The sequence below is a fragment of the Ylistrum balloti genome, unplaced genomic scaffold (assembly GCF_031769215.1).
Source record: "Ylistrum balloti isolate Yb309-2 unplaced genomic scaffold, AGI_CSIRO_Ybal_v1 Utg369558, whole genome shotgun sequence".
NCBI classification, from domain to species: domain Eukaryota; kingdom Metazoa; phylum Mollusca; class Bivalvia; order Pectinida; family Pectinidae; genus Ylistrum; species Ylistrum balloti.
The window spans coordinates 131,007-253,833 of NW_026781860.1; the positions used below are offsets into that span (position 1 = coordinate 131,007).

At 34.6% G+C, this 122,827-nt stretch overlaps 4 protein-coding genes across 4 annotated transcripts; 2 read left to right on the forward strand and 2 right to left on the reverse strand.

Moving 5' to 3' along the window:
* The first annotated feature begins 18,521 nt into the window (after window positions 1-18,521).
* On the forward strand, window positions 18,522-27,264 carry LOC132558991 (FAD-dependent oxidoreductase domain-containing protein 2-like). Its single transcript, XM_060223951.1, has 10 exons — window positions 18,522-18,711; window positions 19,781-19,964; window positions 21,317-21,463; window positions 22,103-22,233; window positions 22,701-22,821; window positions 24,091-24,321; window positions 25,365-25,531; window positions 25,852-26,017; window positions 26,204-26,448; window positions 27,008-27,264. Exons 1-10 carry the CDS (start codon window positions 18,522-18,524, stop codon window positions 27,262-27,264), a joined length of 1,839 nt encoding a protein of 612 aa, XP_060079934.1.
* Window positions 27,265-40,920: 13,656 nt separating this feature from the next.
* Window positions 40,921-53,920, reverse strand: LOC132565060 (uncharacterized). The gene is made up of 11 exons (XM_060229700.1): window positions 53,861-53,920; window positions 49,386-49,471; window positions 49,015-49,074; window positions 48,645-48,689; window positions 45,823-45,936; window positions 45,153-45,251; window positions 44,516-44,565; window positions 44,228-44,366; window positions 43,954-44,046; window positions 43,006-43,078; window positions 40,921-41,675 (listed from the first exon to the last, which is right to left on the reverse strand). The coding sequence occupies exons 2-11, from the start codon at window positions 49,456-49,458 to the stop codon at window positions 41,522-41,524; spliced, it is 900 nt and encodes a 299-aa protein (XP_060085683.1). The 5' UTR covers window positions 49,459-49,471; window positions 53,861-53,920; the 3' UTR covers window positions 40,921-41,521.
* An 11,555-nt stretch (window positions 53,921-65,475) lies between these two features.
* On the forward strand, window positions 65,476-82,247 carry LOC132565155 (85/88 kDa calcium-independent phospholipase A2-like). Its single transcript, XM_060229814.1, has 16 exons — window positions 65,476-65,588; window positions 66,205-66,306; window positions 69,737-69,952; window positions 70,644-70,821; window positions 71,343-71,533; window positions 72,867-72,963; window positions 73,804-73,986; window positions 75,135-75,250; window positions 75,708-75,856; window positions 76,120-76,238; window positions 77,366-77,519; window positions 78,281-78,431; window positions 80,131-80,267; window positions 80,699-80,853; window positions 81,444-81,611; window positions 81,963-82,247. The coding sequence occupies exons 1-16, from the start codon at window positions 65,476-65,478 to the stop codon at window positions 82,245-82,247; spliced, it is 2,514 nt and encodes an 837-aa protein (XP_060085797.1).
* Window positions 82,248-94,499: 12,252 nt separating this feature from the next.
* On the reverse strand, window positions 94,500-96,578 carry LOC132560002 (glycoprotein-N-acetylgalactosamine 3-beta-galactosyltransferase 1-like). Its single transcript, XM_060225008.1, has 3 exons — window positions 96,488-96,578; window positions 95,021-95,676; window positions 94,500-94,628 (listed from the first exon to the last, which is right to left on the reverse strand). Exons 1-3 carry the CDS (start codon window positions 96,576-96,578, stop codon window positions 94,500-94,502), a joined length of 876 nt encoding a protein of 291 aa, XP_060080991.1.
* Window positions 96,579-122,827: the final 26,249 nt, after the last annotated feature.

Consider the following 122,827-nt stretch of genomic DNA (forward strand, 5'->3'; position numbering starts at 1 on the left):
AATCCAAATAGCATGCAGAACTGCTTAAAATGATTTTTTTTGTAAAGTAACAGTTTTTAAGAAACTAGTATGTTTTGGCCTTGTTTTTATCAATACATACAATATGTACATATTCATGTATATCTTGTTTAAAAAAGCCTTAAAAATGATAATTAAATAATAGATAAATGGCAAGTACATGTATGACGTTTTGTATTTCTTCAATTAATGTGGATCGGTTCATACATGAATGTTTATTATTTTGTAGAGCAATTAGCAAATAAAACATTTTGATTTAGGAAACTAATTTCATTATGATTTGATTAGTAAATAATTGAAATATCAAAATGTTGTAAAAACTATTTAATTTTTTTTTTAGCTATGAATTGGAAAGGACAGATTTCAGATTTCAAAATCTGTCAACAACAACCGCCTCCTTCCCATTCACAAAATTACCAATGTTTATAGAATTAATAAGAATTAAAATTATCAGATTTTACAGTTGAATGAATAGATGACTGACATATATAATATATAAGGTGTTTTCAGATCTACCGGTGTGTTCGTATAGTTTCTACTGCTCTGCTTGTTTTACATGTAGACTTTGTTTATTTTAGAATTTTTTAAAAATACATTATGAATTTTAGTAATTCATGGTATTGATTGTGTTAACAGTTTTTTTATACTGTGTACTATAATACATACCTGTATACACCTGTTTGTTTTTATTTCTTTGCATTCTAGTACTTATCTACCTTGTATTTTTAGTCTTGTTAACATATCATGCCAGTCTTAACATGGTTACCACCTCAGGTTGCCTCCCTTTGTTATATTTTCAAACCACCTTTTTGATATATTGACTTGTATTCTTATAACCAATACAATACACCTGCTAGCTTGCTTATTATACATTTAAACTTTCTAGTCCTGTAGTGTAAAAGAATAACTTTGTCATTGCCTTTGTGTTTTCCATTTTGAAGAGTTTGGCTGTTTATCAATTAAGCTGTATACCAAAATTATTCAGAAATAGTAGGATGGATGGAGGGGTCAGATCTCTGTCTAGTTCTTTGGTCAGATATAACAAGAACCATCTTATCAAAATCTAATCATTTTTCCCAATATAGTTGTGCAATCCCTTGATTGCTGTCCACTTGCAAAGGACTACAGTGCACTCTAGTAAAAGAGAAAGGTTCGTATGCATGTTTACTGTAGAGTGATCTGAATCTTGTTCTTGTCTGTTAAGTAGATTGTGACATCATGATTGCTGGGGTCATATTATTGTCATTCACTTAAGATGATAGCACAAATCACCAAACATTCTGCTGTCCACTAGATTGTCTTATTTGTAGATTTTCTTGCTTGACAATGTAAAAGAAAAACTTAGTGGTACTGATAACAATTCAAAGATGAAGTTTTGAAAACATGGTACACATATGTACACCTGATGTCAGGAGTGAAAATTTTTGATTTTTGACAATCGGAATGTACAATCACAAGACTTAATTAAATACTACAATACTCATTTACACTTCATGTTTTGGAACAAGTTGACAACAATTTCGTTCAACATTCGAATCTCAGCTTCTTTTGTTTTAAAAATGTTTATCTGTAATTTTCTTATTTTAAAAGAAGTTCAGTATTGCCTTTCAAGATGTTTGTTTGTATTTGTGTGGTTTCTTTTTATCATTCTTCTTTATCAGGAAACAAAATTTTGGAAAAAATTGATAAAATTTCATTTCTTATTCCAGTTTTTTGTTTGTGATTGTGTAGTTTTATTTTCATGTTTATTATTTATCTAAAATCAGAAATTTGGATCAATTTTGAAAATATATGTACATCTGCATACAGATTTGTGACCAATAATTTTAAATAGTTTTAAATGTTTTAATTACAGACATAATATGTTGATTAAAAAATTACTGAATATTGAAAGACTGTTTGCTTGAAGAAAATGTAATTTTACTGGTTCATTGATCACTTCAGGAGTACAAGGAAAATAAAATAAATACCATTATATATACATATATCTGGTTGTGTTTTGTTTTATTTATCACAGTGTAATGAGTTAAGGACTTATGCTGCACCTTACACAAATGTGCCAGAGTAAGGTTGATAAAAGACAAGAGTCTACAATGAGCCAGTGTTAAGTTAATATGCCACCTTGCACAAAAGTTACGGTAATATGCTACCTTACAAAAAAGAAAGTTGTGTCAGAGTAAAGTTAATATGCTACCTCCCACAGATGCCAGTTGTGCCAAAGTTAAGGTTACATACTTCGATAAAAATGAGAAGTGCATCACAAGATTTTAAGGTTGTATGCCCTTGAGGGTTAAGGTGACACATCGTACCTATGATTTGTTTACTTAAGGCTGTACGTTACCTTACAAAAAGATGGATAGTGAGAGGGTAAAGGTGATACATCGTACCTATAATTTGTGTTCACTTAAGATTGTATGTTGCCTTACAAAAAGATGGATTGTGAAAGGGTTAAGGTGACACATCGTACCTATAATTTGTGTTCACTTAAGGTTGTATGCTACCTTACAGAAAGATGGTTTGTGAGAGAGTTAAAGTTACATGTCATACCTATAATTTGTGTTCAGTTAAGATTTTATGTTACCTTACAGATCACAACTTTGATCTGTATTATACTGAAACGAAAAAAAAAACGCAACTTGGAAAATTGTTATTGATTTTGTATTAAATATACATAGCTGTATAAAAATCGCGGAAATAAAAGTGCACCTTGCCTATCACCCTAACCAATGTTCAAAATCAACCTGGTGTGACGAGAAGCCTATGCACATCCGGCGCGGTAAAAACATCAAAAACCGTGCCTAACATCGAGACACATCATCGCCAATACTTTTGCAAACAATAATTCCTTTTACAATTATGCCGCTATCAAAATTACAAGAGACTGAGCCAAGTTTATGTCTTTAATTGTGTAATTATCTTTTTTGCATTTTCGCATTTTTTGTATCTCTTAAAGAGGAATTAAAGAATGAATGAATGAATGCCACGGTTATCACAGGTTGATAGAGGACGTGCTATCGCGATGCTTATGGCAGGGAGCACGCAACTTCACGTCGCTCGACACTTCAGAGTTCACAAATCGACTATTAGTCGATTAGTTTCACGTCTTAACGCCAGAGGAAGAGTCGAAGACCGGCCGAGATCAAGACGTCCACGCGTAACGTCGCGACGTCAATACCGGGTTGTTAGGCTGGCACACTTGCGTAACAGGAGGTTAACAGCTGCTGAAACGGCAAGGAATACGATTGGTAATCATAACCATCGGATTCATCCCCAAACAGTGATCAACAGACTGCGTGAGGCTAATTTGCGTGCAAGGCGACAGTACGTTGGTTTACCACTAACACCGCAACGTCGAGCACGTCGTATGCAATGGTTGACGGCACATATGTCCAGACGTTTTCCTATGAGACGTTGGAGGTCCATGCTCTTCACCGATGAATCTCGATTCACGTTATTTCGAGCAGATGGCCGTCAATGTGTGTACCAGAGTCGAGGCGAACGTTTTGCTGACGCCTATGTTTTGGAGCATGACCGATTTGGGGGTGGATCAGTTATGGTTTGGACGGGAATCTCCCATGGTTTGAAGACACCTTTGGTGATAGTCAATGGGAATTTAACGGCCGTACGCTATCGGAATGAGATCCTTAGGCCCCATGTTGTGCCGTTTGTTAGGCAGCATCATCTAACCTTGCAGCAAGATAACACGAGACCACACGTTGCAAGAGTCTGTAGAAACTTTCTTGCGACACAGAACATTGTTCCTATAGATTGGCCTCCATATAGCCCCGATTTGTCCCCAATCGAGCATTTGTGGGATGAACTAGACAGAAGAATTCGCAATCGCCGTAACCCCCCAAATACCCTCCCCCAATTAGCAAATGCACTCGTCCAAGAATGGAATAACATTCCAATACGTACAGTCAATGCCCTGATGAACTCGATGCAACGAAGAATTAGAGCTGCTATAGTTGTACGAGGAGGACAAACATGATATTAGGGCACGGTTTCAAAACTGCTGCCATTTCATCTTGGATTCACGTAGGGTACTACCAATCACGACCTTCTAGCGAAGTGACCTTTTCTTTAAAATCTCCAAACATTTAGAGGATGTTACATCAATATTCAATATTAACTATTACATATGAAATTTAGACATAATGCTCACAAGTATTATTTTATTAAACCTAGAATTTGAAGTTGCGTTTCTTATTCGTTTCAGTATAGAATGTTTTTGTTTATGTACAGAAAGGTACTAATAGAATCTTCCCCTACCCTGAGGGTGTGATACAGAAATCTCCAACCCGAGGGGTGATTTTTGTTGTTGTCTAACCCGAGGCTCTGCCGAGGGTTAGACTACAAAAAAATCACCCCGAGGGTTGGAGATTTCTCTGTCACATCCTCTGAGGGTAGGGGTTGATTATTTTTCTCCCACCCAATTATTTCTGCCACGAGGTAAAAAAAAATCCCACGGTACAAGTGTCTGAATGGCGCATGAATATCACCATTCACGTTTCCAAAATTCTACATTCTTCCGCGAGAGCAAAAATGACAGACTACAAACGCTATATGAATAACCATTATAAATATCAATTTTGTGGAAATTAAATATTTTAATTAGAGATAGATACATGGAAATACTTGTATTGAACAACATTTAACTCTGTATCATTTATTAAGGTAGGGTAGGCTTGCCGCGATGTCATGGACAAAAAGGGGATTTCCCAGTTTATAATGACGTCAATTGTTTATGCGCGCGAAAAATTGCAATGGTGCGAGTGTCACGCGTGTGTTCATTCAGAATCAGTCATAGATGATCCTCCGACGTTTATTTGTGTTCGCTGGACAAGGATTGATATAGTTAATGTTAACTGTGATGTTACAGTCGCGCATTACGGAACCTGCAAACAAAGCATCCACTCGTCGGTTTGAGTAAGTTGTGATAGCCGACTGAGGTCACCGAGTGCAGTCATGTGGGATAGATTTATCCTCCATGGGTGTTCCACATGGGATATGTCTATCCTACATGGGTAGAGGTGGGAGAAATATATATCTCCTGTTAGGTTGAGGCACTATGCTTAAATAGGTTGATATTTTGACAAGTCAGTATAGTAAGTACTGTAAGCTATGTATTATATACTTACTTGTACCCAGGCGTTGGCAGTTTCCCTTACATATTCTCCATTTGCAGTCATATAGGATTTTTATTGTCCACCGAGTTAACGCCGCTGTGTTGAGGGATTTTGATCAATATTGAAATAAGGTTTTCCGTCATTTCCAACATTTTTACCCATTTTAGATAAATATCGTCGTCCAGTTAAATTTCCAAGTCATGACTGAATATTGCATGTATAGAACAGCAATTTTGTATGTAAACTGTCGTTAGTTCAAATTTCTTTATTGTGCAGACTATTTTTAGTTTGTTCTGAATTACATAGGCGTCGAGATGTTCTTCGTCCGACCCATTACGGAATCTATGTAACGCACCACACTTTCAACATTAAAGTGGTGTTTCTGTGGATGCTAAGAATATCTCCAACATTAGAGATGTCTGCTACTTTGTTCGTTTCGCATATTAAAACCACATCTCTATTGCAAGACAAGACTTCATTTCAACAACATCTCGACCTTTTGGCTAATGGTGTTATATAGTTCAAACACTGTGTTCAGTCATCGTTTACTGGAATTCCAAATATTTCAATTTCAAAAGCTGTACATATAAAGCAGAAAAGTTTTCATATATAAAAAAAAAACGGTAGTGAGGTATTCCATCCAAAGATAGTCAAACAACTATCATGATTTCTGGAACACTGAAGATATCTGCAATATATACGGGTTTTGTACACGTTATATGCACGTGAACGTGATGTTGATTGTCTTATGGAAATGCATGCCGAAATTCTGTTTTTTTAGTGATTATAAACTTTTCTGATTCAATTCAATTTATTACCAAATTCTATATAGTATAGTATATACATGTACAAGATGAATATCTATATAATACTATTCATGTTTAACAAGATGGAGAACACAACCGCAGCAATTCTGATGCATACTAATACATGTATCATGCACAAGACACTGATAAACTTGATTGTTTGACACAGGCATAGTGACAATATACTAAAAAAACATAACAGAATAACATCGCTGCAGACATTTAGTAGTGGTGGTATTTTCGACGAACTATGAACGAAGTATTTACTGAAAACAACATCCGATGTTGTACGTGCGCACTGGAGCATTATGGTCATGCTTTACCAAAGAAAGAAAACAATATTTAATACGTTAGAAAAAGGAAAAAATAATGCATTGTATCGGTACTGGAAGACCAGGTGGTCCAAAAGTGGGAATTAATTTTCTACATCAACGAAGACACCAACCTTATTTATGTTACATTGAATCACAAGAATATCACGTTATGAAAATAAGAACCAGGGCAGCGAAATCAGTATCTTTACACGCTCTTCGTCGTTTTCAACTTCCTAGGATACAATAATATAGAATGATTAGCAGATTGTTATGTTAAGTACAAGGATACAATACAATACAAAATGGCATTATACATTTATTTTTCTTCTATTGTCGTAAACCTTTAAAAAAAAACCCAGAAAGTAAACAAGTTGTACATATAGCATCTTTTTTTTTCTCTCGACTATATGTTTCCAGAAGTTCTAACAGTTTGACACTGAAACGAAACCCAAATATGTATACTTGTATCGTTATTCCTGGTTTTTTGTTTTGTTTTCTTCTTTTTTTTACAATCATTATGGAAGACAATGCATTTTTTTTCATCAAAACACACTAACAATAATATGTGCGACAATTTTCTGCACGAAAAGCATTCAATATGCTAATGGATAACTAGTTCACAAATTACACACCTTGTGTGTGGCGATATTGGACCTGGCGTCACGTGTACCGTGAATTATTAATGTTAATAGCAGACAAAATGGGCGCGTTATAGACAATAGTACAGAGAATGGGAGACTATTGCAAAACAGTAACTAAGTGTGTAGGACATATACTGAAATGTCAACAGAGTATATACAGAGTTCATATAAAATATACATACGGCATGGGAGTTGATATAACCCCGCAGTATGCATTCATGTGCATATGGAATAGACTGTATAAGATAGCTCTGAATGATGTTGACCACAGGTCTGTCTATCCATTATAACAACACTATAAGCGATTGAATGGTTCAGAATGATTATATGTTACGATTGTATAAGTAATTTTGGATGGCCTTGGGAGATCATTATATAGGGGAAATAATGTCATTTATATTGTTAAAAGAACCATGGAGTGTAAAAAGTGATGGGTTTTATTCATATTTAAAAAATATATATTATTAATTACTTATCAATTATTTAATTTGTTGCTATGGCGCAGACGCCATTTCCTTAATTAGTAAAAGATCATTGACTGCAGTTCAATTTGTTGCTGTAAATACCACCACAGTAACGTTATATTGTAAACTAACTATTAGGCTGTGACATTGAGTTTCAGTCTGGTATGTGCAGTAACGAAACAATTTTAATAGCATGGAGCATACTTCAGGCCATTATTACCCTGCATGCCACGTTGTATCTCATTAGAATATAGACAAGGTTCTGAATATACACATGAACTTTTTTTATTTGATATTGAAATATTTGAGATCTATTTAATTACGAGGTTACTGCATCTCCACAGCTGGTTTTTGGCATTTCTTTCTACCAAGTTTTATGTTCTTCTGTTTCCAAGATTTAGGCCCTTATCAACACCGCCGAGTCCTAGAAGAACGAAACAGCTGTATGATGTAAAATCATTGAGGAGTCCTAGAAGGACGAAACAGCTGTATGATGTAACATCATTGACGAGTCCTAGAAGAACGAAACAGCTGTATGTTGTAACATTAACTGACGAGTCATAGAAGAACGAAACAGCTGTATGATGTAACATTATTGACGAGTCCTAGAAGAACGAAACAGCTGTATGATGTAACATTATTGACGAGTCCTAGAAGAACGAAACTGCTGTATGATGTAGTATAACTGACGAGTTCTAGAAGAACGAAACAGCTGTATGATGTAACATCATTGACGAGTCCTAGAAGGACGAAACAGCTGTATGATGTAACATTATTGACTTGTCCTAGAAGAACGAAACAGCTGTATGATGTAGTATAACTGACGAGTTCTAGAAGAACAAAACAGCTGTATGATGCAACATCATTGACGAGTCCTAGAAGAACTAAACTGCTGTATGATGTAACATCATTGACGAGTCATAGAAGAACGAAACAGCTGTATGATGTAACATTACTGACTTGTCCTAGAAGAACGAAACTGCTGTATGATGTAACATCATTGACGAGTCCTAGAAGAACGAAACAGCTGTATGATGTAACATTACTGACTTGTCCTAGAAGGACGAAACAGCTGTATGATGTAACATTATTGACGAGTCCTAGAAGAACGAAACTGCTGTATGATGTAGTATAACTGACGAGTCCTAGAAGAACGAAACAGCTGTATGATGTAACATTACTGACTTGTCCTAGAAGGACGAAACAGCTGTATGATGTAACATTATTGACGAGTCCTAGAAGAACGAAACTGCTGTATGATGTAGTATAACTGACGAGTTCTAGAAGAACGAAACAGCTGTATGATGTAACATCACTGACGAGTCCTAGAAGAACGAAACTGCTGTATGATGTAACATCACTGACTTGTCCTAGAAGGACGAAACAGCTGTATGATGTAACATCACTGACTTGTCCTAGAAGAACGAAACAGCTGTATGATGTAACATCACTGACTTGTCCTAGAAGGACGAAACAGCTGTATGATGTAACATCACTGACTTGTCCTTGAAGGACGAAACAGCTGTATGATGTAACATCACTGACTTGTCCTAGAAGGACGAAACAGCTGTATGATGTAACATAATTGACGAGTCCTTGAAGGTCATATATAATGTTATACTGATGCATTTTCATTTTGTCTATCTAAAAATAGCCTAAAGATATCGAAAACGACAGCATGTGAGGTCAGCTGTACACGATATTGCCTGTAGTTACTACATTGTACATGCTATTAAACACTGTATTCCCTTGGTCATTGCGTTTAATTAAAACGATGACAAAATATAAATTAAACTGAACTATCTAAGCATGAATGCTCTACAGAATACATCAAACAATGTTTTCGAAATTAAATCAGAAGAGAAGGTGGATCACAAATCTTTACAATCACGAGAACTGGGGACGTTTACGGATCAGATTTGTAGAACTACGTTTAGTCACGAAACTTTTGAGTGACCTAACATATCTTGTTGCAGGAACACATTGCTAGTGGCTATAAAATATTCATCTAATCACTACACGAGCTGGAACCTGACGTAAATTTGATGTTACGGCATAATTTCCGCAAGAGTAATTAAAGCAATTAATTAGATATTAATTTAAACACGTCTGATCGTCATTACTGCACCACGCCAAAATAACTGCCAACAAATCACCGCGGTGCCTTGCATCTGGGAATCACAATATTTCATTTTTTATGAACATTTTACCAAGCAGAGGCAATTTGATTATAAAGTATACACTTACCGATTTATCGAGAATCCTCATTAGTATAACATTGACATGTGTCAATGGGACCTTAATTCAAACTCAAGATGGGAGGCCATTGAAAAAATACGAGGAGAATATGACCAAGAGTTCCGGGAGGATAAGCGTTTTCTGCTTCATCGGCGTCCGATAGATATATTTAGATAGATATTATGGAGAAATTTCGATAACTTGATGTATGTATTTCACGACGTCATACCAGTATGACATCATCAGTGTATGTATGACGTCAGTATCAAATTTTAGGTAATAAGAAGTAATCATGCCTGCTCTTGTATGTAACACAATTCGTGATAGATACAGTGTGATATACACGGCGTTAACATAAAACTACAAGTGGAAATGTAGCGAGATTCTTCATATGTTTTATTAAGGTTCAGAAAAGCTTGGCACGTCCCGTATAGCCGGTTATTTTCGCGGAAATATTTTTGCTATTTCACGGGATATTAACGCGACCGTGAAAATTAAATCTGTGAAATATTGTGTCACGTGTATATGATATGTCGTTTCAGATCGCTAAATATTAATTTGTTAGCATATAATTCGATCGTTTTAAAAACGAAAACCAGTGAAAATGAACAGCTATACGGTATATGAATACGCGACCTATGTGTAACACCTGCTATGCTTGTGACGGCTCATGCCGAGGAGGGATACTCAGTATTACCTTATTCGGGGCTTGCTTCATGAGGATAGTTAAAGCTATTAAAGAATCTCATCTAGAGGATAGGGACTTTCCGGTAATATTTATATATATGATTCTTACTTTCCACTGACATTGCGGCATTGGTCAATCTTTGATTCCTCTTTAATTGAAGCTTTCCTAATAAGATGGCTTTTGCAAGAAATTGAAAGCCCAAGCAAATTAATAAACATTACTGGTAGCTGTTAAGAAGACGTTAAAATACCAAAACAGTGTGAATGCACTATTCAATACTTATGTAAAATTAGATACGGTAAATTGTTTAACCGAACCATGAATAAAATAAATCTTACTGCCGTCAATGATGTTCAAGACCTAAGTGTTGAAATCTAGGACGGGAATGACCGAGAAAATTAAAATTCGACAAAAGAAATAGATATATACATGTTGGTACAAAATAAGTTTGATGTATCGTATAACCTGCAATTTTGTAACATTGAAAAAAAAATCCTTCTTGTGTGATTGACAAAGAGGTCTCCAACAAGTTTCGACAAAAAAAGCAATGTTAACCTAAATCTGGAGAATTCCTGCACAAGGGACTGCCATCGTAAATTGATAATTACCAGGTCTCAAAATAGTAACAGGGAATTTCCATGACGCAAGGTTATCACCGCAAATTGATAGCAAAATAAAAATAGTAACAAGGAATTCCAAATCAACGAAAATTGATAATCCTGGTTAAAAATAAACCTATTTTAGATACAAATTCCGCTTTAGTTACAATATGGACATGTTGTGTCATATAAGAAACAGTTATCGACTTTTAAAAAGATTAACTTGAGGACTTGTCAACCTTCGAAAAGTGACAATCCCCTTGGCCTGCCCGTGGAAAATTTCCCAGGGTGACCTATTCTCGTATTGATCTAAAACAGACAAATGATTCCATAATATCGAATGCGTGAGATATCGTCCAGAATTTGTGTTTGTTCTTGTATCCTTCCATCATCCAAATGAATTAAAAGATGGTATCTTTTGAACGTTTACGATGGTCTGACAAAATTATTGTTAATCACAATCCGCGATTCACGGTTATACATGTAACACCAGCACCAAATGAAATGTTATGTGTTCATTTTGTCCATGACGTTTACATCGATATCAGCTGATGTCTCTGGATTCATTGCTCCAAAATGTTCAGATATCATTTTTAGAGTACAAAGTTTGGAAAAAATGGTTCCAAATATATTGATTCTAATGCACTTTACATTTTGTTCAATGTGACTGGTAATAATTATATTTGAAAATGCTTAGATGCTGTTTGTTCCGAAGCACTATCCGTTCCGAGTATAGTTAGCATTCTTATTGTTAAACCAAAGAAGTATGCGGATACACTCTTTTAAATACGAAAAATGAAAGATTTAGCCTTTGTTGAATTTTTAACTGGATGATAATGAAATGATACTTTAGATAAAGGTTTGTACATAATTCAAAAATGTAAATATATGTTTGTACAGTATTTATTGCACGTGGTAAAGTTTGTTATGCTTAAGACTGTTCACGCCACGAGAGCCTCTCGCGCTATTGTAAATACCCTTGCGAATATCGCCGAAAGTTTTACACGTTTCGTGGCCGAGGCTTTTAAGTTATAGACATCAACTGAAGGCGATTGACATAATTATTTGACAACATTGACCAAAAAAACCCTGATGACTGCCAAACGTGTTAATGGTACTGTAATCAGGGTGACTCCCACGACGGTGCCTGATGAATTGCTACGCATGCAAATGTATGCATACATTGAACGCCTCCTCGGGCGCTCGGTCGAGTCTCAACCGCAGTGTACGATAACATGGCATTTCTTTGTAGCGTATCCAAACGAAGCGGACGTAGGACAGACAAGATTTGAGGTAAGAATACTAAATTGTAATAATGTGAACACAGTTGGTACGAAGGACGTGTTATATTGTTGTAGGTTGATCGTGATAATAGACTTTTGCAAGAGATGATTTGAACAATCGTAGCATGGTAATATTTTCTTTTAATAAGAAAATTCAATCAGATTTATGTACATACAATATAAGTATGAACGCATGCATTGCAGAACGACCATCGCCAGTATTAACAATGTGTATAGAATATTTTTTATAACACCTGTTTGGTCCTTCGCTGCAGTAATGTGTCTCATCCTGAATTAAAAAAAAATGATAACCTAATGCAACCAACTAAAAAGACCACCTTTATAACCCTATTTGTCAGTTATGACGTCAATATCAAACGCATTTATAAAGCGATACAATGACTTTGCTATTAGGCCTGTGTAATAATTGTACAAATTATATATCTATAAACATCATCAACTTAGTCCGGTTCGCTTCTGATAACTCGATCTAAATCAGAGGGTTTGGTATGATAAGTGTGTAATTTGGTATGGTAAGCAACTATGGCAGCAAGCAGTGAGTACAGAAACATATATATTTCTTGGTGATAAATTGTTTGCTGTTTTCATACATGACAGACATATTTACTGACAGATTTTGGTTTAGAAGTTATTGAACTGACTGCAGGATATTTTGAGACAGAAAACAACATCTCATAACCGCCCACATGGCGATATCGGCTGGACATGTACTTAAGTCAGTTTGAACAACAATATGTCAAACACAACCATTATTATTACTTTAGAATCAATACTTAATCCATGTTTCTGTCTAAAAAATTCCTATATCTTCAGTACCGTTCATTTTATTTTGGTGTACGCAAACTTTGGTATACGTGGTTATGTACGTCACCAGATTTGGCATCACACATTTATCATACCAAACACGTTGGACCCGCTGTCATTGAATCAAAAATTGACTTTGGCGTTATAACAATGACTGAGTATTTTGGATGCCAAACATTTGCATACAAAACTAAAATATGTAAAAATAAGAATTGTTGTAAGCTCGAGAACCTCAAGAAATCATACCACGACCACGCGAGTTTTATATTATCATTGTTATCTATCATAAAGTAATTATCCACATCAAATGGTTTGATAGAAAACGATGCATTGTTCCTTTAAACCTGATTTAAAGTGGTCGAGTAATTGACATGCTACGGTTGATTTCCCCCACCCCCAACCTCCCACCCCACACACTCCTTCTTTTACCACAGTGTTAGATTTTAACGTTCTCATTTTTCGAGGAGAGTGAAACAGAAAGAGAAAAAAAGTTGTCTCATTTTTAGTTCGATATATAACACCACCACATTGTGACGTTATTGATATGACGTCAGTGACACAAAAATTGTTTATGAATCACAAAAATAAACAACTAAATGTGACTTTGTTGGCACAAACTATTAAGTAAACGTTTTTAATTTGAAGCAATTAAATTTATTCGCATTGTCGTTTTTTGGAAAATTTCTGCATTAATAAATTTGTGCGTGAACAAAAACCGCTTTGTACACGATAAACAGAAAAAAGAAAAAAACAACAAGAAAATACCAACATGTCAACATTGTCATAATTCAAACGCAAAGTCGGTATATCTAGGGCTTCATGTGAACAAAAGGAAGATGTACAAAGTGACTCCTGAAAATGTTCAAGATGAATAAGACTAGGAGTTCCTAAAGAATAAGCGCCTTCTGCTTTATCGACGACATCCGCAATATATGTCACGATCTCAAATGAGAACAAGTTCAACAGCAACAGAACCAACAGGCAAACTAACGAGCTTTAAACACGTCTAGCTCGATATAGAATATTTCTCAATAAATAAAATTTCTCAATTTCAATTTCTCAATATTCAGTGCAATTATATTTCTAACACAACACATTGGGAACGAATAGTGCTACATATTATTAGAATATATACTTGTACAACATCTATTTACTGGAGTTTTAGAGAAATAAGCAAAATGTGCAGTTTCTAGCATGTCTGATGAAACTGGCGATTGAGTGTAGAAGAATAGGAAGACGTGGAGGCTAATCCCGCTGTAGTCCAACCTTAGTGTGGACAAGTCAGATAAAATCCTATTTCAATGGGCAATGGTGATTTCCATCCTGACGAGACAAAGTGATCTAGCCTTTAGGGAGTAAATCAGGTCCCTTGTTGTACCTTCTGTTGCGTGTTCAGCCGATGTAACATACATCACTTACAACCTAGGTCGAAAGCTGTTGCTTGGGGCACCAAATCACGACCCGACATCGTGTGTGCAAAACCTAACACAAAGGAATAATTCAAAACAGGGGATTATACAAGAAGTTTTACAATTAGGAATTCACGATATTACAAATGCCAAAGCACATCAAATCAAATTTATCTCAGTTTTTGTGTAAAATTCTTTATTTCCAAATATTCTTTCATGGGGTTCTCTGTCACGACCGTTGACATTCAATTTTATTTTAAGAGCGTGCACAAGATCATCACATATTTAATTAATCTCAGATTAATTGAAGAACTATATCGAGGTATGACTCTCGTAGATTTCTTCAATAGGTTAAACCCAATGTTCCAATGTGCTTTAAGGATCCCAGTATGCATATTTTCTTCATTTTTTTACTCTGTAAGGTTTTAGAGGGAATGATTGACATTCAGTTGAACCTTGTTATCTTGAACTTTCGCTCGTCCGTTGAAAGCCCGAAAGGCCGTCTTAGCGGAAGTAAAACCCGTTAAATGAATAAAAATCCCGAGCTCGGCGGGACCATTGGAAAACTTCGAGATAACCGAGTATTCGATTTAGGTGAGTTCAAATGTTTTGTGTAAAGTTAGGCAGGGATCGTCGAAATGCTTCGAATTAAACGAGGTCTTCGAGTTACACGCGTTGGAGATAACGAGGTTCGACTATAGATGTTTGAGGAGAAGTATGATTAATTGACCAGTAACACATGTATTGTAAATAAGTTGAAAAAGAAAAAGGAAATACATACTGGTGCCTTTAATAACATATTTATTGGATAAGCGTACGTACATTATCATGTAAGTGTTTTGACTAAATACATTGTTAATGAAAAAGGACCGAAAACATCTAAATTTCTTCATGGAAAATACTGATGATAGATACTTCTCTCACCTGGTTGAATGACAAATTATTTTAAATTTCACCTCAGGTGAACAAAATTCCTAAATCCTCAATGATATTGTGTTTGTATATATATGTACCTTTATTGTATATACGAAGTAGTTTTCCCGGGGAACTGCATAATGCTAATTGCTGAACATGCTAAACCTCCAGATTCAGAAAACGAAAAAAAACATCCATGTGTTCAGGACAGGACGACATCACCTTTATGCAAAACCGAAAGAGAAGACCCGTTGTTCTCTAAGTTTCCGCTATCATTGATAAGCGAATATAAGTTTATAGAGATTCATCAAACAGCCAGGATCCTGTTCTCCCAAGCGTCGGAAAACGAAAGTTCCTTGGCATAAAGATCTGTGTGAAAGCTACTGAATCTCCATACACGTATCGACAACTGTTGAGTGCTCTGACCAAGCTCTAATTCTAAAAGTGATGTCCTTTGTTTTAGACCCGTGGCCATCTATATCACTAGCCCTTCAACTCTGGGTCTCGGGTTCGAGGCCTTCTTGGGGCAGTCGCAGACCGCAGCTCGGTGTTTTCTCTTCGGGAACTGCGGCTTTCCTCAACCACACAAGTCTGGCACGTCATTAAATGACACTGGCTGTTAACAGTACATAAAGCAGTAATAACGCAAACATTTCTAATCAAGAAAACATAAAGGGCATGCTTATGAGCCTAACAAGGACGAGCTTCTTCGAAAGTAAAGTATAATTGGTTCTCTTTTCATAAACAGCTTCATTTTTGTGTCAAGGTAGACAACATCAAAGTTAACAATGTACCCAGGAATACGGGTGCTGTTGCTGCAGTTTCTACTGCAATAGTATAAAACTTTATACTGTAAAACCATTATTTTTGTGGGGATTTTATCTTCGTTGAATATGTGGTTATTCTTAATCCACGAATTTATATGTCCATGAAACGATAAACTGATCAATTTCAAATGAAGTATAATACTGAGTTTTTAGAAGTGTTTATCAACGAAATTAAATGCCAACAAAAATGCACATCTTTCTAAAATCTGGAAATTTCATACCCACTAAAACATATGACTTTACAGTAAATTACTTTATGTAACGTGTCGTTGTCAAATTAGCAAGGTGTTTTGACCAAGACTGTTTAATTATTCAATCATTAACAAAGCGGTCCGTTAATGATTCATTAGCAAACCGAAGGTTTTAGGACATAAAGATCAAGCTAATTGAGCACGTGCATTGGTGTTACATTACATTAAGTCGTTCCGAAATCTAATTAACTGGTGTTATATCCCCCTGTCTAACTTCGTGTGTGACTCAGATAAAACCATTACTGTAGTTGGTAAGAATATCCAACAGGGGTAATGAGACATGGAAGGATATTTAGTTTCCTAATGTTATAGTTCAAAAAATGCATTCAAGTTTGGGTACCATCACACTGAATATACCCAATGGCACAATTAAGGTATTTGTTAGGTTCGCCAGATGCACGGGACATTCTAATTGTACATTTATTCAAAGAGGAATGTTATAGCTCTCACTGCTTTATACTGAATTTTAATTGTTTTTAGAAGATTAGAAAAAATTAGAAATGAAAAACAAAATCAAACTCGTATTCAGTAATACAATTAAGTTGCGGTCTAGTTTTGTATCAACTTTTTTTTTAACCTTTATGGCGATTTACCGAAGATTTTCAGAACTACAAAAAACATACATGTCCTTGACATTTGCAATAGGAATCGAAGACTGTACAATAGACACGCCTTTTAATACAAATGAAGTAGAGGCAAACACAAAGAATCGCACAGCTGTTTATTCCTTCTAGGACATCTCAGTAATGTCATGGGCCTAAAACCTAGGGTGGTGGTGGTGGGGGAGGTGGGGGGAGGTGCATTAGCCCCATCATTAAATAAATTTCGCAATTTTCATTTATCAAATAATTTTAGAGCAGCGTGCAAGTGCATGTGTATATTCTAAAATTGTGCCAGTATTCGAATGAATTTTGTTCAATAAACGCATTTCATATGTTAAGACATGGCAGGGAGGGACGGAGTCATGCTGCGTTAGACAGCGTGCTCTGCTAGATCAGTAATGCATGTTTTCAATGATACATTTCAGCATTTGGTTACTCTATAATATTCATGCAATAATATTCGTATCATTATGTTGCTTTTGTCGAATGCACATAGGTGAGTATCAATACTTTGTCATTAGTCTACCGTCGTTTCCTCGAACTTGTATAGCTCGAAATCCCTATTTAATTCGAAGCATTTTGTCGATATCTGCTGATCTTTATACAAAACATTCGAACTCGAATACTCGGTTATCTCGAAATTTTCCAACGGTCCCGCCGAGTTCGAGATAACGAAGTTCGACTGTCATGTGAAATATGCATGGGTTTACAGTACATGATATATATCAGCAATGTTGCCGCCGGAAAGTTAAGTGTCAACTTATGATCATGTACGTGGTAAATGTAGCCCTTTTTAAAGGAAGCCGTTAGCTAAGAACCTATGTAAGCAAACACCTCGAAAATGTCTCAGTCGTCAGGCGAAATATATTTATTTGATATCTTAAGAAATATCAGCAGTCAGGATTCTAGTCTACCTGAATACTTATTTTGAGTATACAGATCCTTGAGGTGATTTCTACTTGTTTGACTGATAAAAATCATTTACTATCAAACCCATACAAAAAACTACTCTGTATTTCGCCACAAATGGTTTTTTTCCACACCGGTTACTGTTTTGAATAAATTCTACAAAGTACTGTCAGTGAAAAGTAGACTTGTGTGTCCGGAACGGTGTAATCGATCTGTGGTAAAATAACTTATGGTAAAATTTCATATTAATGATAACAGTCATTATAACATGTCATGCATTTTGTTTGAATCAAAAATCGTTGAAAACTGCATCACTATTTATATATAATGATACATGTAAAACTCTGTATACTGACTAACTGAAATGTACCAGGATGTCTTTGATCTCTGAATTGTTAATGTATAGCCAACAGCGCTGTTTGACAGTGTAATTTAGACCGATAATCAACACTCCCGTGTTACACACTGATGTAACTTGAAATAGACAGCTTTTATATCCATATATATTATTCGTTTTTTCACAAAATTTAAACACAGCTGCGTATTTATTCTGTAACCAACTTCAATTCCGTTTTGATTTCAGGGCAGCATTTCCTTTCAAATATGGCTCTATTTCATCTTATCATATTAACGGTGTTCATTCGGAATCTCTCGATCGCTACCGAGCGACACACGAGAAACTATGATACGGAGTTCTGCATCATTGGAGCAGGGCCAGCTGGTCTGCAACTTGGGTACTTTTTCGAGAGATCAAGAATGGACTATTTAATATATGAGCGATCTAATATATCAGGTAGGTAAAACAGGTCTTATGACGTCTGATTCGTGTATTTTTTCATTGTGATTTGTAGTAAACATTTTATCATTGGCGGGATTTAGATTGATGCCAATACTTTATAGAACTTTACCTGATTTCCGCGAAAGTACGCGTTTTATTTTGCAAAAGTCTATTTCAGAATAAAAACTTGCCAAACTGAATATATTAATTTCCGACAAAGCAATATGGACTGTAGCTAGTTGAAACGGCCTCCACGATTGTGTATAGCCATATAGACGCAAATGCACTGTTTATATAAGTAATTTCTGTGTCCATGGAAAGTATCAAAAGAAAAACATTTACTATTAATGGTAAATAAAGCGTTAACCTGGTTATGGAATTTTGTTCTGAATAGTAATGTTAGTATTGAGATACTACAAAACAATCATAACGGATTTGTTGATTTTATCATTTTAAAATATCGAGGATTGTTGATACCATTTTAAATGTGTGTGATCAATTATCAGAGCGAATCTCGGCGCCCGAGCGATTCTTTACCGGTAATATATGTAAGGCCACGTTTCGTATATGTCCAGGACGAGAGGTACCGAGGGGAAGAAAAAAGACAAATTCTTTCGGAAGTGACAGGGATGGTGCTCAACACTATACACTAAACTTTAGTTTTAATAAAAAATATTACGACAGCATTTCCGCTTTCCTGAATTTCTTTGGTCATAAATATGATTTTACAAAAATTTAATTGGCATGGATCAAAATTTCTTTCTTCCTCCAAGTACTCGGCATATAACATCAAACAATACCCTGACGTCATATACACATACACACAGGACGTCAACGTCACAATACACGAGCGATTAATTAGTCATTTTTCTTCATTTCTAGAGGCGCTTACCACTTAACCAAAATCTTTCAACCGAGAATACCTGGGGCATGTAAGCTTCGCTCTTTCCAAGCACGGTCTGACTCATATTAGTTTGTAATAAGAAGGTCAAAACAGTATTTTAGACTATAAATATCTAAATCATTAGGTAATTTTATTCCGTGTATGAACATTTCATTTATTAAAAGATCTTATCTACTGCAGGTAGTTTCTTTGTGAAGTATCCACGTCACGGGAGACTTATCAGTATTAACAAGCGAAATACCGGAAGTAGCAACAAAGAGTTCAACCTCCGCCACGATTGGAACTCTTTACTCAGCGACGACGACAGAATGTTATTCCGACATTACTCGTCTGATCTATTTCCTCACAAGGACACCATGATAAGGTATACTAGTTCGTTTTAATGTCGATTTGTTTCCAAGCAGCATTATTTCAAAACTTGTTTTATAATGAAAAAATAAATCCCCAAAGCATTGTGCAATATAAAGCGCATGGGATTTGATATCATATTCTCATCTTGATACCTCCCCTAAACGAAGCAAGGTGCTATGATGGACTATACAGTTTAATCATCTTTTCTGTTTGACGGTCTACTTGTCTGTCCGTAAATTGGAACTTTCCGATCTTCCTCAAAATTTGCGAACTGACTTCGATGAAATGTTACACACACCACGTACCTTCATGTTGTGCATATGTGGGTTTTTTTTTATCAATCTTTGTTCGGAAATTTTCCCGCTTAATATCTGACACAAAAAACTTTCCAACATATGTATAATTCAATATACCCATATCGCAGAGTCGTCCCAATACGGGATATATTCATTAGGAACTTTCAAGAGACCCCTTTCTCAATAAAACGTAGATAGAGAAAGTTTGGCGCATTTTTATTGCGCATTTACGATTTCACATTGATCATTTAGGTACAATAACGACCGACCACATCACCCTGGTTTTTGTCACAATTGACAAAAATAGACATCATAAAAACAGAATAGCGTTGGTTTCTTTACGACCCTGTAAATGTCAGTAGAAACAGCGCCAATAAATTGCACGCAATCTTTTTACGACCGTATCGATTGTCAAATAAATTTCGCGCATATTATGAGATATTTCTTTTAATTATTTCTTAATCATCAAAGTATCGTCGTTGTTGCTCTATTGTTAAATATGAAGTAGAAAGTGCTATTTTTAATGAAAACTAAAAATAGGGAAAACGTGAACAATGTTGTATATTTTTTGTCCAGTTACGTTTTGTCGACTCAACGCTATTGTAAACATTTGCAACAAGGATAACGTCACCTTGTGTTTGAAGATAGGAAGAAGAGAACACATCAACGACGTTGTATGATTTTTTTGCCTTTTATATTCTTTGTTATGTAAGAAAAATTACAGTTGAAAACAAATTCAACGAAATTATGGAAATTTGACATGTGTTAAAGTATAGCGATTTATTTACTAACGAAGGAAAATATGAAATAGAATTACGGTATTGGATAGAGAGTACAAGAAAACATTCTAAATGAAACTTATGTCTATGTAGAGTACACCGAATGTTTGGCACATTCACCACACAGTGAGCAATTTCCAAATGGACACTGTGACAACAAAGGACATTTTGATCAATTGACTGTATATTGCACCTGACTGAGTATTGCAAAATTTCATTAACAAAAATCAACAACGATTTTTATTTCCTAAAGCAAAAACAAAAACAACTCTATGGTGTCTTTCATTCAGGTACCTCAATGATTACTCGAAACACTTTCGTTTGAAAGTTAAGTACAATACAGAGATTAGCAACATCCGAACGACAATGACGATTGACAATGGGAACCATCCGGTGTTCCGAATGGACGATCAGAATGGTAAAACTTCAACTTGCAAGTAAGTATGAAGATGAATTCTGTTTAGAGCTAGTTTGCTGCAGACCTGCCCAATATCACCCCAATAAGCAGCAAACCCATCCTTATTTATCATGTGTACATTCATTAATATTCATTTTCTGGATTGTCATCGGACGGTATTGAAATGTTGATCTAGAATATATCCGTGATTGGTTGTACAATTTTCAATTTTTTGTGACTAACCATGTTAATCTTGTGTGATGATATAACCATTTAAGATTTTTATCATTTGTTTTTGTACCTTTTGGTTTGTTTGATGTTATTTCCTTTTTGGATCGCTGTGTGCTTTATCGGTTGATGGCCCTAATAACCTTTTATGTGTAGACGGACCGTTAAGATTGTAATAATAATAATAATATTCAAATTTTTTATATGATGTCAGACTGAATAGAAATGCTTGTTGTTCCTTCGAACTGTCGGTAAGACATGGTGCTGATTTTTTCAGAGGAAGAGGGTCTCAAAACAGAACAGAATCGTTCTTAGTCGCCCTAATCTTAATGCAACTCTCCGTCGACATAATACTCTGTGTTGAGTTGGGATAGGTTCCATCTAGAAGGCTAGAAGTACCGAATCAGATGAATGTACCTATTATGTGATATTACGTTTTGTCTTTTTGAAGGGTGGTCATACTAGCTACCGGTTTATTTAAGCCGTACGTTCCAGACTTGCTCGGAGTGGAGTTGACTGACAGCTATGATACTCTCTCCGTTGACCCAGAAGACTATGAGGCCAAATCCGTAATGATATTAGGTAATAAAAAAGTATTTATTAAGAAACTATATGTACTTTCTGAATTTCTTTTTGCTCAATAATGCGTTATGAATATGCAAATGTACTTAACGTTCTTTTGAAACTGTCAGACATCTGAGTATTGCTTAAATTGAATAAAGGGGATAGCACGCCATCTAGATTTCAGCAATTTTTATCACTTTGAATTTACCTAAGTCCCCCTTTAGGTTTCAAAATTAAGCCTTTAGATTCACTGACGAATCCTAGAAGGACTAAACAGCCGTATGATGAAGTATAATCCATTACTTGGCTCTGCTGTAACTTATCCTAAATTGTGTTATTGATTTTGAAAAGTAGAATACACGCCATAAATCAGTATGTTATAGGAAGAGAGCACTGAAAGTTGCTGTTCACTTGGTTTTTTTTTTTTTTTTTTTTAAATATTTTTTTTTATGAAATTCATAAACTTTCTATTCTATTTTTTGAAGGCCGAGGAAATTCTGCTTTTGAGACAGCCGATGCTATCTATTCCAAGACGAACTTTATCCACATGGTTGGGCGAAGTAGGATAAGATTAGCATGGGAAACGCACTACGTTGGAGATATCAGGTGACTAGTAATCTTAATTTATTTTACAACAATCGCGAAAAAAGTCAAAGTAACTAATTCTAATCACTCTTGTTCGTCCGGATGTAAATGCTGCTCAGGGGTCTTATTATGGGAGGAAACCTGAGTGTCTCGGAAATAAATCGTGGTCAGACAGGTTACCCCTTGCCCATTTTACGTCAATTCCAGGAATCGGACAGCGGATGGTCAGGTGAAACGCGAGTGCGTTACCACTGCGCCAAGGTACCACTCTAAATTGTCGGATGAGAATGGCCTCTTTGATGTACTCATTGATGTTTCATCACCGACCTCAGCAATAGGTCAGAAATCATTGGAAGCTTAATCTTCCCACTGCATTTGAACACCATTTTATCAGTCTCTTTGGCACCACTGGTTATTTCATTATGTAAAAAAAACACAATATTCGTGGGTTTTTATTATTTTTTTATTTCTTTGCTACAGGTTATATGTTCTCATGTTGATAAAATGATATAAAGTTATTTCCTTTATTCGGGACATATATTTCCAATTGAAAGACAACATAAAATATGGTCAATATTGGGGGACTGATATAATCAGAATATGCCGATACTTGTAATCAATCTTCAGTTTATTGCGTCTGTGAAAGTTTGTCGGCACACTAGCCGCTTGAGAGCTTCTCTTCATACTTCACACACTCACAAAATCATCAAATTATCTTGGACAAGTTCAAGAGAAGCTAATATTTCTATTTATAAACAAATTTAAAAATCATTACAATGTAATAGCATGTGAGGTCGGCAGAGACATGTATTGCTTCTGCAATACTCCGTATGCCTGGGTTTTTTTCACTCTTATTACTGTGCTAAGAGGTTTCGCGTTCATTCATTCTCTTCATCTACTAGTATTCTTGTTCAAATTTTATTTCGTTTTGTAGTCTCCCCCCCCCTACGGTTTCAAAATTTGGACCCTTCGCGCAATTGATAACTCTTAGAAGGACGGAACAGTTGTATTATAGTTCTCTTCATAATTTTCTCTCTACTGTAGCTTATTCTATATTTGCATTGAAAGTCCTATTCACCCGTTTCTTTTTTCTCATTTTTTGAAAATGACAGATATCGTTGATTTTCCTTAAAATGTTAAGCTTCCCTTTCATCATGTGTCGTTATCTTTATAATTCTCAGTGGTTTCGATACAAATACTTATATTTTCATATTTTTAATATTACTCATAGTAGAGATACGGTTTTGTGTCACTAATATTTCCTTTTTTGTTGGTTTCGGTACTGAACAGGGCAGTAAACAATGGCTTGCTTGACACGTACCAACTTAAGTCACTCGACGGTCTGATGGAGTTCGGTAATGTAACAGCTTTCCGTGTAGTGTCGGAGGGAGGTAAGCTCTTCCTGCGAGATCGGGAAAACTCGACGGCGGGTCACCCTTTCGACAATGATCCACTTAATACTCCATACGACAAGATTATCAGATGTCTCGGCTTCATGTTTGACAAGTCAATTTTCAATAAGTGAGTCATTTATTTAGTATGATTGAATTAATTTTCTTTATGTATTTTTTTTCTCTTACCATTGATAGGTGTATCCGCGCTTTTTAACCGTATGAAATTTTAATTGTCTTATCCTAGGGTTTAAATGGGGGAATTCCTGTCAGGACAATGGTATAGTCAGAGTAACAATTCAATAAACATTTCGTATAGATGATGTCACGACAACGAAGCCCTCGGGAAAAAAAACTTGAGTTGAGGTCGGTGAAGGAAATATTTCAAATTTCAAATTACGATAATAAAGTAGCAAAACGATAGGAACTCGAAACTAGGACAAGATAGCAAATGAAAGACAGTATGTACCGCGACTTCCTTGAAATGTACAACCCGTTTCCTCCAAGCTTTTAATATACAATTATTCACCACAGTACTGATAGCATTACGATGCCATACCATTATTACATTTTCCAGATTGTATGTTATCCATTGGTACGTTGTATACGTACGCTTCATCGTTTGTATTATTCTTGAAATTCCAAGAACAGGAAATGAAGTACTAGCTTAAAAAATTCTAAATAAGGATTTTATTTTTATTAATAGGTCTTAAGAGCGAGTCAGGGTTTTTCCCAATAATATTACCTTTCAATGATACATGATTTTATATACCTGTATTCGTCTATGATTGCTTAAATGGTGCAGTTAATCAGAACTTATCAAACCTACTAATTAAGGTACCACTGACCCGTTTGCCTCTCGAAAGTGAAATACCTTTCTAGTGGTTTCAATTGATTATAAATAGTCTTAGTTTTAAGACTTCATTTATCATTATGTTTTACGACACTGTAAGTAATATTATTCAAGGAAAATATTACACATCTCTTTCATAATGTCTTTTTACGTTCTATTTATAACCAGGGTAAAATATAGCCTCTGTCATATTCCAGATACTAAAATGTTAAAGTGCGTATGTATATTACACCTTGCACTTGAAATTTCTACGTGCTAAAGCGAATAAATGTTACTTCACTGACTGAAGAGAAAGTTTTTTTTTTCCATTGCATTATCAGTGAATCATGGGTACCTTCGTGGCAAGGTCGCATGGCAAAATACCCCAAAATACGACAAGATTATCAGTCACCTGTCATGCGCGGACTTTTCTTCGCTGGAACTATGGCTCACTCATTAGATTACCGAAAATCTGCCGGAGGTTTCATCCATGGCTTTCGGTATACAGGTAAAAAGCAGACAGAGTATTGGTAAGAAATAAAGCCATTCTTTCGAACAAATTTTTTCTTCTGAAATATAAAGAAAATAGAAATTTTAAAAATACAAAAAGTATTTTTTGTTTTTATAGAATTCGATTGTCTTATTTTTCTTATGCGCCTCTACAGTAGATTGTTTAGGTTAGAACGTAAATCATCTTACGATGACTGTACTCATATATGAAAGGAAATTGATATTTTTTCTTAATTTCTTCAGCAAAATAATAAGTACTTTCAATTTGGTAAAGACATGAAATTCATAAAAATTCTATGAAATAAATGTCTGTTTTAGCTCGCGCGCTATTCAACATCCTACGGCACAAATACAAGAAAAAGTCATGGCCAAACGTGCGCTTGCCACTCACTGACCTCTCAACAACAATACTCAAGCGTGTTAACGAGGCATCCGGACTCTACCAGATGTTCAGTGTCCTTGGAGACATCGTGCTTATTAATCGGTTAGTATTCTTTATGTTTTAAAAATGGTAATGGGTCATTTAAAAAATAGGACTAAGATAAATTAGTTTGTAAAGGCATACCTTTACGCAATGCAGCAAGCAAACATTAAACTATACTTTGTGCGAGCCGTTTTCAAGGTGTTTTCCTTTTCCCCGTAAACAATGGCAGTATATCATTCTTTTCAGAGAAGAAGAAACTTTTCGGTATATTGAGGAGTTTCCTTTGCGAATATTGCACCATTTAGAGTATGTGACAGGTATTGACATTGGGAAGGCCTCCGTGTTGGTCGTAGTGTTACAGTATGGACATGATTTTCATGGTCCCCAGGAAGATGTGTTCCGAGTGGACAGAGCTAGTACCGATCCTATATATGCTGAGTTGTCGAACTTTCTGCACCCTGTCCTCTATTATTACGATATTATACCGAACCGTAAGTATCTATCTTTCCAGCATTACAATTCTAGTATTTTGAACTTGATGTCAATTTTTTTAAAGAAATGATATAACAGCACTTTAATTCAAGCAACATTTAATGAAAAAAGTTTATTTTCCACTTCAGATGAATTATTGACCGTTTACGGTATTGTATTCTAAATATAACATTGAATTTTGATATAACGTAGCATGTATAGAGTAAAGGCTGTGTACGAATTTTGATGTTATATCAGATCAGTATAGTGAACTTAAAATATCCTGTACCAGCCTTTGGTTAAATGTCATTTCAAACTATTAAATGAATTTCATAAATTCAATATGACATAGGCACTATTTATCAAAAGCAATAATCCTTTTTAAAAAAATCCTGAAAAACTCTCGTTGCATGTATTTCACCCCGGTCTCTGTTATCTCCATTGTTATGACAATTGTACGATGTCTGTTAAATTTGCTGTTGCTATATAATTACACGTGTGTTACTGTGTAACACGATAACTTAAACCTTTGATACACAGGAACTTTACTTAATCGCTATATGTGGATTTATTTTTTAGAGGAAGCCATGGCGTCAGTCAGACGCCCAGAATTCCTTCCGGTGCCTGATGAGATTCATCATGTTTTAGAAGATTTTACAACACAATGGAACCGACCACAATCACATGTCGAACCTCTTCATATATTTTTAGAAGAGTTTTTAAAAATCCCTTCACAAATCGGAATTTCTCACCAAGAATGCGTTTTGGTCTCTTTAACGATGTATAAATCTCCAATGAATTGTAGACATTTTCTCGACCGACATTCAGTCATATAAAGATAAAATCACACAATCTCGTATTGAATTTCCCTTCCAGCATGCCTATCACTCTAAATCAAGTCACAAAGCATTCGTGATAGACTCACGAAAAAAGGACATCAAAACATATAAACTTGATGATTTACCCTTGCTGTTAATACGACGTTAAGCAACACTATAACAACACTTGTATTGTATATACGTTCCTATTGGTTATTCAGATTCGAATTGAAAGAACCTTTACGTTATGAAAAACAGAAAATTATTCAATTCACTGACAGCAAAGCTAAATTGATTTCACGTAATTAGAAAATGTTAAGTGTCGATGTAGTATTATAGTTCCCAATTTTCTTTGTTATCATATTTTTCTCCACTGAAAAATAATTGATGCATATATATGTTCGTCTTTTTTTTTCACAAATAAAACGAATACTACTTTTCTTTTACACATGTTGTCATCTGTTGATGTATTGCTAAGGACACATTTGTCCTTATAATAATCCACGATATTTGAAAATGATATCCCCACGACATATTATATATTCTTGGTGATTCGCACTGATTTATCTCGGTACATTTTCTTCAAGTTAGTTATGTCATTAAGTTCTTAAAACACAATCAGTAGAAAATTTGAGTGTAACGTTTCGATGACTCCACGGTCACCTTCATCGGACAAATGACCAGTGTGGAGAGTACTAGCACTGATGTACGTAGTGTACGAGATGGTAAGGAATCGATCAATTTTTTTGGATGCACTATAACTCTATGTACACTAAGATCGAAAATAGCGAGACGAGATGGTAAACAGATTATAGACCCGAAAATACACATGACGGTAACAATGCACTGTAATCAATTCCGCAACACTTTGTTTAAAACTTGGCATACAGATGTGCGAGAGTCGGTTGCCCTCTCGTCTCTGTATATTACTGGCCACCTACGAAGTATCAAGATGGCTTCTTTAACCAGCCACTAGAAAAGGTTTTTTTCACTGTTGACTATTTTGTACATGTTATTTTACTGTGTGGAATGGCCCGTAAGTGCCGAATAATTAATTTGAAACTGAGAACGCTTTCACTTTGATCTATTGAATTGTTTGCCTTTTTGAGATTCAGCATCTTTCTAGGTCCCACCCAGAATCTCCGGTCTGTCTCTATGATGCGTCGCAGTTCTTGCACCGATTTTGTTTACGCATTCTGCGACGTTCTCCTCGGATGTTTTATCCTAACGTTAGACTAGGATATTTCGGAGAGCCTCGTGAGGTTTCGTGGCTGTTGTAATACCATGGCCGCGGTAAATGATTTGAATGGTCTCTGACAGACCTTTGATGTAAGAGATGACTACTTGTTCTTTCGTTTTGTTCTTTTCCTTGGTTTTTCATCTCTTAGCCATGTTGCTTTTATCAAATTCTTTGTTTTTGTAACTTTCTGGATTGCCCAAACAAGGTATCCACGTGTTTTCATGGCACTATGGATGTGATTTTGTTCTTGCATCTTGTCTTGTTCTGTAACAATCGTTTCACATCTGTTGAGCAAAGTTGGTACAGCGCTCAACTTCTGGTGGTACGATCGGAAGTGGAGGTATTGGCCGTAGTCGACTTTTTCCTATTGATCTCTACTTTGATATTCCTTTATTAAAAGTGTGACATGGAATGGCAAAATGCCATTGATTTCTTCCTCACGGATGAGTTTGATGTTGTTGGTGATATATATATATATGGTAGTCAAATTATTCTGTGACCCCTTTTTCAATATGTCATCAACATACCGCTTCCACAGGCCGAGGCAAGAGTCTTTTTCTCCGTCTGCTGCATGAACAAGTTGGCCAACCGGAGATACTGTGGTGCCCATGGCAGTGCCAAACCATTGCTGACAGATGGTATCTCGGAAGGCAAAGCATATTGTTGTAAGCACGCATTCTAATAAATCCATCTTGTCCTGAATACAGAGATTGGTGTTCTTTCGCCATGACCGGTCTGGCAGCTCCGAATGATAACAAGTGCTTTGTGTGGTGTGTTGATGAAAAGAGACACCACATCATTAGAAATGATCGTTTTGGATAAGTACAGTGGATATCCTTTCTACATGGTCTTGTGAGGGTTTGGCATGATGTTCTGATTTCCCTACCAAGAGTCCCAGAATCTTTGTGATTGACCTGGAGACATTGTAACCCAATTGGATCATGTATGATTTGCATTCAGGACGTGAAAATGTACGTTGAACAACATGATAAACAAGTACAGAAATGTATGTTTCTGACTGTATATATGTATTAGTAACGCACGCCGGCATATGTATTGTTAACATTACGTTTGTAAATTATAAAAAGGTTTATATTATTTTGCCGTTATTTTTGTACCCAAGAGATATAACATAATCGGTGCAAATAAAACCAACAAAACATTCAAGTGGTTGTGATATCAGGCAAAACTGACAATTTCAGAAATACAAGGAAATATCATAACTCATCAAATATTTTAACTGGAATATTTCTTATCTTCAAACAAAACAATATTTTTTTTTATAGAAATCCAGAAGAAATATCATAACTCTTCAAAATGTTTAACTAGAATATCTGTTATCTTAAAAAAAACCAGAAATCCAAAAAGAGATCAAATAATTCAGTAAATCCTGTCAGTAAATCCCTGTCAGCATGTCAGTAAATCCCTTAAAATAACCATCCTGTCAGTGTCAGTAAAGGTTCTCCCTGTCAGAAAAGGTTCATCCTGTCAGTAAAGGTTCTCCCTGTCAGTAAAGGTTCTCCTGTCAGTAAAGGTTCTCCTGTCAGTAAAGGTCAGTAAAGGTTCATCCTGTAAGTAAAGGTTCTCCCTGTCAGTAAAGGTTCAGTAAAGGTTCTCCTCCCTGTCAGTAAAGGTTCAGTAAATCCCTGTCAGTAAAGGTTCTCCCTGTCAGTCCCTGTCAGTAAAGGTTTCCCTGTCAGTAAAGGTTCTCCCTGTCAGTAAAGGTTCTCCTGTCAGTAAAGGTTCTTCCTGTCAGTAAAGGTTCTCCCTGTCAGTAAAGGTTCTCCCTGTCAGTAAATGTTCTCCCTCTCAGTAAAGGTTCTCCCTGTCAGTAAGGTTCTCCCTGTCAGTAAAGGTTCTCTCTGTCAGTAAAGGCTCATCCTGTCTCTGTCAGTAAAAGTTCTCCCTCTCAGTAAAAGTTCTCCCTTTCAGTAAAGGTTCTCCCTGTCAGTAAGGTTCTCCGTGTCAGTAAAGGTTCTCCCTGTCAGTAAAGGTTCTCCCTGTCAGTAAAGGTTCTCCCTGTCAGTAAAGGTTCTCCCTGTCAGTAAAGGCTCTCCCTGTCAGTATAGGTTCATCCTGTCAGTAAAGGTTCATCCTGTCAGTAAAGGTTCTCCCTGTCAGTAAAGGTTCTCCCTGTCAGTAAAGGTTCTCCCTGTCAGTAAAGGTTCTCCCTGTCAGTAAAGGTTCTCCTGTCAGTAAAGGTTCTCCCTGTCAGTAAAGGTTCTCCCTGTCAGTAAAGGTTCTCCCTGTCAGTAAAGGTTCTCCCTGTCAGTAAAGGTTCTCCCTGTCAGTAAAGGTTCTCCCTGTCAGTAAAGGTTATCCCTGTCAGTAAAGGTTAAAGGTTCTCCCTGTCAGTAAAGGTTAAAGGTTCTCCCTGTCAGTAAAGGTTATCCCTGTCAGTAAAGGTTCTCCATGTCAGTATAGGTTCATCCTGTCAGTAAAGGTTCATCCTGTCAGTAAAGGTTCTCCCTGTCAGTAAAGGTTCTCCCTGTCAGTAAAGGTTCATCATGTCAGTAAAGGTTCTCCCTGTCAGTAAAGGTTCTCCCTGTCAGTATAGGTTCATCCTGTCAGTAAAGGTTCATCCTGTCAGTAAAGGTTTCCCCTGTCAATAAAGGTTCTCCCTGTCAGTAAAGGTTATCCCTGTCAGTAAAGGTTCTCCCTGTCAGTAAAGGTTCTCCCTGTCAGTAAAGGTTCTCCCTGTCAGTAAAGGTTCTCCCTGTCAGTAAAGGTTCTCCCTGTCAGTAAAGGTTCATCCTGTCAGTAAAGGTTCTCCCTGTCAGTAAAGGTTCTCCCTGTCAGTAAAGGTTCTCCCTGTCAGTAAAGGTTCTCCCTGTCAGTAAAGGTTCTCCATGTCAGTAAAGGTTCTCCCTGTCAGTAAAGGTTCATCCTGTCAGTAAAGGTTCTCCCTGTCAGTAAAGGTTCATCCTGTCAGTAAAGGTTCTCCCTGTCAGTAAAGGTTCATCCTGTCAGTAAAGGTTCACCCTGTCAGTAAAGGTTCTCCCTGTCAGTAAAGGTTCTCCCTGTCAGTAAAGGTTCTCCCTGTCAGTAAAGGTTCTCCCTGTCAGTAAAGGTTCTCCTGTCAGTAAAGGTTCAGGTTCTGTCAGTAAATCCCTGTCAGAAATCCTGTCAATAAAGGTTCTCCCTGTCAGTAAAGGTTATCCCTGTCAGTAAAGGTTCTCCCTGTCAGTAAAGGTTATCCCTGTCAGTAAAGGTTCATCCTGTCAGTAAAGGTTCATCCTGTCAGTAAAGGTTCTCCCTGTCAGTAAAGGTTCTCCCTGTCAGTAAAGGTTCTCCCTGTCAGTAAAGGTTCTCCATGTCAGTAAAGGTTCTCCCTGTCAGTAAAGGCTCTCCCTGTCAGTAAAGGTTCTCCCTGTCAGTAAAGGTTCATCCTGTCAGTAAAGGTTCTCCCTGTCAGTAAAGGTTCACCCTGTCAGTAAAGGTTCTCCCTGTCAGTAAAGGTTCTCCCTGTCAGTAAAGGTTCTCCCTGTCAGTAAAGGTTCTCCATGTCAGTAAAGGTTCTCCCTGTCATTAAATGTTCTCCCTGTCAGTAAGGTTCTCCCTGTCAGTAAAGGTTCTCCATGTCAGTAAAGGTTCTCCCTGTCAGTTAAGGTTCATCCTGTCAGTAAAGGTTCTCCCTGTCAGTAAAGGTTCTCCATGTCAGTAAAGGTTCTCCCTGTCAGTAAAGGTTCTCCCTGTCAGTAAAGGTTCTCCCTGTCAGTAAAGGTTCTCCATGTCAGTAAAGGTTCTCCCTGTCAGTAAAGGTTCTCCCTGTCAGTAAAGGTTCTCCTGTCAGTAAAGGTTCATCCTGTCAGTAAAGGTTCTCCCTGTCAGTAAAGGTTCTCCCTGTCAGTAAAGGTTCTCCCTGTCAGTAAAGGTTCTCCCTGTCAGTAAAGGTTCACCCTGTCAGTAAAGGTTCTTCCTGTCAGTAAAGGTTCATCCTGTCAGTAAAGGTTCTCCCTGTCAGTAAAGGTTCTCCCTGTCAGTAAAGGTTCTCCCTGTCAGTAAAGGTTATCCCTGTCAGTAAAGGTTCTCCCTGTCAGTAAAGGTTCATCCTGTCAGTAAAGGTTCACCCTGTCAGTAAAGGTTCTCTCTGTCAGTAAAAGTTCTCCCTCTCAGTAAAGGTTCTCCCTGTCAGTAAGGTTCTCCGTGTCAGTAAAGGTTCTCCTTGTCAGTAAAGGTTCTCCCTGTCAGTATAGGTTCATCCTGTCAGTAAAGGTTCTCCCTGTCAGTAAAGGTTCACCCTGTCAGTAAAGGTTCTCCCTGTCAGTAAAGGTTCTCCCTGTCAGTAAAGGTTCATCCTGTCAGTAAAGGTTCTCCCTGTCAGTAAAGGTTCATCCTGTCAGTAAAGGTTCGCCCTGTCAGTAAAGGTTCTCCCTGTCAGTAAAGGTTATCCCTGTCAGTAAAGGTTATCCCTGTCAGTAAAGGTTCTCCCTGTCAGTAAAGGTTATCCCTGTCAGTAAAGGTTCTCCCTGTCAGTATAGGTTCGTCCTGTCAGTAAAGGTTCGTCCTGTCAGTAAAGGTTCTCCCTGTCAGTAAAGGTTCTCCCTGTCAGTAAAGGTTCTCCCTGTCAGTAAAGGTTCATCCTGTCAGTAAAGGTTCACCCTGTCAGTAAAGGTTCTCCCTGTGAGTAAAGGTTCTCCCTGTCAGTAAAGGTTCATCCTGTCAGTACAGGTTCTCCCTGTCAGTAAAGGTTCACCCTGTCAGTAAAGGTTCTCCATGTCAGTAAAGATTCTCCCTGTCAGTTAAGGTTCATCCTGTCAGTAAAGGTTCTCCCTGTCAGTAAAGGTTCTCCATGTCAGTAAAGGTTCTCCATGTCAGTAAAGGTTCTCCCTGTCAGTAAAGGTTCATCCTGTCAGTAAAGGTTCTCCCTGTCAGTAAAGGTTCTCCCTGTCAGTAAAGGTTATCCCTGTCAGTAAAGGTTCTCCATGTCAGTATAGGTTCATCCTGTCAGTAAAGGTTCATCCAGTCAGTAAAGGTTCATCCTGTCAGTAAAGGTTCATCCTGTCAGTAAAGGTTCTCCCTGTCAGTATAGGTTCATCCTGTCAGTAAAGGTTCTCCCTGTCAGTAAAGGTTCATCCTGTCAGTAAAGGTTCTCCCTGTCAGTAAAGGTTCTCCCTGTCAGTAAAGGTTCTCCATGTCAGTAAAGGTTCTCCCTGTCAGTAAAGGAAGTAAAGAAGATTCATGATTTGGTTCTGGTTAAATCGGTCGCTGAAGTTACCATGCACGTCCATGCTCATGAATATTTAAATTGCAGTCAATCGTCGTCATATCTCCGTATACAAGAGGCATGCGCCCAAACAGCCGATATTTGATTTTATTTCGCTATTAATGACCTTTTACTGTCCATTGGTCTATATTGTATAAATGTTCAATGTGCTGTACACCATAAACCCTCCAAGGTCGGCACAGCTTCTACACAACAACTGGTACAGTGAAGTTTACTCACGTTAAGAGAATCACGTCCGCTCTGTGTCGACGTTAGAAGTCAAGAGAGTACCCAGGTCAAGTCAGTTCCAGCCAAGGTAGATAACTAACACAGTTTTCACTACAATATCATAAATATTTCGATGCTCGTGATTCTTTCTTTATAAAAATGTGATTTAAGTTAATGACTATACATAGCAAACCAAATAATGGCTAATATCATAGGTAAAACCGTTTGTCTTGATGTGATTAACAATAATTAATCCCAGCAAACATATAGATATACGTACTTAATAAAATTTAGATCAATTTACAATTCTTTTGATAAAGGAATGTATACACAATACAGAATGTCTGGAATTAGAACTCAATCCAGATAGTCTCAAATCACATTTCGGGATAAAAGGACATGAAATGCTTAAATCAAATCGTGGATATAAAAATCGCATTCAAAAGTGGTTCAAAATACGGTATAATTTGACCTTCATTTTCATGTTTACTTATTTATCTATTTCTGTAGAAACACCTGTTGTATATCTGAAAGAAATTAATTTTTGTTGTCAAATCCTTTATATATTTGTAAATAATATGCAACTTAACAACTAACGTTCCTATTCAACTTCTGGAGTAATATGCTTTTTCAAGTTCTTGTATGATATAATATCAATATATTCTTTTGTACTGATATATTATATATTTTACATATTATGACGAGTTTTCACTTGCCAGTGATTTCCGAAAGGAGGAGGCTGTTAACAGATACGCGAGTACCAACATGCGTTCCTGTGGTACCCACAGTTACAAGGCATACAAACATAGTAGCAGCAATTAGTATCTAAATCAAAGGTTGATAGTTTTCCTCAAATTCTTGAACTCAGAGCCTGGTAAAATCTTTATACGTGTATACTAGCGGAATGGTTCAGAATATACAAAGGTACTTGTTCTTTTGAAAGTATCTGATATATGGGAATAAAGAAATTTAATGTATTGTGGGACTGAAGCACCTCCAAATCTAAATCCTGACATTTCTTTCGATGAACTAATATTTTCGTCATTAGCCTCCTAGGTTTCAGAATGTAGGCCTTCAGCATCACTGACGAGTCCTAGAAAGACGAAAATAGCAGTATGATGTAGTATCACTGACGAGTCCTAGAAAGACGAAAACAGCAGTATGATGTAGTATCACTGACGAGTACTAGAAAGACGAAAACAGCAGTATGATGTAGTATCACTGACGGGTCCTAGAAAGACGAAAACAGCAGTGTGATGTAATATCACCGACGAGTCCTAGAAAGACGAAACAGCTGTATGATGTAGTAACAGCTGTATGATGCAATTTTAAACATCATTTGGCTCTGCAGTTTTGTATCTATTTTATTTTCGAAATTTGTATTGAAATGTGCTATTTACTTGTGTGTCGTGTGTACTTATGCATAATTTTCAACATTTATTACTTTCTAAACAAGGCAGAATATTTCTACATATTACAAATATGTGTTTGTTTATCAGGCCCATGTGAAGAGGTATTTTTCAGTCGTAGACACACATACTGAACGTGGCAACTACATACTGGACATGGTTTATAAAAGCTGGGAAAGATTACAAATAATTATACGGATTGTTTATGTATTTCAGGGTAGAGTAAACATTTTGTCTCCTGCTTCAATTCGCACTGGGGTTTTGTTCTTATGTCTAAGTCCCGAGGTGAAGAGAAGAAAAGGAAAACAAAAATAATAAATATGTCAGATCATTTATTGTGTCCTGCAGACCAATTTTCATCAACCAGGAAGAAAACAACGCTTTGGTCCTGCGTTTGCTTGGGATTGATATTGCAGCTTCTTGTAAAGACACAATAGCATATGATACAGTCTTCCGTATAAATAGTGTCATTTATCTGTCTGCATAGCGAAATCATGTCACATCGGCGATATGTTTCCAATATTTGTAAAATTATCAAAATACCGTGCAAGCAAGTCTTTTGAATTGAAATATTCTGTTTTAGCTATTGGGATTCTGTTTCGTTTTTAAACAATATCTGAAAAAAAACAATGTAATTATTGCATATCAATGTGGATTTTATAGGGATTATTTGTTTTTTTGTTTTTTTTCGCGATTGACCTGACACGGCAATGACATAAAAAGTGCATCGTCGTCATTTAATAAACAGCGATTGTAAAGGATTAATATCATCGCTTATATTTTTCTGTAACATTGCTTTTAATCGCTGAAACAGGTGCGCTCAAACCTTCGACATTGGTCTTCTGTATATATTTGTTAAATACACACATGAGCAGTACTTTGATACGTTCCCTAGTCTGAACTGGCGTAATTTTACAATGGCCAACGCAATGGCACGTACCTTACTGGGCATTAACCCTCCCCAACTCCCTCTTCTTTGAGTGGTAGAAAGTGTGAATCTTTTGACAGCGATGAAACAAAAATATGATGTCAACATAATGTGGCCCAATTGAGTATAAGCAAGTCGTTGTTTCTTTTCATTTCTTCTTTTATTAGGTACAAGCAGCGTCTGACATGGTTTGTGAGATGGTGTTCCTTTCTCCAGCGCTCCACGGCCTTCTCTCGCTAACCCCAATATCTGTCGTCTATTTATCCCCACTGCCGAAATGACCGTTGATCAAACCCCACTTAGCCTATGTATCTTGAATCATGAATCTACGCTGGTGTTAGCTAAATTATTGCTGACCATCCGTAAATCAATACATACTAACATTATATAGGAATAGGTACATAGATGATACATATATAGAAATAGGAACACATACAATTGTATATACTGCTTAATTAAATGTGATGAAATCTTCTTGGTCAGTTTGTAAGCTAATCCTACTTCACCTACTTATAGTGTTCAATGTCTTGCCACATCAGCATAAATCGTATTAACTAAAGATACACATTAGGTCTGATAATAATATTTAGATCAACGGTACATTTATAACTTGAATGAAACCAAAGATTGGTTTTATTTTTTGTTCTATTTTTTCATAATTAGCTGGAACACCATTTTCCCATAAGCCATCTGGTTACAATAATGCACCCAGAATTAGTTATTCATTTTGACGCCATCGAGCGGCCTAATTTATTGATATTGTTTCAATATGATCTAAGTTATACAAATTAGTGTTGTGTACAAACAAATACATCATTGAACCCAATCTTTCTCGTCACTGGTCATTGAAGGTCGCACGTCAACTCGGCTAAAATGTTTTAAGGTGAGCAACGTGGCCCTGTCGTATAAAATTGCAGAAATATTCAAATTCAAATTCAAATTCATTCATTGACTTTGAGCTTTACAGATCATCAGTATGTAAACAATACATATAAATACAGTGGCAGGCAATGCAATACCGCAGTGGAGAATGGACAGAAAATGCATGTAGTTACATATATTTTAACATTATATCATGCTATTCCTCAACTGGGTGGCATCATATATATATTTACTTAACATAGTTAATTCTTTAAAGTTCGTTGTACTCAATAATTGTATCAGCTTGAAAACTGATGGTTTTTTCCAGTAATACAATTTTATACGTCTCTCTCTTAAAGCTTGATAAAATGGACAAATAAACAAAAAATGATATTCGTCTTCAATATCTTCAGAATTACAAATTCTGCATATACGTTCATTTCTAACAATGTTTCGGTATCTCCCGGTTTCACTATACAGCATATGCGCTGATAAACGTAATCTAGTTAGAGCAATTCTATTTCGCTTTGGTATATATTTACATAAATATTGTTGCAATGTTAAATTATCAACTAAATGTCTATACAAAAAAACATTTAATATAAACCCATTATCGGATATCATATTTTTTATTTGTTAAAAAAATGATTATGGTAACACATACATTTTACAAATATTAATACATTATATTAACATACAAGTATTAGAGATCACAAACTGGAGTTTACATTAAAGAAAAAATGTGTGTATCCAGATGAGCACAAGGCAATATAACAGAGCGATACTTATATACAAATTCCTTCAACATAGCATGTGAACCTCGCGTACCTAAGTCATTCCATACCGTATTCAAAAACCTTTCACACAGAAACAGACGAGACAAAACAATCAATATTTAGAAGGTTGATGAATGATTAGAAGTCATATCTTGCATTGATAAGCAGTAAATTATTAAACATTAAGATTTCCTTTGGTTAATTAACCGTGATGAATCAATTTTGAGCTTATTCAGTTTATTAATCGATCAACAGAATTAAAACAAAACATCTTTGTACACGATTTCTAATCATGAGCAACATACAACGACAAAGAATAAGAAAACAAATATTACAGATACTGTTAAAAAATACTTTTTCCAGTGGTTCTTACCCTCGTGGTTCAACATTTGCTGCAAAGTAGAGGTATATTTCACTGAAATCTTTAAAAAAATTATTATTTTCATTGAATATCCGTCGTCGTTTTATTGTTCGTCATTGAGAAATGGATATAAAGTATATATATTTATAAAAAAAAAACTATCACAGTCATATAATACCTTAAAATCTTATTTTCTATATCTACATATATCTTCTACTATTCTCGTGCTGTTCTCGAAAAATATCAATAAGACCATAATTTTCAACAATTTCACATACCTTGTCCCTAGCTTTTGGGTTGTTTATATTTTTATAGTTACTATCATAATCCACCTGTGGGTTTAAAACTGAATTAAAATCACCACACAATACAATAGAACTGTTTTCAAAACCATCAATAGTATCGGAAATGATATTATAAAAGTCTGGGTTATCCTGGTTCGGACCATATATAGTAATAAGAGTCAGTCTTGAACTTTCAATGGTAATATCCAGAGCTAAAAAATTCCCCGTGTTATCCCTCTTTTCTTTAGGAACTTTAAACTCAAAATTGTTACTTATCAATATAGCACCCCCACCCCCTTGCGTTAGATTTGTAAGAGTAAAAAAAACATTCAGTTCCCCACTCACTTCTAAAAAGATGTTCTTTCTCCTTAGAAAAATGCGTGTCTTGGTGACAAAAATATTACACTGATATAATAATATAAAAATATTTTTTAAATACGCTTCGCAGTTCATTAAATTTGTCTCAAGACCAACTCAATTAATCATCCCATGAAACCGACCTAAGCAAGCTTCAATCCTCCAGTAAAGCTTACCTTGATACAGAGAAATCTGGCGTAACCTTTCATATGACTTACATCCCATGAAATGGAATCATAATAAAATCCGCACAAATCACACGTATCTGAACACATATTAATGAAGAAAAATAGAAACATACAATATGTAACTCGGTATTCGGGCTCTACTCCCGGAGATGTCCATTACCGACACATAAAGTATATAATATGTACAGTGTCCAAAAAATCTCTTATCAGATAGTCACCATTTAAAGGAGTGTCCATTACCGACACATAAAGTATATATTATGTACAGTGTCCAAAAAATCTCTCATTAGATATTCACCATTTAAAGGAGTGTCATCAAACAGTCTGCGTTTTCTACCATCATTTAGAATAATAAAAAGTTTCCCGTCCACACTGTTAATATTTCTAACACATTCTAGTCTTTAGGCCTCTCTGAGACGATCCTGGCTTCTTTGAGTGTGATCCTCGAAGATAGCGATTCAAGTACCCTTCAGAAGTCGTCTGTTTCTCAGAATATCATGTTTCTTTGTTCGGCGGTTGAACTTGACAAGGATGCCTCTTTTCTTGCCTCTGACGAACTTCCCCAATCTGTGAGCGATATCTATGTCATCACCGCTGAGTGCCAACTTAAGCTTCGATTTAACAAGACTGATCACTTTTTCCTTGCACTCCTCAACTGTCTCTTTCTCTGTCGGATCATCCAAACCGAAGATACGAACCGAATTTTTCCGCCCCTGTTGTTCAAGGTTGTTGTATCTACTGTTCGCTTCCTTCAGTTCTTCCTGAAGTTCCATACACATAGTTTCTAGGTTTCCAACAGTCTGTTCGAGTTCCTCATTTTCTTTCTCGACTTGAAATATTCTTCCTTCATACTTATCCAATAGTTCACGAATCGCCTTCCGAATATCCTCCTTTAGTCTAGCAAACTTCTCCTCCATCGTATCTGTGATCTGTTCCATCTTTTTGTCCATTTCGGTTTTTGTCGCAATATTGGAGATCATCGCTGTAATTTCCTCTAATCTTTCCTCTGTCGTCTTAACGGCACTCGAACTACAACGTCTTACTCCCGTTTTACCCATGGTCAGATCCAAGTCAATAGTGGTGGTAAAACATAGGTACAGTCTGGCCTGTACAGGTGAAAACCACACAGGTACTAGTAATAAGCATGTCGCTGAACAGTTGTCACACGGTAGAGTCCTAATTCATTGTTTGTTTTCCAAAGGTTCTAAAAGTCTCTTTTTGATGCAAGAAAGACAAAGATTCCAAAGTAGAAATGGTCCCAAACACAATAAACACATACTGGCCGAAAACCAAGATGGATAACGTCTTCAGTATTAAAAAAAGACATGATTTTCCGGAGCAAAAAAATCGATGGTTCCATATGTCCAGTCCGTGTATCAGCCAGAAATCCTCAAAAATAGTTTCACTATTTATCAAGTGGACGTATTTCATGAGGTATGATGCTCATTTGAATACCCTAACTTTTAATGAACAAACAGCATACTTGACACCAAACACCCAATGTGTCTATACATTTGAACACAAATTCAAATTATCGAATTCACAACCAATGTTTATAGAAGAAATACAAAAAAGCAAGTAAATAAGTAATTTAAAGAATACATTATGATTAAGCGGTATGATTCAACTTTACATAGACATCCTAAAATGCATTATTGGGGAGAAATCCCCATTTCCTGAAATATTTTTAGAATGGTTTAGGGGGAAATGCACAACGTAGAACACATACATCAAAAACTGACCTTAATGTTAATGTTTACAAAATGCTATCACTGGAAATGCGTTACCCCACAAGGTTTACACAAGCGAAAATCATTGGCAGTTATATTACTGGCATGAATATTTTAAAGACCTGTTTTGATTATTATAAAAGTTACGATTGCCCTATTTTCAGTCTTCTGTTGTTTTGTATGATAATGATTGGTGTTAGCATCATTTTAACGTAGAAATATAATAGTATCAGTTAACGTGTCTAAACGTTTAACATTGCTGTAAGATATTTAACATATCCACAAACAGTAAACATTAATTGAAACATTTAAAACGAAAAAAAACTAAATTATTCGAAGGCTCCTAAACCAGGTTTAGTAAGTTTCCATTTGTATTTAAAAGCTGTTTCCAAATTCATGTTCTCAGTAATACGTGCAAGAAGCGTTACGAGAACAAAACAAACAAAAAAATCAACGTACCACTGCCTTTTTGAACATCTAATCTTCTCGCATACAAAAACGAAATGCTGAGAAAGCAGTACAAAATTTAAAGATGTCAATAATGATCACTTCACAATGTCGAATCACATCCTATTTCAGTTCATTCCCTTCCTCAATACGACAGCTTTCATTGTTTGAACAAACTACCATAGTTCGCCTCTTATGATAGTAGAACAGATTCCTGATGGTATCTAACATCACTCGCCACAGGCCTCTGTACTTTCAGTTTACCAGTTGGCAGGCATACTAACAGAACGCCGAAGAAATGGCCTCTGTTCTGGCGGTGAACTCTCAACCATATGTAAGTCGTCCTCTTCTATTACATTGCCAGTATCTTGCTCATCCAAATGGTCAATGCGCCGTTGCTGCATGCTCTTGCGTCTGAAGTAAAACGAGTTCAGTAAGACCTTGTTAAAACCACAGAATCATCACCCGTGTGCTATATAGTCCTCTATCGTACTGTCATTATACAGGTTCAGCAATAAGATCGCCTCTATCCGTTCCTAAAAGTCGTCTGCAGAATGAAAAGGTTAGAATATTCAAGTCAAAGGTTAAAATGTCATTTGAAGGTCTTCAAAAGGTCATTTGATGTTTTTTTGTCTGCTATGAAGAGCTTTTCTTATCTTTATTAATAACATTTACTTGAGAATTCACAGCTGTTACCATGACAACTAAATCGTTTCATTACTTTGTCAAGGCATTGTTTACTCATCCGTTTAAATACCAAAACATATTATTAAATACACGGCAATATGTCTTATAAAATTGAACTGAATTCTAGAATAACGCAGTTTTACCTAAAAATATCATTGCCATTTATGTTATCCATTTGCTTTAATATAAGTTTTGCAGTTAGAATAACTATCATTACGTATGTATATATAAATATTCAGGCCGACTGAAGCCTGTCTTAAGTGAAAATGGAAGAATTTCTATAGCAAAAAGCATCTTATATCAAAACAGTATTTCTCCGAAATGGAACCAAGTAGAGAGTTCAATTGATAAGACAATATAAGGAATTATACAATGTGACATTGTGATACTACGGTGTGCATGTAGATATGAATTAGAAGGGTTTATGAGTCATGTTATTTCAAAAGTGGTCAAAGGGTACCTTTGAATATGTCATCTTTACCGACACCCATCAAAATCTAATTAAGAATATTACGATGTGGTGATATGGTGGAATATGAACTACAGATTTTAAGGAATCCGTGAGAAGACTGTTTATTGGAAAAAATACTGCCATTTAACTTATAATGATGAATGCCAAAATTAAACCAGATGTAGAACATGATTGCGAAATACAATGGTACGTGTATGAATATGAACTTGAACTGAATAACCTATATACCATCAACGTCTTATCAGGTATATCAACTGTGAATGTATAGTTATTGTTATATATTGACAAGTTCATAAAGCCGCATTGTTCACATTTTTTTTAAAAATTCAGAAATGGACCTTAAACAGCTTTGAGAGAATTTTGACCACCAAAATCAAATCTAGTATAGATCGTCATGTAAGTCTGTGGTTCAAAACGCTTCAAATTAATATAGATTCTTAAATGCACCTTTACCTAAGGATGTAAAAAATGATTGATTTATGATATGTCAGCATTACAATGATTTGAATGTTTAATTTCTTATCTCATTTTTTAATAAATAAGATATAATAAAACAATACATGTAAAAAAAAAAAAAATGCTTACCTTAACCTTCGTCGGAAACAGAATGCACCAACAACAACACCAACAACAAAAACTATGGGGATCGTCACACCAACTGTCAATTCAATAACACATGTCTAAGTTGACTTTGAAATCATATACTGTAAACACTGTAGATTTGGCACAATCAAACATACGCACATTATCTCGTTTTCATCAAGTTAGCGTAATGATAAATTATCGCATCCAAAATCAAGGATAAACTGCAATCGGCGCAATCAGATATACAAATGCAATATATCCAGCACAAAAAGCCTTAAAACATGATAACTGTTAAGAAATGAACGTATTCAGTATGCATCGCAAAATAGACATCTTCCGTTTATTTGTCTATAAATACTTTAATCTATGAGTAAATGAGTGCAATATACGAGAAAAAAGCTTGGAGAGCAGTCTCCATGTTTGTAAGAGAATATTATATTAATCAACAAACCAAGTGTCCTATTCGTCCATAAATGAATAAAACTGCATCATATAAATAATTCGGCCTTTTAGGATGTGCCTGTTAAGGTAAAGGCCTTGGAACCTACATGACGACATGTTATGATCTACCTTATCGAAATGTATGTCATAACCCAGATAGGGAGGTGCGCTAACACCAACATTCAACTGATTTTAACATTAAATGTTTGTTTATGTTTTTTATATCCCTGTATGATAATATTTGTTTTCGGATTTTGTGTACTAGAATGATAAATATACTTTATTGGATAAAGAAAATAGGACAATAGGTAATATCATTGGTCCAGACATCTTGCGTTATAATCATTGAAGAGGTAAAATCAGAACTCCCCTTGAAGCTTTCAGATTCCAACTAATGTGGCATTATACTAGTTATGAGAATTATATCGATTGCATATAACGTTATTAAAGCCTGTTAGCTTAATTAATATCTCGAGTTATAAGCAGACAGTCACTTTTAATACTTACTTATTAATTTCGAATTTCCCGTATTATCGGTCAGTTGTGCCGGTGTGTTTACAGTAATGTCCTCTCTTCTTTTACACTCCTTAAAATCTTTTCCTAACGATGAAAGAAAATTAAAAGTACAGATATTGAGATTACCTTTACGTTTTGATAATAATTCTACCGTATGTGTGTCTAAATCTGCTTCTCATTTGGACATTATTTGATCAATTAAAAATAATTAAAAAATCATACTTTTTGACGATATCATGATAAATTGTGTTACTAGTTTTTCTACCTTCATTGTTTTGGCGAGCCGGCCCACATATATATGACGTATCATTGTTATGGCTGCATGGAGCGTTGGTATCCTTTTCGTCGGAACATCTATTGTAGCTCCAGTTGCCGTTGGGCAGATGATGACACTCCCGAATACCCTAGATTAACAAAGGTTTAGTGAACTTATTAAAGTATGTCAACTGAACCTGCCTGTGCAGAACGATTCGGTGTCATTCTAAATGATTTAATTGAATATTACAATGCTTATGTAAGAGTAACTGAAATTATCTAGACATCCTATACTCACTAAAATATTCTGGCACCGATCTCCCTGATACTCGGGTCCTCTATCCACTACTGTAAGGTAAAATTTTGAGACATGATTAACTTAATTTTCTCCCCATTTTAAAAGTTTTCTTAAGACAACAAACGTATCAAACAAAATTCAAAGATCAAATAAGCGATTTAGAACGTTTGATTTAAAACATGATATTTTACGTGTATTTGTCAATCTAAAGTGAACAGAACTTTCATTTTGTGTATCAGGTAAAATAACAGAGCGGTTATGCAATAATAACAATGGAGAAACATTGTTTCCACCAATAACTAAAACAAACGGAGGCCAAGGTAGATATTGATTATCTGAATTCCTTAAAGCCTGATCGAAACAAATGCCTGTTTCGTTGTATTTCGGAATCAGAATACAAAATGTTCAATGTATGCCTCCCTGATATTTAAACTGCATCTTATTCTATAATGTTCACCAGAGCGTCATGAGTACCACATCTTTAATAAAGCATTGTATTGCACTTTCGTTAAACTTTTCATGCATTTATCCGTCATATCTGATTGATTGAAATTACGTAACGACTTAATAGGTTATAGAGAGCAATTCGATGAAAAAAGGAATAGCACGTGATCGGATGCAAAAAAAATGTACCTACCAGATGGACATTTACATTTGTAAGTTGGTACATGATTAGCAGAACAGTTCGACTCCTCCAGTTTACCGCCATTAAAACATGCCACATTTTCGTGGCAACCTGAAATTCAATGTTTTGATGATGAAAACAGGAGATACAAATATATTCAATCCAGGTTGTTTGTTCAGGTGAATATGCATATTTATCAATAATAATTTGTGACATTGACTAATATGAATTCTTCGGGCGAAAATGGTATCATTACCAGATTCCCAGATCCATTAAGGTTTTAACATACAGTAGTGTTACACTTATACGATTACATGCATTTTAATATATACATATATGTGTGTGCGTGCGTGCGTGCGTGCGTGTGTGTGTGTGTGTGTGTGTGTGTGTGTGTGTGTGTGTGTGTGTGTGTGTGTGTTTGAGGGTGTGTGTGTGTGTGTGTGTGTGAGGAAGTGTGTGTGTATGTGTGGAATTATAATATATCTTAGATTACAAAGACAGTACTTTTGGAGCATTTCCAATTACTTAATAATACCTATTTTACAAAATATATAATATTATTGGTTTTCATCTTCAATAATGTTATGTTATAGTATTTATATGCAGTTTTAATAATTATAACAGTTTTAATAATGTAAGTTGTTTATACAATAAGAACAAGATTGACAGGTCAATTACGTACAATGTTTGGTGTAATTGTCTTCACATTGATAACTATGCGGTAGGATTCCTGCACATAAACATGCTAGCTTCCAAAATATTTGTCCTGATGTGGATTTACAGATTGGAGTAAGATCTGTACAACAGAAAAACTATGATGAAATATAGAGATATTAACAATGGTCGATTGAAACATCATACATTTTATAGGCACATCTTCTTCACCCGCTACAATTCATGTCCGTCTTTGAACTGTTATCATTTCATGGACATATAAATTAGTGGATCAAGCGTTATTTAGAATTAGACGAAAATAAATCCCCCACAAAAATAATCATTTCACAGGCATTTTAACATAAATCTGTACTTGTACCATGTCTTTAATGATGTAAATGAAAATGACTCCGTCGTCATTCCTTGTCTCTTAGACCGGGGGTCAAATTGTGGAAACAGTTTATATCCACACAATATATATTTGTTGATAATGGAGAGACGAACATACACATGTTTTTAGAATTAACCTGGGTGTCATTCATATCCCCCATTTGTCTCAGCTAGGGGGTCAAAGTACGGAAACAGTTTAACTTTGCACGTATTTAAAATGGAGAAATGAATACACTCATGCCTCCATATTTGATCCGTGGGCATTACTGACCTTTTGGGGTTTAACCTGGTTGTTATAACAAGTATCCCCGCTCTGTAACTACATTTACATTTGTCTTGGTTCATGGGTCAATATGTGCTAACAGTTACATCTCGATTTCATATACAATGTTGAATGGGCCCAAAAAATATATCTTAACAATCAATCCTAGTCATGTTATAATGGTTCCATATTCAGTGATGAAAAATCACACCAACTTATCATTATTGCACTATCAAGTTACCTCGATTCTAATTTCATTGTTGGGAATGGAGCCCAAAACATTCCTTGCGATATTACATCCCGGTTACATAATCCCATTTGAATTCATTTTTTGTAAAGTTTTTATTTGATTGTTAGTATTTTTTTTTACTAAACTCGCACAGTAGGGTCAAATATGTGCAAAGAGTTTGAGAATGATACATTGAGCAAGAAAGAAATAAGGCAAAACTAGAGGGGTGACAGACCTCAAAGGAAGAGAGAAATGGACAGCCAAACACCTCTTCCTCTATCTATACAATACATGAAACATCACTCTGTACGGAAATATAAAACAAAGCGTAAAGATTTTTGATCAGTGCACCCCTCTTACCCCATATCCGAGATCTGTGCCCGAAAACGTACAATAATGTAGATGTACCGAACGAATACTGGGGTCAGCTTCAAGCGATTCATAAAAGGAAACGAGAGGTCTATAGACATATACACCTGAGATCACCCGACCAATAGGTTGATTATCCTTCTACATCACGTATATATTTAATATGACTAATTAATCCTTTCCTTACTGTCTTTTCTCCATGCTCGTTAATGTCTATTTAACACCCACCACTATGATCCTGGTACTGGTAATTAGCTGTGGCATTAGCGAGGACATCCTAACAAATGTGTATCATTGGAGGTCATGTAGCAAATTTCATTCCAAATATGATTACACTCCGGGAGTGTATTAAAGGTCAATAGAGAGGCTACCAAAGGCACCATGTCGTGTCTTATCAATGTTAAAACCATTCTTTTCATTTCCGTATCTTATGGCAATTGTATAACAAGTTATTAACATCAGGACAGAATTGTCAAAATGATATAATCCATCTGACAAAACTGGAGATTAATCAGAAAAAATATGGTGATGAGGATGGAGAACGTTAAGGCGAAGAATATATTCATGAAGGAAAAAGAAGATTACAGTAGGAATGATATCAAAAGGCGATAACTGAGGATATCAATATATCTCCGAAATAAGAGAAAAAGTCTACCATATAAAGAAACTATCATTATTAAGTCATTTGTCAACTTGTACATGGGAGTTTAAGATAAAAAAGATAGGTTGTCACCAATGCTTCTTATAATGGCAAAAAGGACAAAAGTCAAATTTTGATCTATTGCCATCAATTTTCAAATTTGGTTGATTATTGCTAATAGATAAATCACTAAAAGTCATTAGTATCAATTAATAACACATATTATTACAATTTAAAGTTATGTCAAAGGTTAATATATAGGTCACCAAAGATCATAGGTCAAGTAGGTCATTAATGTCAATTAACAAAAAGTCCAAGGTCAATATACATATGTTATCGAAGATCAAAGGTCAAATTGTTATCATCCACAAGCTGATCCTTTCCTCTGTCTCACCCTAGCCTGTAGTGGAAGTAGTAATGATTTCTCAACAGTTGCGATTTCAATGGTCACTTTTTAACGTGATACCCTTGTAAAACGGAATTCTTTTTTTCAGTTTTCAGTTGTTAAACTGTTCAATTTTCAACCTTTCACCGGCAATATTTTCAAGACATGAGAAATGATATGCAACGTAATTGCATCAGATATCATTACAACATCTCACTTGCTCTTGGGAATATATAATTATTGCATAATTATATGAAATTTTACCATTTAAAAAGATTTTTAAAGAAAACTTTCTCTATCCAAGACAAAAGAAATGTTTTTAATTAGTACTTTCATCAGGCACAACAACTACTACTTAAAACATACTTTGACTATATTCATTCTCATCATATATGTCATGATTGATTCGAGAATACCTGCATAACTGGATTGGAATTAGTTTGTCAAAGAAACCATTTTTCTTTAATTAGAAATTGTAAAATGTTATACAAATTCGATATTTCATGCGCTATCGTATTCACAAAGAGTGGAATCAGTGTATTGCTTTTATCAATGTTACTAATGGATTTTCTTACCTTCAACATTTTCTGCTTTTAAAATGCACTGTGTTTCATCCAAACCTTAAAGGTGAGTAAACAAGAAAGTTAACAATTATTAAGATACAAACTTCAGAAGCTTGCAGTTAAGTTAATCATATTAAAAAATGATTTTGAAAAATTCTATCTTTCGCGAAGAAACATACTTTAAAATATGATTCTATATTCCATTGAAATTTTCATAACATCAATAAAAATGCATCTGTTTTCATCTTAATAAAAAAATAAGTAAAAAGACAGATATTTTATTTTTAAATACGATGTTCTGGTTGAGCATTATTTTTTGTTATTTCTTAATTATTTCAATAAGTTCTTCTTGAGTGAAGACACAAAATGATTGAACATTTACCTAGAAATCGTGTGTACTCGGCGCTTGGCATGGGCTGTGGAATGGCACATACGTCTGAATCTGAAAGACGGAAATTACATAATCGTGCCACAAGTGTGTCGAAGAGTGTTGAATGCTGTAATCACATACCAAAACAAACTATCATTTCACCATGTACGTGTACAAAAATGTAGCTATGAAAAATGATATCCATGTTTGTTTGTGTGGCTAGGAACATAAGTGCAATGAAAATGAATAGTGTCTGCTCATAAGCGGTTAAAAACGTTATACATTTAAAACCCATTTCAATGAGAGATAAAGAAATTAGAAAAGGATTTTAATGATTTTTCAAAATAAGCCCTTAATTGATGTAAACAATATAAACTACATACCTGAAGCTTGCAGATTATGCGAGATCGATATGGCAAAATCAATCACAAATAGACACCGTGTCATTCCATCCATCTTTCTTCTTCTGCTGCAACGAATGCAGAATCATGAATATGTATAAAGTAGTTTTTTTAAAAAAAACTGAAGCAAGTTATCAACTACTAAAGGTATATGGAAGTCATTCTCTAGATGTCTCATCGCCCTTTTGAATGTGTACAAAAGGCATATATGTTATTAAAACATTTAACATAGATTTAGTAGCATTAAATGCTATATAATAATGCGTAAAAGCAAACAAGTGACTAACAGGATCCCCATGAAAGCCAACAAACAGCATATACAGCAATGTATACAGGGTCGCTGCAAATGTTTTACAGAACGACTGTGAATGTTTTACTCGTTTAATCGTTAAAACATCCTACAAAGTATACTATTATCCATGTGGAAATGAAAAAAAACCATACCAATAGTCATGAACAATGCAATGACATTAAATAAATATATACAGTTATATTTTGAGACAACAAACTGATAAAAACGTCGATTTCATGTTTACATGACAAATCTAATACTTTTCGTTGCCAAGATTCTAAATGGTGCCCTACAGTTAACCGTCTCTCGTTGAATTCGCTGCATTTAATCGCATAAACCTGTTATGTAACCAGACTTCATGATGCGAAATAACCCAATGTAGCAATGTAATTTCTAAATTGGCTCATACTGGCATGAGATAAGAATGGCCTTAGCTATCCGAAATTACAAATTGTGGAAACAGCCTTATAGAAATACTGAGGATAATGACGAGTACAAAACAACTTATAGTATGTTAACGAATCCATGCCTCAGAAACTTTAAAATCATCATTAACACAACCTTATTGTCCAACAGTAGCCGAATTCATCAAATCATACCTCGCGCTTGCTACAAACACTTCCATGTAGTTTATCGTGAAACTCAACAGAAAGACTTCCATGGACTGTTTTACTTTTAGTAGATATATTGTAGTTATTGCCGCAGATTGTAAGCAGATAATACTTCCTGCTAGAGGCGAATGTTTTTAGGGATCTGGTCCAAAAACCTTCGAATGATTTTAAGTCATCATTATCATCCCCGCTAACTTTAATGGAAAGTAGTAAAGATGTACTTACATTTCATTAAACCTGAATATAAGTAATCCTGTTCCCACGGAAAAGATGGCAGCGACCTCATACAAACATTTGTCTGAGCAGACGACACTATTTGATTGACAACTAACTTGCGGATATAACAAGTTCGTCAAGACCATACCCTCAAACCGTGAATACACCCACATTCATTAGAATGCTTGTAACGTTACTTCTTTCCTATCTCACCGAGATCTCTCATCTACATGGGTCGATTTGTTGAGTGATATTAACAGGCACCAACATCGGACGCACCAGATCTGGTAATGCTAAAAAGCTGACACTTGATATCATTGACTGACAAAAGTTTTGTGAACGGTATCCGGCGTACACTAAATTACACACTTTAACAGCAAAAACTCTATATCACGCTGGAGTGTGAATCACACTTTAATAAAGTTGTTAGACAGTCTAAGTTGTTTGTTAAATACAAACTTTTGTGTGTATACAATGTGCTGTGGATACGTGTACGTTGTTTCGAGGGGACGGTTAGAGGGAGACGTTGGCAAAATATGACAGACACATACCCTCCTCCCCACTGCGTGAGTATTATCAACTCAACAGTGGTTTGAATTAAGAATCAAATTAAATGGTGTCCCTCTGTTACTCTGGAAATACAGGTTAATGTGGCCTTCATTGACCACGTGGTACAATACAATACTAAAATGTTTACTTTGAACTCACTTTACAGACACTCTACGTCATAACTTGCCAGTGCCAACTACCATATGGTCACATAACAGAAACAAATAGGAATTCAAGACGACAGCAAGACGCCATAGATCTCGCGTTATACTTGATATAGTGGATACTGAACTATCCTTTTGAAAGTCATTGCTACTTATCACGAAATAATATAACACGATATATGTAATAGAACTGTTATGTGATATCATGCAGAGATACAATGAAACCGGAATGCTTTGAGATCTCGTTCGTAACATCACGTAGGACACATTAAACAAGAGATTTGGATAACAGATGAATATATAGATTTCAAATGAAATTTGATTTCCATATTGTGGCTTAATGTTAGTGTAAATGGTAAAGTTGGAAACACACAATACTTTTGCTTATCCGTAATTAAACATTCTAAGTATCGGGTACATCACACCGAGTTGTCTTTCAAATGTAAAAATACCATTTAAGGCTAATATATTGGTTGATAGCAACTCTTGTGAAAAATAAACCGATTTCATTGAAAGACATGATTTGCAAACATGAGAAATACTTCTACTTTCTTTATTTAAAAAAAATAGTCGTAAATATTGTTCTATCAGGGAACATCCAGTACACCAACTTTGTAACTTTGTAATGTCAGAATATCGTTCCCAAATGTTTTTTGCGCAAATATAAGAAGAGAAATCGCGTCGACCCTGTCTAAAATTTAACGCAATTTGCAAAAAAAAATCAAATGGAGTAAATTTTGGAATGTAGCTCGAACCACACCATTTTTTTACCCCATAGGTTCCACTGGCCGTTGAAACTTATAAGGGGAGTTCTTGAACTTGACCCGTTTTAGTGCGTCTTCTAGAGATATTTCAGGTGTATAATTATTATTTGTAGTGCTAGTTGTTCTTGTAAGCTTCTTATTCGAAGGACCATTGTGATATACCAGTTTCATTATGGTGATCACCATAAATATAAGATGAAACCAATAAAAAGCTAATTGATAATAATAATTCATGTTAGTGTTGTCATCTTTCATTTAGTGATATCAGTTCGTAACGAAGATATTATACCAATGCTATTAATTGGTGATATCACTAGGATGAAATGGTGGTATTATAATGATGAATAGGTAATTATCCATAATGAATTGGTGATATCACTATGTTCAAATGGTAATGTCACTGCAACGAACTGGTGATGTCACTATGATGAAACTGTAATGTCACTATAACGAGTTGAGGATGTCTTTATGACAAATCGATGATGTCACTTTGATGAATTGTTGATAGCATAATAACGAAATGCTTTTTGCCTCTATGATGAAAGGGTTATTTAACTATTACTAATTATGGTGATGTCACTATGATGAAATTATAAGGTCACTATAGCGAATTGGTGATGTCTTTGATGAATTGTTGATATCACAATGATGAAATAGTAATATAACCAGAACGAACTGGTGATGTCACTATGATGAAATGGTAGTGTCACTATAACGAATTGTTGCTGTCCCTATGATGTGTTAATGATATCACAATAATGAAAATGTATCACTATAATGAATTATTTTTGTCCTTATGGTGAATTGGTGATGTCACTATTATGAATTAATTTTGACCTTATGATGAATTGGTGATGTCACTATAATGAATTAATTTTGTCCTTATGATGAATTGGTGATGTCACTATAATGAATTAATTTTGTCCTTATGATGAATTGGTGATGTCACTATAATGAATTAATTTTGTCCTTATGATGAATTGGTGATGTCACTATAATGAATTAATTTTGTCCTAATGGTGAATTGGTGATGTCACTATAATGAATTAATTTTGTCCTTATGGTGAATTGGTGATGTCACCATAATGAATTAATTTTGTCCTTATGATGAATTGGTGATGTCACTATAATGAATTAATTTTGTCCTTATGGTGAATTGGTGATGTCACTATAATGAATTAATTTTGTCCTTATTGTGAAATGGTGATGTCACTATAATGAATTAATTTCGTCCTTATGGTGAATTGGTGATGTCACTATAATGAATTAATTTTGTCCTTATGATGAATTGGTGATGTCACTATAATGAATAAATTTTGTCCTTATGGTGAATTGGTGATGTCACTATAATGAATTAATTTTGTCCTTATGATGAATTGGTAATGTCACTATAATGAATTAATTTTGTCCTTATGATGAATTGGTGATGTCACTATAATGAATTCATGATACATTTATCCCTACACGTGTACGTGTAATATTACCAAAATAAAGTGCATATCACCATAACTATGTAGTAAATATCACCAATTCAAGCTGAAATTCTTTTGTAGGTAAAGGTATCTTAGTACAATAACTGTCACCTAGTTGATTTATAGATATTATATGACTACAATGGAATAGAACGAAAATACCTAGATATGGTATGTAGGATGTTTGTTTAGTAGTTCTTCTCTGAGCACACAGACGGCACTCAGATAGGTGTCCTACTTACATACATAATTATTTGTATTAGCCTACAATACAGAGTGTATATACGTCTCTGAGTACCTATATAAAATTATATACATGCCGAACATATCATCGATATCAACACAAGATTACGGAAGAATGCATATAGAAAACTAATTAAGATACTAACCTCTTCCTATTCCCGTGAAGTATGTTTATCTTTCGTTGACAACAGCGCAGATTTCGATTATCATAGCAGGCTGCCGATTACGACGAATTTCTACAAAAATAGCGTTCTGAGAATTCCAATCTATTTTTGCACACACGAAATTATGCGAAATGAAAGTGAAATAAAATTCTGATATACAGTATAGCATCAGTAACATGTTTATGGGTAAATATATATTTGTCTATGATAAACATAGCGTCGGTCACTGGACCGGTCACACCTACACATGTGCCTGGTAGCATAACAATGTACGGTTGATTGCAGCGTATATCAGTAAGCACTTCCTCAAGGGCGCGTACAATCAAATTATAGTTGATACTAGAAATTGTTGTTAACAATTTGGCGGGCTTTTCACTTTTTTGGCGACAAGTTGACCAGAAGTTGACATTTATCCTGATAACGATATATGAGAAAGGTTCCTTGTTTGTTAGTCCATACAACATATCCAAAGATGAACTTTGAATCTTGAAACGTTAAGGAGATATAACTACATAATAACGAAGAAATACACTTTTTAAAGGTTCAAACATATTTGACCCCTGTGACCTTGAATGTCGGTCAAGGTTAATCATATTTGCAAGCCTTATAATGTAACATCTTGTGATCAATATATCCCCAATATTAGTTCTCTAGACCTTGTGAAACTTGACAAGAAGATTGTTGAACACTGGTACCCTATTTTGTATATTTGAACTTTGACCCCTTTAAGAAACCGGAAGTTGATATTTTGAGGGAAGTTTTCCTTATGACAATCACTAGGAAGTCTGCACAGAAGGTTTATAATCAATTTTCATCATTGTATGCCTTCTAGAAAATGAGAAACTTTCATTTAACGATTTTTAGTTAATTGACATCTGTGACCTTGAAAGTGGGTCTAGGTCATTTATATTATCAAACTTTGTTGTCCGTTACATATCCTTCCTGTATATTAAATATCAAGCCTCTAGGCCTTTCAGAACTTGAGAAGAAGTTTTTCAAAGATTGGTACCGTAAATAGCTCTTTCCGAATTTGTGCCCAACCGAAAACCGGAAGTTGAACTTTTAGGGAAGTTTTTCTTATGACAACCAATAGGAAGTGTCCACAGAAGGTTTATAATCAATTTTCATCTTTGTGTGCCTTCTAGAATGTGAGAAACTGTCGTTTAACGATTTTTAGTTAATTGACCTCTGTGACCTTGAAAGTGGGTCAAGGTCATTTATATTATCAAACTTTGTTGCCAGTTACATATCCTTCATGTACATGAAATATCAAGCCTCTAGGCCCTCCAGAACATGAGAAGAAGTTTTTCAAAGATTGGTACCCTTAATAGCATTTTTCAACTTTGACCCCATTCCGCAAACCGGAAGTTGAATTTGAGGTATGTTTCTCTTATATCATTCGACAGGAAATGTCCACAGAATATTTATGTCCAAAGTTGAAGACTTTCGGCAGCTTAACAAAGGAGAAATTACCATTTAACGATTTTTACATAATTGACTCCTGTGACCTTGAAAGTGGGTCAAGGTCATTTATATTAACAAACTTGATAGATAATTAATCAGACATCTTACACATGAAATATCAAGACTCAAGTCTTTGCAGAACTTGAGAAGAAGTTTGTCAAAGTTTGTAACTTAAAATAACACTTTTGAACTTTGACCCCTACCGAAGACCGGAAGTTGACCTTTGATCCCAGTTTTTTTCTTGTGAAAAGTGTTTTCTTATTAATTTACATGATATGATTAAAACTGAGGTCACTAGCTGAAACAGTTCTTGAGTTACGGCATTTTAGGTAAAATCGGATATGACGTCATGGCGGCCATTTTGTTTTTCCGATGAATTTGAAATTGTCACTAAATGATAGAAGACATCTGGGGAAATCTTCTCAGTAACATTTTGATAAATTATAGCGCATCAATATTGTTCTAGAACGAGTTATTCCTATTTGTCGTCATTTTTAAAAGATCAAAGGAAATTTTCAAAATGGCGTACAACGGAAATGGCTAGGGTTTCTGAAGAACTGAAAACACTAAATTCATCGGAAGGACGTTCTGCATCGATCTGAAGAAAAAAAATTTTAAAAAGTTCAAAATTGAGAAAAAATAAAAATTTGTTAAATTTTGAAAATTTTACCCAACAGCGAGCTTTTTTATTTGACATATTTTCTGATAACATGTCATGACAAAAATTTAGATAAGGAAATTCTCTACAAATAATATAATTACACAAACTCTGTATAATCAAAGATTTTCGAGATATTGACGTTTTAAAGTTTTTAATTTATGACGTCATGGCGGCCATATTGAATTTTTGACCTACTTAAAAAATCGGCATCGACAAGTTCATATACGTATCTACATATAGGTGAATAGACTGAATATCTATATTTTTCAATTTAAAAGATTACGAACCCACAAAATTGGAAGAAGAATAATGATAAGAATATTAAGAATCAAGAAACACAACAAAAACAATAGGTCTTTTCACCACTTAGTGAAAAGCCCTAATAATAAGAAGAAGAAACATAACAAAAACAATAGGTCTTTTCACCAAATGGTGAAAAGACCTAATAATAAGAAACCGAACAAAAACAATAGGTGTTTTCACCAGTTAGTGAAAAGCCCTAATAAGAAACGTAACAAAAACAATAGGTGTTTTCACCAGTTAGTGAAAAACCCTAATTATCAATATCAACACCAGATTACGGCAGAATGCATATAGAAAACTAATTAATTTACTTACCTCTACCTATCTCCGTGAAATGTACATATCAGCATAACCCAGGAATACTACGAATGTTTATAAATAGCGTTCTGGGAATTCCAGTCTATTTTTGCGAACAGGTATTTCTACAAAATGAAAATTAAATAGAATTCTAATATACAGTACAGCATCAGTAAGATGTTTTTGTGTAGAAGTATATTTGTCTATGATGAACGTTTAGAATACAAATCTTAATTCAAACCCAAAATCGAGGAAGTATTAGCAAAGTTCTTGCACTGGTGTCCTTAAAATACATACAAAGAGAAACAAAAATTGTTTAGAGCTGAAATCATCTTTTGCTCCGTGGGCGTCATCAGCTATGTAAATATTGGCCATTCATAAATATACATACATATTGAAAGTCCTCAGCTGAGAATCAATTCAATTGTAACGAAATATTCGGTCATAGTGTTCAACCACGTAACCCTCAACTTACTGGCACATTGACCACTTTTTCAGCGCTGATAACACCCACGTCTAAACGTTTGATTCGGTATTGACTGACACATGCTGTAAGTCATTCGGCAGACAGACCCAAAAGATCAAAACTTTGGGATATTGAATCCTTGGACCAGTTTGATTATCGTATAGACATATCAAGCGGTTGAATTCTGGATATATGGATCCGTTTGCTGGAAATGTCATTTCCTGGATCTTAAACTGTTTCTTGATTTGACATTTGGCTTCCATTGGTGTTGATTCATAAATTTCTTTATTAACCTTGGGGTCTAACGTCACAAAATACAAATGCAAAGAGCAGCCAATCAAATTAGTTGGTTTCTCAAAACATTGACTGCTTTGACGTCTAGTGTATGACCGCTTTTACGAATTTTTTTCTTAGCATTAAATTATTCTGTCATTCTAAACAAATTCGGTTCTTTAAATATTACTTTAATATTGTATTTCTCAAGTCAGAATAACGACGACATATCAACTTACTAAAAGAAAACCGATGGTTTTACTTTGTTGAATATACCTCAGTGAGTAGGTAAAATGGACAAAGCTAAGTAAACAGCGGTGAGCAAGTTTCTTGTTTTGGATGGCCAGTCTGTCAAAAGAACGAATGTGGATGTGTTCACTGGGTGAAGGGATTTAAACGTGACAGAGAGTTTAGAAGATATTCTGCGGTCACTGACTTTGACACTATCCACAAAACAGTGAAGTAAAGCTATCATACAAGTAACAGTCTTTAGGAGTTGTTCTGCCATGTGGCCTTCCTTATGACAGTCTACATGTTCACGGTATTTTCAAGTGATTTTTATGACAGGAAGCAGAAATTATTTACATTTGATACCTGACTTTATCGTTATAACCAGGAGATGAAACTGGAATCAGTGGAGTGGAAACGCGCCACATCTCCAAAGGCAAAGTCATCTTGTTAACCCAGAAAGTTAAACAAATATCTATGTCATATCAATACATGACAACGCAGAAGATGTGAAACGAAAGGAAGTAACTGGAGATTTTTTTTCAGAAGGCAAATTTTCTAACGGTTTTTCAATGGTATTTCTGAACCATTTTTTCTAACGAAGGTGAACTTTCAAACATTTAAAAGGAACATTTACGACCGAAAATAGCATAGTAACAAGTAAGATTTCACTGACGTAACAATAACATTCAAATCAATATCAGAAAAATTAAAAAACAGAAAAAAAGTTACTGTTCCGTCGCCTAACACGTGCAGTATGACGTTCAAATAACATATAATTCCACGGTGGATTCGCATACACTTTCTTAAAAAAAAAACGCCAATTTCGTTAACGTTTTAAGAAGCAACTACACATAATACACATAACTTATTTAAATCATTAGTTATGTTAAAGTCCTTCAGCACTCTGGATAATTGGTTGAATTACCAGAAAGACGAAGCTAAGTATCGCGTGACTTCTCTGAAAGTTTCTACTTGAACGTCCTCACACTCTTTGAAGTTGTCTACTGTGTTGTCTCCGAGATAAGAGATTGTGTGTATTGCCTCCATGTTCGCCGTACGAAGTACAACAAGCGATGAATGATTCAGATATATAATCTCATTATTAGGGCAATTGTGTGTAGTATCATAGTTTGAAAACAGAGATTCATACAGCGTGACCAGTCCCCGCCGTTTTTTTTATTTGAGCGGTTGTTTGTACAGTCTAGTTATCTGAACACATTTGTCTTGATGTTTTAGATTGACGTTGTCGTGTAGTTATGAGATTTCTTACTGGCAAAGACATTGGACAGTCGTCTCCATGTTTCTGTTGAGTTTGTTAATAAGGTATAAAAACAAAGTTGTTATAAATAAAGTGTGAGACGATGTGGGTGTTATTTGTATATCAGATACATATTACAAGGCTGGGAACCTAGACCGTCATTCACTCACTGCCACACGAGTTCGTAGCGTTTTGAAATTTATGTTAGATCGCCCTGTTGTAAACTATTAGTCTTGTGTATTAAGGTTGTATATTGGACAGCGTTGGTCGGCGACCGATATTTTACATAAACGTTTTCCGGTAAAAATGGAAGTGGGAATTCCCAGAACGTTAATAAGGTACTGGAAGTTCCAAATAGGAGCACGTGTTCTGTGTACTACAAAACATGACCTTGCCTCTCACGGTTGACGACGAACTAGACATATTTTCAGGAGTATAATGAGTGCAGCATTATTGCGCAGGGACATTTTAGCACGTACGCTTGTGTATTGGTGTGAGTGCATACTGAGCAAGGAGTGTATAAACAAGTATTTACATGAACAGAGGTTGAAAGAGTTTTGTGTTTTTTTTTTTTTTTTTTAAATTTTATTTCTGCGTTTTTATCGTTAACCGGCAATTATTTAATGGCTATCAACTGCCATCGGAAGAAAAGAAGGATACCTTGCCAAAGTATCAGATAATATGCCTTATAGAGAGTTTGGCTAATAAAAGTTTTATAAAAAAAATAAACAAAATAAGCAAATAAATAGATATAAAGGAAGGAAGAAAAGAAGGCACGCACGCACACAGACACACACAATGTATGTTTAGACGATAACATGGTTGAGAGTTCAACCATGCATGTTACAGACCCAATATTATTATATAAGTCTATTGGGTTTTGAGAAGTTGTTAAAAGGTTTTAACAAATTTGACCCTGTGACCTTGACAAAAGAGTCAAGGCCATTCGCTTGAACAAATTTGGTAGCCTTACATCCCCGACATATTGCAGGCTCAGTGTTACCCTTGGACTGTTTTTTTTTTAAGATTTTGTTTAACAGGAAATCGCTATAAACAGGTAAAATATTTGAATAAAACTGAAAGGTTAATGAATATGGTCGCTATTGTCGGGTAGGGTATATTTAAATGAACATCACGACTACGTCCGTAAGATTCTAACTGATGTGGCCGCTAACGTCTATCTGTTTATAACGGTGGCAAACTACTTCTTTTAAAATCTATATACAAAAATAGTTTGGCGTGTACATGTGGTCGTTATCGACAGGTGTATTAATTTAAGGTTAACATAAGTACTGAGGCACATGGTCATTATAAAAGGATAAAGCCACTAGAAGAACAGCAGCAAGGAGTCGTGTGGTCGCTTTCGACAGTAAAATTGTTTTATAGACATGCTCTATAGATAATTCAATGTTAAGATTTTTCCTGGTGAGCAGTGAGTTCCGGTACAATGTAAGTTGATATGAATATGTCGCACTGACATTTTTCCCGACTGAACAATTCTCAGATTGACTAACTTTTGTTACGTCAACTGATTAATTTTCTTTATTTATCTTCAAAATGTGATATCAGTAATTTGAATTAGTGATAACTATATTTTTTTACTTGAATTGATATCACTAAATCAAATTTTCATTTTGTGATATCACTATTTCGAATTATTGGTATAATTTCAATACACTTAGTCACAGACATCATTAATTCAGTGTAGTGATATCAATACTTGATGATGATAAATCGATTTAAAGATATCACTATTACACATACACATACGAGAACGCGAAGCTACAATATCTAATTACTTCTGTGGATCTTAAATGATGGTTTAGAGTCTATATACAAGGACAAAGTGTGTATATGTAACTACGCATTTGTGTGTAATAGAATATTGTGTATTTTGCGTGTAGACATTCAGAAGTGCAGAAAAAAAAAGTGATATCGCCATGTATATACGTATCATCTGAGTTAGCAAGAACCTTTGCAGGTGGCTTGATAATCGGTTTATAAAATTTTATAATTAAGATATATTAGAAGTTTAAACGACTTCGTAAATAATAGACATTGTTTTGATTGACATAATGCCATAATGATAACAAATACGAAATGGATGTCGTTAATAGATTAAGAGATAAGATGACGTGTTTTTCATAATCATTCCTTTCTCCTCGTTGCGACAGTGGCCATTAACAAGTAAACGATGAATATTTCTTTGCGAGTGCATTATGTCTTCGTGAACACATCGGATCGTAAAAAGAGGTACTGTGGTGTCTGTCTTGAGACAACCACTGATCAGCACCTCAGGAGGTAGGTATTTCGTGCAAGCAGAGGAGGATGTTCTGTCCGAACTTCCGTCCTTCGAGTTTTCGGTACTGGATAGGGATGTTCGGACACTTTTTATGTTGATTTTTATCACTTCATTTTTTTATTTCCATTTTGCAAAATATGTAACTTTTATATACAGGCAAAACTCTTCGAAAAGGATACCTTCTAAGTTCTGTTAGTATGATGTTAAAAGAACGCCGATGATAACGAACATGTAGAGTTAAGTGAACAAGCTTCCAATATCTTGGGGATATCCATGACGTGAAAACACGAAATAACTTTTAGCCAATCGGTAGACGCGTTACAAAAATGACACGCATACCATAAGCTGAAGAATTTTATTGGCTATGACATAAGAATCATTTTTCGCAATGTACGCTATGTTGATTAACTGCCATCAAACAATTACATCAATTACTTGAAACATGTTCATAATATGAGATTTATTTAGAAACTGACCGATGAAATACCAGTATTATTCTAGTGCGACCCATAGGTACACATGTATTACATAAAATCTCTAATGAGCCATATTTCTTGGTAAACTTCCTTTTTATAACTCACATTATTTAAATAAAGTTGATTTTTCATCTCTCGGTCTACAACTCGCTATGTAAATAAAATCGGAAATGAGCTGTGAAAGGTGATACTTTATAAATCAACATTTTTCAATATAAGACGTGCAAATATGGACTTTCATAGCCAAAAAATTGCAAGAAGGCGTGGCTAATTATTCAAGATCAATCTTTATTTACATGAAGGACGACAAAGAAATATCGTCATCTGAGGATGAATTGATAGATTATTTTTCCATATTTAGGAGGATTTCTGACGTGTAGTAAGACAAAATACACAAATTTGCCAATTGAATATATATTAATAATATTTCTTTATGGTGAATGGTTTAAATCACAGATTTTTGCTGTTTCTTGAAGCAGGACATATTACAACAACCAAAATTATCCGAGGGCAAGATCAGGATGGTCAATAATTTATATGACACGGCTCTACAAAATGGCCCTTAAGAAATATATAACGGTTCGAGACCGATGTCCAGGAGATACGGGATTTCCAAAGTTCCCTTTCCTTACCCTATAGCATGCCGAGGTAGCCACTATATAGTTTATACAGGATGACAGTGTATCAACCGGATCAAATCTGAATTAAACTAAATTTGGAACTTATAGTAATTAACATTTCATTTCACACTCAGTTCTCGCGTTAAACATATCTTTGATATTCTAATATCATAAATGTTAGGGATCATTCCTATCTATGAATCAAAACAGTTTAGGAAACAACAGTACACTGTACTTCGATATGCCGTCCATTACTAAAATTAGACTAATATTCTTTATTTGAATGATTTATGATCGACTATCTTCAGTCGTTTACTACTTGAGTAGAATCCAATACAGGTGTTTTATCTTCACATTCCGCGGAAGTTGACAATCACTGTGAATAAATCCTTCAAATTTCGCGGGTTATAGGAACTCTCTAATGTGTCACGAAAACGTTTCGATTTTAGGATTGCACAGTCAAACCTCTCATTGACATTGATGATACACAAAAAACAAACTCCGGTCTGCTGGAAGTCAAGTTTGTTATAATTGATCAATCGGAAGGGCAACATTCGAAAGGTAATTTCCAAATATGGACGTAGGTTTACTTTTTTAATCAAGGAATACTAGGTCGATATGTCCTGTCGTTAACTAGTCCGACATCCTTGGATTAATTAGGAACAGCTGAACTCGGACACATTAGTTTAGACTGCAGTCACTTGTAGTTGTAGGTTATTTGCAAAATAAATAATAAAATATGCAGCGTATTGATTGATTGATTTGTTTAAAAATCAATCAACCATACAACGCACTTTATGATTAATCCTAAGGACAGCGTCACTGTAGCATCTATGGACGGATAAGTGAATCTAGTTTTTAGAATGACTCTTACCTGTACTATCACTGGCAATATTGAATAATGGTTTGATGCAATATTTTGTGAAAAAAGTAGACAACAACGTATATGATTTTTGAAATTTTTGTTTACAATTGTAGTTTATCATTATTTCGGTACATGAATGAAATAAAAAAAAAATGTGATTTATTTGTATACTAATATATATTGTCTAGACATCGGTTCCGGACCGTTATGTATTTCGGAACCGCCATTTTGTCCAGCCATACCATATAAACTATTGACCTTCGTGGCCTTCCACCGCGATAATTTTGGTTATTGTAACATGCAACGCTTCCAAAAAGAATACAAAATGTGATTTAAACCATTCACCATAAAAATATTTTATGAGTATATAGTTCATTGGTAAATTGGTGTATTTTTCTTAGTACACATTTTCACATGTCAAACATCCTCCTAGATACGATGAAATAACTTATCAATTCATCCTCAGGTGCCCATGTTTCATTGTTGTCTGTATGTTAATAAAAATCGACCTTGAATAATAATACAACCATCCAAACGTCTTATATTGAAGAAAAATGGTGATTTATAAATTATCACTTTTGATGACTCATTACCAATTTTATTCAAATAGCGAGTTGTAGACTGAAAGATGAAAATCAACTTTATTTGAATAGTTTATGTTGTAAAAAAAGTTAACCAAGAAATATGGCTCATTGGAGAAAAAAAGGCACCACACAATAAAAATTCAGAAAAGGTGCACACATAAGCACAGATATCCACCACATTCACACCATAAATGTATTTTGATTTTCATTTTCATCAAAATGTCATTCCCATTTATGTAATACATGTGTTCTTCTGGGTCAGACTAAGCTAACTCCAGCATCTCTGATTTAGTGATGTCATCTGAAACAGCGGTACAGTCACATGTCCAATGCAAATGTCAATCATTGCAGATGAGCTAATTTGAGGTCGTATCTGTGGATATTTTTGTAGAAAAGTACTGGCATTTCACAGATGAGTTCTTAAATTAATCTTACAGTATGAACACATTTCAAGTCATTTATGTGTTTGTTTGATGGCAGTTCATTAAAATAGCGTAGCTAATGAAAAATGATTGCTAAGGTGTGTGAAAGTAATGCACCAAGGATATAAACATTGTATCTGATCATAAGTTCAGAAGAGAAAACTCCTCTGTAATGAGGGGTTGGCATATTGGAGCTACATTATATCCTTGCTAATCCAAGGATGTTCCAAACCTGTTTGTTGCATAATACATTGCAAAGAGTAATATGGTCATCTTTTAACATAGCATGTGAAGGAATTTCCATGTAATTGGCTCAATTACTATTTGCGGACTTGATCTCAGACGGAAGCATTCTCACATTTATTCATAGCCTGCATGTGTCATGATACACATAAGTTGCTGGAACCTAGAATGCTGTTTTACCCAGCTATATTTACAAAAGTAAAAAAACGATTTAAAAAATCACCTTTTGACTTGGCAAGCTACACACCAATGTGTCTGATTTCAGTGGCGAAATCCAAATTATTTATGACAAGATAATACCAGGATTTCCAATGCATCTCCAAAATCCAAGGTTATATATATCTTCTTGAATCTTCTGATGTTTCTAATCTGGTAATTTATCTGAATGTAGACTGTTCAATTATTTACATTTTGCTGACATTTTATTCTTATGCAGAATGCAATTTCTACTGAATTGACTTGTGCTATGCAAGATAAGGCAGTGTCAGGCACCCAATCATGAAAGCAAACAGGATGCATTTATTCTTGTTAACAGGAAGTGGAGTTGGGATGGGAAGTGGGCTCGGGATGTTACAAGTCACTACTTCCATGCTCCTGTACCCTGCACTTGCAATTCCAAACCCCTAACTGACAGCCCCTTTATTTCTGATGTTCCATACTGCTTCTTAGCTTTTCCATCCAAATTTCCATTTTTCATTATGAAATTCTGAAGTGCTATTTTTATAGGGGAAAATTTCTATTTCATATGTGGACATTATTTCTCACTAAATTATCTTCAAATTATTCTCTTTTCAACACAGTATCATACTGAAGGTACCTTGGGTAATTTTAAATCACAATTTTATTGAGAACATTTGACATACTATGAAATCATATATTTTCATGGGTCTTTTTTTTTGGTGGTCTTTCAAAAAATACAATTTCACGGACATAGAGTCTGTCCTTCAGCAAGACACTTTACCCTAATTGGTCTGTTTAATTTTTTTCCTGCATACACCATAACCACTCTTGTAAGTCTCATATGCAAAGTTAGTCCTCATCAAGCATACTCCTCTACAGTTTTTACACGAACTATATTTTATTCTTTTTTTGTACCATGTCATAAACAGGGATTGAAAAGTTTTCGCCAACCATGGCTGGATTCTTCAAGCAAGTTGTGGGTGGAATCAAAGGGATTGTAGATGCAGCCTCAGCAAATATCAGCCCATTTAAAGTGCAAGTTGTTAAACCGGAAGATCATGCTGGGTAAGTCATTGCTTTTGGTTGAAAAATTATATTTTAAAGCTGATGATAGGCAGATTATCGAGAGTAACCAAAAATAAATCTATAAAGGAATTTAATGAAGTCCATTTTGATAACTAATCAGTGCCAAAATTACAAAGATGATTGATCACAAATGACTTTGAGATTACAGAAATCCAGTTCAATGAAACCAATAACACTTATAGTCAATAAGTGATCAGTTATGTGTTTACATGTATATTGTACAGTTTTCAGCTTACCTATATAAGATATTATGGTTTATGAAACTGAAACAGAATGCTATCACTAATGATAGGTAGATCTCAATCATCTTTCATATTTTATTTATTTATTTTTCTTCTTGGAAGAGACAATTAAACAATGTTTTAATATCTCGTATAACTTGACCGATATTGATAAAATGTTGTTCTCTCGTGGTATTGTAGAAAGATCAGATCAAGACGGTTTCATGATATGAATCTAAAATTTCAAAATTTACTTTGTTATTGATACACACTATAACTGTTGTATAAATTATTCATGAAATGAGATACAGGTATTTTTTAGATAAGAAAGATGATTTACAGTATCACATATTGTCACGTTTCTTTCCCTAAAGGCTGACTATCAAAAACAATGATGGTAATGTGACACTGTTTCGAAGATCTGGCAGCTACGAATGTGTGGTCTACACGAGGGGAGTACAAAGCAAGGTTTTCAGGTAATCTCCACTACTCCACCATCTGTCAGTTAATCTTCTTCGGGTGGCTGGGTGCACATAGTGCTGTGATAATGCACTTGCCTATCACCTAGCAATCCGGAGGTTTGATTCCCAAACATGACTTAAAAGGTAAGGGGTCACCTGTCTGACCATGTGGGTTTTGTCCTGGGTACTCTGGTTTCCTCCCACAATAAGACACCTGGGCCAACAAGACTGATTGAACTTGTTACACAATTGTTATAAAGTAAATAAAAATTATATAATCTTCTGCATAAATTCTATGTATGTAATTTGATATTTTCCCCATATTTCATTTCCTTTGTCATAATCTTTTTTCTAACATTGCTCTGTAATCTTGAATCTGATGCATTTTGTAGTGTAGAGTTTGAATTAGAGCCAATTTGGAGGAGGGAGTGGATATCATTTGTATGTGTGCAATCACTTGGATAATGGCTCATATCCTGTAGATGTCACTATTTTGTAAATTTGAGCCAAAATGTCTAATGACTTCTGGGATACAATGTATACATAAACACATTAACAAAATCATAACTTTGTAAGAGCAGTATTCTGTTCATACACGTATCAGTTTTCTTATTGATTTCAAAATACTGTTATTTCCAAAGCTTTTCCAAATTTTCATTATTCCTGTTATAAAAAAAAATTGTGTATGAGTTCTCAAAATCTGGACAGTAAAGTCTTTCAGTGTAACTTCAGAACAAAGTGTTTGAAAAGTTTTTTCCAGGAAATCTTTCACTTTAGTAAAGTTCAGAGTTTATGTATTTGTCATTTATCTATCATAACTTTGAGATCAATTCCAGACAAATTCCACCTAAGTGCTAATTCTCCAACAAAGTATTCCATACTTTCAAAATTATTGCATCAATAAGTTGCATGCTTTAGGCATGAAAAACAGTCATGTGTTTCTTGTTTCACCTTTTCAAAAATTTTGGGTTGGTAGGAAGGAAATATTTTTTAGATATATCTCTGCTACAAGGAAATTTTTGGGTTGGGGGGGGTGGGGGTGGGCATATAGTCGCCACCTTGTTTAGTTACATATTACAAATTACAATATACACCTGAACAGTAGATGATATGTAAATTTCAAGTACATCATATTTGTGTAACTGTAGACCTTAACCTCTAGAACATTATCAACACACACCTTAACCTCTAGAACATTAACAACACTGGTAAAATATGAAGGTGCATACGTACATGAGAGATGAGAGGTTTGTTACCTGGGACCAAAGTCTTGTGTTCTCATGGCATTAGCAAGTGTTCATCCTTGATACTCAAGGGGTAAAATTGAGAACACAAGTGAAATAATTTGATTGTTTCCAGGAGAAAAAACTGACCAATGACAGGCTGATATGCTCCTTTTGAAGGTTATATAGAAGTGACACCCAACTTCAAAGCCATTACAAGATACTGTTATGTGACCTCGAGATTCATTTGATGTTGCATCAGAGGACCAAACTTGTCTTTGCACATGGAACCTTCAATTTCACCATGACATGTCCAGGGGTACAGAGAGCGATAGTGATAGTGACCACTGGAGTTTCAAGGATGGCAAGCATTTTGGTGATGAGCTCATTGACAAGCTCCTATAAAAATTGAACTGTGCATCAGAAATAAAGATCTATGGAAATTATCCCTGACTTTAGGATATACTCCTCTGATGTTTTGACTGGAAGACCTAAATCAGAATTCCAACATAATATCTTGGACTTTGGTAGTCTTATACACTATATTATCTACAGCTGTACTTTCAAAACCTTAAAAAGGGTGATTTTTATGACATTTTAAAGAAATTTCGCTAGTGTATTACTTTTTTTGACAGTGTACTTGATAGCATGATACAGTTAATAGCATCAACAATTTCAATGTTTTCTGGTTGCTAAATATAAGGTACTTCTATTGAATGTAACTCTGGAAATTTTGAGTAGATTTCAACTAAATTTTGCATGAATTATCACCACAAGCAATAAATTTCAAATTTGTAAATTCTTGAGTAGTGGATCACTTTTCCAGATTTTTAGGACCAGAAAAGAAATAATTCAGCTTGTTACTTTATCTTGGAAAGACTATCTTTTTTGGGTGAAATTTGCAAAAAGAAAAGCACAGTGACTCTTTAAAGTATCATTGAAAAGTATTTTTAAAAGTTTAATACTAGAAGATAGTAAATTAAAGGATTTTGGTCATTTTAGAACATTTTCATGTTTTGGTTGCTATGAAGTTCCGGAAAGCATGTAAAAATTCAGCATTTTCAGCATGATTTTTTCTTATATCCAAATATCATACCCTTATCTTATAATGAAAGACAAAAAATTAATCAAAAAAGGTTTCTGCGAAAATAATAGAGAATATCTATTATTTAGGAAAATAAAAAGAACAATATGTGAAAATGATTATTTCTTGTCACACATATTCTGATGTAGTGCAGCAACATTTTGATTTTTGGCTTTTAATCCATTTTCTGAGATGAAACATTTGAAAAAATCATCGTTTGAAAAAAAGTTTAATACTGGAATTTTTTTTTTGTTCTTTAGGAGTAAATCCTTAAAGTAAGCTAGAGTCCCACAATAAACCCAACCAACTTAATTTTCTGTGTAAAGCAGATTTCTCTGACTGTGACCAACTTTATACATATGTAACCCTGGTGAAATGCCAGCCGCAAAATACCGCTAGGCTAGAGAGAACTTCTCTTTAGCTCGATCAGTTGAGCATCAGACTGGTAAGCCAGGGATCCAGGGTTCGATTCCTAGCATAGGCGTTGAAATTCATTATGACCTCAGTTACACATGTCAAAACTTCTAACTTTTGAATTCAATTTAAAATTTGAATTTAAATGTGTTTTGTGAAATGAAATATTTTTGTCTGTTTTTACTCCACCATCGTCAGATGGCAAGCTATTCAAATTGTCACATGGCCACAGTCCATCGCATATCCATCCTTAAATAATTTTTGTTTTCGTTATTTCTTGAAAACCACTTGGTGAATCTTTCTTAAATTTTATCTGAAGATCTCTCTTGGTCCCTAGTTGTGTATGTTTGATTTTGGGAATGATCAGAGAAACAAAATAGCCAACAGATGGCCATTTTTGTTTTTTACAATGAAAGTTTGTTATTGCTATTTCTAGATACTATAGCAGACATTCTTGGAAATAACATTTCTGTAGACTGGTGTAAAACCTAAATTTGTGGTATTCTAACTTCATATGATCACTTTGTGATTATGAAAATGCTACACAATGAAGTTAGGACATCAAAATTGAAACAATGAAACACTTCAGCCAATTACAGCTCCAGTAGACGTTTTTACATAATTGGTTATAATAAAATTTCTGTAGGAAATGAGTGTGATATTTCATAAAGTGAAATTTCAAACAAAAGTAGAAAAAAATTGTTGATCTTTACTTTTCTTTCAGCATATTCCGTCTGACGAACGATGGGGAGGCTTATGCATTATTTAATGTCTTCACACCCAAACTGAATGCCCTAACCAACTGTAGTAGCTCATTGGCCAATGAAAAAGTGATGCAGAAAGTGTGTGACTGCATGAGAGACCATCAGACATGGACGACGGCCCATGTAGCTGCCTATGTTGGCTTGTTTGAATGCTTTAAATTTACAGACATTAAAAGGTTAGTATATCATGATAGGTAAAATAAATAGAAATATTCATAATTATTTGTGAATTACTTGAATGTAAAAGTGGCTGTCTATGCTGACTCTACATGTTAATCTTACAAGATGTCATTGATTCACAGGATTGTAATCAATTCAATCCAAATGATGTCAGAGAAAAAAATATTTTACATATATTGGCTTTGATTTATCAAGCTAACAGATGAACTCTGCAACATTTAAATATTTTTCTTTTTACTTCCTGGTATATCTGTAGATATTTTTTGTTGCTAATGAAGTAGAAATAAAAAAAATGGTGTGAATCATTTCTGATGCTAATTCAAATGGTTTCTCTGATTTCATATGATAGGGTACCGTGTTATAATGATTTATACATGTCTTGCAAGCTACCCTTTTACTGTCTTGGTATCGGGTTCTGGCTGACCATGTCATAGATCATTCCTGGATCCTTCATGCCTTGTTAGTAAGAGTGAAAAAAGGCTAGGTTGGCTTGTACATGTACTCAGCTGACAGAACATTCTTCTTAAACAAGATGGTAGCATTGTAGATGATTATGCTGGGAACAGAGTTGGATATCTAACATAACACTCATCACAAATTTTATTATATCTTCTTCTCACTGCTCTGTGATCAAGTCCACCTATCAGGTGTCAAGAATCAGGACACGAACTTCATTTTGTTTTACAGCCTCATAAACAGTCAATGTACAGCTACTGGTGCTACCCCATTGATGGCGGCAATCATGGGGAGACAACTCCAATGTGTTCAGGAGCTGCAGGCATGTGGTGCCTCAATGGAGGTTCAGGATCAAAATGGAGACACTGTGTACCATTACGCTGTAGAAGCAGATGTAAAAACAATACCTGTAACTATTATTTACTTTATACGCCTCCACCATTTTATGGGCGGCATCTCGTGTCGTCCATGTCTGTCATGTCCCGTCATATTGTATCATGTCCAATCCTGTCCCATATAAATGGGATGGAAGTGGGAGGCATTCGTACAGCTGTCTTATAGAAGCTTTCTATTAGTTAAAAGTTTTTTGCTCAGAGCTGTTATTTTATTGTTAAACAGTCCAGTTTGCCTCTACATATTCAGTAAGAGTCATCTCGCAAGAAGTCCTATCCACATTTATTTCAACCTCCGTGAGTAGAGATCCCAAATAAATCCTATGTCTTTCATCTTTTGATGATCTTAACATTCCTGACTTAAAGTTTGGGTCTTATTCATTTACCTGTTTGGCATTTTAAAATATTAACTGAAATTCAACAATATTATCTGCACTGGGGTTTGTTTATCATTCAGATCATGTCAGATTTTCTAATAGATGAAACATAAGTAAAGATGTGAATATGTCTGTTTTATGATTTACATGCATGTTGCTAGGTTCTGACTCGCACTGATGTCAACAAGGTAATGAACTGGATGAACAATTGTGGCCAGACCTGTCTCAGTGTGGCCTGTGAGAAAGGTATGTTCGAGGCTGTCGAGGAGCTGCTGCAGGCTGGAGCGGATCCCTTTATATCCTCTGCGGATAGTTTCCCAATTCACCAAGCAGTCAAAACTGAAAGCATGAGGTAGATATATGGAATCACTGTTGATTTCTAAATGTTAAAATTTTAATATTCTTTCATTTCTGATCCATAAATTCATCAAACATTGCTGCTGTCTGTGGGTTCACTTATCTAAAATATAGTGCTCCCTCAACAAATTGCCACCCTTGCATACTGTCACCTACACCTTAAAAACAGATTTTCACACTGTATAATTCCCTCATCAGATCCTCACATAAATACTAGAGTTCAAAATCACAATATAGTTACCTTCATCTTACAGCCTGGTTGGCTGTTATAGAACTGGCTTACTGCTCTTTTGATTGACTCAGGGTAATTCCCCTTTTCATTACCTTCATCTTACAGCCTGGTTGGCTGTTATAGAACTGGCTTACTGCTCTTTTGATTGACTCAGGGTAATTCCCCTTGTCATTACCTTCATCTTACAGCCTGGTTGGCTGTTATAGAACTCGCTTACTGCTCTTTTGATTGACTCAGGGTAATTCCCCTTGTCATTACCTTCATCTTACAGCCTGGTTGGCTGTTATAGAACTCGCTTACTGCTCTTTTGATTGACTCAGGGTAATTCCCCTTTTCATTCCATGTTGAACTTTTGGTGACAATTTGCAAATAAAACTAAAAAAAATTAAAATAAGATCTCTGGTATCTGAACATTTTCTTTTTATTTATTGGCAATTATATAGATTATAAATGTCAGTAAGAATCAATTAACTTGTAAACATATACAGTAAACTCTGTTTAAAAAAAAAGTTTTACAATAATATTATTTTAAAATTTTGATACTAATGCAAACCTTGTTATCATTTCAAAGTCGACATATTTTGATACTGCTGCAAACCTTGTTATATAAGGCAACATTTACAGAAGGTGGTATTATAACAAGGGTAGAATGTAAGTCGCTGTGGCATTAATATTCACTTTTGAGCTTTACCCTTAAGACTCTCTGTCCTATCTCCATCTCTGATTTTCCTGATATAAATGGCATTCATTGAAACATAAGGCAAAAATTGCCTTGCAATGCTAGATTTTGTTGAATACTGTGAACATATATTTTTGGTGCAAACTTTAACTGTATTACCATTAGCCTGAAGAAAAGTTTCCAACAAAGTTGTTGGATGGTCATCAGTTCAATAATCTTATTTTTCAAGATTCAGTTTTTTTTTTTCAATTTTTGTTTGTTTTGTTTGTTTTGTTTTTTTTGTTTAATTTTTTTTATCCAATCTTTAAAAATAACCATCCAATTTTCGCACAATTTAGTAACAAATGATGGCAAGTTTACAGCTCATTGAATTGGAAATATTTTTGGTATTATCTAGGTATATCCTATTTTGTTCAGGTGTGTTGATATTCTCCTTAAGAAGTACCCCGACCTTGCAGGCTTGCGAGATAACAAAAACGGAGGAACAGCGTTTCACTGGGCTAGGACTGATAAGGTATGTTATTATTGTGTCCAGAAGTTCAAAATGGAGAAATAAAAAAAGAAAAGAAAAAAAGGAAAGAAAACACAGTTAAATAAAAGGGTAAGAAACAAACCATAGTGGATAAAAAGAAGAAAAAAACACAGATAAAGAGAAAAAAAAAAGGAGATGAAAAAAAAACAAAAAAAAAAAAACACTCGGGTTAAAAGAAAGAAAAGATTAACTTATAAGAAAGAGAAGAAAAAACAAAAACACACTCATTATCATGGAAAAGGTGTTATACAGGAGTTTGGTGATGAATTGAAGGATTTTTGTTGGTTCAAGGCTTTGTTGCAAAGGTTTTCAGGTTGCTAGCGAATAGGTAGGACTTTTCATTAAATTTAAAAAAAAACTGATGTTTTTAGGGAAAGTCTCTTTCATTCGAGAAGTAATGAAATGGATGGGTTTTTCTGTTAGTTTTATCGTCAGTGCGTCAGTTGTTAATGATTTATTAAAATCTCCAAAATAATGAAAAGCAGAACACTTCAAAATAACAAGTTTTACATGTAGAATATGTTAGGTAATGAACCAAACTCCAGCATTACACAGAAGTTTTGCCCTTCTAGGTCTACTTAGTAACGCCAGGTTTCAAAAGTGTGAAAATCCAAAACAGTAAAATCATTTATTTTCGTGGGATATTTATTTTCGATGATTCACAAAATCAAGTGCTAACAAAAATGTAGATTTTTCGAAAGTTACAAAAATTGAGCCCCTGGATAATAGGATTTCACAGTTTACAAAGGATGTGTATAGATATAGGTAAGACATTGTCTCTTAAGAGAAAGTCATGTAATGCTTTTTATATTTGTTTATTAGATGATGGAGTTGCTATGTAAGAGTAAATGTGATGTGAACATTCGAAGTAATACCAGCCACACACCACTACACATTATGCAACAAGAGAAGAGAATCAACTCTATGATGGTGTTGTTGTGTTATGGTGCCGACGCCACGATAGCTGACAAAAATGGAGACACACCTCTTCACCTGGCAGTCAGGGTAAAGTGAATACAAGGAATACAAGCACTACGTGGCATTTAATTTTTCTGTGTGAAATATTTCATAGTTGATTTTTGTTCTGTGTGAAAATTTGTGGTTTTTCATTTCATTGCTGTTATGATTCTTTCCACATAGTGTCACTGATTATCTGCTTAGTGTTGGAGTTACTTCCCCTTGTTCAACAAATTGGTGTTGTTTACTATATCGTTTTAAACCAAGAGCCTGCCACATTGTTAGTGTCTGCAATTCAAAGTTTATATTTTTAATTTGTATGTAATTTTTACAAAATTCTAAACAACTTAAATAGGTCAATAATTACATGGTCTGTGGCATTTGATAGTTAAATAGGTCAATAATTACACGGTCTGTGGCATTTGATAGTTAAATAGGTCAATAATTACACGGTCTGTGGGATTTGATTTTGATATCTATTTGGGTAACTGTAATTACTTTTGTTTAATTTTGTCTGAGACACATGTAATATCTAACAGTTGTCTCCTCTGGTGCTATAGATCATGGGAGTTAAGTTTTGCTTTACTCCATACATTTTTAGAAAGGTATGCATGGAAACAGGCATATAAACACTATGTTAGATATTTATTCACTCTACAGTTCAAAAATTTCAAGAAGGAATTAAATTACCCCTGATATCTTCAATGACTGAGAATGAAGGAAAATTGAATCCCAAACGAATGCTGTCAAGTATACATGGAATTAAAAAGGCATGTGTAGAATACTGATGGGTCTTTCCAAATTAAAGCATTTGAGGTTATATGAAAGGGTATCAAAATTTTGTATTAGTATATGTCGTTTTAAAAAAAATTTTTGAGTTAAAAAATACAATTCATATATCATGAATTTGATTTAATTTAGATGTTGCAGCATATATAAACACTAAGTTTTGAACATTTTATGAAAAGAAAATGAAAGCTTTGTAATTGTCTGTGATTTTGCACTTTATACAATTAACAGGTTGTTTATACTGTAAACTAGGAATTGTTTGTTCAACAGTTTAGGATTGAAATGATTGGTTAGATATAACAAAATATATAATTCTCTCATTATAAAGTGTTCAGACTTTAAAGTTAGCTCCTCCTCTATGATAACTATTTTTCAAAAAAAAAGTATACATTTTCATCTGTATATAGAACGACGATGTTGAAATGGTGCGTACTTTTGTGGTGTTCGGAGCCGATGTCAATTTACGCAATGCACAGAATCAGACAGCCAGACACATTGCATCTGTCAACAATGGGAAAAACAAGTAAGAAATGAAGAGTACCACATAGTCAAAATGTAACTGGAAATCTGAATTCAAAATGAAATCTTAGATAATTTTACAGTTGGCTAGCTTCTTTTTTATGGTTCAAGGTATTAAAAAGAGTGTTTTGTGGTTTTCAGTGTTGAATTGTTGGAAAAATAAGCTCTTTGTGGTGTTGTATTGTTATCTGATTTGTTATTTTATGGAAATGTCACAAGATAAACCTTAAATATGATCCTGATATTCAAAGTGAGAGAAAATGTTATGCATTAAGTTAAATCTGCCTCAAAGATTACTCATGTATTACAAATACCTGTCCATGAAGTTCACCACTCTATAACACATGCCTGTCTATAACGGCCTCTTTTGTTACCTTTAGTGGCCTTTATAGACAGGTTTAACTGGAAATCAAATGGCATCCATAACTATCACCATTAATATTATATTTTTAATTTTAAAGGGATATAATTATATTCATCCTGCATGTGTCGGGGGCAGGGCGCTGTACAGCTGAGGTTAAGGGCTGTCAGAAGGGATGTTTCTGTGAGGGAGCTTACGCTGGTACCCCTGATGAAACGATGAAGAACATGATGGATGCAGACAAAACAGGTATATTCCGAAAACATTTTAAAATCAATTTACAATGATCTTTTCATGATAACTTGATTCTAAGCATTCTGTAATGTACCTCCCAACAAACAAGAATTCTAATTGATTATTCATGATTTTCCTGGTTTTGAATTCTTTGCCATGATTTTAACTATAGGATCAAATAAAATAGAAAAAGAAGAATCAAACATCTGTCAAAGTTTAACTCCTTTCAGAACAATTTTAATTTGATGTTTTACAAAATGAGGTATATTTTTTTCCAGCCATACTAGATGAAATGTTTGCATCCTTCCCATTTGATGAGACTTTATGCAAAGCAGAAGAAGCTGGCTTTGGACTGGATTCCCCTGACTCTGGTACTGGTATTCCCCCAGGTGATAGAGTAAGTCTACAGTTAAATCTTTAAATAATTAAGTCCCCCTTACTGTTGATTGGACCCCAATTCTTCTTGTTCTTCTTGTTTCTGCTGTAAAGGTTTCCAACACTTTTCTCTAAACTAAGTTGGATCATCACTGAGCTTTTTAGGGATCAATACTAGTGATCTTCAGATGTGCAAACAATTACTGATTTGGCATGTTGGATGCCAATGTCTGGCTCCTGATTGGCTAATATCTATAACTTTTGTTCTAATTAGCACATCAAGATGAGAATTTGAGAAAATGAGATCTGCACAACATTCTGTAAGATGGTTAGTAGAAAGTCACATGTCACCAAAATGGCTGCAAAATGGAGGTTTTCTATTGGTCAAAATTTACATAGATATTGTCAAATTTAAGTGAAACTTAGTATGTACACTTCTGGTGTACTATGACATCTGAAATATGATAGTGACATCCATTTTCTGAGGTGCTGAGTCAAAATGGCCAACCAGGGACTTAAAGAACATTTTATATTTTTTTCAAGTGCATGACAAGGTTCCATGCCATTGTCATTTTCATTATTAAAATTTTAACGGTGTACACCAGCTTGTTTTGCAGAACTTCCATCCCTATGTTGAACTGTTGTAATACGCATCCTTTATTACTGAAGGAATAGTTCGGGAACCTATGTGATAAATTCTGTTACATTGAATGCTTGTTTACTATTACTATTTGGAAGACTAGGATAATCTATTGTTTATATTTTATCCGAAGTAGAAAAAAACATATAAAAATACATAATTTGAACTTTGTTATACCTTCACTATCATATTAGTGAACTTTGTAAACTGCCACTGCTTGTCAGGACAAATTTTGCCACTGTAAAGGAGATGGACTTGTTTAAAATACCACTATTGATTCAAGAAGAGGGATGCTTTAATTTGGGTCACTCTGTTGACTCTTACTGGTTACCATAATCTTTTGCAAGCTAATATAAGGTGACAGCTGTATGTATGCTCTTAAAAATGTACTATTGGCTTACAATGATTATTGGAGTTATCAGGATCACCTCAATGTTTGTATGGTTTGGATAGTCACCACTGTTCAGGAGAACAAATGACATGTTTTAATTTTCTGTACCTTGAAACAGCTGCTCTGTCTAGATGGAGGCGGCATACGAGGCCTGGTACTCATACAGGTATTGATGGCTATAGAGAAGGAGGCGGGCATCCCCATAAAGGAGTGTTTTGATTGGATAGGAGGCACAAGTACTGGTGGGATATTAGCCCTCGGAATTGGTATTGGTGCGTACTCATAGCTTTTGTTTCTGCTACATTATACTGTTATATGGTAAATCATGCAAGCAAACAGAGATAATCATGGAGGGGCGTGGGCTCTCTTTTCATTATTTTAATTCTACATAGAATGACAACTCTATGTTTTAATCTTAAATATAATAAGTGTAATTTTCCCCATTACATTCACTTGTCAAGGTTTTCAAAGCAAACGACACTCGATATCTTTTACTGGGTGATTCTTTAAGCTGCATCATGTTGTAAATCCTGCCAAAATTCATACACTTAACAAGTATATGTGATTCTTTAAACCTTTTCGTCATTGGAGTTACTAAACATTTGAATAAAAAAGTGAAGTACTTTTCACACAAAAAAATTGCAATGCATTACAATAATTATTCTATCTTTTTATTTTCAATCTACCTGGTATACATTTTTCATGATATCATTTCATTCCTGAAAGAATTCAAAGAAGAACAAATGAAATGAGATTGTACAGTATGCGAGATATTAAGAGAGGGGGTGGAGACATCTCGATTAACCTCATATAAAAAAGGAAAATCTGAAATCTTTAACGAGTTAAAAGCGTTATGTTTCATAAAACAAACTTGTTGCATTTTGGACCACCAAAAAGATTACACATAACATTGGCCTCTTTGAAAAAAATATGTTACTTTGACCCTGTGTGGCACTATACCATGAGATCTTTACAAGGTAATTTGATATGAGATTAAAGATTCACTGAAGGATTGTTTATTTTCTGTTTTCAGGGAAGTCCTTGACATATTTGAAAGGACTTTACTTTCGTTTAAAAGATGAGGTATTTACAGGAACGCGACCATATGCAACAGAACCTTTTGAAGAAATGTTGAAAAGGGAATTCGGGGAGACTAAAGTGATGACAGACGTATCTCATCCAAAGTAAGGATCAAGTTTTATTTTTTAATGAAGTATACCTATATAGTGGTAACATCATCCTTTATGATTGATAGGATGAGTTTGAAATGTGTCATGCTGAAAAAAATTTCAAGTCAGTGCCATGATATTAACCATCCTCGAATACTCCAGAGGTTATGATCACTTTCACTCACTGCACCCCTGAAACATGTCATGGCAAAATTGAAGGCACAAGCAAAGTAAGTTGTTGGTTCCTAAAGATAAACACTGACCAATCACAGACTGATATGCTCCTTTTGAAGATTACAAAGGAGAAACATCCCACCTCAAAGCCATTACAATATACTGTTATGTAACCTCAAAATTTGTTTGCCATACAGCAAAGGATCAAACTAATCTTGTCCACAAGGTGTTTTTATTATTTATTTTCTAAGTATATAAGGGTACAATTAAGTATATTTCCTAATTAAGCCAGGAATTTATTGGTCGGACACAAGTGGATCTATCAGATTTAGTCTGAATAGTTATATACACTCGTGATTTGAAGTGCTTTGTTTACAAAGTGCCATGCATGACCAGCCTTAGTGTACAACAAACACTCACATTGTTTATACATTATATATGTAAACATTAAATGGACGGTTCTTTTTTTCTCTGCAATAAATCATCAAAAATCTCATACCATCATAAGTGAAATTTTATTTTCATTACATCAATATCACTCTCATTTTTGGAACAAAAAATATATACGCAAGTAAATCTTCTTTTAAATTTTTGTTGCCAAAGTTCAGACTACTCACCACTGTCAGGTGTGAAACTATACGATTGAAAGACTAATAAATGCAATGTCGGGTGTTATTTCCAAATTTGTCAAATTAAAAAATGATCAGTTTTAATACACCCGGTGATTTCTCTTGAGTCATAATCATACAAGTTTCCTGTTTAATTTTCAATTTGTCACATTAACCAACCATTTTTACCAAGTCACACAAAATGTGCGATGACAAATTTTGTGGCACGATTGTGTTCTAGATACTGTAAAGTGCATGTGAATGAACATTGTGCACACCATGTATGCAAAATGTGCACAGTCACAATTGTTGTATTTTTACTTCAAATTACTTCAGTTCCATAAAGCCACCTCTTTCAGACTGAAAAGTGTCTTCTTGTGTCCAAGCGGCATCATTTTTTTGAAAATCTAGTTGAGTGATACAGTCCCTATGGGCCTCTTGTTTGAAGGTCTTCTCATCATGGCCTCTGATATGGTGGGGGTATCCATTTCCTATAACTCTACTATGCCTCTGTTCCTTCTCTATTGCTGAGTAGGGAAGGTTAATTTTTCTATACAATCTGAATTCTTAAGGTTATTGAATCCTTAAATGAATTATTTCGCCCTTATTTGTACCTTTTACAATTTGCATGGCATATTATGTATATTCGCTAATTTGTGGCATACTCAAAATGCAGTCTAGCTTTTGCCTTGAATAGCAATATAAACATGGACTTGTCCAGATGTTCAAAAGATCATATTAATCATGATAAAAAAGAAGGGAAAAAAATTACCGTTTCTTTTTTTTAAATCTTCTATAGAATGGAAAATCGTGTCATTGCTACTGTTATTGTTTTAATTTCTAGCTTGTTTATACTAACACACTTTTAAGGTTTTATGATTTTGGTGGAAATATCTCACCAATTTTGTGTGTAAATCCTTTGTTATTTACAGGGTGGTTGTAATGGGTGTATATGGAGACCGACACCCTTCGGAACTACATTTGTTTAGGACTTACTTTCCCACTATACAGAGGGAGTTCACCACCACAAGAAATGGAGTCAAGTTTGATCCACCTCCCCCGCCAAATGGTAAGATTCAGCCAAACCATGTTATTATACATTTAGGTCCATTTAAAGCCTTATTACGCCTAAATTTCTTATGTCGTTTTACTTCTGAACCTGGCATGCCATTACGTATCTTGCCCTTCACCTCTTGGTCAAGGATTCAAGGCCTACATGGGGTAATTGTCAGGTACTGACCGCAGGTTGGTGTTTTTTTCTTGGAACTCTGCTTTTCCTTCAACAACAAAACTTAGCTTGCCCTTAAACGATCCCGACTGTTAACAGGACTGAAGTAACATTAAACCAAATGATGTAACTATTTCTTCACACTGAGTGAAGTTTTTCTCACTGGGTTGACTGCCTATGAACAAAACATATTTCATAAAACTTCAAAAAATTACTGTGGCAAGTGAAACTGGGATTGATGAAGAGTTTCTGAAAGTTTTTCCTGTTTCCAGAACAAAAGATGTGGCAAGCAGCTCGATCCAGTGGTGCAGCTCCAACCTACTTTAGAGCCCATGGCAGGTTTGTGGACGGGGGATTGATAGCCAACAATCCTACTCTGGACATGCTCACAGAGATCCATGAGTACAACACTGGACTCAAGCTAAAAGTAGGAACCAAGATTTTTTTTCATATACAGTCAGTACTTGTTACCTTGAACTCGGTGGGACCATGGGAAAACTTTGAGATAACTGGGTATTCAATTTGAGTAAGTCCAATTGTTTTGTGTAAAGTTAGGCCGGGACCGTTAAAATGTTTCAAATTAAGTGGGGTCTTTGAGATATACGAGTTCGAGATAAGATGTATCAAACTAGCCTGTTATCAGTGTTGAAAATCCCACTACATTCAAGGATGTTAGGACTTCACATTGAATATGACCTATGGGCACTGATTGGCTGAAGGGTCCCATTGTTTCAATTGTGACATCACTTTTTCATGACATCATATGATTTGTCAAGTCATCAAAGACAGGGATACAGAAAGAGAATATTGAGAACTTCCAATTAAGTATCAGGTTTGTAAAATCTTAACGCAGGGGTGACAACGAGAAATGTAATATAAGTGGAAGTTTTACTGATGAGTGAAATTAAAAGAAAGGCTTATTAAAAGAGTGTAGCATGACAAACACAGAATGTTGTATAAAAGTGAAAATGAAAGATGTTATGTTAAGGCTTTATTGTATTCTGTGTGTGCTGACAGAATGAGGCCCATCTCACACATCCACTGGTCTGTGTTGTCTCCCTTGGTACTGGACGGATCCCAGTTGTTCGTAATGAGCACATTGATGTTTATCGACCTGAAAGTGTATTTGAGATTCACAAGGTAGCCAAAGGAATATCTGGACTGGTTAGCATGCTTCTGGATCAGGTAAGTTATGATAAAGATCATGAAGTCCCTTTTTAGTAACTTTCAGTTGTAATAAGCAGGTTCAGTTTTACATGTATTGCAGGAAAGGTGTTATATTGCTAAGAAAAAAAAGCACTCAGATATGAAAAATGTTTCTTTTGAAACCCCGCCCATTATGAAATATTGTTCTTTCCCGAGCGCTCATCTTTTCTCAAAAATAAATGGAAGTTTTCAAGGATTTTTCTGAACAATAACTTAGCAAGATTAGATAAAGGAAAATGTATTGAGGAAAAGTGAAATAGGAAATGAAACAAGATAGACCATGATAATTGTTTTGCTATGGTATTTATCAAAAATGGGTTTAATTTCTAGGCCACTACATCAGAGGGGAGTCCTGTGGACCGTTCACGAGCCTGGTGCAGCATGCTAAATGTCCCTTTTGCAAGATTCAGCCCACAAATTTCAGTGGACCTGCCCCTGGATTGCCATGACAACAAACAACTGATCAATATGATGTGGGAAACGCAGTGTTACATTGAGGCCAACAGACACAGAGTCCAGCGTGTGGCCAGCCTACTGAGAAAATACCACAGGATAAATATGTCCCTTCGACCACCGTCTGATGTTTCCAACTTAGTCCAAGTGGGAAACAGTTAATATATTCTCAAATATAGATATCTCCTGGAAATCTTTTATTTCCTTTTCTCTCAAGTCTTTCTTGATTTTTTTTTGGAAAATATGATTTTGAAAATGATACTTATTAGAATAATTTGAATAATGACCATTTTAACAACCACTGATAAAGTCTAATAAGGACTTTTAGTCTCGAGTAATAAAGAAGGTAACATATACTGTAACGTTATTACACAGCCACATTTATTAAGAGTTAAATGGCAGTATAAGGAGGCTTGGCAATAAAACGAAAGAGTAACACACTAGAAATCAAGATATATTGGCGTGAAGTGCGATACAGTAATAGCAAATTACATTTTGAAATGTATATGTGTTGTTTGTGAATGAAAATGGGTTGAAAAGAATTTTTTAACATTCCTTTTTTCGGTTCATCAAGATATAAAAGGAGGAACCAAGCTATTATATACTATTTGTAAATGTTATATGCTGTATTTATCTCACAATAAGCCAATGCCTGGTAATAAGCCCACCCATGTCAATTGCATAGTGTTTTGTGAACAAATGTTATATCATTGTCATGTAAAATCTGCTACTTCGAATGAAATTTTATTTTCATCCCCTGGGCTTATTGCAGGTTACATAAGAAGTGTTAGTGTTGGATAACCCTAAACAATTCTTGATGGATTGGCACCCTTTCCTGAACAAATGTTATTTGATTATTTATCTGTCATAAACTGAAAGGAGCCCTTGGATAGCTCTGCCAAAAGAGCAAAATAGTTTCCAACCTTGCCTGTAGAACTGAGGTGTATGGTTTGATCCCCTATAATCAAGTTGCTTGATTTTTCTTAGGAAGTGTTGATCATAAATGTTATTCACCAAACTGTAAAAAAATTATCAACATTTCTTTGTGTACCAAGTTATGCTTGAAAATTTCATTTTTATTCAATTTATAGTAGAATTATTTTGTGAAATTTGTTAGTTTGATTATTTTCCGTGTCTGTTTACATCCGAATTTGATCAAAACCCTTGCTGAATTTTGATTTATGCTTAAAATTGTAAATACTCACTTTTGCATTTAAAGGATGTGAACAGTCCATCTATTTCATTTAAAATATGTGTGAAAAAGGTCAAATTGGTATTTGCACTCGCTTTTGAAAAGATTGAAAACTTTGCTTTTGTTTATGTAAAAATACTCCGACAATAACAACACATGAAATCAATTAAATTTGTTTGTTTTCCAAGTATTTATTTATAAATATCAGCTAGGTATACACATATACATAAATAGTGCTTATTACAATCAAATTAAGTTATGAATCAAGGTTAAGAAGCCCTGTGATATCAAAGAAAGATAGTGAAATGGTTTTTAGCCCACAATCTAATAGATGGTGGGTTATTCAAATCGCCCTGCGTCCGTGGTCCGTGGGCCGTCCGTCCGTCATCCGTAAACAATTCTTTTTACCGCTATTTCTGGAAAAGTACTGGATGGATCTTTCTCAAATTTCATATGCAGGGTCCCCTTGGTCCCTAGTTGTGCATTGTACCTTTTTTGAACTGATTCGCATTCAAGATGGCCGACAGGTGGCCAGCTTGGATTCAGGAAGTAAAAGTTTGTTACCGCTATTTCTGAGAAAGTACTGGATGGATCTTCCTCAAATTTCATATGCAGTTTCCCCTTGGTTCCTAGTTGTGCATTGTACCTTTTTTGGACTGATTCGAATTCAAGATGGCCGACAGGCAGCCATCTTGGATTTTGGAAGTAAAAGTTTGTCACTGCTATTTCTTGGAAAGTGCTGGATGGATCTTTCTCAAATTTCATATGCAGTTTCCCCTTAGTCCCTAGTTGTGCATTGTACCTTTTTCTGACTGATTCGAATTCAAGATGGCCGACAGGTGGCCATCTTGGATTTTGGATGTAAAAGTTTGTTACTGCTATTTCTTGGAAAGTACTAGATAGATCTTTCTCAAATTCCATATGCAGTTTCCCCTTGGTCCCTAGTTGTGCATTGTACCTTTTTTGGACCGAATTCAAGATGGCCGACAGGCAGCCATATTGGATTTTGGAAGTAAAAGTTTGTTACTGCTATTTCTTGGAAAGTACTAGATGGATCTTTCTCAAATTTCATATGCAGGTTCCCCTTGGTCCCTAGTTGTGCATTGTACCTTTTTTGGACTGATTCGAATTCAAGATGGCCGACAGGCAGCCATCTTGGATTTTGGAAGTAAAAGTTTGTTACTGCTATTTCTTGGAAAGTACTAGATGGATCTTTCTCAAATTTCATATGCAGGTTCCCTTTGGTTCCAAGTTGTGCATTACACCTTTTCGGACTGATCTGAAATCAAGATGGCTGACAGGCAGCCATCTTGGATTTTGAGAGTAAAATCTTGTTACTGATATATCTGAGGAAGTACTGGATGGATCCTTCTGATATTTCATAGATATTGGTTTCCCTTGGTCCCTAGTTGTGCATTGTACCTTTTTTGGACTGATTTGAAATCAAGGTGGCCCACAGGCAGCCATCTTGGATGTCGACAGTAATACAGCACAAGCATATTGTCCATTATCCACCTGTAACTGACTGCTATCTAATAATACTTTGGGATCTTTTTCAAATGATATTTGCTAATAGGTGCTTAATAAAAATATCTTGTGCCATCATTGAGTACATTCAATGAAGACCAGTTCATGAACATTTACAACACCTGTAACAAACAAAAAAAAAATCTTCAAGAACTGAAAACAGATCCTCAAATGGTGGGCGCCAAGATCCCTCTGAGATTTCTGGTTTTGTTTTACAATCAAGTTATAAACATTAATCCTTGTCGTTTCAATCACAACATTTCCAAGTGTCACCAGTAAGTGGGTTATATATTGGCTGACTAGCTTTGTCTCTATACACAACAATTCATCATGGGATTAACTTTTTTATGTTTTATTTCCTCATTATCCATACACAGCATCCCACTGTTTAGCCAACACACTCGGAACTCACGTTGGCTCTATCTCTTCAGTTAAAAGGTGTTACTATAATGTGAAAGTTTGGCTCCATGTTACTTAGTTAAAAATTAATACTGTCCTCACTAGAATAAATCATTTGAATATAATGTTCAATGTTCTTATAATGATAAATCATGATACACTTTTCTAAGCTTTACATAAAAATTCAAACAAATTTTCACAATCATTTCAGTTTAATAGCTTGTAATAGTATAGACATGCACATTTTTGAATTACGTTTTTTGCAAGAACTTTGATAATTTGATGTGCACCGTTGCTTTTTTTTAAAATCTTTTTTTTTTTTTTTGTAACTAAGGGCCACCGAGTGATATTTTTTGTCTTTAGTTTCAAAACTCAGCAAACTTTCTTACCATGGTGACACTGCAGCAGGAAATATAAATATTGTGATAATTAATTGAAATGCTAAATTTGCATTCCATTGTTATGTTTGTTATACTTTTAGCACAAATAACATGCAATGTATAATTATGGAAATGTATTTTGATGTGAACTTCATTTCTGTCTTTATTTATTAATGAATTGATCATACTAAGTCTTGTACATGTAATGAATAGATTTATTTGATTTTTTATCCATAATCAAAATTTCAATTATTATGTAAAGTCCTACTTTAAGCATCATTTGGCAAATTTATGAATGTGAGAAAATTTCTGTGAAAACTTCCGTTTGTTAATTATGCAAAGATAAGGTTGGGTAGCATCTAAATTATGCACAGATAAGGTTGGGTTGCATCTATTGGGAACTATGTGGGTCCCACTTGAATACAAATTGATGTTAGACAAAATTCAGAAGGTCGTCATTTAAAAAACCATGAGACCAAACTGCATACTCAAATGTACAGGTGTACTAGGTATGTTTACTGGTAAAGTGCAATGTTACCATGCCACATGTTTTTTCTTGACATCATAGCACAGGTACAGTGCAGGGCTTTCTAACTTTATCATCATGCCTTAAAATCATAAATTCATGTTACCAAAGATATACAGACGTATTAAAACTTGTTAACTGTTTACAAATGCATTTTGAATGTGATATTTAATTTCAAAATGCTTCTTGATTGTTGATTTTATATGCTGTTTATTTGTTGATATGTCTGGCTTGTTGAGTACAAATACGATTGTTGATTTTTCTACTGTTTTTTTCATTTCTATGCTTGTTATAATGTATATAACATCTTGTATGTAATTAGATATTTAACGTTCTGGATCCTTGATATACACTATGTATTACCGGTTTCATTTAACTAGTCCCATACTTTTTGACTGGTATCTTTGGAAAGTTGGTATAAATGATGGCTGTAGATGTGGGGTTTTTTTTTTATCTTGGTTTTAATTTTGTCAGTGTAATGAGAGAACTGTTTGTTTCTGTAATCTGTGTGCGGGTATATCTTTATACCTGTCCAAAAATCATATATGCATATATATTATTCATTTCCCAGCATTTTTAGATTATTATATATATACATGTAAGCTGCATGTGATAGTTACTGTCCTTTATCATTTATTATTACACTGATGCAGTTGTGATTTAGACAATAAAAATCATATGAGTCAATGAACAAACTTGCATATTCAAATCATTGTGCTACATCTTTCTGAAAATTATTATTGATTCTTTGGCAATTTTGACTCTCACGATCGGATTAGAAATACGACAAAAGAGGTTGCAGTCGCTGTGTAACAGGACCCTGCTGTACTTTCACAGTAGATTCTGGAGGGAATCACATTTTCCCATTTCAGCATTGCCATGGAATACTTGTTCTTCAGTCCTTTGGTAACATGATGCATATGATATGCCCCAGTAATTTTATAGGGGGTGGGGGTGATGGTGTTGAAGGAGTTAGGCATATATAGTATAACCTTTATCCATCCATCCTTCCACTTCCTGCCACATCTCATTCTTAACCAGTGTCATATCTTGAGAACCTCTCAACCAATTTGGTTCATATTTACACTGTATTATCATATCATCCAGTTCTACACCTGACCAAGTGCTCATTTGCATAGGAACGAGGATATTCATGACTTAATAAACATGTTTTCTTTTTCATTCCTTTTTTTTTTTTTACAAAAACAGTTGTAAAACAAATACTCAAGAATGGCTCTAAATATATGTTTGGCAATTCCCTCTCAACACCATCTTAAAATGCTATGTTATAGACCAATTATTGTATATTCCAATCAATAAGGTAATTTTCCACTGGGAAAAAATGTCTCGTAAATGTCTGTTGTAATTCAGTAAAAATGCTTCCAATTTACTCATGGCATTATTATCTTTTACTTTGAGTTAAGGGGTTATGTGATGTCACTTTGGACTAATTCAGAATTAATGTAGTGTGTTACATTAACACCTTCCATTAATTTATCTGAAATGTCTGGAGTTCTTTCTGAAGAATGATAGAGGTACATTTTAAATTCATTATGGTTTTTGCAACTTTTTCCAGAATTTATTGCAATGTTTCTTCTTAAACTGCTATAATTGGCTCAGGGACATTGTCTGAACATCGGCCACAAATGATTGTCCAAACGTGAAAACGTACAGGGTCACCTGCCCAACCATGTGATTTTCCCCCGGGTACTCCGGTTTCCTCCCACAGTAAGACCCCCTCGTGTGCTTCCATTTGGGCCAACAAGAGTGATTAATAGAAGTTGGTAAACTTGTTTCACAATTGTTGTAAAATAAATAAAGTTCTTTCATACACAATGAATGTGTCTGCAAATCCAAAAGTAACATGGTGGATATTTGGCGATATTTCTGATTATCATTTTACAATGTAATTTAGTGTAATAATATTTATCAAGAGCTGTGAAATATGGTCAAAGTCATCAACGGACGTATTAGATAACGGAATTCAATGCACAATAATGACTGACATTGCTGTTCATAAGACTATAAACGCATCCTCACTATTACACATGTGCACAAGTCAAATGGAAGTTCTGATGTAAATAAATATTTCCAAATTAAATTTCAACATTTCTTAAGCTTATTTTATTTTATGTTTGTTATACCATCAAATTGCCAGGAGCAGGTAGCATTCATCCTGTCTGTCCGTCCATCCATCCATTCATCCATCAATTCATCCGTATGTCACACTTTTAGTAGTCAGTTATTCTATTAGGAGACATTGGACTTAAGGTGGTCAAAAAAATGAGAAAAAAGTTCCTTAAATTTTTTTTCATATATTGTAATGTTTTGTTTAACTTTGTTTAGTTCTGCTTTGATCAGGTACATTCAGGGTATACGTGTTATACAAGCCTTCTTTTAGACTAGTTCTTTGTACGTCAGTGTGATTATTACTTAAGTGTTAGAAGTTATTTTCTAGGTGACAGAATGGCTGAGTAGTTCAGGTGTCTGATCGTCATGGCTGAGTAGTTCAGGTGTCTGATCGTCATGGCTGAGTAGTTCAGGTGTCTGATCGTCATGGCTGAGTAGTTCAGGTGTCTGATCGTCATGGCTGAGTAGTTCAGGTGTCTGATTGTCTTTATCATTAGCCTCCCATCTCTTGGTCAGAGGTTAGTGAGGCAGTCGCAAGGTTCTGGCCACAGGTTAGTGAGGCAGTCGAAAGGTTCTGGCCACAGGTTATTGAGGCAGTCGAAAGGTTCTGGCCACAGGTTAGTGAGGCAGTCGCAAGGTTCTGGCCACAGGTTAGTGAGGCAGTCGCAAGGTTCTGGCCACAGGTTAGTGGTTTTTCTCTGAAACTCTGTATTTCCTCCACCATCAAAACCCGGTATGTCCTTAAATGACTTAATAGGACATAAAGCAATAATAGATAAATAAATGAACATCTTGTTTAGAAATTGTTTATTTTGTCCATAACATTTCAAAACTGAGCTTTTTATCAAATTAAGATGTTTAATAGCATAGAATTTAACATTGAAACTACTTCCCGTCTTCACCTTTATGACAATACATAGAAACAATTCATTTCTGTATGTCAACACTTTATGTTTTACTGATGAAAGGAATTTTAATGATATTCCATTCTTAATTTTACAGCCTCACAGTGTAGTGCGTATTTCATTTTTACATTATTTTTCTTACAACTTTACATTCACTTTGTTATGAATTGAATATGTAATAAACGACGGTACTTTTACTCAAGTAGATTTTTTTTCATCGGTATTTGGGATGATATATGATAATATAGCTATGTCATCTTAGGAGGACAGGGTGAGTTTATGACACCTAATCGTTGCATATATGAAAAATCTATCATGTACTAGAACTTTCCAATATAATTCTCTAGTTGCCATGTTTTTCTGAAAAGTTTCTTTATATTTGTGTTTAAGATGTCTTTTGTGTCAATAAAATATTAATTGTTAAAACTATGTAAAGAATTTATGATTATTGTGTAATTTAAATGGATGTGTTGCTATGGAAGATATATATATCAATGGGATATTTAATACAGTAAAATTACACGTGTTAGTAGTAACCTTATTTTGGTGATGTTTTGTGCACAGGTTATTGCACTAAATTATGATTGTGCTTATAGCAATTTCTGTATTGCATTGATTTCTTGATTATTAATGCATTAATTTGTTAGAAATTGATAATGTGGTATTATTCAAATGCACTATAATAAGCACAACAAAACACGTATCTTGACAAAATAATGCATCCAACGATCATATTTCTTTTCACGTTTTGTCTTCTTCCTAAACAAGGGAAGACTTAATGAATATATAGGAGCTTTTTGTCGTAACTTGTACAGCAACAGTCTTAACTGATTAAAATAAATCAAGAAAAACATCTATCAGCATCCTGATTGTTGGCCTCAGCTGTTCACTGGCTTCCAACACTAACATAATGAAAGGTCCATTTCACATTTTTCAGACATGAATCTTTTTGAACATGTGTCACTCAAAGTATTAAAGGACCCCTTATACAATAACGATAGGCTTTCTCAACAAACAATGTTCGTATAAAATTTCTGCTGCATTTCAATTAAGCATAAGTAAATATGTTTAAAAAAACTTGTTTAATGTTAAAAGGGTGATTGTGTGAATGATTTTCCGAAAAGCTAGTTACAAGGAGGACGTTAAAATAGGTTAGCGATAATACAAGTTATTTTAAAGAAAAAAATTTTTCGTAGAAGTCATTTTCCATTGGCTGTAGTATGAAGTAGATACATGTTAGTTGTATTTTAACTGTTGTAGTAGTAGTCACTATGCCTAATTGTCTTCCATTGTCAATCAAAATGTAGTGTCAGTCGTAGTGAATGCTTCAATAAAATGATAACTATAATCTCAGTTCGTGTTTGGGTTAGTCTGTTGTGTAAACACATTATCAAAAGGTGACCGAAATGGATATTCTTTGAGAAAAAGAAATAAAAACAGATCAATTTGTTATCATTTTTAAATACCGATGGTTTGTAAATTAAATCATGATCGCGGTGATTCCGTCCTCAAGACCCCTGACAGGGATTTAGGGTGGTTGTCTGCGATGATAGTCCCCTTTTAAGGAAAACTTGCGACGATGACAAGCTGAAAAAACTAAGTGAACTGGAGCTTTCTATCAAGATTTGATTTTGACAAGCGACGGGATAATGGTTCGAGAGCTGCGACTTTCTAAAGCTTGTTGCATTTTTTCTTCTCCTTTTGATCTCATTTGGAAATATATCATTGTCTGTTGAGATAAGAAGTGCTATGAGTTTCTATGCTCGGTAATATGCCGGAAGGTTTCTTTTGTTACTGTCTTCGTGGTATATGAGGTAACCACAACGATGGAAGCTCTGGAGTGGACCATCACCAAGTCACTATGTAGTTGGCTAGGAGTGCCTCAGTGTTACACAAACCTTTAAATCACATCAGTCAAGCTTCAGATCCCCATTTATTTTACACGTGGAGGTGTTCAATGTGATGACAGAAGGACTCTCAAGAATGAGAAGACCAGGAATGCTTGGATGGAGACGGATCGTATGGCAGTCAATCAAACAGAACTGATATACAAGGACATTGTGGATACAATGTTTAAATGACTACAGGGATTTAGGAACGGTACAGATACAGCGATAGGAGGCAATGCATATCGCTAGAACCAGAAAGATGGTTCAAGATGACATCAGCAAAGTGGTGGAAGAGATCAGGAAGGCAAAACAGGTGGACACGAGGACTCGGGAAGCATGGGCAAGGTGTGAAACTACAAACAGAAGTTTGAACTTTCCCGATATCTGTCATCTCGGTCCATGTTGAATCATCTGCTGTCATCTACAACCTAACATTCAAGATGGACATTTTTATGGCAGACCAGGAACCCCAGTCACATCCTTTCTGCTTGCAAGGCCGCCGCTCTCACTCAGGGACAATACAGTTAGAGACACGACAAAGTCAGTGTTGACACCTTAGACACAGAAATAACAAAAAGAGAAATAGAAATTATTTGGTTGAGAACCGTTCATCATCTTCACATGTTCAAGAGAAGTATAGGACTGTCAGCAGCAACTCACTAGACAAGAATCCTGAATTGTTCGGTGGAGTAAGGAAATGGGGTTGGATCTGATCAGAAATCTGTGTCTCCCTGACATCGGCCTTACAAACATACGCTATTACGAGGCGTTCTAGAAGAAGGAAGCAAAACATAGACTCGAAGAAAAAGTAAAAGCAACAGGTAAGGTGCGATTATTCTAAATGGAGATGGATGCCGAGGATTTCCAGCAGAATACATGTGGGGAATGTTCTCGGCGCTTGGGATTAAGAGAGATATGAAAGTCGCTGTGGAAAGTCTGTTGAAGAACGCAGCTAAATCGTCCACACATTTCTGAAGAGACGATTGGATTTGGAGATGAAATCCATCCACAGCCAGGCAGTGATCAGGCCACAAAAAGGATATTACAGGCTATGAGTCGAAATGTCTCAGGAAGGGTGGACCTGGCTGCTGAAGATTTGCAAAATCGTGCATTGTTGATCGCAGGGTCGAATTATATGTTGACACGTGGATATTATCTCGCTATTTTCAGTTTTGGTCGCTAAACGCTGGTTTCATTTTTTTTAGAATATAAGGATTTCTCCTGTTTCACTCCATAGATTCGTTCCATAAAGCGTAAATAATCAGTGCTAGAAAATTCCCTGATCCTTTGAAGTATTTAGATTTAAGCATTGGCAAATATAATTAATTTCAATGTTATTTCTTGTATACTTTTAAAGCAATTAAAAAAATCTATATTAAAAGTGATATTGCGCAATGCCACATTGACAAAAAGAGGCCCATTGAAGGAGTAACCAGTTTATTTCACTGTTTCACCATTTTGTGCCCATAATTCTCTACCCCTAGGAAAGTAATTTTTTATATTGCTATGATAATATATGATAAAAGTAACATTAAGCTATTGTATTGTTCGTTTGTAATAAGCCGTGAAATAAATTGTCATTCAAACATACAGGGTTATGTCAATAGAACTGGAACTAGAACAGGATTTCTTAATTACCTGTGTTACTCGAACAACACTTTGATCAGACACCTGTAGGAAAATGCTTGTTAAGGTGGAACATTTTCAATAGACTGACACACGAGTACGTGGTGTTAAGTTACGTTAAACATTGCTGCCTTGGTAATCTTGAACACAACACATCGATTTTACTACCGCGATGAATCCAGGGTTCGGCAATGTTGTGCACCAGGCCAAACATCACTTAACTGGCAAGGCAAACACTGCCCATTTTGAAGAATGAGGCGAGAAGGGGTTGGGTAAACACTTCACTCAACCACCCACATAACTAAACGATAACGAAAACCCAGTAGAAATACTTCCCCAAATAGTACTAAAAATTACGAAATATCATTTGATGTTTTGTTTTTTATTTAGTTCGTATTAATTTTCCGTTGGCTAGATGATTCATATCCAATTTAAAATTATATCGTATCTCACTGCAAAGAAAAAACAACAAGAAAATTACTATAGGTCATAGTTTTCATAATTAATAACTTGTAGACTATGTCCACTATTTTCTGGTCTTAAGAAAATAAAGTTGGTTATAAACTTAACATAATATAAAATCACAAGGTCATGTATGCTTGAAACTGACCCTCTATGTATGGAAGTATGGTACATATCTTTACGTACTCCGAATGACAGTGAGATCTCCAAGGTCCCAACTCTGACAATACTTTTCTTATGACTGAACAATGAATTTTTTTTTAGTGTTTTCCCTGGGGACAAAAATTCTTCGGTAGCCAGGATTATAAACTGAATGATGTAGATATCAATAAATTTAAATGCAAACTGAAGAACGTCAACCGGTAAAAAACCTCGTTTGATCACAATGTATATATACACATCGACAACCATGTAACACTTTCGACTAGTTTTGCTTTGAAACGTAATTTTAACACGTTTTAATTCAATTAATACCATGTTATCAGTGTTAGTAATCCACAGAAATAATTATTAATGGGCACACATTTAGTCGCACAAAGTGTACAAGTGAAATTCTCTAGTGTCTTATAAACATCAAAACAATATAAACGAACATTTTTGGAATGTTATTTTCGCATTTCGCTAATTCGCCGCGATTATTTTCTACAAAACAGATCAAGCTATGCTACAGTGTATACATCAATAGCTGCTTCCGACTTATATCTGATTTAGCGACGGTTAACTTTCCTAAACTTGTTTGATAGCGACACGAGAGTAAAAATGGTTTACAAAGTTGCATCACAGAGTCCCCATAGCATTGTAGCATAAAAAAATAACACGGATTTTTTTTATCTCGTTTAAGACTAAAACTCGAATTCACAAAAAAAAAAAAAAAAAAAAAAATCTTTCACAAATATATTTGTAATAAATTTACGTCATTTGATATAAAAAATCATTTCATAAGATAAACGAATTTCACAAAAGTTTCACAAACAAAGATATACATTTCTATAGATGTAATATAATAAATTTTTATGCTTCACATAGATTTTGTAGACAATCTACAGATATATATTACCTTCTTTACGAATACATAACCATAAGCTGCATAAAGTATAAAAAAAATCTTTTCTCGAAGCTATGAAAGTTAATAAATAAAACATTGCACTGTAAAATGGAATGCTAAAAGCATTTGGCAAAATAGTTGAACGGTTTCGCTGTTCTCTGCTTCATTTGATGTATGTCCAAAAAGATTTTTAGGGGTAAAAACTCGAATCTACCTCTCTTTCAACATAGTTGCTGTTGTTGAGAATGTTTCTATTGAAATTGCTGTAGTCAAATGAATATTAATAGTTTCTGGTGAACACTTGTTCCATTTCTTCATAAAGTCATTGTTGTATTATTCTGTAATGTATTTGAAATGTATTCCGAACGGTCGAATATGATATAGTAAAAACTCGTACACATACATATTGTCTGGACGTACGTGATGGAAGGTGATAGCATATTCGCTAATGGTATCCGTACCCTGAAAATAAACAACATTAAAATATATCAGCATATCCGTAATTCATTCTAATCCATTTTCAAATTAGACACAGATAATTATACCTATTGTGCGCATAACATGTCTGAATAAACTTGAAATGTGATATGGGAATACATAAAAACAGAGTATGAAAAAAATATATCAAAATTGATATCAGCATTTCATTTCAGTTTGATTAACTTGGTTCATAAATAATAGATACAGTAATATTTGTGATTGATAGTTAATTTACATCATTCGTTTTTATAGATAAAACAGCCGACTAGTATATTCAGCTTTTAAAATTTTATTACAATTATAAAAAAAAGTTGTTGATAATTGTTTAAAACATTTTCATTTGGTTGTGAAATAAACTCGCTATAGATACATACATTTCTAACATCAGGCTCCCATCCTCTGTGTCCGTTTGGATATCGTCCCATTAAGTGGATTTCTGGTGCAAAACAGTGAAAGCGTGACCGTCCCTTAGAATCGGTGCTATTACGTAGTTTTATACCGAGGGCTTCCATACATGCACCTACATCTACATCCTCCCATTCGCCAGTCTCGTTACATTTACCGGTGTTCAATCCATCCCTGACGAATCTGGACAAGGACTCTTTGCTTAACACATAACCAGCGCCTCCACTGTAATAGCCTTGCTTTACGTGACGTTGAAAACGCTGTCCTAGAAATATCGGATCTTTAGGGGAATATTTTGAAAGAAGATATCTTAAATTTTCTACAACAACAAATGTATCATCGTCTGCTTTTAAAAACCAGTCAGCATCGTTTAAATGATTTTCGTATACATATCTGAAAGCTCTCATTGTTTTGGTTGTGAGATGTTCACGTCCTTCTGACACATTGACCCCAACAGTGGGAAATGTCGAGTTCTCTTTGGAACTGATGTAAATTACTTTATTACAACGTTTTGCCCACGTGTTCTTCACATGTCTTGCTTTCGATTCTAAGTTTTTCGGACATGTTAGGACCCAACAAAGTATTCTAACTTCTTTTTCCATTTGTTTAGCGATCGTGTAAGTATCTGAAAAATAAAATGAAAGAAAAGAATCACACCGATCTTCTTTCTCCATTCTTATTTAATGTTTTCTTAAATGCATTCTTAAAAACAAAATTATCAGTGGCTGGATTCATAATCATTGCTGTTGCAATTAGGAAACTTGTGAATTGATGAAGCTGTTCCATGAGGAAATCGATGTAATAAATCTTAAAATGAGAAATAAAATATGACAGTGGCATTGCGCGACTATCTAAACAATTTTCTGCCAAAATTAACATATGCATGAAAATTTAATTATTGTGACATTGCACCTCCCCATTTCTGTTTTTGACATTTATTGCGGTCAATTATGGCTTTCCTCAGTCGCCTTCTTGGTAGTAAAATTTAGGCCTGTAGCATCAATGCCAAGGAATGGAAGGACGAAACAGTCGTATAATTAATTGTTTCACTCTTCTGTATCTAACTCTAAATTTACTGAAACGTACAACTAACTTCTTTGTCTTCTTATGGTCTTCAGTAAAAGTATGATATATCATTCGAAGAATCGATGACAGTGTTGAATAGAAAAAAAAATCAATATCTTATTTGATATTTTTGATAAATCAAGTTTATAATTCAGCCTTTTCAACTCCCTCTACCTGCTCCTGCAACTGTTTGTTTAAAATGTATATGTTTACTGTTTACAGCGAATTTTCATTATTTCTACAATGGAAAATGCAAATTAAAAGAAATGATAACTTTTGCAACAAATAAATCCCTCTTTCATCAAAGTGTTGGTAAAACCTCGAAAACTGGGCTACCGAAAAAAACACCATTTACTGTATTCATTTATTACCTTCATGTAAAGGTGGCTCCGTACGGTAGACAAACACAACTGGATTGGATTTATAGGTAGGCACTACACCAATATCAGAATTCACAGTCATGGTAACGATGGTATATAATATCAGGCAGCATAGTAAGCTGAACAAGGTCATATAACGATGGTTTCCTGATGAAATAATAATAAATTATAAGAATAATAGATAATAGATAATGATAATGATAATAAAAGAATACATAAACAAAGAAGTCGTGTTACCTATTTTTAGAGACATCGGCATGAAATGTAACGTATTTGGATCGGAGTGTTCTCTGAACGCCAACATTTTTAAACAATAGGAAGGTGTTTATATACAATTTCCTATGAGCTGTCTTTCTGCACCTGAATTTGTTTTGGCGATTTAGCCGTGTTTCACACTAAACATTTCATATTTGGTGAATGAATCTTTTGAAAACCACGAAATGTTGTTATTTCATGTATAAAAAAGAAATGTTAAAGTTCATAATTCAACACTAAATTATACATAAAAACAACGAAGTTTTCTATTGGACGATTAAGCTCTCTACCACACAATAATTCCATAAATTGAAACATAATAATTGTGTAGGTTACGAAAATTACGTTGTTAATGATGCTAAACGTCATGATTTGAAGGTATTCCGTTAGCAGCAGACAGGGGATGAACAGCACTACTTTATCATGATTCAGGATGTGGAAATTACTACTACATTTTAAAATTGTACGACAAGCTACATAGTGCATCGTAAACTTTGGACAGGCAAGTCCGATTTCACTTACAGTCAAGAATGATAGATTATTAGTGAAGAATACATACTACATTATAAGGAAAGATGACATCTTGTTGTAATGTGCACTGTATGATGAATTATTGTTACACCATTAAATGCAAATAGAGTAAATATATGATCTAATGTATACAGAATTCTCAATTTCGAGAACATTTTAAGCCACTATGGGTAAAACTCAATAAGCAGATGTTGCACAATCATTTTGTTTTCTTATATATAATTTTTACTCACAAAAATGGAATAGTGGATTTTTTAAAATTATTCTTTGATATCAGTTTGCTACATGATATACAAAAATGATTATAATTTTGAAAAATATTTTAATACTATAAAATGATAACGTATTTAGAACAAATAACCATAAAATCATAGTGGAAACTAGTAGGTGTAACTGGCAATTATTCTCATTGTGATACAAACGATAGAGATGTCCTAAAAACATCAAATTGGAAGTTGAAATCAGGAAAAATATAAAAATATCAGTACTTAAGTCCAAATCCAATTAAGCTTCAAGAATTTTTTTAATTTCAGCTTTATTAGAACCTTGAAATAACTATTATATTTTTTATCAAAATAGGTTTTGATAATATGAAATGACATGTCAAGATATATGCAACGACATAAGATATGACATGATCGATATATGAAATGGTGTGATCGATTTCTTTGTATCTTATATGACTAAAGAGAACAGTATTAATAAAATGGTTTTAACTCTTAAATGATTATTGGAAAATAATCAATAATCGATGATTTGATAAATCTGATCAATCAATCAACCACAAGAAATTTACGAAATCAAAGCATATATATATATATATATATATAACTAAAAGAAGTATCATTACCTTGCAAAAGAAAAAAATAAAAAAAAAAATGAAGATGCAAGAGATAGTTGCTGAGTACATCAGATAAATTTACCTGTTGTTTAAGGCTGGGCAACTACATGGTTAGTTAAGTTTAATGCAGACAAAACATTACTGAGTAGTAGAAAACAAAACAAGTGTCAACTGTCTGCCTTAACCATGAATAATACAATTATAAAACACGTAAGCATTTTGGTGATACTCTTAACTCTGACCTTAGCTGGTTACATCACGTTGACGCCATATAAAAAAGGACACAAGCGTCTGTCAGTGATACGTAAACTCAAAGTTAGTCTTGAACGTTTCTAGCCAGATCAAATTTACCTCTCTTTTGTCAATATTAGAGTACGTTGATATTGTTTGGGACAATTTGCCCTTATACATTTTATTAAAAAGATTATTGAGTTAGAATCGTAACCGAAGCATATCGTGAAATATTAACACTCCCGCGAACTTGAAGCGGTATTGAGTTGTCGTTCTTGACTACAGCGCTAAGCATGATAGGCGCCCGCTCAAGCCGAATTCGTCGCCCGGACGGAGACACAGTTTCTTGTTATTCGTAAGTTCTTTCTCGTTTATTGTGAAGTAAGTGTACTGTTTTTATATCAAGAAATTATTCAAAACTCATATGCGTTCATATTTTAGCATGCGAAGCTCTGGATTTGTCGTGACAAATACCGGGGTAAGAAATTCCCTTTGTTGGAATTTCCCCGACTCTAAATTAGATCGAAATGACGACATTTGCTTTATTCAAGCGATTTCATTGGTTGGTATGATAAGATGATGGATAATCGTACTACGTCATTTTAAAAGTAATATGCGATTGGCTAAGAAAAAGAAAAATTATAAACGCGAAACCAGGGGAACCCCTGCAAGGCGTACTCTGGGTATACAGTCACGGACTATCTCCTGACTTCACGATAACCCTTTTTTGACGGTGAAATTCCGTTTGCTTTTAAATTAGAAATTAATTGTACATTATCATGAATACTTCAACTATAATTCGCCGAAAGTAATAGAGTTAATTTTTCATCGATAGCGAACAACGGACGGAAAACTCAACAAACTCGGGCTTTCATGCACAAGAAACTGTTCACTCGCCAAGAACAGTAACTCTGTATATATCTCAAAGGACAAGTATTTCCCGCTATGCTAGTAAACTTGTCAATATTGACCTTCTGTATAAGGACGAATAATTGGAATCTCTATCTGAACGTCGTGGAAAACGTAAAATAATACAAATTCTTAAAATGGTGCACCCTTATACTCCACTATACTTGTCTGATATCGGGCACCTCAAACATTCTGAAATCCATGGTCGGAATACCAGACAAGCAAAGGATTTATCGTTGATTAACATTGGAAATATGCAATACAAAAAATCCTTTTTCCGTCATGTATTAAGTTATAGAACAAATTACTTAAGAAAGGAAAAAAACACAGTTGAAATATCACTCGAATAGAAATCAACCTACCTAATTATTTCATTGTTCATGTTGTTCTGTAGTTGTGGATGAATCGAAGACAATTTTCATTATTTAATGGGTTTTTTTCTTAATTATAACAACAAGTTTGACACACTGTTATGGGGAAACCAGGCTTTAGATAATAAAGAGAATAAGTCATTTTCCTGTACAAAATTTTACAATTCATAGCAATCGTTTTGAATGAAATCAAATTATTATGTCGTACTACTGATGTTTTTTTTTTGTATATAATTTTATCTATAAACAACATTCCATCATTATTTATTTATGCATATGAATACATATGAAATTATTCACTATTTTTTCTCTTGCATTATGATATATCATAATCTTTGTACCTCTCATTAGCAAAGTGTATGTTGGTTAATTTATGGAAGAAGACTCTGTTTCACTTCAGTTTATTCTGCGCATTCTTGTAGTTCATTAACAATGAATATAAGATTGTTTAAATTAAAATAGTATTTCAGATGACCCTAGTAAGACATTCGCAAAATATAAAAAAAAATTCTTTATACTTAATCTGATTGATAAAACCGAGAAAAAGAATTATACTACAACACGTGGATAACCCTGTCCAGCTGTTGTTTTAATGGCGCAACGAATTTGTATCAGCAAATTTGTGAATGAATATATACTGATCAATTTTGTCCTTACAAATAGAAGGATGTACAAAAAAGTTTTATAAAGGAGTATGTATGATTTGGGTCAAATTTGGCCCCCTCTTCAAATTTGATGAAATACCTATATTGAGTAAGGATAGTAACGTAATTAATGAAGTGGGGGATTTTAGCGTGTTTTCTTTCTCGGCGCATGCGTAGCGGCACTTCAAATATAGGTGTCACACCAGTATTTTTTAAGAGAAAAATGACACAAAGCATTACAAAAAGATTCTGTAACTTTTAATTATCATACAAATATGCTGCTTAATATTGATGTAATTAAATCACTTATGGAAGTTATCAACTAATGGCTTTTGCTAGCAAAGGCTTAAATTAAACTTTTAATATATTTACATTTGGTACCTTAGCAACGAATTATATCACATAGCAACGGCATGGCTATAAGATTTATTACTGGTAACAACATTTTCTATCGTCCGAACTTGTGAAATGAAAACAAATCATAGCATATGTGACATAATTATATGGACTAACTTTTTTTACAAAGGTATTATAATGCAAACATTTGGGAAGTGACAATAATTTCCCTAGCAAATTTATTTATATGCAATCCGTTGTACGAAACTCAATTTTTCATCTTCTACTGAGACTAAAGAGTTAAACACATACCAAATAAGGAAGTAGAGCACATTGAACCTTTAAATAAATCACGTGATATTTAACAATGACAGTTTGGGATTACCTTAGCAAATATCACTGCATAACATAACAACTTGTCCTTGTCAGTATCCGTTCAAAGATTAAGTTCAAGTAGAGAAAACTGGATTATTTCGACATAAAGAGCATCTGTTCAAAAGGATATAGACTTACGGTTTATGCATACAACAAGGAGGGTACACCTAACGTAAGATTACTCATCGTAAAACGGCTTTTGATGAGTTTTCAAAATTGAAAGAGATTTCCTTTGTATTTTTGTTTAAAGCTACTGGTAGAGTCCAAAATCTGCTACATCTATCAGTATGCCTGGGTCCATTTTTTTTATAACTCTCTCTTTTCTTTTTGTTTCCGGATTTTTTTCTCTTTTATGATTTGAAATGACATTTCAGTCTGGATCTGTATTTCTGATTTTTTTAATCAAACATTTCAAAAGTCGATACAAAATTGTAAAGTCACTTCTTCCAAAGAAAATTCTGTAATAATAGAACATACCTTGACTTTGTCTACATCATTTCATATCCTGATCCTGTAGCCTTATATGACCATTAGAAGGTAAATTTCTTGTGCATAGAAAACTTCCGAAAATTCATCACTTATATATGAAACTTGTCCCCCTTTTATACAAATAAAACATTTTTTATGTTATTTAGTTTTTTTTCATTATTGTTATCATTACAAACAAACCGGTAATAGATATTTATGTAATATTTCTTTGTCTAAAATATTGCCGTGTCTATCCTCAGTGTTCATTAAGGTTAAGAAAAAAATATTATCCGTTAGCTGCGTTTAAGCTATGTTTATATTAGCAAAAAAAGGAGTCATTGCATTTTCTGATGAATAGAATGGAATACGTGTTTACAGTCATCATTATATCTCTCCTTCCACACTGATTTCAAGTTCCGAGCAATAGACCATAAAAAACTGGCTCTTTAAGAGCAAAGGGGTATCAGTATATTTATATTCTGATACCATTCAATCAACTACCAACATGCAATACACATACAGAAATAATGTCACTATCCATATAAAGTGATTAATGGTATATTCAGGTAACATTAATTATAATCAAACTCAACTCATCATCAACAATTCAATAGTATTTGATATTAATGGAACGTTTTTTAAAGGGAATTTACTCTACTCTGGATTTTAAATAGCTTATATTTTGGCAAGTAAACCTTGTAAAATGTCCCCGTGTGGTCAGGTCTTCTAATTCAGTCAAGACTACTCAGATCAGTTATTGTAAAGTGATGTCGATCATTAACAAAAATATAAGTATTCTTTTTTTTATAATTACTTATTATTTTCTTACGTCTGTTTCTCACATATTGACATGCAATATCATTTATGTACCTTTCATTTTGCATAACATGTTGTCTGATTTTAACGTTTCCTGTATTTTCAATCTACTTTCTGGTGTCACCCTAGACAACACTTGTTAAGAGGCCAAGCAAACATCGCACACATAATTCTATTTATACATCGATCAGACATTGTCTACAGTAGTTAATTGGTAAAAACCGTAGTGTGTTGACCTTTAGCAAATATTTACAATAGTCATTTGTTAAAAATTCATCAATGATTATGGCTTCTACAAATTTACACTTTTCTGTCAATGCCCCCTTATGAATTTAAAATACAACTTAACAGTATATAACACACTATAGACACAACACATAATTCTACTGCAAAAACCCCGACCACAGCAGGCCTCATCTGTACTCGGTATGTCCTACATGTATATTTCTCACTACTAATATAACGCTAAAAGTCAACAACCAGCTTTAGAGTCTGGTTTACTCTAATAAAGGGTTTTGTAAGCAATAACACATGTGATGTATAATGTGTTTGGTTTGGTTTGGTATTTTATCAAATACGTGATTATATTATTTTTGAAAGTGACAGCGTAGTCATATTTAAACACTTGATACAACAACAACTTGGTTCCTATGCATATGGATATGCATATTACTGTACTTAAAATTTTACATGTCATTTTAGCTATTTAGCAAGACAAATCAACTCAAGTTATCTGACTTTTTAAATTTACGATCACATATTCTTATTTTATAGTGTTAGCGGGATATAGAGTTTAACAGGGTACATATATCAGGTCTGTTGATCAAAATTATTTGACATCAAGTGTCAGAATCGACTTGAACTGAACGAGAGTACGACAATTTGGTCAACTGATAAATAGTAAACACAGTTGTTGACCCTATAACAAGCACGTCTACACTTTTTGATATTACACGAGGTTACCGTGTAAATAAAACGGTTCACTGAATAGAGTTATTAACAATAGATAGTATTATTATTAAGAGAATATACAGTTGTCAGAGTGCATGGCCGACTGTTCTTTCCTATATAGAAGGTTGTGTTCGTATTTATTTGAGTTAGATCTTTTTTATCGTTTCTGGGACAGGAGAGACAAAATTAAGGTTTTATAATCACAAACGATATTAAGAAAGAAATGTATTCAAAATACGTTAAAAACGAACTTACCACGTGGTTTGTTCAGCATTGTGGAGTTATTACTGTAATCTACACACCTTTGTGCGTCCGTCCGAGGAATTTCTGACATCGACTTGTCTCAGTCCGTGCTAACTAACAAAGCGACCCATCTATATAAACAGTGTTCTGGCAAATATGTCCTTCAAATAGCTATTCAATTTTTTTACGTCTTGACAGGGGTATCGGATTTGTTTACATTACCTCATAGTATGCAGTGTTACCGACACAGAAACACGCTAAAGGAGTTGTCTTTACAAGGCACAATTAACTGGCTATGGTATGCTGTGTTATCGACACAGAAACATACTCTACTGCAGTTGTCTTGACAAGGCACAATTAGCTGGCTATGGTATGCAGTGTTATCAACACAGAAACACACTCTACTGCAGTTGTCTTTACAAGTCACAATTAACTGGCTATGGTATGCAGTGTTATCGACACAGAAACACACTCTACTGCAGTTGTCTTTACAAGGCACAATTAACTGGCTATGGTATGCAGTGTTATCGACACAGAAACACACTCTACTGCAGTTGTCTTTACAAGTCACAATTAACTGGCCATGGTATGCAGTGTTATCTACACGGAAACAAATCATATGACTTTCACAATTAACTGGCCATGTGAATCTGTATGACACAGAAACACATTTTTGGTCAAATAAAATTCGACACAGAAACACAACTAGTTTTGATCATTAAGATAAAGAGTAAACTGGCTTGCATCCTGTGGTGGTAGTGTAGATATAGGACAAATTTAAGTAACCGTTATAAACTTATGAGATTTTTGCGAAATAAAATCACTAGTTTTGATCATTTTTGTGTCCTGTGGTGGTAGTGTAGATATAGGACAAATTTAAGTAACCGTTATAAACTTATTAACTATGCGATACAATCACTCATTTTGTCTTGTATTCGAAAATTAACCTTAACTTATCTAAACTTAAGAATTGTCGGCTGCTCGCTTTATCTGAAAAAAATATAACATACGTTTAAATTCTTTTGAAATCTGATCGCTTATCATTATTGTATTTTTAATGTGGAACTTTTCAAAAGACAAATAAAAAATTTCCAACATTCAAATGCATTTACAGTCGGTATATGCGACAGAAACAAATATATTAAGCGCTCCTCATTGTTATTCTGTGTTGTGTAATGACCTCATGCTGTATCTGAGCGTTCACGCAGTGGAAATATTTAAAGAATATTATTATTCAACAACAAGTATATATCTATGTATAAACGTGTTCCTCCGGGAAAAAACAACACGTTTCCCGATTTCTGTTGACAAACAAAAGGTTTGATCGACCGCCTCGAGTGTTGTTCACGTGGTTTTGAATAAATGATTTTTTTTATTCTAATAACTTTATTATCATATGTAACAGTACAGACAAAACATCTCGTTGTTCATGTTCGATCGCCTTTAAATAACAATGATATGTCTTCAATATTTCCAAGATCGATATATATTTAAAAAAAACATAAATTTTTTTTGACATCTCATTTATCTAATAACTCCATGTTATGTTATAATCCAATGTTTGGGGATAGAACCGATAACCTTCATCGCCGCGAAAGAGGCTCAGCAACTTTAGAAAGAAAGGAAGAGAAGAAAGAAAAAAGAGATAAAGAGAACAAATTCTGCATCTTCCAGTAACTGAATGAGAAGAACGGATATATAATTTGTACGTCTGTCTACAAGACGGTTGATCTATTCAACAAAGAACAACACATTATATCTAAATATTTATATAAGAATCCTACTCTATATTTCCTTATTGTACTCCTGGAAATCCTCTTATCAAAACCTACAGCTATCCTGTTTTTGTCAAGTATAGTCATTGAGGAAAAAAGTGTAATACCACATTACAATGGCCGTTGAAGGAGATCGGAAATAAGATACAATACGTTATTTTCGTCATAAAGGGCCTGTTACAGGAACAATAAAATTTTGCCCAATTTAAACCAAACTGGGTGCTATTTGAAGCACATTGAGAGATGAGAGACAAACCAGGGAATGAGTTTAAAAATTCCAAAAGGCCCCATGGGCCGGTGCTATAACTAATTTAATGTAGTGAGCCACAGGTGTACGCCAAGGGTTAAGTTTTGGTCCAAAAACTTATTAAGTAGATGAAATCTTTCATCAGTTGAAACTGTATTGTAATAAGCATGTTTATCTTTACATTGTGATGTCAAATATGTAGCAAAATAGTGAATAATTAGTTTTAATTAATTCTGTAACATACAGTTAATCGGATTTAGTTTATTTTTCTGTGTCGTTCACCTCGATCGTATTATGGTACCACGTGACTCCTCGTATTAAGAAAAAATGAGAGGTCGGGTCACCGGAAAACGTTCGTTGAAAGACCTTAATACCGGAAAAACGTCATTTACCATCTCTTCGCTGGTACAATTTACCTCAGGGCAACGCATACAGAATGCGGATGGAGTTACTCCAGTTCAATATTTTATGATCTTGGTATTCAAGAAGAATCGGTACAAAGGGCATCAAATTCATTATAATATCAATTGTCGTTATCAAATTTCAATCCTGCAATTCACTTTAAGTCTGTTTGAATCGTCGCGATCATTGAGTGCAGGAAAGAACAATTTCAAACTATTGAAGTTTTGAAAACCGAAGAATGTAAGTCATACTTTAAATGAAATGCATAAGGTACGACACATCGTAATTAAAGCTGATCACTTTTTACTAATTAATAGTGACTTAAAGTTATCAAGACGCAATTTTGGTATCGAAATATTATTTATGATTGTGATAACTTAAACTGTCATGATATATGTTTGTTGATATATTGCGTTTTTACTCTTATTAATAATTTACGAAATGAATCTGAGCGTATACTGACCATTCTCGGCTGTCAGAAGTATTTTCAATGTTTATCACATTATTCTCTCTGCCAACAAGCAACTATAATATCGTCAGTGGCCAAAAAATCGCACAATGGCGCGGATCGCTAATTACCCTCACTTTATATAAATTTTCGGCCAAAGTTCTGACGTTCAACAACTTCAGATCGATAAATTAAAAGGTCGATAGAACATCAGGTCGTCGGACTAATTTTTACACGTAACTTCGCTTGTAAACCACCATTTTGTATAATATAAAGACCGGAATATATTGTACGGTGGATGTTTTCGGGCGAACGTGCAACAAGAGTTATTCCCCTTCCCCCCACATAATAGTCATCTGCCCATCAACGACTACCAGATGGCGGTGAATTGTTAACAATGCTAAAAGGAGATATAGTAATATTGTTTAGGAGTAGTCTTTCGGAATGGAAAATTTACGCATTTGTGAAACTTAAATAGAAAACGTAGTTGAACGTTTTCTCAAGCGATTCCGTGAGGGGGTCGATGTAGAAAACTAAGCCGGTGGAAGTGGTGGTCACGAAAAATGACCTGAATTTGATTTGATTCAGGTAATAAAAGAAAGGAGGAGAGGGACTTAAGGTGACACCATAACAGTCAATCGCATTGGAGGAGTAACAAAACTATCTTCGAAGAGTATAAGAAGGAGATAATTTTATTTTGGATTTAAACGGAGATCCGGTTCAACAAATAAGGCCAGTAAATTGACAGAAACGGTTCCGAGTTTGCATGGACAATATCACATCAATGGTCCGATATTTTATTCAGTGACGAGCCCAAAATGGGAAAACGTACAAATCAGAAAAAAAGTATTTATCTGGCATCGAAACAAGGAGCAGTTAGATATACACATCCGTAATGTGCAGGAGTAATTGAACACACAGCCAGAAACTGTTCAGTTTTCCGTTATCTCTTGTTTCACAAACTTTGGTGATTCACAAACTTTGGTGTTCACAAACTTTGGTGATTCACAAACTTTGGTGATTCACATACTCATTCCCGTGGATGGAAACATGTAGAATAGTAAGCACAAAATTACAGCTAACGTGAACATCTTTGAACTGTGATCATGAAAAATTTTCCAAACACCCCTTGAATTCTGCAGGAAGATGGTAAGTACCGAGAGAAACCACGGAGTGGAAAAATGAAAACAATAATGCCAAAACGCTTCCCAGGCTATCTTAAAGTCTTCTTTAAATAGATAGATGACTGTCAAAACGATTCAACGAAATCAAAAACCGAGTAGACCGAATGAAATCTGGAGTAAACTTCCGGTTTACTATACAGACCCATCACGGTTCCTTGCCACAGAAACTATATTAGAGCAGGTACGTACCTTTTGTCTTATTTTTAGGATTCTGAGATATTCACTCTTGTCATTTACTGACTGTCACAATATAATTATGGCCAATGACTGCATAATACCATTACTCCGTCCAATAAGTGGATTTCATGTGCGAATTTTACAATCCTGGGTGACAGTGGAAATACGTTGCGAACTCAGTCAAACGATGGAATTTTGCATGTCGATGTCAAACAGCTGAATCACAGGTCGAATTTCACAACTCCGGCCAACAGTGGAATTTTGCAACTTCTTTTACAGTGAAACTGCGGCGCGAGTATCACAAATGAGGTTACTTCGACAACAGCGACAAAAACAACAAAACAACAGCATCTACATCAACACGTCGTCGTCGTCAAAGCATTTAGACTACTCGGTCTTGGCACGAATTCCTAATCATACGGTCTTTAAGCCAAATATTATGCTTTTAGTATTTTGAATTTATGAGAAGAAGTCGTTTAAATGTTTTAACAAATTTGACCCCTGTGGCCTTGAATATAAGTCAAGGTAATTTCATTTCGGAAACTTTGTTGGGATTCCTCCCAGGAACATACCAGCCCAATATCAAAACATTTGGTCCATTGGTTATTGACAAGTTGTTTAAAGGAAAAAGTTAACACCGGGCGACGGACGCCACAGCATCAGCTCACTTTGCACTTCGGACCACGTGAGCTAACAAAAAAAAAAAAAAAAACGAACCGTAAGGCTAGGAATTTGTGCTGAGCACCAACGATTGATGTTTGTGTTCACAGAAAAATAGGAATACCCCAGCTATGTAATGAGGTCAGAGATTAGTGTTAACGAAGGATTCCTTTGAAAATTTTGAAGAACATCATTGCATCTAAATTCATATTACTCACAAAATAACAAGTACTTGCTTTCATCCGTTACTGGAATTTAATACATTTATTGATACATGTGCATATCACCGTCTTCCCTCGCATTGCGAGATCGCTACATCGTAATTTCAGAGATCTGTTTTTAACTAGACTCGTACAATTTGAATTTCTGCCTCTAATTTTTTCTTCAAATGAGGACCCTTTTTGATTGTTGACGTCGTTATTCGTGAGCGAGATTTTACATTTTCATACCATTTCAATGGATATGAAAAATCTTTTGATATGTTTTGTTAATATGTTGATAAGAGTTCAATTCCATGAAGGACTTCCAAACAATACATATATCGGATAGCTCATCTGACCACATCTATTTGACCTCTCTACCTGTCTACATGTGTATCAAAAGAATAAACGAAAAATAAATTACATATTCTTTATTAAAATTAAAAATCCAAAACAATTGTACATACCCGATTTATGTACAGTGACAACAACTGTACATACCCGATTTATATAGAGTAAAGCAATTGTACATACCCGATTGATGTAGAGTAAAACAATTGTACATACCCGATTTATGTAGAGTGACAACAATTGTACATACCCGATTTATGTAGAGTGACAACAATTTATATACCATATCTACCTGGTGTATAATATACACATATCTAATTGTATATATATACCATATTAAACTCTATATATACATATATACCTGGTGTATAATATATACCATATCTACCTGGTGTATAATATATACCATATCTACCAATATAATATATATATATACCTGGTATATATACCATATCTACCTGGTGTATAATATATACCATATCTACCTGGTGTATAATATATACCATATCTACCTGGTGTATAATATATACCATATCTACCTGGTGTATAATATATACCATATCTACCTGGTGTATAATAAATATATACTAGATCTACCTGGTGTATAATATATACCATATCTACCTGGTGTATAATATATACCATATCTACCTGGTGTATATTATATACCATATCTACCTGGTGTATAATATACCATATCTACCTGGTGTATAATATATACCATATCTACCTGGTGTATATTATATACCAGATCTACCTGGTGTATAATATACCATATCTACCTGGTGTATAATATATACCATATCTACCTGGTGTATTATATACCATTTTACCTGGTGTATAATATATACCATATCTACCTGGTGTATAATATATACCATATCTACCTGGTGTATAATATATATATACCATATCTACCTGGTGTATAATATATACCATATCTACCTGGTGTATAATATACCATATCTACCTGGTGTATATGATATACCATATCTACCTGGTGTATAATATATACCATATCTACCTGGTGTATATTATATACCATATCTACCTGGTGTATAATATATACCATATCTACCTGGTGTATAATATACAATATCTAACTGGTGTATAATATATACCATATCTACATGGTGTATAATATATACCATATCTACCTGGTGTATAATATATACCATATCTACCTGGTGTATAATATATACCATATCTACCTGGTGTATAATATATACCATATCTACCTGGTGTATAATATATACCATATCTACCTTGTGTATAATATACCATATCTACCTGGTGTATATGATATACCATATCTACCTGGTGTATAATATACCATATCTACCTGGTGTATATGATATACCATATCTACCTGGTGTATAATATACCATATCTACCTGGTGTATAATATATACCATATCTACCTGGTGTATAATATATACCATATCTACCTGGTGTATAATATATACCATATCTACCTGGTGTATAATATATACCATATCTACCTGGTGTATAATATATACCATATCTACCTGGTGTATAATATATACCATATCTACCTGGTGTATAATATATACCATATCTACCTGGTGTATATTATATACCATATCTACCTGGTGTATAATATACCATATCTACCTGGTGTATAATATACCATATCTACCTGGTGTATAATATATACCATATCTACCTGGTGTATAATATATACCATATCTACCTGGTGTTTAATATATACCATATCTACCTGGTGTATATGATATACCATATCTACCTGGTGTATAATATATACCATATCTACCTGGTGTTTAATATATACCATATCTACCTGGTGTATAATATACCATATCTACCTGGTGTATATGATATACCATATCTACCTGGTGTATAATATACCATATCTACCTGGTGTACCTGGTGTATATTATATACCATATCTACCTGGTGTATAATATATACCATATCTATATATACCATATCTACCTGGTGTTTAATATATACCATATCTACCTGGTGTTTAATATACCAAAAATACCTGGTGTATAATATATACCATATCTACCTGGTGTATAATATACATATTTCAGTTTTTTCCCGGAAAACAATATTACCATTTTATTGAAGTTTGTATGGCACTTGTACCACAGTTATACAACAGTCTACCCAGACACTTGATACCTGTACAGTTTGTGTGGCACATGTACCACAGCTATAAAACAGTCATCCTACACACTTGATATCTGTAGTTTGTGTGGCACTTGTACCACAGCTATACAACAGTCTCCGTAGACACTTGATATCTGTAGTTTGTGTGGCACTTGTACCACAGCTATACAACAGGCTACCCAGACACTTGATATCTGTGCAGTTTGTGTGGCACTTGTACCACAGTTATACAACAGTCAACCTAAACACTTGATATCTGTTTTGTTTTTGTATTTGGGCAGTTGCCAATAAAATAGAAAATTGGTATAGATGCCCTACAGATCAGTTTAGTTTGCGATGTTAACAAAGGTCATGATTGTTAGCTATAAATCAATATGACGTGTCGATTTATACAAATAAAAGACGAAGAAAGTACTATAAAGGAATAACAAAAACAAAAGAAAGAAAAGAAATAAAACAAACAAACAAAAAACAAAAAAAAAAAAAAAAAAAAAAAACAAAAACAAAAACAAAACAAACAAAAATATGAAAAAAATACAGATCAATAACAAAAAGGTGGATAAATCAGACATACAACCTTCTTCCCAATAATCTAGATTTCTGTGTATATTAACCGTTTAAAAAAAAGAGTTAGATTACCTTCATATAGTATCCCTAGTAGACTGTAATCTGAAAGTCACTGCAATCCGATACAACGTACTTCACCAAAAAATGCTTTGTATCACTTCTACTTTTAATAGAGGATGGACCCATACTGAGAAAGACCAGATTAAGCGTGTGCCGGCGTTTTTTTCTAAACCGCTTTAATGCCACTGAATATTACAACTTAAAGTTTAACAGAGTGTTATATGTTTCCTAGAACATTTGTTGCCAATAGTATTAAATACTAAATCTGCAGATTGAAATGATGTTTGAAATCACTTGAATGCTGCGATCTGCTTTTTTATATATTTTTTTCTTTTCATTACCTGGTATATCTGTAAACATGTAGACTATATACAATGTATATAGCTACCTCACTATGCCCATCAAAAACAACATAATTCTGAAATACTTGCAGTCATACCAAATGAAACAAAGACAACTACAGATTTTTTAAAAAAAAATTCAAAATAGTAAACGTGTTCTTCTTTATTCACAACACTAACAATATGAATCGCCACAAAATGGTATGTTCTCAAAAAGAGCTAGGTATACTAATGGCCAAGTTAAACATTTCAACATTCATTTCGCATTGGAAAATAAACTTTTGTTTCATTTAACTTTACCCCCGAAGTCTCATTTCTTAGGTGCGAATTTTGAAAGTTTCTATCTCTTTTCTCGAGTCGTGGGTTAAGGGAGGTAACTCGCATGTAACCGTTACAGAAAGTATGATGCTGTGATGATGACTAACTTTGCAAATGTCTATGAACACGAAACATTTTAACGCCAACGTTCGTGTCGTTATTCTACACAGTTCTGTTAACATAATTGTACTTTTTAAAACTAGCTATTTATGTGTTTGTCCATTAATTATGAAAGGCATGATGCACAAGACCAAAACAATCAGCTGACAGCCGTCGACGGCAACGTCAATAACCTCATTAGCTGTCACATGTACATGTATGTTATCTGGAAGACGGATCCGGGTTGGTCCAGAGGATAGGTGGATTCGGGATTGTCATTTCTCGTTAAGTGGTATTGAGTCCGCGGGGAAATGCTTAATTTATGGAAAAAAATTTCACCTATAAATAAAACGTAATAATTTATATTCTTTTAAAGGATGAAATCATGACGAAGTGGAGGTGTTGTTTTACTCCCTCGCTGCAGTTATGTGTCCACAAATACCAGTAATACTTTTAAAGTGTCATCACACTGAAATATCATAATCTGGACATTATACCCCTTAATTATTCTGGCCACAGGCTACGTAATTCTTGTGTATCACACCGAATGCTTAGCTACGAGCCGGAACTGTAGTGATTTTTTTTTATGAATTTCAGACAGAATTCATCGATTTCCTCACTTTGGCGAACGCTAAAACCTAAAGTTAGGTGTTTTCATGAGTACTATTAATTTCCCAACATGCAGTGCCTTTTTGGAGAAGGTACTGTAGGTGCGGTGTATTCCAAGCTGATGCGTAAATCGAAATAATGGCATCCACGAGATATCCTAAGGTGACACTGTAGGACTTTACAAGGCTATTTTCTTTGGATATATAAATTCTTTTCTTTTTTCCGCAATTCTGTTTCCTTTTTACAGTGTCTCTATGTTCCTATCATCATGACTCAAGATTTTGGGATTGGTTCCGTTTTACAAACTGAGGCTACTTTAAGCAGCGAATAACAAATAGTCACTGTTTGATCATCACCTCTATGTAACCAGCTATCCGTTATAGGTTTTGTGAAATAAGATAGAAAGACCTTATTTGTTATGACGAAAACCATACACACACCAAGTAGACAATCATAATGTGTTATTGCACTGAAAAGATTTGATTACATGGAGGTGTTTGACGGTAAGTGACAATATTTCCGACAAAGCATCGTAATCATTATATCACTGGCATGGAAACACTCTTCAGAGACCGTCTCCACGTCCAATTACACCCGAAAACTGAGACAACATACGTCATTGTCGAAACTACGGTAGCCCATATCAGCCATGTGAACATACGCGACCAAAACATTTACATAATGTTGTCAGCAACTCCCAAAAGTAGAACACAGACTGACTACACTCTATCACTCAAATATCTGAACGAATCAAATGACAAAAAGAACAATTTTATGTTTTATCTAAGCGCATTGAATGAAATTTCTCTTTTTTTTTATTGGTGTCGCAGACGTTTGTGATTGTACACAACGTGAATCCTGACTTCTGTTGTACATAGGTGATGGGGGAAATTGTGCCGCTGTGTGATGGCACAGGATAATTAGCAGTATTTGTACGTGTGGATGACTGGATGGATATGCAATTTCAATGGAGTCCGTATTGTGTATTGTGGTTTTAAAAATACTTGAACCATTCCAACTGAGAGAATAGTCTTGATAGGCTGGCAGCATTTCTGAGTTGAAATGAAAGATCTAGACATGTTTTATTTTTTTGTATGAGTGTGTTTTTCTCAGAAAACAATATTACTATTTTATAGAAGTTGCACTCATTTGGAAATGGGTCCTGTATCTTAATTTTCTTTTTTTCTGATAACACCTATAATCATTTTCAGAGTAATCGTGTTCTCCCTACGGTTGATTAGAATAAGATCATTTAATTTTCACTTGATAAGTAAACTGTTCAGAGGGCAACGTGAATTCAATTTGAAATGCAATACCAGATAATCTAGAAGGACTGTCGGCCATTCAGTTTATAATTCTGTTGGATAATATATTCATTGGTTTGACACACAAAGGCTAACGTTAATGAAAATAGCAGAGCATCACTTAATTGATGCACAGAGAACTACCAAAACTGGACTTAATCAAGTTAACGGGATCTTATACACATTTATCAATGCCTTGAATTCCATGGCCGTATTCTGAACCAGGCCCAACTCTGATGAAAATATTCACATTCGTTTAACCTGATACTGCAAATTGCTTTATCCCAAACACAATGGTCGAGACGCGGAAAAAAAGTATTTCTCACCAGGGGAACATTCGATCGAATACCGCCCTGAAGAAGAATAGAACAATTTCACAAACAGTCCCTGATGAATCGAAGCAACAGCAGACAAGCACGAACTTCTATGAGGACGCAGAATAAATTTTAAAAAATAAACCCGCAGAGAAATAATGGTAAAGGGTCCACCATTTTGTCAGCTGGTTAAAATAGCAAAATACAGATGCATGAAATGTTCATATTGTTTATAAATATCAAACTTCACATAAATCTTAATCTCCTTGTACATTTTCAGAGATCTTCATCATGTAAACCTTTCTTTTGTTTTTTATTTTGCCAGCGTTTAATTGACTTTCTATTTGAATTTAAATCCTGTAAACATGTCGGTATTGTCTTTCTTGTTGTTACTTGAGATTCTGCTAACGCATCAGTCAGTGTTTTATTTGTTATTTTAATGAAAATTCAGTAAACATGTCGGTGTTTCGTATACTACTGATTCTGTTAACATGTTAGAACATGTATTTACTTTGTTGTTTTAAAAGTGATATCTACAATGTACCAGGTCTATCAACATCATACTTTACAAATGACAAGTTTTAATTATTATTTCGGTGTTTAACGTAACAGCAAAAAAAAAAAAAAAAAAAAAAATCAACAGGTATGACATTAAAATTATAAATAGTATTTCAATTCAATGATCGTCAGAGGCGGTTAAATTTTGGACTTTTCCTAGTCTACCGAACTTTTACCCTGACCCCGCCTTGGTCTTGGTTTTCGAGGGAAGCCATAGTGTCTACATATGACCTTTTCTTTTGCGAAGACAAACCCTTCCAACACACCACAAGTTAACACATAGATGACGTTAAACAAGCTTGAAGATGATGGATGGTGCGGCCATTCTTTGGTTAAAATTTGTCATTGTTTATGAATCGCATGGTCGACTACAGAACAGTGAAGAAAACCATTGTAGAATTACTGTAAAATAATGCGTATTTTATATATAAATTCAACAGGAAAATACTAACATATGGACATCATCATCGTTCAAAGTGAAATTCATTAAAACTGGGACAAAATACACACAAAAGAAAAATTAATACGTAATCCAGTGAAAAAAACATCAAGGACAACTAGTCTAGTGGTTCCGGAAGAGTCGGTGTCATCTTATCTATCGACGACACTAGCCATGTAATGCCAGGCCAGTCCAAGCAAATGATGTCATGTTCTCAAATGAGAACAAGGTGTACAGCTACGGAACAAGCTGCCAAACTAACGAGCATCAAACATGCCCAGCTTCATGTCGCACATAGAAACAGAATTTTTCTCAATAAGATCACGATGATCCATACAACTTCCACATAATTTCCATCAACCTGCATCTTTTGAACCCTTGTGTTACGAGTTTGTCATACAGTTGACAAATTCTTGCACGAAAATCGTGATAATGAGAACAGGCCGTTGAATTTCGAATCGACTGCGAAATAGGTTGGGGATGCAGGAAAGTTACTATCACATAACAGAAAATTTAAATAGAGAAATTGAAATCATACATCTTGATGGAAATCTGCCAATGTTGGTTTCGTTGTAAGCAAAGATCGAAACAAGCGGCTTATGATTAACAGTTTGGCGTATATACTGTGGACGCAGTCAATAAATTTCGTGTTATTTTAAGACAAAACGTCATCAATATATCTGACGATGAAATCAAACGCCTTTGCAAGGTCTCTGTGGCCTGTCTTGATAAGCTCTTCAATAAATTCAGCCTCGTACGAATTATTACATAACATCATATACATATCATATGTTAAATAGTAAATAATAACTACGCGTTCACTAACATCTGGTGGAGCTTTGATTGGCTGGAGGTTCCTAACTGTTTCAATTGTGACGTCATCAAATAATGGCGTCATTTACATTGTGACATCACAAAAGAAAGCTATATGGAATAGGATCGCTCATTTGTGTCAGTCTAATAAGATGCTGTTTTCACATATGCTTGAAAACTTAAATCTTCATGTATGTAATAAATAGAAACTAAATTTCAGTTCCGTTTCCTTTCCAATTTTTTAACGTCGTCATGATTTAAAAAAAAATCAAGTTTTATAAATACATCACGTGAGGTTTGATTAAATGAAAGAAATTCGCTGAGAATATTTCTCATTTCATAATTCTTAAACGAAATGTAAGCGACTTTAAGTTCCATTATATAAACCATCTTCTACCAGACCATATATCTCGTTTACGAGTAAGAATATACACATACACCTGACGTTATAACATTCCCAGATATATGATAATTACGAAATTTGTTGAGTTATAGTTCTAGCGCACCTCCTCATCTATAATTTGGCATTTCTTTCGACCAGTTATGATTTCCTTCACTCGCCTCCTAGGTTTCGAACTTTAGACTCTTAGCATTACCGGCGTTTCCCAGAAGAACGAAACAACATTTTGACGCAATTTGATAAAGGGTAGTGAAGATGACGTGGAAGTTTTACTGTCGTCAAAATGACCTCTTTGGGGAAAATCTATTTCCTTGTTCTTACTTGATATGAGTGATACTTTCTCGATTTTATGTTTGAATATGAACGGACTAGGAAAGAAGTACACTTAATTGATTTGATGATATTATTAGATATGATATCAAAGTACTGATATAAGTCTGGACAGGAGAACACTCTTAAATATCTCTTCCGGGTTTTTAATATATGTCCAAACGTCGTGATAAAAATAGCTGGAATGGATAGTTGATTAAACATTATATGAAAATAAAAAGTCTGGGGATGGTAAGTATAGTGATATGACCTAGTCAAACATAGGCTGAGAGTTAAACCAGAAACAAACGTTCGTGGGATATTATCTTTGTTTAATTTACATACCAACATCTAATCACTACGTTGATGATTACACGGTCTACAGTCAGAACATCAGCAGTGGACTTCAACGCTAGAATGTTTAAACAGTCCAGTATTCAACAGTGATGATGATGTCTCCACACATTATAGGTAGCCTGCCACGTAATCATCAGGTAGATGTGTTTATCAAAAGAAACTCTGTTGATAGTGCAATTAACCAGCAATATGTACTTCAACTGGATAAAGAACCCTTAGTGTCAGATTCCTGGAGGATATATTGTACAATTGTACTGGTTTAAAACATTTAGGATGTAGTGTTGTTAATTATGTTGTCAAGGATGCAGACCCTCATTCCTCTGTTAAGTATTTTACGGTCAAAGAATCCAGCTACTTCTCAGATCATGTACAAACTACTACTGGAATCTAATATAAGTTCAAAGAGGCTGTAGTAGATAAACCTGACAATACGCCATTAGAAATAAAGTATGGAATGGCAAAGTAAAATTTCTTTTGGCAAAGTCAATTCTACACAAATGATAAGCTACATTCTAGATTTTCAAATAAGCAATATTGAAAATTGTAAAGAAAGTATTGAAGAGGCAACAAACCGCCTGACAGACATATGTCATCATATAGCACAGTGATGCATAAAACCAAAAACGAATATTGACAGACGTAGGCAAAAATTTGATCTGCACAGCACCGTCAGTCGTATTGTCAAAGAACTAAAGCAATTTTTTAAAAAATACATTCATTTTATCAAAGTTTTTTTTTCGTTAAAAAACTTAAAGAAAAGCTTTTTGCATCAATTTATTTGACAAATGTAATATCCTTCCACCTCGCGATGTCTGCGAATTCTGAACCTTTCTCAGATTTCTAAATGAAAATGAGATTTAACAGGAAAAACAAGTAAATTGGAACCAAATCTAGGAATTTAAAACGTTTCAACACCTTTAAATATATATAAATAGATATAGTTAAAAACATTGACCAGTCTGCCAGTAATAGATTTTCATTTAATATTATGTCTTCGGTATCTTTACTAAAACATAATGATATTACAGATGAACCTATTACCAGAAATGAATGTGGTAGTTATAAAAACCCTTAAATGCAGAAAAATATTTGGGACAGACTTTGAAATTATTAAACATAGTATCCTTTAATGATGCGTTTACTACCTAAATAACTTGACGTTATCCTTATAAAAGGCCATTACCTATCCTATTGGAATAATTCTGTTCTAGTTCCCATAAACAAACATGGTACACCAATAGCATTAAAATTGCAAGTGCATTTCTGTTATGAGTTGTCAAGGTAAATCATTTAACTCCATTATCAATAACAGATTTTTAGAAATTGATGTCAGGTAACAATTTGGATTCAGGGAAAAAGCATAGAACAATAGACAATGCTCTTCGCCTTGTCACTGTTTAATTTACAGATGAATGACGTCCCTGAACTGATTACAAATGATCCTTTAAACCTAATAGATAAAGAGTTTGGTTGTATGATGCTGGCTGCTGACTTGTTATTATTGCCAAAAGCTTCTGAGAGACTCTCCAAACAAATTACAGTCCTATAGTACGGAATGGATTCTGTCAGTTTACCATGATAAGACTAATTGCTTGATCTTCCAGCCTTCTAATCGAATCAATTATTGATACAGATTCTATATTAATAACAATGATATAGGTGGCACTATCTAGTGGCATCCGGGGAATATCTTAAATCATTCGGGTAAATTTCTTCACCTGTAAAAGATTTATCAAACAAAGCGCTTAAAAGTCTTTCTAAAATTAAAACAAATTACAACAAATTAAAGCAACCTCTTCAATTCAATTCAATTCGTTAATCAAATACATAATTTACTTACAGTTTCGAAATTTGATTCATGTATCTTTATCAAAAGCTTATTGGGGTCAATATAAGCGTGATCCAAATGGTAAAGTGTTTGACTTTTTTCTTGTAACAAATGACTGCAGTACATCTGAAGTTTCATTAGCACACTTTGGTAGAAGAACACAAAACTTCGCATTCCGTGGTGAACTAGATCAACTCCCAATAAATGATTACATATATATACAATTATTCCAGCCTGTAGTTACCGACTGACAACTGCAAATGATAACACACGCCCTCTTGTCGTGGAGACACTAACTTTAAACAAGGAGTACTCAAAACAATGATATATACATTTGATAGACATTTATAAACAACGTGTCGGTAATTTTCGATGTGAATGATTTAGTATTTAGTTTATCCCCTATGTATAATTGTACCTCAACACAAAATATAAAAGATAAAGTCAGGTATAAATATAACTATTACTTATCGACAAGATTCTTTAATTGAGTTAACCCTATACAAACCAATTAATGAAGACTACGAAAGAGAAGCATACCTTAATATGCCGGATTTTAGATTTAAGAAGGCTTTTTCACCTAGTTTAGATTGTGTGAAAATAACCTTGAAATAGCTCATAGTAGATTAAAACATTTCCAGAATGCAATGACTTTGCACAAACTGTAATTCACTAAATGAATTGCATCACTGAGTTCATTAGTAAATCGGGAAGGTATGTACAAGTTCTATCTCCAAGTTGCGGAAATCTTCAATCCTAATTTTGGTGATCACAAAATTTCCAAATATTATGTCGTCAACCAATATGACAATCATATCCCAGACCGGTTTATTTGATAAAACGTCGTTAGAACTGAGAAAGACAAGCTCGCAACCAGTTAGACTTAGTATTATTTGTCTGAAAAACCATTTCTACATTTGTAAGCCTTTGTTCGTCTCTTCTGTGTTGTTTATGCCACCCATCAAATTACACTTATTTAATAATTATGCTAGTTAAATTGAATTGAATTAGATCATGATTCCGTTGGCATACCAGTATTATTTTTACTTTCAAATCACATTGTACGATACCTCCAAGATTAAACTTTTGTGTCTACGTATTAACCGACAAACCAATTCAAAAATATTCGTAATACAGTTTAAAGATTTCCTTAAAGATTGTATGGTTTCTATTTGGTGAATATAAGTATTGTAACTGTCTGCTACAAATTGAGTTTGTTGCATGCAAAGGCTTTGGTTTCACCTTAGGCGTACCGGAGGAAACTCCACTTCATCAATGTGTTTTTACACGATGTTCCATCATCATGGCTTCCGTGCGATTTAGTCTGGATCGGAATTGTAAATAACGACATGTCATGTAACAACGGCCTGTGTTAATACTCTACCTGTTAGTGCAACTGGGTGACACGACCTGATGACAACGTCGATAAGATAAATGCTTCATCAATATAGCGCCTGGTTTATGAAGAACCAGTCATGACGCATTAAGGGGTTTAAACACATGCTCTACCATGTCTGATTTAATGAAAATATCTTATCTCCTAGAGGGTGTTTGCACTGCATACAAGACACTCGATTCGAGATATGTTGTCCCAATTGCATTGTCGATAAAGGCGACTGAACTGGTTATATTCATGATATTCACCATTTCCCATTTTCTAAATGGAATTTTCTTCCTATTGTTTGTTATGACATAATCACAGTTATAACTCTGTGTTGAGCGTTCGTCTGTGTGAAGGACGGCCAAGCTGGGTTCTGTCCTTGTATCATACATTGTGCTTTCTACTGATAGCTTGACATTAAATTGATTGCGTAATAATTTAGCCAGTTGTCTCTTTGGTGTGATCGGTTGGGATGTGGTGTTGTTGTATCCAGGTCTTGTCAATTCAATGTGATGACACTATCAATGTGTCCAATCAAGGACCAATCACACCTTTTTTCATATGCCCAAAGCTGCTACGAGAATGGGATCCATACAACTTAATTATTTGTGGATTAAGATCGTGAAAGGTGAACACAGAGTAATTAAGCTATCCATACAATGTTTGGGATTTTATATACCTAGTAAGATTTGTGAATTGCATTAATAATGACATCTTCAACCGTTTATTTTCCCATTTCGACTGTACAATGCCATGACTTACAGTTGAACAGATGTGTAGGCGCTAAAGCGACAATTGGTTGTTATCATTGAGTCATAACTTTAAGTTGACTAAAACAATTCAGTATTAGAATAGTAACAATTCAGTATTAGATTTGTAACTATTCAGAATTAGAATCGTAGCTATGCAATATACTATTCAGTATTAACATTTTGACAATTCAGTATTAGATTTGTAACAATTCAGTATAAGAATTTTAACTTTCATTATTAGAATTGTAACTGTACAGTATAACAACTGTAACTATTCAGTATAAGAATCGTAACTATTCGGTATTAACATTTTAACAATTCAGTATTAGAATTTTAACAATTCAGAATTAGAATTGTGCGTCCGTACTTTGTGTTAAAAATTAATTGATATCACACCCTTTCCATCGACGAGTTTCTAATACCGCGATTCATTGTCCATTCAACATCTTCAAGTCTAATTTTGGTGTTAAAGCTGATGTTTGACGAGGCCTTGGTAGCAATTCTAAAGGTTTTGCGTAATTAATATTGTCTGCATGCTGCACAACGATACGGATTTCGGCGTACGAGTATTTTTTTTTTTTTTTTTTATTATTTTCCAATTTCTCAAGCGGCAAATTAGCTGAGCCTTTCTGAGAGGGTGAAATGAAGTTTTTTGATAATGTGGTATTGATCATTGTTATTTTCGATGAGTTACAATCCGAATTTTTGTGTATTTCGCGTACTTTGAAAACTACTACGGCATCACTGACGAGTTTAAGAGGTACGTTATCATTATGGAACTACGCTTAAGGAGCTCTTGGTTCTATTCTGCCTAATTCTCTTGTAAGCACTGACCATCGTTCACCTGTTCATTTTGATATATGTAAGGATTCTCTTTAAAACTGTTGAGCAGTGAATTTCTCGAGAAGGTATGTATTGAATTTTCGCAGAAAGAAAACCTGATTTAGTTGATATAGGGTTTCTGTTGTTTTTTATGTCGCTCATATTTGGCCCGGTGACAGCATTAAACATACAAACTCAAGTCTATTTCTAGGAAAAAGGGATAAACCGTGGAATAAATAATTATTTAAAACATTAACGAGGAGGCGTAAAAGGTACGGAAATCTGGGTCACATTACAATAAGTTTTTTTTATATCAAACATCAATGTTATGTAACATAAGAACTGATCAACAATGGTAGTTAATGATTCGAGATAACTTTATTACCTGTGCATATTTCATGCGCGGTTGGTAGCAATTGGCAATATTCCTTCTTAATTTCTATCAGGTGTAATATAAAATGTTAAGTGTGCAGTTGGGAAACAAC

Bases quoted from the DNA above. Each gene is read 5' to 3' on its own strand.
- LOC132558991 (XM_060223951.1), top strand. From the start codon at position 18,522: ATGGCTCTATTTCATCTTATCATATTAACGGTGTTCATTCGGAATCTC. The intron at 21,464-22,102 runs GTAAGTATGAAG...GTCTTTTTGAAG, and splicing joins GGTAAAACTTCAACTTGCAA to GGTGGTCATACTAGCTACCG. The intron at 25,532-25,851 runs GTAAAAAGCAGA...TGTCTGTTTTAG, and splicing joins CCATGGCTTTCGGTATACAG to CTCGCGCGCTATTCAACATC.
- LOC132565060 (XM_060229700.1), bottom strand. From the start codon at position 49,458: ATGGATGGAATGACACGGTGTCTATTTGTGATTGATTTTGCCATATCG. The intron at 48,690-49,014 runs GTAAATGTTCAA...CTCACCTTTAAG, and splicing joins CGAGTACACACGATTTCTAG to GTTTGGATGAAACACAGTGC. The intron at 44,566-45,152 runs GTAGGTACATTT...TTTACCTTACAG, and splicing joins CAAATGTAAATGTCCATCTG to TAGTGGATAGAGGACCCGAG.
- LOC132565155 (XM_060229814.1), top strand. From the start codon at position 65,476: ATGGCTGGATTCTTCAAGCAAGTTGTGGGTGGAATCAAAGGGATTGTA. The intron at 77,520-78,280 runs GTGCGTACTCAT...TTCTGTTTTCAG, and splicing joins AGCCCTCGGAATTGGTATTG to GGAAGTCCTTGACATATTTG. The intron at 81,612-81,962 runs GTAAGTTATGAT...TTTAATTTCTAG, and splicing joins TTAGCATGCTTCTGGATCAG to GCCACTACATCAGAGGGGAG.
- LOC132560002 (XM_060225008.1), bottom strand. From the start codon at position 96,578: ATGACTGTGAATTCTGATATTGGTGTAGTGCCTACCTATAAATCCAAT. The intron at 95,677-96,487 runs GTAATAAATGAA...TTTATTTTTCAG, and splicing joins GGAGCCACCTTTACATGAAG to ATACTTACACGATCGCTAAA. The intron at 94,629-95,020 runs GTATGTATCTAT...GTTTATTTTCAG, and splicing joins GGGAGCCTGATGTTAGAAAT to GGTACGGATACCATTAGCGA.